Raw genomic sequence first — 138,127 nt, forward strand, 5'->3', positions numbered from 1 at the left:
TCTTTTTTTTCCTTAGAGGCCTCCCCCTTGACCTCCCCTGCCAAACTCCTGTTTGCTCTTCCTGTTCGCTCGCTCTCTGGGAACTGGCTTACTTTTCTAGCTTCTACTTGAGCTGGACCAGCTGCTCTTCCCTGCTTCTGCTCAGCTCCGAGTCAGGAAACAGAATGAGGTCACTGGGAGGCCAACAGCAATCAGGCCACTGATTGCTGAGAACAATCAGCAATCAGGCCACACCCCCTTCAGGCCCTGCAGCAACTCTCCACACCCACACCTTCCCTTCTTCACTCAGCACTCAGGAGCACATGGAAAGCACACAGCCTCTTTGAATTGGCAGCCTCCTGGATTTCCTTGAGGCTTCTCTTCTCCCTCTTACCTTGGTCTCCAACTTCCTGTTTGCTCTTCCTGTTAGCTTGCTCTCTGTTCGCTCTCTCTCTGGGAACTGGCTTACTTTTCTAGCTTCTAAGTCAGCTGGGCCAGCTGCTCTTCCCTGCTTCTGCTAAGCTCCAAGTCAGGAAACAGAATGTGCTCCATAAATAGTTTGCATGTCCATTCCTGCTCATAGAATCACAGAATAATAGAGCTGGAAGGGTCATAGAACGACTGGGTCTTTGAACAGGCCTGTCTTTGTGCGCATGTGTTTATAGGATGGGTGGTTGCTGGTCCCAGGCTGAGCCCTGGCCCTCCCAAAGCACCTGCAGAGCTATGGAAGACAGATGCCTGATCCCGGGCCATCTGCCACCTGCCTGATAAACACATCCCCGGAAACGCCCTGCATTGCGTGGTTCCTGCCACAGGTAGCCACATGTTTTTTGCTAAAACTAAGACTGCCACAGAGGTGCCACATCTGGCTTCACCAGGAGGAAACAAGCCTTAGACCAAAATGTTGGTCAGCACTCATCTCTGCCTTTGAGCAGGAGTCGACAAGGCTGCTTGGCAAATAATCTGAGATGGTTTTTCATTTGCTTGTTCTGTTTTGCTATTAAAAAAATAAGTTATAAATGGGAATACCAGTTTTTAAATCATAGAATCATAGATTAGTAGAGTTGGAAGGGGCCTCTAAGGCCGTCGAGTCCAACCCCCTGCTCAATGCAGGAATCCACCCTAAAGCATCCCTGACAGATGGTTGTCCAGCTGCCTCTTGAATGCCTCTAGTGTGGGAGAGCCCACAACCTCCCTAGGTCACTGATTCCATTGTCGTACTGCTCTAACAGTCAGGAAGTTTTTCCTGAAGTCTAGTTGGAATCTGGCTTCCTGTAACTTGAGCCCGTTATTCCGTGTCCTGCACTCTGGGAGGATCGAGAAGAGATCCTGGCCCTCCTCTGTGTGACAACCTTTTAAGTATTTGAAGAGTGCTCTCATGTTTCCCCTCCATCTTCTCTTCTCCAGGCTAAACATGCCCAGTTGTTTCAGTCTCTCCTCATAGGGCTTTGTTTCCAGACCTCTGATCATCCTGGTTGCCCTCCTCTGAACACGCTCCAGCTTGTCTGCGTCCTTCTTGAATTGTGGAGCCCAGAACTGGTCACAATACTCTAGATGAGGCATAACTAGTGCCATTTGGGGAATATTTTGAAATATTGTGAACTGCCCAGAGAGCTTCGGCTATCGGGCAGTATAGAAATGCAATAAATAAATAAATAAATAAATTTTAAACTGCAATTGTGCTGTAGAATTTAGCTTTGTCTGGGCTAAATGTTTTATTGCTGGTATATTAGATGCAATAAGCCACGAAGGGCGAGAGCCACGCGCCTTGCCTGCATCCGTGGGCGGAGCAACTTGAAGCCGTCCAATGAAACGGGGCTGGTCGGGGCTGTGGATGCGTCTGCTGCTGGGACTGCATGAACCGTGGAGCCGAAGTCGCGATGGAGGCAGGTGCCATTCTTCGCCAAGTGTCTCGTAAGCGTAGCGCAGGCGCTACCAAGAGTCCCGCTGCCTCTCCTGGCCCAGGTTGCAGCAGGCCACGAACCACTCAGAAAAGCTCTGCTGGACGGCACTGAAAACATGCAACAGGCAGTGCTGGAGAAGCCGTCTCTCTTGGCCACCTTCACTGTTGCAGAGTAGTTCAGTCATGAGCTCCAACCTGCCTTCGGTCGGACTTGGCATGAGTCTCCCCACCCCCCAGCACCTCCCACTGCATTCTAGCCGCCTTCCGTCTGGCTTTGTTGCCCTGAGGTCAGGAGTATAGCAAGGAGCTGCAGGGCTCTGCTCAGAGGGGGAGGGGGGGCGTTTGGGCACGATCATGTCAACCGCCCGGGCCGTCCCCACGTTCCACCACCCGACAGCAGCGGCCCCTGCCATAACAGCAGGAGAATCCCCGCCACCCCTCCAGAATCCATCAGAATCCATTCACCACCCAAGGGAAGCCATTTTAACAACTCCCCGCCCCCCCACCGCCGCCGCCGCCGCCGCCCCCTTTCAGTTGAGGAAAGGCCATGGAGAGTCTACACGCCCCAGTCGGAAAGCGATCCAGCTGTGACAAGGGGATAGATGTCAGTTCTCCCACGCTCGAACCACAGTGACAACGCCTGGATGTCTGAGTCTCCCGAAGACCCTCCTGAGCCCAGGTGAGGTGCAGTGAGGCTCTTCTGACTCTGCCTGGGCAGCGGGCAGGGCCACCTTTGCACCTGGGCATTGCAGGGGGGCAAAGAAGTGGCAGCATTCCTGGGCCAGGCCTCGGCATGTGGCCTGCCTGGTCAAAGCCAACTGGGGTGAAAGAGGTGCTGCAGGCACTGCTGCCGCTGCCACGGGACTGCCAAGAATGCTCCCAAGCCCAGCAGCTGTTTACCTTTTGTCCTAGGAACGGACCAGTGACTCTCTAATTGGCCTCCTTCCTGTGCAAGGCAGGTGTTGGGTGACTCACCCCTCGCGTGTGTCTTCCAGGGCTGAGCTGCCTAGTCAGAAGGCAGGGCTGAGTGGCCGGCCGGCCAGACAGCTGGCAGGGGTTATCCAGATCAGGCAGACCCCAGAGGAGCCTCACCCCAGCTCTCCCAGAGGCTCCTGCAGCCCTTGGGAGCTCCAGGCTGTTTCCTTTGTGCTTAGTTGGGTCAGGACACCGTTGCTGTGCACCTCCTCCCTATGGGGCATTTCAGGCCCTGGAGGAAACAGCAAGGGGATAAGGGCAGCCACACTTTCCACATCATGTGTGGGGCAGGAGGAGGGTGTTTAACTGCTCCCAGGAGACTCTGGAGGAGGGGGGCCTGGAACAGGGGGAGGCTGCAGGAGATGGAACCCCTGGGCCCGAGAGTGTTCTCAAAATGGACAGGCCTGTGAGGGGCCTGCGTGGAGTGGCCCTTTGTGTGGCCTACATTTCACCCACACCCTTAGGGTTCCAGTTGGTGCCTGTGGCAATTGGGCAAACCTGCCCTGCCCTGCCCTGGTTTTCCAGCTCCAGACTTCTGCTGCCCCGCCCCGCCCTGCCCCGCTTGCAGGGCCGGTGCCAGACTATTTTGCGCCCTAGGCAAGGCCAGCTACTTGCACCCCCCCCCCAAATTGCACGGAAGTCCGAACATGTGCGCAGAGTGGAGAGCTGGGACTGGCTCCCTTTGATTTGGGACCGAGCCGTCTGGAATTCACCCGGACTTACTTCCGTGCAAACTCAACCTGCTATGCAGCCTGGCGTCCCGATCCCTTCCACACGTTTACTCGGGAGAATAAGGCTTCCGAGTAAGGAGGCATAGTTGGATCAGGCCACACTGGTGCCTCCCAGTGCATCACTTTCTCAGATGCAAGTCCCGTTGATCCACACGCGCAGGATTGGGAAGCAGGAGAGTTTGCCTTGCGAGGAGACCACAAGTCCCTAGCTTTCCTGGGGGAAGGGAGAAGGAGTCCCGCTTTCCCACCTGCCTGGACATTGCAGCCTGTTTGAGGGCCAGGGTTGAGCTCGCTGCGTGCTTTTTCTTCCTCTTCTGGCGGCGGCCTCCCGGCAGCTTCCAGGTGGAAGTTCGAACGTGAAGCCGCCACCCCACCCCAGCATCCCTGGCTTCACCTCGTCTGGGCGGGCGTGCCATCTTGCCCACCCAGGCCCAGCTGAATCCTGGGGCTGGGCTGGGCCGGCTCACAGCCAACAACGCACGTGAGTGCTGCATTGCACCCAGCACCCCTTTTACCTTGGCGCTCTAAGCTGCCGCCTGAGTGGCCTCTATGGTAGCACCAGCCCTGCCCGCTTGCCTTCTTTAACCCTTTGCCAGGCTCTCCCCACCTGATGGGTGCTGTGCCTTTCATTTTATCCAACCTTTCTGAGCCAGTGGCTCTGACACATCGGAGGTGGGATTTCAGGATGGGGAACTTTCCCCTATTAATCCACCTACTGATTTCTGTTTGTCCTCCAGCTGTTACGGACACTGCTGGGAAGAGGGCTGGTTGCTGGACGGGTGCCTACTCGTTGGACGTGAACACAACATGGAACACGGCCTCAGTGCGGTGTGCGTGCGTGCGTGAGCCCTTCCCCCTTCTCCTACCTGCGGTTTTTGTCATGCAACTTCTGCCCCAGCTGTTTTCCCCACTGCAGGGTTGCAGATGTTTGCTCACACATCTGGATCCCTACTGGAGAAAATGTGGCTAAGGAAAATTGGAGTGGAAAAGTGTATGTTGGGTGGATGCATTCACGGCCCAATAGCCAAAGCTAAGAATATAAGAACATCAGAAGACCCCTGAGGCTGGATCCGACCAAGGGTCCATCTAGCCCAGCACTTTGTTCACACAGGGGCCAAACAGCTGTCGACCAGGGAACCACAAGCAGGACACGGATGCAACAGCACCCTCCTGCCCATGTTCCTCAGCAACCATTGTTTACAGGCTTTCTGCCTCTGATACTGGAGATTGCACTTACCCATCAGGACTAGTAGCTATTGATAGCCTTCTTCCTCCAGGAATTTATCCAACCCCCTTTAAAGCCATCCAAATTTAAGTTTAACTATGCGTTGTGTGAAGAAGGCCTTCCTTGTATCTGTCCTGAATCTCCCACCAATCAGCTTCATGGGATGACCTCATTTGGTTCTAGTATTATGTGAGAAGGAGAAAAATGTCTTATTCATTCATTCATTCATTCATTCATTCCACAGGTTAGGAAAGGTAGCACAAAGTCCAAGAGCCCTGTCCACCTTCTCCACACCATGCATAATTTTGTATATTTCTATCATGTCTCTGCTCAGCCTCCTATTGTCCATGCTGAACAAACCCATTACATTGGCCATCCTCCAGTCCTCTGGTACAGAGGCTGAGCTTAGGGACATATTGCATATTTTGGCTAGAGGATCAGCAATTTCATATTTGAGTTCTTTGAGAACTCTAGGATGGATACCATCCAGGCCAGGTGATTTATTTGCTTTTAATTTGTCAATAAGGTTGAGAACTTCATGTTTTGTCACCCCTATTTGCTTCAGTTCCTCAGATTCCCTTCCTGAAAATATCAGTTCAGGCACAGGCATCTGTCCTGTATCTTCTGCAGTGAACACCGATGCGAAGAATTCATTCAGCTTCTCTGCAATCTCCCTGTCCTCCTTTAGTGCTCCCTTAACTCCATTGTCATCCAACGGTCCAACTGCTTCCCTAGCTGGTTTCCTGCTTCTGATATATTGACAGAATTCTTTATTTTTGGCCTTGATATTATTAGTGATGCGCTCTTCAAAATGCTTTTTTTGCATTTCTCTTATTGTCTGCTTGCATCTCCTTTGTGCCAGCTTGTGCTCCTTTTCATTTTCCTCACTTGGGCAAGATTTCCATTTTGTGAAGGAAGCCCTCTTTTCTACAATAGCCTCTTTGACACTGCTTGTTAGCCATGCTGATGACCTCTTGGACTTGGTGCTACCTTCCCTAACCTGTGGAAGACATTTTAGTTGAGCTTCTATTATTGTGCTTTTGAGCAAGCTCCATGCATTTCCAAGCCCTCTTGACTCCCCCTTTCAACTCTCTTTTCACTGTTGCCCTCATTATAGAGAAGTTTCCTCTTTTGAAGTCAAATGTAAATGTGTTGGACATCCTGGGCAATTTCCCACTGTGGTCACTGTTACCAACTGGTTCAACAATATTTACCTCTCGTACCAGGCCCTGGGCGACGCCACTTAGAATTAAGTCCACGGTTGCCTCCCCTCTGGGAGTTCCATGACCAACTGTTCCAGAGCACAGTCATTTAGGATATCAAGAAAAATTAACCTCTTTGTCATGACTGGAATATGCATTGATCCAGTCAATATGAGGATAATTGAAGTCACTCATTATTACAACATTTCTTTATTTGGAGGCTTCCCTGATTTCGAAAGCTCTCAAACCCCACCCCACCCCCTTGCTTCTCTGCTCAGGTCTCCGGTGCTTTGCCCTCACAGGAGCTGCCCTGGGTTTGTTTTGCTGGGAGCTTTCATTGTGTCTACTGAGATGGCCTAAGTGAGCTGTTCTGTTGGTTGGAAGGCTGCAAGCAGAGAGGAAAAAAGCATGCATGTGCGTGTGTCTACCTGTGGTCAGGGGCATATTTATTTATTTATTACATTTTTATACTGCCCAATAGCGGAAGCTCTCTGGCTGATGCTTTGCCTTGGCACACGTGGGGAGATGAAAGGCCCGCTTCCACCTAGAGTGAAGAGGGAGCTTTGGGATTGCTCAGAGCCCCGGCTTCCAAAAGGCCTCTTTGAGGTCAATAGGTGCTGACCTCATTACAATGATAAATCTAGAAAGGAGATTTCTCTCTTCTCAGAGCCCAGCCATCTTGCGGTTGTATTTGGCAGAATCTGTAACTACTCCGAGTGCCTACTCCGAGGGAAGCTCGGAGGATGGCAACAAGGGAGAGGGTCTTCTCAGTGGTGGCCCCCCGACTGTGGAATGATCTTCCCGATGAGGCTCGCCTGGCGCCAACGTTGTTATCTTTTCGGCGCCAGGTCAAGACTTTTCTCTTCTCCCAGGCATTTTAACAGCATTTAACAACGTTAAGTTTTTTTTTTAATGGACCCCAGAATTGCTGTTTTTAAATGGATACTGTTGTTTTTATACTGTTTTTATGGTTTTTTTTGTATACTTTGAATGTTTACTATTTTTAATTGTTGTGCTTCGGCTGTGGGGCGGTATATAAATGTAATAAAATAAAATAAATAAATAAATACATAACTCCGAGGAGGCTTTTTAAATCGGGGGACCAGACTGGCTCTGCTGATACTTTCAGGCATAGACCCTTTGTGTCAGTTCGCCCTAATAAAGCCCTCCCCCCCCGCCCCCTGCTACCAAGGCCGTATTCGGTATTTTCTGGCATGGCATCGCACCACCGGCGTTGGCCAGGCAGGCATTGGCCCCAGGGCCTATCGCGATGCCCCTCATCTTTGGAACATCGGTGAGTGCTCTGTGGGAAGGAGCGGCAGAGTCTGCTGGGAGCGCCTTTGGCGGCAACGAGGAGCAGTGGGCCTCTCCTTGATCCGCTTCTGGAGGAGGCATTTGACTTTTCATGTGGTCATCAGTCATTTTTTACATCAGCTAACGAAATACAACTTTTGCATGTGGCACAAATGTTATCTGAGAGCTACACATCACCCCCACACACACCCTCCACCCCTTGGACTGCACATTTTGTGACAGGTGGCACATGTTAAAACGCCTTCCTGCATACGCCTGCCCAGCGTGTGCCTTCTTCCGCCGTTTCCTTGGCTGTATCCCTTGATTCTTCTTGAGTTCATCACGTGAACCCCTCCACGCCCTCCGCTGCAGGCCGCACAATAACCTGCTTGAATCACAGCTCTGCCTAAGGAAACAACGGGGTGGAGTGGGGTGTTGGCTGGAAGCTCCTCCCAAGAGGGTGAGTGGGGGGAAAGCCCCTGCTCCTCTGCCCGCCCTCTCAGCACCCTCCCCTGCGGCTTTGCTTCCCCCAGGCGCAGCCTCAACACCTGCTTTCACAAGTAAGGCTGGATCTAGGCCTTTGCTAGTTCTTCTTTCCCAGTCCCAGTATTTTCCAAGAAGCTGACAATGACCTTCTTCTTAGAGCATGTGCAGAATGCTTAATTGTTGATTGTATTTGTACTTTGCCTTTCCACCAAGAAATGGCACTCCAGATGGCTTACAGAAACAATTGAAATGGATGAATAATACGTTAAAATACAATACAAAACATAACAAGTACAGGAATAGAGAGAGAGAGAGAGAGAGAGAGAGAGAGCACCAAGCCCACCAGATCCACTTACGGCTACAGGCTTCTTAAATGAAGCGGCCTTTACCTGCTGGCAGAAGCGGAGAGAGTTGGGGGCCCAGGCAGCGGAGCCAGAGAAGGGGGAACAGGCCGGCCTGTGTCGTGATGCGCTGGGCCTGACTTACAGTTTCTGAGTAAATGACTGCTTGGTACCAACTGCAGGCAGCTGCTGATGTGGAGAACACAGAGCCCCCCTTTGAAAACGCCATGCCCAGGCGGGAGCGCGCTGGACTGATAGCCACCGCAGGGTGCATGACTTGCAGGCGCTCCAGCTTGGCACCAGTTACTGACTGACCCGCCTCCCACAAACAAATATGTGAATGGGGGAGAGAGAGAGGAGGGTGTGGCTTGCTCAAGGGTGTTGAACCACATCAGAAGAAGGGTGTGGCCTGTGGAAGTGTGAAGTTAGCCAAGCTGACACTGGAGATGCGTATAAAAGGAGCACGACTGCCAGGCACCCAGGAAGCGTTTGCTACGAGAATCTCCGGGTGGAGGCAGCTCAGCGGACAGGCAAGGTAGGCCGGACGGAGGCCTTCTGGCTCCCGGGGAGGCTCTCGGTGGCTCTGCTTTGGAGAGCTTCTTCAAGACACAGGGGTGGGAAGGAAGGGGCAGACACAGCTGCCTTCTACAAAACCTGGCTGTCTGTCCATCCACCCCGGTATTGTTGACCCTGCCAGGGAGCGGCCAAAAAGGAGGGAAGGAGGCAGGCAGGCAAGTGCACTGTTCTTATTTTCGGAGCGTCGACCTGTTAGCCTATCGCAGCTAAAACAGCCAGGGGTCTTGTAGCATCTTAAAGACTAACCGGCGTGTCCTGGCATAGGCTCTCCTGGGCTTGAGCCTCCTCCATCAGATGCACGGAGAGCTCTAGAGAGTTTCAGGTTCATAGACAGTCCATCTGGGGAAGGGGGGATTGCAGGCAGTGCGGTCGGGAGGAAATGAAACGCAGGACACGGCTGACAGTGACAATCACATGATGGACAGCGCTCGTCACATGAACACTTTTCTCTCGCTAACACGTCCTGCATCCGATGAAGGGGACCACAGGCCACAGAAGCTTCACAGGCCACAGTGGCTGGAATGAGTCCGGAAAGAACGGCCAAGACTTTGAACTGGCCTGTCTTTGTGCGTGTGTGTTTATAGGACGGGTGGCTGCTGGTCCCAGGCTGAGCCCTGGCCCTCCCAAAGCACCTGCAGAGCTATGGAAGACAGATGCCTGATCCCGGGCCATCTGCCACCTGCCTGATAAACACATCCCCGGAAACGCCCTGCATTGCGTGGTTCCTGTGGTTCCTGCCACAGGTAGCCACATGGTTTTTGCTAAAACTAAGACTGCCACAGAGGTGCCACATCTGGCTTCACCAGGAGGAAACAAGCCTTAGGCCAAAATGTTCGTCAGCACTCATCTCTGCCTTTGAGCAGGAGTCGACAAGGCTGCTTGGCAAATAATCTGAGATGGTTTTTCATTTGCTTGTTCTGTTTTGCTATTAAAAAATAAGTTATAAATGGGAATACCAGTTTTAAAATCATAGAATAGCAGAGTTGGAAGGGGCCTACAAGGCCATGGAGTCCAACCCCCTGCTCAATGCAGGAATCCACCCTAAAGCATCCCTGGCAGAGGGTTGTCCAGCTGCCTCTTGAAGGCCTCTAGTGTGGGAGAGCCCACAACTCTCCCACACTATTTATTTATCTAAAATTTAAAATGTTTATAGGCCTCCTTTCAGGGCAGGAGCCATCCTAAGGCTGAGCACGACAATAAAATGTGTATCATAAAATTAATAATAATAGTAATAAAAGCAGCAAACATCCCACAAAGCAACGAACATCAGCAAAAGACAGAACCTACAACCCCACTGCAGCTATGACCCAGTCTGATAAAATATGATCAGGGGAAGGGATTAAGTGGAGCTGGTTGCATCTGGGTCAGGCACGTCTCTGGGGTTTCCACACCCCCCCCTCTCTCTCTGGGCTTCCTTGGCCATCCTGGTGCTGTCCTCGTTCTCTTTTCCCATTGACTTTGACAGTTGCCTGGTAGCACCCCAGGTTGTCTTCCCCCGGGGGCTCTTGGCCATGGTGGACCACCTGCCCCGCCAAGCGGACCTTGGAGCCTTCTTGCCCGATGCGTGGATCCCCGGACCGGGGACCCCGTCTGTGCTCGCCTCTGACCCCTTCGCTTTCCCCTTCCTTGCCAGTAGACGGTCTTTCTGCTCTTGCCCATCACCATGTCGGGCAGCTGGAGGGCGCTGCCTTTCCTCCTGGGCCTCCTCAGCCTGACCCAGGGGCAGACCTTCCACGCGGGGAAGTGCCCAGACCCGCCGGTCCAGGAGGCCTTTGATGTCACCAAGGTAGGACAGCCTGCGCGAGCTTCGCCGTCTTCTAGCTTTGCCCTTGGCTGGTTGGACGGCCGGGGCGGCTCGGGGCTCAAGCTGCTTGCCTGCCTGCCTGCGCGGAGGCGGAGGGCGTGATGGCCCCGGGCAGGGCAGAGAGGGGCGGGGGAGGTCTGTGCTGCTGAAGGAGGCGGTGGGGCGGGATGTGAAGCATGGCAGCAACTGGCTTGTTCTCTCCCCCTCCCCCTCCCCTTTCAGTATATGGGGAAATGGTACGAGATTGAGAAGCTGCCAGCCTATTTTGAGAAAGGCAACTGCATCCAAGCAAATTATGCGCTGAAAGAAAATGGAAGAGTTAAAGTGGTGAACAAAGAGCTTCTGTAAGTGCCGACGGTTGGGGGGGGGGCTGAATTCCCGGGGAGAGGAGATGGGAGCCCCGCCGGGGCACGCGCGCCCCCTTCCCGAGCAATGCAGCAGCCCAGGACATCCGTGGGGGCCCTGGCGGGGCCCGTTGGCGCAGCTGATCAAACCGCCGCCTGCCTGCCCAGAGCAATTGGGGGCGGTGGGGGAAGGAGGGGGGGAGCGTGCTGTTCCTTCCCAAAGAGAGCCTTGCCAGCACCTTGCTCTGGCAGAAGGGAGGCCGGCTGGGCGCTCTGGGGTCACCTGCCCTGGTCCGCTCGAGCCTTTCCGGCTGATCCAGGCAGCGGCTTAACTCGTGCGCAGCAGCTGGGAAATAGGCGGCGGCGGCGGGGGTGGGATCGGCTCATTTATGTTCACGGGACACTCTCGCTCTCCAGCGGGCAATGGCGGGGCGGGGGTGGGTGCCAATGGCGGGGGGCACCGGCGGCTCTCCAGGCAGACTCCTGGCCTCAGACCCTGCCCAGCAGCGACCCCCGGAGGGCGTCTCGCGGCTCCCCTCGGCGGCGGGCTGGAGAGCGCAGAACCCGCCCCTCTGCTGTGGGAGGCCCCGGCTCCCCCCATGGATCTCTGCGGACTGGGGAGGTGTGTGCTATTAACAGGCTCCGTTCCACAGACTTGGAGGGGAGGGAGGAACCCCCAAAGCAAAGTGGGGGCTGAGCCACCGGGACACGTTTCCATGATGCGGAGAAGCGGGCGCCTCAGCGGGTCTGGCGCGCCAGAGCACCTGCCCAAAGTTCCCTCCAGCGCGTTCCCACGTCGCTTCCCGGCGCCTCTTGCCTCTGGGACACTTTCTGGGCCTGTTCCCACGACCCAACCAGAAGGCCGCGTTGACCCCGCGTCGCCGTCGTCGTGGGGCTCCGTGCTCCTCCTCCTCCTCCCCTCGCCCGGCCACGTGCAGGCGTTTGGTAGCCATGGGCAGATACGCTCACTGGGGCACGGGGTGGGGGTGGATGGGTGGCGCTGCTTCGCCACGTCCAGGATGCGCGGCCGCGCCCTGGCCGAGAGCTCGCGAGCAGAACAGGATTATTATTATTATTATTATTATTATTATTATTATTATTATTATTATTATTATTATTATTACTATTATTATTTATATAGCACCATCAATGTACATGGTGCTGTACAGAGTAAAACAGTAAATAGCAAGACCCTGCCGCATAGGCTTACAATCTAATAAAATCATAGTAAAACAATAAGGAGGGGAAGAGAATGCAAACAGGCACAGGGTAGGGTAAGCAGGCACAGGGTAGGGAAAAACTAACAGTAGAAAGTAACAGTAGAAGTCTGTTGGGCCGGGCCGGGCCGGGCTGCTCCACCAGCCACTGCTCCTGGACGGGTAGGATCCAAGGCAGGGCTGCAGTGGGCCCCGTTTGCCCGAGGAGTCAAGGGCCTCCCACGCCGCCGCCGCCGCCGCCACTCCTGCCCCGTGGCGCAGGGAGCGCTCCAGGAGAGAGGGCAGCAAAAGGAGCGCTCGCCTCCAGGCGTGTGGCCCTCCACCTGCTGTGGCCTGCAACTCCCAGCAGCCCTAGGCAGCGTAGCCAACAGTGAGGCCTGATGGGAATTGTAGGCCAAAGCATCTAAGGGGCCACAAGTTGCCGCCCCCCTGCCTTAAAGGGTCCACGCGCTTCAGGCAGGCGGGTGCGTGGATGGGACGGGAGGACCCCCAAGGCCTTGGCCCACCCCCAGCCTTGTCAGAGCTCGCTGCTACCTTGGAGCTGATCTCCAGGGTGCTGCAACTCCCGACCGGCCTGGCCTGGCCTGGGGGGTCCCTGCTGCGGGCAGGTTGGGACAGGGCGCGGCCGGAGGCCCCCCAAAGCCAGGAGCCCTAATCCTGCCTTTTGCCGTTGAAGAGGCACCCGGAGGAAATGGAGCTGTTGGGGCTGAGGCCTCAGCCGGTTTGGGGAGGGGGCTGCATCCCCCCCGAAGGGTCAGGCCTGCCGCTGCTGAGGGCTCCTGGGCCCGGGCTGCTCCTGGCGGTGGGCAGCAGCCGTTTTGCTGGTGGAGGCTGATCTGGCCCCTGAGATGCATCCTGTGGCTAGTTATTTATTTCACTTCTATGCCGCTTAATAGCCAAAGCCCTCTGGGCGGTTTGCATTCAAGCTCGGCTACTATGGCACACTCCAGGTGGAGCTGCCTTTGGGTTGACACAGGTGGTCCTGACGTGTTTGTCCTTGCCCTTGCTTTTGTCTGTTCGTTGACTGTTGGCAGTGTATTTGTGGGTTAAGTGGACAGAGGGGAGGTGGCCAAGGTCCCCAGGCGAGCTTTGAGGCAACAGTGGGATGCCGCCCCCCAAAAACATTCACTCACCTTTTGAACCTCTTGCTCCCCTGTCAGCTTGGACGGCACCGTTAACCAAATTGAGGGAGAAGCCTTCCCAGCGGACTACAATGATCCAGCCAAGTTGCAAGTCAAGTTTAATTGGTGTAAGTAACTGCTGCTGAGAACAGGTGGCCCATGGTCCAGAAGGCGCTGTGTCAAACCAAGGACCCCCCTCGCCCTGATGCTCCTGCTGGAGCCAGGATGGAGGCTTCTTTACTGGCATGAATTAGGAGGAGGAGGGAAGAGGCCGTCCCTTACGGCGCAGTGCCTGCTTGGCTTGCAGAAGGTTCCGGGTTTGGTCCCCAGCTTGGGTGGCAGGCCTTGGGAGAGGCCCTCTCTGCCAGACAGCCACCCATTGCTGCCAGTCAGGGCAGATGATGCCGGACTGGACATAACTTGAGCTCCTCTTGGCTGCTGGCCACCCGTCTCGTCCCTTTCAATGCAGGCTGGAGCAGCTTTTAAAGAAAGCTGCTTTATGGTGCCAGTCAGAAAAGGCCACATGGGGGGGCGCACGCAAAGAGGCCAATTTTCCCTGGGCCCATGCATAGCATACATAGTGGGGGGCTGACAAGCACTGTGTGTGTGTGTGTGTGTGTGTGTGTGAGAGAGAGAGAGAGAGAGAGAGAGAGAGAGAGAGAGAGAGAGAGAGAGAGAGAGAGAGCCTCCCCCTCCCCTGCAATTCCATGGCCCTGGGGTTCCTCTGGGTGGCCCCGGGCCCCACCAGGCTTCCGTGTAGCCACAGCCCTTGTGTCCGAGGACGGGCTGCAAGGACTCACTCTGGAGAGTGGATCCTCCTGCTGCCCCAGTGCCTCTAGCCCTGCCAGCAGCCCCTGCCCTTCCGCTGTTTCTTTCTCCCTCTAGTAATGCCTGCGTCCCCATACTGGGTCATCTCCACTGACTATGAGAACTACACACTGGTGTACTCCTGCACTAATTTCCTCCGGCTCTTCCACGTGGACTTTGCCTGGATTATGTCCAGAACTCGCCAGTTGCACCCAGAGACGGTGGACCACCTGAAGAACATCCTCCGGTCCTACAAGATCAACACTGCTCGCATGAGGCCCACGGACCAGATGAACTGCCCTCCTGACATGTAGCACGGACTGGCCATCCACGGAGCACGTCTGTGGCTTCTTTGCCAGCTTCTTTGTCTTCCAAGCAGCAACTCTTTCTGCAGCGCCGTTTGCCAGCTCCCTGCTGTTGGGCGGGACTGGGGGGTGGGCAACGGCCTGTCCCCTTTGCCACCTCTATTCGCACCAAAGAGGACTTCGTAGAGTCCTTCCTCTATCCCCCGCTGCCGTTTCCATGGTAATTTTGGGCTCAAGATTAACAGAGGGCTCCTTGATGTTCAGCTGCCTCCAGGGATTCCTGGAAGGTGAAGGAAAGGCTGTTGATGAGCTGGGCAGCAGGACGTGCCGGGGCAAAACTAAATTCCAAATTCTCTTCGGAAGAAGCTTCAGTTTTTCTGCTCAGAATAAACCGTTAAGCAGTTTGCATAGTCCCTCATTTTGCTTCATTTGTTCTGCCTCTGTTCTGGATGTCTTTGGCTGGGTGACAAAGTGAGGGTGGGCTCAGGCCCAGGACAAGACCTGCGGAGGAGGAGGGGTCCAGAGATGTGTAACGGCTGCAGAACAGACGCCGTCCTTCCCAGAAGGTTCCCTGGGCTCCCGGCTAAGTGGTCCCCACAACCCAAAAGTGCTTCTCCAGCTTTGCTAATGGATCAAATAATGCCAATTACCTGTTTCGCAGAGGAGGGGCTGCGGCTCAGTGGACATGCTCGGTGTGTCAAAGATCCCCCGGCAGCATCTCCAGGTAGGGCTCAGAAGGATTCCTGCCTGAAGCCCGGCACTGTTAGCGTCCCTGGGCTACCTGGACCCAGGGTCTGGTTCAGTCTGAGGCGGCTTCCTGGGTTTCCCAGGGGCTCCGTGAGGTCCAATGAGCTCTGGAGAGGCGCTGGAGTGCTGTGTCTTCGGAGGGCCTGTGGCAGCTGGAAACCTTTCACCTATTTGCAATTTCTCAATTGTAGTTCTATTACATTTCTATCCTGCAACGTCTCCCCGTTTTATCTTCACAACAACCCTATGAGGTGTGTTAGGGAGCATTCACCAGGGAGCATCATGGCTGTGCGGGGATTGGAACCAGGATCTCCAAGGCCTCGCTTGACCCTCTCGCCTCTCTGTTCCACGCTGGTCATCCCTGCCAGGGTTTGTAGCAGCTGCTATCACTGCTCAGCAGCTGTGAGACACAAACGCAAACCTGGCGGGTCAGCACCAGTCTGACCGAAGAGTTGTATGTGGCTCACTACCAGTTGGCTGTCCTTCACGCACTCAGGATTTCCTCAGGCAGTTGCAGGCCTTTGATGCCAGCGCAGGTTTCAGACAGGTGGGCCTGGGGCGCCACACAGCGTCCTCCCAGGAGCACTGCAGCCGTGCATTTTGCAGGGACTATTCATGGTGGCTCTCTTCCCACGCACCCAAGTGGCACTGAGTGTGTGAGCCCAGGATCCCTCTTCTGGCTTATGCCATCTCCCCCTGCCCCTTTCCTCAACTGCACATATTTCAGAACATCAGAAGAGCCCTGATGCTGGATCAGACCAAGGGTCCATCTAGTCTAGCACTCTGTTCACACAGGGGCCAAGCAGCCATCGGCCAGGGACCCACAAAGCAGGACATGGTGCAACAGCACCCTCCCACCCATGTTCCCCAGCAACTGGTGCACACAGGCTTACTGCCTCAAATACTGGAGCTAGCACACAACCAACAGGGCTAGTAGCCATGGATAGCCTTTGCCTCCAGGAATTGATCCAACCCCCTTTTAAAGCCATCCAAATTTTCCAAGCTAAACCATCCCAGCTGTTGTAACGTTCCTTCATAGGGGAGATGCTCCAGCCCCCAGATCGTTTGAGTTGCCCTCTTCTGCATCTCTGCATGTGATGTAGTAGTGATGGGGGACTTCAATTACCCTGATATCTGTTGGGAGACCAATACTGCCAAAAGTGGCCCTTCCAAGAAATTCCTAACATGTGTGGGTGATAACTTTCTCCTACAGAAAGTGGAGGAAGGAACTAGAGGACCGGCAATCCTTGACTTGATATTGACCAATAGGGATGACTTAGTGGATAAAGTGGCAGTTACTGGAACTCTGGGAAATTCTTGATTATGAAAGAGACAAAAGTTGAGTGTAGCCATACACGTACTCTGGATTTTAGGAAAGCTGATTTTAATAAACTCAGAACTATGATAAGTAAGGTCTCATGGCAAATGAGCCTAATGAGAAAAGGAGTGCAGGATGGGTGGGAGTATTTAAAAAAGGAAATTTTAAAGGCGCAGTTACAAACAATTCCAACAAGGAGAAGAGATAGAAGACAACAGAGGAAACCAATGTGGCTCCACAAAAAGCTTACAGATGACCTGAAAACAAAAAAGGATACATATAGGAAGTGGAAGGAAGGCCAGGCTACAAAAGAAGAGTACAGACAAGTGGCGCAGAAGTTGCCGAAATGGCGTCACGAAGGCTAAAGATCAGAATGAGCTGAGATTACCGAGGGGCTTTCTTCAGATATAAGAGTAGTAAAAGACAGAGGAAAGAAATGGTGGTTCAACTGCTTAATGAGGATGGCAAATTGATAATAGATGACAAAGAAAAGGCTGAAGTGCTCAATTCCGACTTTGCCTCAGTCTTCTCTCAAGAGCGGGTCTCTTTCCCTCCTTATTGTTTACTACAACTTTATTAGATTGTAAGCCTATGCGGCAGGGTCTTGCTATTTACTGTGCAATCTGTACAGCACCATGTACATTGATGGTGCTATATAAATAAATTAATAATAATAATAATAATAATAATAATAATAATAATAATAATGACCCCCCTGGAAAAAGTGAAGCAGAAGTTGAGGGGGCAGGATTACAGTTTGAGATTGATAAACAAATGGTCAAGGAACACCTAATTTCCTTGAATGAGTTCAAATCTCCAGGGCCCGATGAACTGCATCCTAGAGTAACGAAAGAGCTAGTGGAAGAACTCTCAGAACCTTTGTCTATTATCTTTGCAAAATCATGGAAGACGGGTGAGGTGCCGGACGACTGGAGGAGAGCTAACGTTGTCCCTATCTTCAAAAAGGGCAAAAAGGAGGAACCTGGGAACTACAGACCAGTCAGTCTGACATCCATCCCTGGGAAAATTCTGGAGCGGATTATAAAGAAGTCAATTTGTAAACACCTTGAAATCAGTGCGCTGATCACTAGAAGCCAACATGGATTTGTCAAGAACAAATCCTGTCAGACTAATTTGATCTCATTTTTTGATAGGATAACCTCCCTTGTGGACTGTGGGAATGCTGTGGACGTCATATATCTTGACTTCAGCAAAGCTTTTGACAAAGTACCACATGACATTCTGATTAACAAACTAGCTAAAAGTGGGCTAAATGGAACAACTATTAGGTGGATTCACAGTTGGCTACAGAATCGGACTCAAAGAGTATTTATCAATGGAACCTTCTCAAACTGGGGAGAGGCAACGAGTGGGGTACCGCAGGGCTCAGTCCTGGGCCCAGTGCTCTTCAACATTTTTATGAATGATTTGGACGAGGAGGTGCAGGGAACGCTGATCAAATTTGCAGATGACACAAAATTGGGTGGGATAGCTAATACCCTGGAAGACAGAAACAAACTTCAAAGTTATCTTGATGGGCTGGAGTGCTGGGCTGAAAACAACAGAATGAAATTTAATAGGGATAAATGCCAAGTTCTACATTTAGGAAATAGAAACCAAAGGCACAGTTACAAGATGGGGGATACTTGGCTCAGCAATACTACAAACGAGAAGAATCTTGGAATGGTTGTAGATCGCAAGCTGAATATGAGCCAACAGTGCGATATGGCTGTAAGAAAGGCAAATGCTATTTTGGGCTGCATTAATAGAAGTAGAGCTTCCAAATCACGTGAGGTCCTGGTTCCTCTCTCTTCGGCCCTGGTTAGGCCTCATCTAGAGTACTGTGTCCATTTCTGGGCTCCACAATTCAAGAAGGACGCAGACAAGCTGGAGCATGTTCAGAGGAGGGCAACCAGGATGATCAGGGGTCTGGAAACAAAGCCCTGTGAAGAGAGACTGAAAGAACTGGGCATGTTTAGCCTGGAGAAGAGAAGATTGAGGGGAGACATGATAGCACTCCTTAAATGCTTAAAAGGTTGTCACACAGAGGAGGGCCAGGATCTCTTCTCGATCCTCCCAGAGTGCAGGACACAGAATAACGGGCTCAAGTTAAAGGAAGCCAGATTCCAGCTGGACATCAGGAAAAACTTCCTGTTAGAGCAGTACGACAATGGAATCAGTTGCCTAGGGAGGTTGTGGGCTCTCCCACACTAGAAGCCTTCAAGAGGCAGCTGGACAGTCATCTGTCAGGGATGCTTTAGGGTAGATTCCTGCACTGAGCAGGGGTTTGGACTCGATGGCCATGTAGGCCCCTTCCAACTCTGCTATTCTATGATTCTATGATGCTGCTGCCAGGGAAGGGGGAGTTTGCCCTGCCTTTTGACCAGTACTAAGTAGCACTGAAGCCAGGCTAAAGAAATCTCCGGGTTTTTTTTTTTTACATTTGCTTACAAGCTTCGGCTATTGGGCAGTATAGAAATGTAATAAATAAAATAAAAAATAAATAAGTAAAAACAGTATTTCTGAAGCAGAAAGCTCACTTCTTTTCAGATGATGCACACATTTTTCTCCCCCTCTCATAATACCAGAACCTAATGGGGGTCATCCCATGAAGCTGAATTTGGCGGGGAGGTGGAGATTCAGGACAGATAAAAGGGACTTCTTTGCCTTGTGCATAAACCGTGAAATTTGCTACCACAAGATGAAGTGATGGCCACCACTTTGGACAGCTTTAAAGGGGTTGGGGTTGGGCGGTTGGACACATTCATGGGAGTATAAAGCTATCAACGGCTACTAGTCCTGATGGCTCTGTGCTCCCTCCAGCATCAGAGGCATCATGGGGAACGTGGGCAGGAAGGCCCTGTGGGACTCATGTCCTGCTTTGTGGGTGTCCCACATGCAGCTGGTGGGCAATTGTGGGAACAAGATGCTGGACTAGGTGGCCCCTTGGGCTGATCAGCTGCGTGGCTTTTCTGACGTTCTTATCATCACAGAAGGGGCATTCCCCTCCTGTACAAGAGAAGGGAGAAACCCTTTTTAAAGGTGATGCTTGCTGTCTGCAGTTATTACAGCATTTATATTAAAAACTCATTTAAAAACAGCTGGCCAGTTAACAAGGAGACACTATTTTATTTGCTTGGAAAGACTTTCCTTAATTGACGCATCTGGCTAGTGTGGTCCAAGCAGTCCTCGCTCGGATCTGAATGGGTTTTCTGCAGGCCACAATAACCCAAGCCTGGTGGGGCAATCACTGTACTTATGCGTGCTGTAAATTACAGACCCACAGTGATAGCAGAGTATACAGCGGCTCTTAACTATGAACACAGCAAAGACCAATAAATATAAGGCAGAGATTTTTGTTTGTGGTGTACAAAAATAAATACTTTACTGACAGAAATAATTAGTTATGGCAAAACAATGTACAATTCAATACTCACACATGGTCACTGAAATACAGCTTACATCAGGGTTCACAGCAACGAGAGTGATGATTTAATGAGATTAACAATGGTTCAAACACTCTCCTTATATACATTTCTCTGTACAAATGATGCAACCACTAATTGGCAATCATAGACAAATTAACACTATGTCATAGTCCAATTATTCAATCAAGCCCATCTGCAAAGTTGACCTTTAAGTGATTGTCTTTTGCTGACTCTTCACTTCTTCCAGGATTTGCAGAATAGTCCAGAAATATGGAAAAGGAAAAAACAGAGTCCAGTCCAGGACTCAACAAGCCCCACAGAATATTTTGCTCTTCAGGACCTGGGATTCAGTTCAGGAGCTACAGCCTACAACAGCCTGTGCTTAGACCAGCACTCCGCAGGGGGCAAAGCAGCGTACGCCCATGACACACAGTGAACCCACTGGGCCAGGCTGGGCCTTCTCGGCTTGCGTTAAGAGGCCTTGGAGCTCACGATGCATCCTAGAGTAATGAAGGAGCTAGCGGATTCCAGCTGGACATCAGAAAAAACTTCCTGACAGTGCAGTACAACAATGGAATCAGTTACCTAGGGAGGTTGTGGGCTCTCCCACACTAGAGGCCTTCAAGAGGTAGCTGGACAGCCATCTGTCAGGGATGCTTTAGGGGGGATTCCTGCACTGAGCAGGGGGTTGGACTCAATGGCCTTGTAGGCCCCTTCCAACTCTGCAATTCTATGATTCTACTCCCATGAGCCACTGTGACGCGCACTGAACTCGCTGGGCTTCTCGGCCTGCGTTAGAGGCCTTGGGGCTCACGATGCTGTGCTAGCCAGGGTGGCTTTCTTGAGCACCTTCTGTTGCATGTCAGCCAAGAGCTGCCCCACACAGTGTTGCTCTCAGCTGAAAAAGAACACTTTGCCCCCACTTTTCTTTGGGGCCTTGCACAGCCTAACTCAGGAGCCTGTGGGCTGAAGCAAAGCCCTCAGGCTGTGTGACGAATGTCTGTGATCATCCCAGAAGTCAGGGAGGGGTAATCCAGGAGCAGCTGCCACCCCTCTGGCACTGTAAAAGGCCAAGAATACCTCGCAGAGCCTGTCTGACAGTGGCCCATCTGGGCAATGTGGTGCTTGAGGAGAGGCAAGGCATCAGCTCTGCCCGGCATCTTTGGAGGATCTGTCAGGGATGCTTTAGGGTGGATTCCTGCATTGAGCAGGGGGTTGGACTCGATGGCCTTGTAGGCCCCTTCCAACTCTGCTATTCTATGATTTTATGAGGCTGAATCCGCAGAGACGCACAGCCCTGATGAGCAGCCAAGCCGGGCGGGTGTCTGTGTGTCTTCTTCTGCCTGGAGTCAGTTGCATGGGGTGTGGGTGTGGCGGATTCTGTGACGCTGCGTCCCTGGGGGAGCCGCTCGCTGCGCCCATCAGAGAGAGCTGACTGGAGAAAGCTGCTCTGACAGCGGATCCGTCACCCTCCATCCTCGCAGCTGCGCTCGTGGTCCTGGGCCCGGAGAGCCCACAGCTGAGGAAGCCGCTCTGCCTGAGCATGGGGGGGGGGGAGGGGAAGTGATGAAGGGCATGGGGGGGGGGCAGCAGAAGAGGGGCCTCCACCCCCTGGAAAGAGAGCGCTGGCGCAGGGGTTTTTTAAAAGTAAATTTTCCAACTGCACAGATGCCCCCTCAGACACCTGCCTTGCCCGCAGCCAAACACATTATTTCTCTCCCACGACTGGTCAGATTACCCCCCCACACACACACACTAGCAGCCCCTTAAACTTAAAGCCAGATTGACACTGGGCCGCAGGAGCCCCCGGGAAGGCCGGCTGGCCAAGGGAGGCGCACCAGGGGTGGCCCCAGCCCCGCTTGAAGCCGTGGCGGCAGCGGATCATCCGCACAGGGGGCGCAGAGCGGTCCTGGCCTCCAGACACCCCCCCCCCCTCAACCTGAAGCGGATGCAGCGAAGCAGCAACGGTGTGCAGGACAGAGGCAGGCACCAGGCCATGCAACAGCCCCGAGGAGGGACACTGTCACGGGACCCAGCGACGACACCAGTCACACCACCAGGCGCGCTCCCACCTGCATCCTTACGTGACTTGCGTCACGTGTCCTCCCTGACTTTTGCCTGTTAATAAACGCGTAAGACCTAACACGGGTCTTATTTTTCCCCACCACTTTCTTCCAACGGCACATTATCAGATTTCCAAGTGCCGCCGCCGAGAGGGGCCGGTTTGCAGGCGGCGGAGCTCTGGCCTTTGCCCCGGCCTTTGCCCCGGCCGGGCACTCGGCACATGCTCAGAGCCGCTGCCTCGATCGCGACGGCCCCGCCCATCGCGCGCAGAAGCCCCGCCCCGCGCTTGTGACGACACAGACCGGCGTGCGGCCGTTGCGCGTGCGCCCTGGGCGGCGCGTGCGCAGTGCGAGCCGGCCCTGTGAGGCGATTCCGAGGAGCGGCCGGGCCGTCGTCGTTGTCGTCGTCGTCGTCCCCGTCCCGCGAGCGGCCCAGGCAGCCCGGCAGGCGGCAGAAGGGCGGCAGCGGCGTCGCCGCCGGTGTTCCCGGCGCTCCCGGTCAGGCCGGCAGCCATGGAGGCGAAGTCGTCGTCGTCCTCGTCCTCCGGCAGGCCCGTGAAAAGCATCCTGAAGAACCGCTCGGGCAGCGGCGGCCGCAGCGGAGGGCCCGGACTGGTGGCCTCGGGCGCCCTCACGCAGCCGCAGCAGCAGCAGCCGCCGCCGCCGCCGCCTCCTCCGCCGCAACTGCAGGCGGCCTCGCTGGCCCAGCCCGGCTCCGAGGGCCCCATGGACGAGCGGTGGGTGCGGCGCGGGGGGTGGGTGCTGGCGGGGGGGGGCGCCCGCCCGCCCGCGGGCTTCCAGGCAGCCCCCGGAGCCTCGACGGCGAGGCCGGAGCGGGGGAGCGAGGGAGAAGGGCCGCAGCCGCCTGCCTCCCTCCCTCCCTCCCTCCCTCCCGGGCAGGCCTCTCCCCTCGTGGGCTTCCCTCCGGGCGGGGGTGCCGTGGAGCTGCGGCGCCCTCGGTGCCTTCTTCCGGCCCCGTCCTGGGCCGTGAGACCCGCGGGGCATCGCGAGGCGGACGAGCTCCGTCGCTGGGTCCTGCCAAGGCGCCACTGAAGGGTGGGCGAGAGGGGCTGGGGGGGGCGGTGGTGGTGGCGGCGGAGGGGGGGAAACGGAGGCTCCGTCTCTCGCCCCACACCCGGCCGACCAGGGAGCCCCCTCATGGCAGGAGGCAGCGGGCGCGCCGGCCCCCTCCCCACTCGGGCCCCCAAGCACAGAAAAAGACGTGACGCATCTTAATGACAACATTTTATTTTATTTTATTTATTTATTTATTTATTTATTACATTTTTATACCGCCCAATAGCTGAAGCTCTCTGGGCGGTTCACAAAGTAAATAAGCAAAGTAAAGAACTTGCTCTTCTTCAGGGCGGAAGTAATTCTTAGAGCTGTGTGCTTCAGGAGTCTGTGGGAATGTGCCAAAGGAGTAGTGCCCACAGAACAGCTTTTAGTCTTAAAAAGTGTGTAACTTTGCAGCCCACGGAGATAGGAAGGTGAAACTGGTGCCATTCTATAGGAAATTTCATGAGGAATCAAAACCACATGTCAGACTTACTACAGCTGTAACCATAAAGGGGGGATATGAGAAAAAAAGAGTGATGGTACTATCCGCATATGCCCCAAACAATAGGGTGTCATACCTAATATATGCCTGGGATGCCAAGTGTCCTGCCAAGATCCCCCCCCACCCCCATTCTTAGAATCAGGGGCCTCTAAGGCCATGGAGTCCAACCCCCTGCTCAGTGCAGGAATCCACCCTAAAGCATTCCTGACAGGTGGTTGTCCAGCTGCCTCTTGAAGGCCTCTATTATTATTATTTATTTATTTATATAGTACCATCAATGTACATGGTGCTGTACAGAGTAAAACAAAAAATAGCAAGACACGCCTCTGGTGTGGGAGAGCCCTCTCTCTCTCTCTCTCTCTCTCTCTCTCTCTCTCTCCCCCTGTTTTTGTCAGTCCAGCACTCCCGCCTATCAAGATCACTTTGAAGTTTGTTTCTGTCTTCCAGGGTATTAGCTATCCCACCCAATTTTGTATCATCTGCAAATTTGATTAGCATTCCCTTCATCTCCTCGTCGAAATCATTAATAAAAATGTTGAAGAGCACTGGGCCCAGGACTGAGCCCTGTGTTACCCCACTCGTTGCCTCTCCCCAGTTTGAGAAGGTTCCATTGATAAGTACTCTTTGAGTCCGATTCTGTAGCCAACTGTGAATCCACCTAATAGTTGTTCCATTTAGCCCACTTTTAGCTAGTTTGTTAATCAGAATGTCATGTGGTACTTTGTCAAAAGCTTTGTTGAAGTCAAGATATATTACATCCACAGCATTCCCACAGTCCACAAGGGAGGTTACCTGATCAAAAAATGAGATCAAATTAGTCTGACAGGATTTGTTTCTGACAAATCCATGTTGGCTTCTAGTAATCACTGCATTGATTTCAAGGTGCTTCAGTCATGCCTTAGCAGGAGCCAGTGAAGAATGTCATCCACCTCACAGTCCCTGCAGGCCTTATGGCCAAAGACTGTTTTACTCCTAAATTCAGGGTCAAGGTGGGCCGTGTGGGCCGTGCCTCCCGAATCCTCCTGTTTCAGTGGAGGGCAGCAGAGGACACAGCTGCAGCCCGGCTAAAACAGCTGTGGCTGGATGGAGTCCTCCGGCCGCTTACGCTAGAGCTCCTGTTCTGCAGAGAGAGGCAAGCTGCTCCGGATGGCTCCGCTTAGGCAGGGCTTTGTAGCTGGGTAGAAAACGTGCCTCTCCCTCCTTTCCCCTCCGCATGCCCCCAGTAGCAGCGCTATGCGCCCTCTTGGGCAGGCTGCATAGAGTCCTGGCCAGGAGCCCTCCAACACACTGACGCTTCCTTCTGGGCTCCCACTTACATATATCTAGCAATGAATGGGTAGCTTTCTTGTTCAACTGTGGATTGTTCCGCAGATCTTTCAGTATCGGTTTACGTATTGCACTTTGTGTTCTGCCCTTTGACCCAGCGGGGTTAATCTCATTTTATATTCAGAAAGACAGATAGGTGATGGCGTTGTTAGGCAGAGTGAGGGTGAGTGGCTTGCCCAGGATTACCCAGTGAGCTTCATGGCTGAGCTGGGGCTTGACCAGGGGGGTCTGCCCACCCAACGGACCCTTTATCACCAAAATGGAAAGGGTTGGTTGCCCATGCTCTCTCAGAAGGAAAGAAAGCCGGTCTTCAGGATGCAAGAATGAACACGGCTCACCTGTTTCCCTTTCTTCCTGCCCTTTCAGTAAGAAGTCTCAGAAGTGGGATGAAATGAACATCTTAGCTACGTACCATCCAGTGGGCAAAGACTATGGTTTAATGAAGATCGATGAGCCAAGTACTCCCTACCATGTGTAAGACTCTTTAACTAAACACCAGGGTGATTAAATGTTGGATAAGATACTTCATTGCCTAGAACAAAAGGATTGCATAGCAGGCTTTGATTTCTTAGAATTCCATTCATTTTGCTTGGGAGCTGCATGACAGGTGTGGGTTAAACGTAAGCTATTTTAAACCAAGGGTCGCTTTGGCTAGTTAGAGGACACTGGTGTGCATGATCTGATTTTGAGAAGCATCTGATTATTACTAATTATAATTAATGTGGAAAATTATATTCCAAATGTATATAAAAATGCAACAGAACATATTTTTTTCTGTCACTAGTGGAAGAACTTTTTCTTTAATGAGATCTTCCTTGGCTTCTAATAGGCTTTTATTTTGGGACAAACGAGGATGGATTGTCCCTAGAATCATTCTGCTTCAGAGGCCTGCTGGTTTGACTGTGGTGGTTTTGTTTTAAAATAACTGGGAAAAGTGCTGAAAAAGAGCTGGAAAAAGTGCAGGAAAAGGCAACTAAAACGATTAAGGGGCTGGAGCATCTCCCCTATGAGGGAAGGTTACATCTACTGGGATTGTTTAGCTTGGAAAAAAGGAGGCTACAGGGAGATTTGATAGAGGTGTACAAAATTATGCATAGTATGGAGAAAGTGGAAAGGGAGACATTTTTCTCCCTCTCTCAAAATACTAGAACCCAACGGGGTCATCCCATGAAGCTGATTGGTGGGAGATCCAGGACAAATAAAAGGAAGGACTTCTTCACACAGCACATAGTTAAATTATGGGGTTTTGATAAATTCCTGGAGGCAAAGGCCATCCATGGCTACTAGCCCTGATGGTTGTGTGCTATCTCCAGTATCAGAGGCAGTAAGCCTGTGTGCCCCAGTTGCTGGGGAACATGGGTGGGAGGGTGCTGTTGCACCATGTCCTGCTTGTTGGTCCCTGGCTGATGGATGGTCGGCCCCTGTGTGAACAGAGTGCTGGACGAGTTGGTCTGATCCAGCCTGGCAGTTCTTATGTAACTGTTCTTGGTTTTATCTGGGGTTGTTTGGGTACACTGCCTTTGGTATGTTCAGTATAGGAAGGGAGTTGAGAAATTAACATGAATAAAATTATTTGGTATAAGGAGGGCTGGCATTTAATGTTATTTTTCGTTTGACATAGAAATAATCCCTCCTCCTAATTAAGGTGTTGTCAGAACCAAGTGCTTGTGATGGTCTTTCGTTTCTTTTGTCTTTGCAGTATGGTAGGAGAAGATGAAGATGCAGGCAGTGACACAGAAGCAAATGAAGCCCCTTCTGCAGATGTGTTGGCTAAAAAGTAAGTGCTTCTGGAAGCAGGGTGGATTGAACATAAAAACTCAAGAAGAGCTCTGCAGCTGAGTCAGAACCAAGGCCTGTCTTGTCCAGCACTCCATTCCCACAGGGACCCTGCGACGGCACCGACCTTATACAGAAGGCCTTGCCTAGCACACCCTTCTCAAGCCAAGCACTACCACTTGAACAACCTGTGGGTAGGGTGAAACACAACCTTTTCCTCACATGAGAGGGTAAAGGCTAGAATCTGGAAAGGTTCTACTGTGCATGTAATAAGCTGAAAGATGGTGTTTATGATAGTAACTGTAGAGCAGGTGATAAAGCCTAGCAGACACGTGGTTTGAGGTAACAAAACAAAATAAAATGTTTATTTTTGTTTAACAGATCTTAGTTACTTTAAATGCAAGTTAACCTGCTTAATCTACTAGTTCTAATCAAAACAGTAATCTTATCTCCATTCACTCGCCACACCACTGGACACTCCAAACTAAACAAACTCTAACTCCCTTAACTCACTCAGACTAACTCACAATCTCCTCAGCCAACCTATTTATACTCCTCCCTGCCCCTCTCTCACAGCATCATCAGCCACACCCATTCAGTCAAAGATTCCGCACTCACTAGACCATACAGACCAGACATACCTAAGGGACAGAAAGGTGGGTATCGCCACAGACCCGCAGAATGCCTCCAGGGAATGCACGAGGGCAAGAGCGCTCTCCCACTGCCTCCCATTCCTACAGCAGCTAGGACTCAGTGCCTCTGAACCTGGCAGGACCATCCAGATTCTTTTTTGTTTTTACCACCCTGAATGATTTGAGGTCAACTACAAACTTGGCCACCTCCAATTTCAGATTATCTACGAACAATTTTAAAAGCATCGGTCCCAGTTCAGATCCTTGGAGGACCGCTCTTTCATTCCTTCAGTGTGACAGTTGTCCATTTGCTTCTATTCTTTGCCTCTTGTTCTTTACCAGTCTGTAAGAGGGTCTGTCCTATTATCTCAGCCTTTGGGGAGTCTTTGTCCAAAGTGTTTTGAAAGGGAGGAATTTGCAGAGGCCACATTGATTCTTCTTGAGTATGACTTGTTCTTCTATATGCTTGATGATTTTATCTTTAATAATGCTTTCTAACAATTTAAGCAAAATCAGCCTGTAATTCTCAGGATCCCTAGAAAACTGCAAATGTCACTTCTAGTCCTGTGGTGTAAAGGCTGATCTTAGGACAAGCATTTTTTTCTGCTTTACTTTTCCTGTACAATTGCAAGATACTAAGCAAGATTTTTTTTTGAAGATTATGCTGCAAGCATGAGTGTGCCCATTTAGAAGTAGGTATCATTGAGCAAAGTGGGACTTAACAGTCTGATGACATGTGTTTACATGGAAGTGAGAGTCCAGAATTTCCTGACACAAGGTTAAAATAATACTTGCAGGTTAAAAGTGTTTTACCATCACATGGAAAATACGTGTCCATGCTGTTTGGTTGCTTGAGTCATCAGTACTTTATCTGAGAACTGAACAGATTGTAGAGCTCAGGTAGATGGAGGCCAGTGAGCTAGGTGGATGTTCTTGGTGATGTCAGATAATGGCATCTCTGAACCAGCAGGAGGACAACAATATAATAAATAGTGGGTGAAAGCCAGCAGTGTCCACATCCATCAACAGAATGGACATGCCTTGGTGGCTCAGAGATCCCCTTACCCTGATGTGCTCCCCAAAGGAGCCCCCCCCCCCAGAGCAGGGTTGGGGAGGTGTATTGGGGAGGAGATAGGGGCCCTCTTGTGGGAGCGGAAGTCTGCTTATGTAACTCCTATAGTGCACAGCCAGTTGTCATGTACAGAGCTTCACCTCAGAAGGCGGATTCCTCCCAGTTCTCCTTCGTGGTCTCTGTGCATCACACACGAGCTCTGTGCCTGCACAGACCATCGTCAGGATACTTCCTTGCAACTTTGGATGGCCTGGCTTAAAAGTACATGCGATGGGTGAGAATTAAGGAAAGAAAGCTGTGTGCCAGCATTCCTAACAGACCATGGTGTGGACAGGGTGGTCTGTTCAACATTGTCTGCTTGGTCTTCCAAAAGGCTTTTGACAAAGTCTTTCGCCAAAGTCTCCAGAGCAAACTTTAGCTGTCATGGAGTAAGAGAAGAGATGCAGTTACGGATCAGTAACTGGTTAAAGAACAGAAAGCAGAGAACAGGAAAAAGTGGTAAATCCTCCCAATGGAGGGATGTAAATAGTGAGGTCCCACAGGGATTTGTACTGGGACCAATTCTTTTCAACGTATTCATAAATGATCTGGAATTAGGAGTGAGCAGTGAAGTGGCCAAGTTTGCTAATGACATCAAATTATTTTGGGTGGTTAAAAAAGGGATTGTGAGGAGCTCCAAAAGGGTATCTCCAAACTGTGAGAAAGGCAAATTCGATGTTAGTCATAATTAGGGAAAGGAATTGAAAATAAAACTGTCAAGATCATACTTCCTTTATACAAATCTATGGTTGGACCACATTTGGAATACTGAGTGCAGTTCTGGTGGGCACATTTGCTCCTTTGTTCTTCGAAGCTGCTGTCCTCTGCTGCTGCTGCGATTTGCTGCTCTTGGCTGATTGCAGGTATCCTGGGAAAGGCCTCAGGCCTCACACCAGAACCTTAAAAAGAAAAGGGCAACTCAGATGATCCAGGGGCTGGAGCAACTCCACTGGGAGGAAAGGTTGCAACAGCTGGGATTGTTTAGCTTAGAAAAAAGGTGAGAAAGGTGGGACATGATAGAGGTGTACACAATTGTGAGGAAGTGGATAGGGAGATGTTTTCCTTCCTCATAATACTACAGCCTGGGTTCATTCCATGAGACTGAATGGTGGGAGATTCAGGGCAGATAAAAGGAAGGACTTCTTCACACGGAATGAGTATGGAATTTGTAGTGACAGTCACTAATATGGATGGCATAAAAGGGGGTTAGGCAATATCCTGGAGAGGAAGGCTCTCAACGACGACTAGTCCTGATAGCTGTGTCCTACCTCCAGTATCAGAGGCCTGTGTATACCAGTTGCTGGGGAACTGTTCTACGTGGGGTGGCGAGGGTTTGTTGCACTCACCTCCTGCTTGTGGTTTTCCCCTGGGCAGCTGGCTATAAGCCTGAGACCTAACACCAGAACCTTAAAAAACACACTAATTGAGATGTAAGGTTTTAAATGTCTGTTTTATCCACCTAACCTGAGCATAAAACTGAACAGTGTTGAAAACTATGATGCTCTTAGTTTAAGTAGAAGATGCTTAATCATTTTGCTAAGAATCAAAGTTTTGCCTTATTTGTATGCAGTATTGGGCAATGGCTGCTCCTCATGGTCATTGCTGTCTAGAAAGAACATCTTGCAGCATCAAGATAGCTGCCTCCTGCAAGAATATGGGTAGAAATAAATGCCCTTAGGTTGGGCTTGGGACCCACTGATGGGTTCTTACCATTATTATTATTATTATTATTATTATTATTATTATTATTATTTCTTCTTCTTCTTCTTCTTCTTCTTCTTCTTCTTCTTCTTCTTCTTCTTCTTCGTATTGGGGGAAGCAGTCTTACGCCTTCTTGTGATCTCTCTGTGTAGATTAGAAGCCGCAGCAGATGGCAAGGGGCCAAAGATCCTCTCACATCAAGAAGAGAGCAGTGATGAAGAAGATGAGGAAGAGGCAGAGTTATCTGCTGAAGATCTTGGTATGCCTGACTTTGCTTTAATCATGTATGCTATGTTTTTAATCAGTTTTGAATGTGTTTTATATTCACTGTTGTTCCCTGCCTTGATCTAAGTATAATTCTTTGTTGCATTGAGAGGGTTGAAAAGTAAAGTTTTAGTACTGGGATTCCACCCCCATGGAACAAATAAAGATGCCTCTCCCCTCACCCCCGCAACAGATGTAATTGAACTGACTGTTATGATTGGCAATAAGACAATGCTTTTCTTTTTAATAACCTCCCCGCTCCCCGCCCACACACAGTCGTTCAGTTAAGTTCCTAATTCAGATTTTGCTGCCACTTCGCTGTATTCAAACCAGCAGTACTTTTGGCTAGCTAGGTGGATTCCTGCATTGAGCAGGTGGGTGGACTCGATGGCCTTATAGACCCCTTCCGACTCAACTGTTCTACGATTCTATAGTATTGCGAATTAACTGGAGGAGGGAGGAAGCAAGCCAGAGTGATCTGTAAACTGGCTTTTGTTGCTGTTTCGCAGCAGGTGCTATGAGCAAGTTTGGAGACAGTGACCAAGCTTGGGAGCAGTGTTCTTGCCTCCCTCTGTGATCACCTGCTCCAGTTCTCAGTGTTTGTTCCATGGCAAGCTGAGCATAGGCCAGCTGTCCATGGGGAATAGAGACCCAAATTGGAATGGGACAATGCTTCGTGGTTGTTTTCTGATGCCTTGAGCTCCTCACCTCTATGCCTACCCCTGACTCAAAATGAATGTGTCTGCACTTAGAGTCCTGCATGCATCACTCAGTCTCTGTCTGTCTGCTGTTTCCCTTTGACTTTTCTAAGATGAAAATAGTCACCAGATTCCCTGTACCCAGCAAAATTGACATTTATGTGATTCTTGCACAGATGGTGCATGTGGGTATGTGTGATTTCAGCGGCCCTTTTATAACTGGGTGCCTCCAATTATCGAACACTCTTCTCCTGAGCAGGCACTCTTGAATGAATGTTTTTCTAGATCAATTTCATTTGGGCTTCAGGCCTGGTTTTGGAATGGAAACTGCCTTGGCTGTCTTGTGGGATGACCTTTGCCAGGAGAGAATTGGGGAATGTGACCCTGTTGATTCTCTTGGACCTCTTGGCAACCTTCAATACCATTGACCATGGTATCCTTCTAAACAAGTTGTTTCGGGTGGTCAGTGATTCCGATTCTACTTAGATGGCTGATTCCAGAAAGTGGAAGTGGTGCTGGGGGATTATTGCTGGGTGCTCTGGTAGCTATGGTATCGGGTTCCACAAGGCTCTCTGTTCTATTCCCCGTGCTGTTCAACATCTACATGAAACCGCTGGGGGAGATTATCTGGAGGTGTGGGCTGAGGTCTCATCAGTATGCAGATGACACCCAGATCCATCTTGCCTTTTCATCAAATCCAGGTGAGGCAGTGACTGTTCTGAACCTGTGCCTGAGCACGGTAATGGACTGAATGAGGGCCAATAAACAGACTCAATCCAGACAAGACAGAGGTGCTGTTAGTGGATGGTTCCTCTGCCTGGCTAACTGATGTTCAGCCCGTTCTAGAGGGCGTTGCACTCACCCTAAAGGATTGGGTTTGTAGAGTGCTCTTGGAATTAGGACTCTTGGGCACATGTGGATTCGGTGGCAAGGAGCACATTTTATCTGGTTAGGCTGATATACAAACTATATCCTTATCTGGACAGAGATAGCATAACCTCTGATAACCTCTCAACTGGATTACTGCAATGTGTTATATGTGGGGCTGCCTTTGAAAATGGTGCGGAAACTTCAGCTGGTCCAAAATAGGGCAGCCAGATTGTTAATGGGACCTGGCCAATGTGGTCATACTATGCCAGTGCTTTTCCAGCTGTACTGGCTACCAGTCCCTGTCTGGTAGGGTGACCATATGAAAAAGAGGACAGGGCTCCTGTATCTTTAACAGTTGCATAGAAAAGGGAATTTTAGCAGGTGTCATTTGTTTATATGGAGAACCTGGTGAAATTCCCTCTTCATAACAACAGTTAAAGCTGCAGGAGTTATACTGGAGTGACCAGATTTAAAAGAGGGCAGGACACCTGCAGCTTTAACTGGTGTGATGAAGAGGAAATTTCACCAGGTTCTCCATATATACAAATGACACCTGCTGAAATTCCCTTTTCAATACAACTATTAAAGATGCAGGAGCCCTGCCCTCCTTTTCTTATGGTCACCCTAACGTCTGGGCCCAATTCAAAGTGCTGATATTAACATTCAAAGTCCCAACTGGCTTGCGGCCATGTTACCTGAAGGAGCCTTAAATGCCTTAGGGACGGGTTACCTCCCATATATACTTGTCTGGATCCCGTCAGTCCTTCTCCAGGAGCTCCTGCTGAAGAAAGTGAGGTGGGTGGCTACCACGAAGAGGGCCTTTTTTGCGGTGTGTCTCTCCCCCCACCCCGAGTTGTGGAATGAGCTTCCCAGAAAGGCTTGCCTGGTGCCTACATTGTACTGTTTTCCCGCACCAGGTGAAGACTTTTTATTTTCCCAGGTGTTTTAGTCTTTTAATTTTGTCTCCATCTTTTGTTGTATTTTAAATCTTTGCATTGCTCCTGGGTTTTAATCTGGCTTTTGCTTTGACTTTATACTGTAGTTTTAAACTTTTAAATTTTATAATTTGTGGTTTTAATTGCTCTGGCAATTTTGTGGTATAGAAATGTTTTTTTTTTTTAAAAAAATGACTGCAGACTTGCCAAAGTTCTTGGAACTGAGGACCTTTCTGAAGTGTTGCAAGTGTTTGGGCTGACCTTTGTTGCAAGTGTTTGGGCTGACCTTATCGGCAAAGGATAAGGAAATCTCAGTGGATGTTTTGATTCAGGAAAACTTCCTTCTGCTCCCTGCTATGTTCTTCCCTGTTGCCGTTTTTGCCCCCCCTCCCCCGAGCCCATAGTCTTTCGGATGGGAGAGGCTGTACATTTTTTTCAAAAGGATGTGAGCATCCAGGTATGTGTCATATGGAGTGACCCCTAATTCTCATCCAGTAAACTATTCTGCGATGCCACATGCAAAATGGAGATTGATTTTGATGCCAAACCTCCGAAAGAAGGCTGTTGTGCTGGATCTCCATCCATGTAATTCAGAATCCTGATTCATGTCTCTACCAGCCAGTGGTTGTGGTTTAGTGCAGCTTTGGGCAGTCAGGTCTTGAGCAGCATGTGTAAAATCGTGTAATGTTAAAGGACATTTAGCATCCGGAAATGAATAGGTGATGATCTGATGTATTGCACAGGATATAGGAATGATACCTGTGTCTGAAAAGATGTTTTCAGGAAGGGAGTCTGAGGAACTGAGGCAAACAGTGGTGATGAAAGATGAACTTCTCAACCTTATTGACCAATTGAAAGCAAATAAATCACCAGGCCCAGATGGTATCCATCCTAAAGTTCTCAGACAACTCAAATATAAAATTGCTGATCTTCTAACCAAAATGCACAACATGTCCCTAGGATCAGCCTCTGTACCAGAAGACTGGAGGATGGCCAATGTAATGCCACTTAGTTTAACCAGGTAAAATGGTTGATAGCATTATTAAACACGAAATTAGTAAGCATATAGAAGGACAAGCCCTGCTGAAAAACAGGCAGTATGGCTTCTGGGAAGGTACACTCTGTCCCACTAAACCTTTAGAGTTCTTTGAGAGTGTTAATAAAAAATGTAAGCAGGGGTGATCTGGTGGACATGGTTAACTTGGGCTTCCAAAAGCCTTTTGACAAAGACCCTCACCAAAGACTCCTGAGCAAATTTAGCAGTCCTGAAACTAGAGGAGAGGATTTCTTATGGATCAGTAACTGGTTAAAGAGCAGAAAGCAGAGAGGAGGCAAAAATGGTAAATTCTCCCAATTAGGGGAGGGATGTAAATAGTGGGGTATGAATTGGGGCCAGTGTTTTTCAACTTATTCATAAATGTTCTGAAATTAGCAGCTACGGGGCCAAGCTTTCCGATGGCACCAAATTATTTTGGGTGGTTAAAAAGAAAAAGGGATTCCGAGGCTCTCCAAAAAGATATCTTTAAACTGGGAGAATGGGCATTAGTGTAAGCAACTAAGTTGATGCACATTGGGCCAAAAAGCACAATTTCAAATATATGCCTGCCTGAGATTTGAGATCTGTTGGAGGAGCCCTCCTCTGCATCCCACCAACGTGAGACATGCGTTATGGTGGGAGCATGGGGAGGGCTTTCTCTGTGGTGGCACCCCGGTTGTGGAATGCCCTCCTTTTGGAGGCCCGACTGGCGCTGATGCTGGCTTCATTTCGGCGCCAAGTTAAAACAAGGCTTTTTATCAAACCATAAAGCACGTCGGGGATGCTTTAGGGTGGATTCCTGCATTGAGCAGGGGGTTGGACTCGATGGCCTTGTAGGCCCCTTCCAACTCTGCTGCTCTATGATTTTATGATTCTATGATTCTTTGCGCATTAAAGCTGCACATAGTTCTAATTGTTTTTAATTGCCTTTAAATTTTCTACTGGTTTTAGTTCGTTAATGGTTTAATACGTTTTTAGCTGTGTACATTATTTATTGTTTTAATCTGTTTTTATCTATATGCCACCCTGAGTGCTCAATGGGAGGGATACAAATGTTTTAATAAATTAATTGCTAAATAACAAAAATCTGAGAGGATCTGAGCTAACTGACCAGCAAAAAAAGAGATCTTGGAATTGTGGCGGACAGCTTGATGAAAGTATCAACCTAGTTTCCAGCTGCTATGAAAAAGGCATATTCCATGTTTGGCATAATTAGGAAAGGAATTGAGAATAAAACTGCCAGTCTCACATCCCCCTTATGCAAATCTGTGGTGTGATCACACTTGGAATATTGTGTATATTTATTTGTTTATTATAGTATAGTATCGTTCTGGTCACTGTACCTTTAAAAAAAAAAAAAAAGGAAAAGGAAAAAGATATTGCAGAGTTGCAAAAAGTGCAGAAAATGACCAAGGGGCTGTGAGGGAAGTTTCCAACTGCTGGATTTGTTTAGGTTGGAGAAAAGGCGAGTTAGGTGGTATATAATAGAGGCGTACAAAGTTATACATGGTGTGGAGAAAGTGGATAGAGAGATGTTTCATACTAGAACCTGGGGTCACCTTATGAAGCTGGTGGGAGATTCAGGACAGATAAAAGGAAGGACTTCTTCACACAATGCATAGTTAAAACTCTGGAATTCACTACCACAAGATGTGTTGATGGCCACCCATTTGGATGGCTTTAAAGGGCAGTTAGACAAATTCCTGGAGGAGAAGGCTATCCATGGCTACTAGTCCTGATGTGCAGTGTGTGACCTCCAGTATCAGAGGCAGTATGGCTATGTACACCAGTTGCTGGGGAACATGGGTGGGAGGGTTCCGTTGTACTTGTGTCCTGCTTTGTGGGTTTCCTGTGGGCAGCTGGTTGGCCACTGTGTGAACAGAATGCTGGACTAGATGGCCCATGGTCTGATTCAGCAGGGCTCTTCTTACGTATTTGTTTTGCTGCTTTTTGTGCAGAGAAAAAGAAGCAGTTTGAAATGAAGAGAAAAATGCATTACAATGAAGCACAGAACATCAAACTTGCCAGACAACTGATTGCGAAGGAACTGCGTGGTGACGTGGAAGAGGAGGAAGAGGATGATGATGATGATGAAGAGATGCGGGACACAACAGACTCACGACGAATGAAGCCACCCCCTGGTGAGCACTTCATTCACGAAGTGCATACAGTTGTTCCCATATAGGGAGCAGCTCCTCAGTTGTGTTTGCTACTTGAATCCATGAGCTGCTAGGTGATGTGTATTTTGCCGGCTTGGGGGTTGGTCCCAGATTCATAGATGCTACTATGAAATCTTCAGGCAGGCTCCCGAGTTCAGTGCCACATGAGTGGTGCTCTTGACCTCCCCCACACCAACATCAATGTGGCGGGGGCACCTTAGGCTATCTATCCCGAGACAGGGATTTGCTTTGCATCAGCTCACTGGGGAACTTTTGTTTCTTGACCACTGGCTGCAGCTGGTTCTGCTCCTGTTGGGCAGGCTTTGCCCTTTCTGGTCTGGGGGATGTACTTTTTGAGGTGGTGACAGGAACTGTGGAGACGAAATTGCACAGTGTGTGTGTCGCCCTTCTTGCATTTCCTTTGTCCTCTTCCAGTTTTCTAGAAGACCAGACTGCTAAAGTTTGTAGAGTTCTGTGGTGGTGTCCAAGTAGGCATCTGTGGCTCCAGCCCAAAGGCTGACCTTATAGATGTGGGCTGAGCAGCAGCTGAGCCCTTCGGGTGCTGGCAGCTGTGTTCCCTAAACCGACCATTTGCATTTGTATTTGCATTCCAGATGCAGCATCCTGCAGGCAGAATGTCTCCTTCTGCATCAGCTTCCGTTGAGCCTGTCTGTTTCTTAAGTTTGGCATCCCTGCCTGAGTATCTCTTTTGGAGAGGGAAAGAGCTTTCTCCTCTAAGTCCCTCCATTTCCTATCCTTTGTTGGCGTGTTCTTCACGTGAATAAATTGAGCACTTCTCTTTGAGATTTCAAGAACTGGTGAATATCAATGAAATTAAAAAAAAAAATCTGGCTTCCACACTGTCGCCGACCTGGCGGTTTCATTCACAAATGTGTCTTGGGGTCAATGCTGCCTGAATCCTGAGTATTCAGTGGGCAAGAAGCTGCGTCGGCTTCTCCCCCAGATGCAGCCTGGATATAGGCTTCTTGCAGGCATATGAGCATAGAAACAGAGTTCTCATTTTTCAAAAGTAGATACAATTGGAAAACTGGGCTGAAAAAGGCATTGTGGCACTGAAGGAAGTGATAGATAGATAGATAGATAGATAGATAGATAGATAGATAGATATTTTTGTGCCTCTCAGTGGCTTTTGATACCATTGACCATGGTATTCTTGGGGATCATCTCCGTGAGCAAGAGGCACTATCGTACAATGGTTCCATCCCCGCTTATGGGCATGTCTTTGTAGCATTGGGCGACTGTGCCTTGGCACCCTGGCACTTATATTGTGGGCTGCTGCAGGGCACCATTTTGGCCCCAGTGCTATTTAACATCTGTATGAATCAGCTATTAGGAGATTTGGGGTGAGGTGTCATCAGTATGCCGATGGTGCCCATCTCTGTTTTCCTATGACATCTGAATCAAGACAGGCTCTTTGCGTTCTAGAGCCAGTGATGGGTTGGATGGCCAGCAGTTACTGAGCCGAGATCTTGCTGCTGACATATAAAACCCCCAATAACCCAGTCACCTCTCCCAATATAGATGTATGCGATCACTCAGATCTTCAGAGGAGGCCTTACTGGTTGTACTGTGACCTGCATATTACCCCCGGGCAGCTACTCAGAAGCAGGGCTTCTCTGTACCTCCTTGCTGGTATTGAGAGGTGCAAACTGTGCCATGTTTTAGGTGACTGTCAAAGATCCTTCTCTTTACCCAGACCTTCCTGTAGTGATTGTGCTGCCTAGTTAATTTACTTACTAAGTATTGTGTTTTCAGCTTTGCTTTTAAATATTTTTAACCTTTTCCACTGAGTTTTTATATTTATTACGATGTATTTTAATAACTGATTCTGTAAACTGGTTATAGATACCTTTAGATATAGTAAGCAGTACATAAATTGCTTGCTTAAATAAACTAAATAAATGAATAGCAGATATTGGGTAGGGAGCAGGAGAATAGTTACAGCAGAAGGCGCTCAATGCAGGCTTACTGCACCAGCAGCACATCTCCATAGACAGTCAGCTGAGGAGTCATGTGACATCAGAAGTGACCTCCTCGGGACAGCCAGCTGTTTTAGACTGCCTGGGATCGGCCTTCCCTGGAGAGCAATGTCCTGTTGGGCTGGCTGCTGAAACAGGGGACCTCGTTGTCCCCCAGTCCTCTGCACCTTCACTCGGACGGACCATTGCGTTCAATAAGGAAGTGTATTGAACGCAGGTGCATCAAGCTTAGGGAAAGGCAGAATCCAAATGCCTTCAATAAAACATATGGGCAGGAAACTGCAGGCACACATGAAGTCCCAAATCCTTGTCCTCCTTTTTATCCCTTGGTATTTTTCCTGGGATTATTTTAGTTATGAGACTAATTGGACCTCTTAAAACACGCTTCCAGCCTCTGGTCTTCCTTCCAAGGCAACAGGAAGCTGCATTAATTCAGCATCCAGTTTTACAAGCGCCCTCTTTCCCCTCTAGAGGCTGGTATGCGTGGACCATTTGCTGGTGCACTGCTGACACAGATGATGCTACACCACCACCCCTTACCATTTACACATCCTGCTTACCTGTCATTTTTTTAATGGGAAAAATGGATTTTTCTGCATCTCAGTGGGTCTTCTTCATTCTTCTCTAAGGTAGACACGCTGTCTCCTAGGCCTGTTATGGGCTGTTGTCTGACAACGCTAGACCCAGGGCTGGTCCTTTTGTGAACCGGAAGACAGTTGTGGCGCACGAATGGCTCACAAGGCCAAAATTGCTGGCATTGATGTGTGTGTGTGTGTGTGTGTGTGTGTGTGTGTGTGTGCGTGTGTGCGTGTGTGCGCGCGCAAAGAACTGTTGAGGATTCTCTCATAAGACTGATGGGAGTGTTCAAGTGAGCCACAAGTGGCAGTGCTACCTGTTTTCCAGAATTGGCACGTGGCTAGGTAGATTCTTGGTTCCGGCAGCCAACATCCATGTGCCAGGTGCAGTGTGAGCTCTCAAGAACTTGAGGTAAAATGCTGGGTTTTCTTTATGCTAACAGACCTTCCAATGTGTGTGATATTTTGTTTTGTTTTTAAAGTTATTATTATTTTTATTTATTTATTTATTTATTTATTTATATAGCACCATCAATGCAGGCTGGTGAGACTCTGGCTGTGCTTCAGGGATGGTTAATGCCTGCCTTGTAGATGTGATGACGTCTTGTGATGCAAGCTGTATGCTGTGAGAAACCCACGTCTGCTCTTTTTTCTTTTCTACAGTACCCGCTCCTAGCGACCCGCTTGAGAACATTTCACACAGCCTAGAAGAAGTCTGCTCAGGACTGTAACTGCTCCTAAAGCCACACTTTTGTATTCACTGCGTCACGCTTCCGCAGTTGTGGCTCAGGTGCTGTGGTGGAGCAGGTCAGCATTGCCAGGAATAGTGGCACCCGTCGAGGCTTTGCTGTTAGTCTTTGGAAACTTTACTGAGCTGGTCTGGTCTTGTGCCCACTAGTCACAGAAGACGGCTTCATTCCTAACCTGCAGAACAACACAGTGCAGTGCGATGCTGGTTACCTAGGCACATCCATATTGCTCTTCTCTTTTTGGATTTGAAACCTGCAAAATGTGCTGGTTTCTCTGCTTTCTGTCCTATTTTGGCACCACTCTGTAGGACTTAAATGGCCATGTGCGGCATAGAAGGGCTTTGGTATTCATGTGCCAAATTGTATTGCTCTGGGGTATTGGGCTAATTGGTAACTGGCAAAAAGGGATTGATTGATTGATTGATTAATTGACTAGATCTCCTTTCTTTTCTCCTGTTATAAAATCTATCAGCATGACACAGTTCTCTCTTCAGCTTTCGAGGGAGCACAGCTCCATTAAACAAGAAAATTGTTGTTGTTTTGCATTCTGCCACTGTATCCTAGATCCTCCCAGCTGGTGTGATTGGGATGTTCTGGGCTGTTGTGTTTGGGAAATGATGAGCCAACCTCAACGTGCTGTGCAGCTTAATCCATCTCTCCTGTTTTTGGTGGCTTTGGGCTTGGAATGTTTTTTTTTGGTAGCTCTTCTTTTTTTTCATCATGTTTTCCATCAAGCTGAGTGCCGTCCTTTGTTCTTGCCACCCTTCCACACTCTTGAGCACTGCCCAGAAATAAGCCAGCTCTGAAACTCCTTGCTGGAAGAGTGCTGCCTCTGAGAAACCCAAACATCTGCTTAGTCCTCTTCTGTTGGCCTCTTCTCTGCAGGGTGGCCTAGCAGAGTCCACTGGGCTATGTGACTATACTGCCTTTGGGAGGAGCTCTTGACTTATTAATGTTGACCTACATTTGAGAAATTGACCCACTCTATATGACTCTATGCATCTATTTTAAGGCGACTTCTTGTCCACTGTGTCTTGAGTAATACAGTGAGTTATTTTATTGTTATATTGGAACTGGGAGGGGGGGCTTTCTTGCAGGTGTTTGTAACTTAGAAAAGAGGAGGAACAATGTGTCCCGTCATTGAGCATTGATGAAACGATGTGACGGGTTGTAGCCAGCTGATTTTCCCTCCCCACAAAATGTCCAGGCTGCACTGCATTACAGGTCAGCTTTGCCCTGACTTCCTGGGTTTCCTTTTGCATTGTTTGTGTCTCATTATGACATTTAAGTAAAAGAGAAGATTGTCTTCCTTGCTGAGTCCATTTTCCCATGAGAAGATCGTGTAAATAGTTCATCCTTTCTAGGATGAAGCTTGATTCTGTTAACAAGACATAATCCTGATATGGGGAAATTGACCCGGCTCTCAGAAGAAGTGAGCTATACAGCCGGGAAACCCTGTTGGGCCACCAGTGTTGGCCGCCTCCTGTGCCGCTGTCCTGTTTGGATTGTTTAGGCTGTGAGCCCTCTGGGCAGGGATGACCTTGTGTTCTGTACAGCACTGAGATCACTGGCACTGAATAAATAAATGAGGGCAACATTAAAGAGTTGGCTGGTGCCTTCCGGCCATCTTGACTTGTTTGTGGAGCATTTTGCGTTTACCTACTGCCTGCCTGTCAAGGCACAACACTTGAAAGACTGAAGCAGCTTTCCTCAACCTGGTGGCCATGCTGGTTGGGGTTGATGGGAGTTGTAGTCCAACAGATCTGGAGGATACCAGGTTGGGGAAGGCCGGTCTAAAGCAAAGCGTGGAAGAGTTGTCTCTTCAAGAGCCCCCTGGGCCAGCTGGGACATCTCCCCTCCCGATCCACAGGTCTTTCAGTGGCCCCTGGGAGGGTGGGGAGCTGAACTGGGCTTGTGCCGGTGCCCATGATGCCCGTGGACGAAGGAAAGAGGGGCTGTGCTTGAGTGATGCTTTCCCACTGCTGAGGTGGTTGTGGATTCTTTTCTTTTCTTAGCATGCGTTCTGTTGGTCAGAACACATCCCTACAATATGCCCAGATTACATGCCATTTATTTTTGAGGGGAAGATGATGCATAATAGGCGGCAATCACATCCTCCCGTTCATTGGTTTCCTAGCCTGAAATCTGGGGTAGCGTCTTGTTTTATTCAAAGAAACTCCCTTATTTGATGGTGGTGGCGGTCAGGTGATCACTGTGCACACTTGAAAAGCAATTCCTTTAACCTGTTTTTGTTTGCAGTGTGCAATAGTTGGTCTTGCTCTGTTTTAGTGGCCACGACAATGTTTCCTATTGAGGTGGTTGGAGCAGCTTGCCGCTACTCTGCAGCGCAGACCATTTACTTTGGCGTAGGAGTGCGGTCACCCCTCTTGCTGCATTCAGGGAATAGTCCATTGGGGCCCACTCGTTTTCTTTCAGACACTAGGTTGAAAATGCAACTCCAGCACTTTCTTTTGTGGGTCTTTAGTCTGACGAGGCTGGACTCCATCTGTCAGCCTTGAGGGAGGGTAGGGAAGGGATCCCAAAGGGGGGCTTTTCCTAAGGAGAGCTATACAAACATAAAGGGCGCTGTGGCCCCTGTCAGGATAGCCTGGGAGATGAGGCATTTCTTGTAGAATAAAAGTTCTGGCAGTGTGGGCATTTCATGATGGCTACAGTTATCTGTGGCCCTGGATGAAGTTTTCTGTGTGTGTGTGTGTGTGTGTGTGTGTGTGTGTGTGTGTGTGCAAATACATCCAGTTCACTTGTTTGCCTTATAATGACTTCATGCTCCCCAACCAGATGTGTTAATGTACACCTATGAACTGTTGGCAAGGAAAGATGTCTGCCTGTCTGGGGTGCAGGTGGAACTTCATGGCTTGTGATCAAGGGTCCCAGGAGAGGCTCTGCTATCATCTGTCTTGTGAGGACTCCATAGGCAGACGTTAAGATTGTTCAAACAAGCTTTATAGATACCTACTTGGCATGTGGTGCACATGCTCCAGTGTACTTTTATTCTGGCTTCATCCATGAGAAATTATCACACACATGGTGGGGTTTTCTTTCTTTCTTTCTACTGGCACAATCCACATGGGTTTGCTTCAGTCCCCAAATCTGTCAACAGCTATTAGCAAGTGATGCCTCAAGCACAGGTGTGGGTGACACATGGCCTGTGGGCCACATGGGCCCTTGCTGCCTCGGGAACATTAAACAAAATGTGGTTGTTGTTTTTTAAAAAAAGCATCTGTAGTGGCTACAGGGCACCAAAAGGATTAAATTTAGCTAGATAGATTTAACCCTTGTAGTGCTGTAGAGCAGTCTGCCACCGAATATTGGCAACCAACCATTTTTTCTTTCTTTTTTGACCCCCTCCCCCGCACACCTACCCACCTCTGCTGTGCCTTAATCAGCCATGTACTTTACCAAACTAGCTGGGTAGTGTTTCTTTTGGCTCACCCTTTGACACACAGCAAAAGCAAGGTGCCACATAGATGCCTGCTTTTCCCTGCTCCCTTGACTTGGGGGTTAATTTTGGGAGATGCAACGCTTAAGTGACTTGGCCCTGGGGAAAAGCACCCTGCCTCCCCACAAGCATGAGCAGGACAGTGCACACCTCCCACAAACCCCTGTAATCAAGCCATGTCCACATATAGTGTTGGTTGGCTTTGATGGTGCCCTTGAAGTCCAGAAGAGAACTTGCTTGCTATCACACATTTCATGTCATTTATTATGTTTCTATACTGCCCTATAGCTGAAGCTATCTGGGCAGCTCCCAGAAATTAATGAATCTCCAGACCACAGAGGAATTGCTTCATCTTTCCTTTCTGCTCTGGTGAAACACTGCAAAATCCACTTGACAAGGATGGACACTTGCCCCTTTGTTAAAATTGAGTTCAGCTGCACATCTTCACCAGCCCTTTCAGTCACCGCCACTGGCATAACCACAAAATAACTGTAAGGCTCTGTACAATGTCAGTTCTCCTTACACAGTATGTGTGTTGCATTTGGTTTTATCATGTGGAATAAAACTCTTAAACTAAGCATGTGTTTTCATTTCAACATTTTACAGTTGGAGACAGTCGCTGAGTTTACTCAGCAAAAAGTTGGATAGTGATTAACTTTGAATCAAAATGGCCAACCTGGAGAGTTTATAAAGCATGTATCCGATTTGGCCCAACATGGAGACAAATCACACAGATTTGGGGGATGCCTGAATTGAAGTGAGGCTCCTTTGAAGCTGAACACTTCTGAAGATTCATTAGCAATTTGGAGGGATACAGATGGTGTGTCTCCAAAAAACAAAAAAAACAAAAACCCTCCCAGCAAATTTCAAGTAGATGTTAAAAAGCGGAAGGGGCCAAATAGAACCCCAATGGGTGCCACGACTTAGGTCTCCAGAGCAGAACTGGAGTTCCCCCCCCCCCCATCACCTTCTGGAAACAGTCATCCAAGTCGAATTAGAACTACTGTTAAGAAAAAGCAGAAAGTGCCTCCAGCTCCTGACGCAGGCAGCCTGCCCAGATGGATACCCTGGTTAATGGTATCAAAAGCTGTTGGGCAATCTAGGAGAACCAACAGGGGCACAGTCTGCCTGACTTCCTCCTGGCAGAGCTCATCCCACAGGATAACTGAGGCAGTCTCCACCCCCAAACCAGGCCTAAAGCCTTGATTGAAATAGGTCCAAATATTTAGTATCCTCTCAAGGAAGCATTGCTCACTTCTTGGATCTAGGTCCTCTAACCAGATCTATGAACTGACAAAACTGGAGAACATCCAAATTCACCTGGTGAAAAGGAGAGACTTGAGCCTCAGGATGTAAAAACTAGAGTTTTATTCTTTAATGTAACCCAATATGGTTCAGCCATGTACCCTTTATTTTTGGGCCTTCAGATGTTAAAATTAAGACTAGAGCTTACAGAGACCTCTGAAAAAAATGTCTCCCAGGAAGAATGAAAAATAAGAACTGCCAGGCTGGATCAGACCATGGGTCCGTCTAGTCGAGCACTCGGTTCACACAGTGGCTAACCAGCCATCAGCTAGAGATGAACAAGTAGGATTTGGTGCAACAGCACCCTCCCACCCATGTTCCCCAGCAACTGGTGCACACAGGCTGACTGCCTCGAATACTGGAGATAGCACACAACCATCAGGGCTAGTAGCCATTGATAGCCTTTGCCTCCAGGAATTTATCCAACCCCCTTTTAAAGCCATCCAAATTGGTGGCCATCACTACATCCTGTGGTAGTGAGTTCCATAATTTAACTATGTGCTGCATGAAGAAGTCTTTCCTTTTATTTGTCCAGGATCTCCCACCAATCAGTTTCATGGGATGTCCCCGGGTTCTAGTATTTTGAGAGAGGGAGAAAAATGTCTCCCTATCCACATTCTCCATACCCTGCATAATTTTGTACACCTCTATAATGTCTCCCCTTAGCCTCCTTTTTTCCAAGCTAAACAATCCCAGTTGATGTAACCTTCCCTCCTAGGGGAGATGCTCCAGCCCCTTAATCATTTGAGTTGCTCTTTTTCCAGCTCAATAATATCCTTTTTTAGGTGTGGTGACCAGAACTGTATACAGTATTCTAAGTGCGATCGCACCATGGATTTGTATAAGGGCAGTATGATACTGGCCGTTTTTGTCTCAATTCCTTTTTTTGTAATGCCTAAGATGGAGTTTGCCTTCTTTACAGCAGCTGCACACTGGGTGGACATTTTCATTGAGCTGTCCACAACAATCCCAAGATCTCTTTCTTGTTTGGTCACCGCTAGATCAGATCCCATTAGGTTATACTTGAAGTTGGGTTTTTTTTGCCCCAACGTGCACTACCGTACTTGCTTACATTGAACTGCATCTGCCATTTGGATGCCCACTCTCCCAGCTTGGAGAGATCCCTTTGGAGCTCCTCACAATCCCTTTGTGTTTTAACAACCTTCCATAATTTGGTGTCATCGGCAAACTTGGCCACTTCACTGCTCACTCCTAATTCCAGATCATTTATGTTCTCTAACCAATTACTGATCCATAAGAAGACCTCTCCTCTTAATCCATGACTACTAAATTTATTCAGGAATCTTTGGTGGGGGACTTTATCAAAAGCCTTTTGAAAGTCCAAGTAAACAATCTCCCCTGGATCACCCCTGTCTACATGTTTGTTGACATGTTCAAAGAATTCTAGAAGAACAGTGAGACAGGACTTGCCTTTGCAGAAGCCAGGACCTGCCCTTCTACATGCTCTTAGAATCATAGAATAGTAGAGTTGGAAGGGGTCTATAAGGCCATTGAGTCCAACCCCCTGCTCAATGACTTTGTCATGACTAGAATATGAATTTGTCCAGTCAATGTGGGGATAGTTGAAGTCACCCATTATTACACTTCCTGGTTTGGAGGCCTCCCTGATTTCATTCTCCATCTCAAGGTCACTCTGAGCATTTTGGTCTGGGGGACGATAGCATGTTCCTAGCACTACATTAGTTTTGGGGCCCTGCAGTCACCCACAGCACTTCTGTGGAAGAGTCTTCCCCATTTAGGTGCTCTAGTCTACTAGACACAATGCCCTCTTGTGACACCGCCCCCAGTACACCCTTCCCTGTCCTTCCTGTAAAGTTTGTATCCAGGGATGACTGTATCCCACTGGTTCTCTCCATTCCACCAGGTCTCTGTAATGCCCACTGTGTCCAGGTTCTCCTTTGAAACCAAGCACCGCAATTCTCCCATTTTGGCTCGGAGGCTTCTAGCATTTGCATAGAAACACCTGTACACAGATCTTGTGACTGTTTTTCATTGTTACCTCCTAGCCTTATCCTAAAACGTTGTAGGGTTTTTGCATAGAGGCATTGCCATGAGGTATGTCATTCTCACACACAAACTGCCAAAAAGTAAGGAAGGGGGAAATGAATCTCTCCCCTCTCAGTTTGGAGACTACCACAAAAACTGCTGGATGTGTCCAGAAATGTTGCAGGTTTTGTAGCCAGGGGCTGTGTGTCATCATAGCGATTTCCCATAAACAATATGGAGAGGTGGTGGTGAGGAGAAATGCACTGTTTCGGGGAACCCCCAAACCCTAATGGCTGCTTTTGCGCACAGGCTCTCCTGCCCCTATTCACCTGAAACTTGGCAGGCAGGGTCCCCTCGGAAGGGGCTGCTGGGCCTGCAGATTCCATCCAATTCTACCCATAAACAATGATATTAGGAATAAGAAGGGAAAAGGGGGCGGGGGGCTGGCACAAACGCCCCTGCACCGAGCTTTCTGAGGCGTGGCAGGTTTCGTCCCCTCACGGCGGGTTACGTGGTGGGAGACGCGGATTCAGCCCCCGACGCACCTTGGGGGGGCCCTCCGAAGGGGTGTTGTCCTCATCGGGATCCGAGCCTGCATCCCCCCGCCCCCCGCCCTCAGCGGAGATGGAAGAGGCGCCCTTAGCACGGCCGGGGGCAGGACCGGGCCCCAGGGAGGAGGGGAGGGAGGGCGGCCAGTCAGTGCTGGCGACGCGGGGCTCCAGCGGGCTGCCTCTGCCGGCCCAGCCCAGGGCGCGCGTGTGCATCTGGAGGGGGGGCAGCGGCAGCTGCAAAGGCCCCCCCGCCCCGGCCCGCCCCGGCCCGCCCCGCTGGCTGGGGGTGGGGCCCCCTTCGCCCAGGCCCCGCCGCCCGGCTGCTAAGCAACACGCGTCCCGTCCCCGCCCCCTCCCCCACGAGGGCTGCCTGCGTCATGGGCAGAAGCTGCGGGCGCGAGGAAGACCACTTTGGCGCTCCGGGGTTGGTCCCGCCCGCCTCGGAGCCTACCGCCCGATTGGCGCGAGGAAATGCTCCTCATGACCCTGCGGGGGACGTACGCGGAAGTCTAGCCAGGGCCCGGCCAGGATTGGCCCGTCCCAGGCGCCCCCTTCCCTCATTGGCTGACTGTGGGGCGAGCGAGCGAGCGCTGAGAGGGGGCGCCTTCGCGGCGGCTGAGGGACGGAGGGCGCCCCCACCGCCCAGGCCCCGCCCCCACCGCCCAGGCCCCGCCCCCTCCCGGACATCAGCTGAGCCAGGAAGGAGGAAGAGGAGGAGGAGGAGGAGGAAGGCTGGCTGGCAGGCAGTCTGGTGGGGCGTCGGCGTCGTCGGGATGCGGGTGGCCCTGGACTTCGAGGAGTGCCTCAAGGACTCGCCCCGCTTCAGGTGAGGGGCGGCGTGGCCCTCCCCCCCGGCTCCCTCCCTCCCCCGCTCCCCCTCCCCCGCTCCCCCTCCCCGCCGCCCCCCAGTGCCGGCGAGGCCCTCCGCGCCTCCCTCCGCCGCGGGAGCCGCCCTCGCCCGGACGCGCGGGGCTGGGTTGGGGCGGCGCGGGTGGCCGTCGGGGCGGCCCCGGGGGCGCGAGGGCGCCTGGCGCGGGTGGGGCCGGGGCTGGGGCCGGGCAGAGGCGCCGCCCGAGGCTCCCGCCGTCGCCAGGGGCCTCCGCGGAGCCTTGAGCGGCCGGCCTCGCCGTGGGGCGCCTCTGAGTGAGGGGGGAGTGAGTGAGGGTCGCCACCCCGGATGCCCATCGGCAAGTGGCGCCCCCCACACCCCGGACTCAGCCCTCCCGCGGGCCCTGCCTGGAATGGCGGGGAGGGGGGTTGCGCGTGGGCCTGCAGGCGCCCCCCCTCACCTGCCCTGCCGGGTGACTGAGCACACCTGGGTGGGGGGCTTCGAACCCCTGAGACGTGGCTTATAAATGCAGAGGGCACATTATTTCATTTGTTGCATTTCTGTGCCACCCAATAGCGGAAGCTCTCTGGGCAGCTTACGGAGATCAAAAATCATACAAAGGGTAAAGCCATTTGCAGGCAGAGGTATAAACAAACAGCACACGCAGGCAACGTGCACCTAAAACAATCCCAAACAATCTACAATAAGACCAACCCAGCATCTGATTAACCTCATCCTGTGCTGCCCAGTGCCTGAGATTAAGAGAAAGGCCTTAACGTGGCACCAAGCAGATAGCCGTGTTGGGCCCAGGCAGGCCTCCTTGGGGAGGTTGTTCCCCTCTCCCTTGTTGCTGTCAGGAGGCGCTTGGAGGAAGCCATAGGTGACCAGCACAGCGGATGGGTAGGAGAGGTGCTCTGACAGGTATTGCAGTCCCGAGCTGAGTAAGGCTTTATAGGTCAAAATCTGCACCTTTTATCCGGCTCGGAAACATACAGGCAACCAATGAAAGTGGGCCAGAATTGGCCTTTATATGCTCAGACCTTCAGGTCCCAGTTATTAATCTGGCCATTTTGCACAAGCGGCAGGTTCTGAACTGTCTTCAATGGTAGCCCCACATAGAGCACATTGCAGTAACCTAACTTGGAGGCTACTGAAGCACACACCATTGAAGCCAAGCTGTCCTTGCCCAAATGGGGGCCTAGCTGGGCCACCAACAGAAGCTGGTAGAAGCCACTCTGTGCCACTGAGCCCCAAGTGATGGAGCTGGTTCCAGGAGGACGCCCTAAGCTAAGCAGCTGTGCCTCCTTCAAGGGGAGCACAGCCCCATCTGGAGCAGGTTGGGGCCCACTCCATTGTTCCCACCCACCCCGGCAGCTGTTTTGGCAGGTGTGTGGGAGCGCAGCTGACCTTTGGTTGGCTGATGCTTGTCCTTAGTTTGTCCTTAGGGCCGAACTTTCCAAGATCCATGGCTGTGCTGTAAGTAGCTTTCAGAGGAGAGTCTTCTAAGAGTCGCTGTTTTGCTTATGTGATTCTTCTTATAAGATTATTGGCACAGTGATTGGGACAGGTATGAGAAACTGGGAACATTTGCCTCAAGGTTAAGTCTTCTTGGATGGGTGCCTGTAACGGTGAAAGGATGAGATGTTTGAAGGCCGAGGTTTTTTGCCAAGAGCTCTGAGGTTTGCAGTATTCAATGTACATGAAGTTGTTGCAAAGCACCTGGAGAAGAGAAGATTGAGGGGAGACATGATAACACTCTTCAAATACTTAAAAGGTTGTCACACAGAGGAGGGCCAGGATCTCTTCTCGATCCTCCCAGAGTGCAGGACATGGAATAATGGGCTCAAGTTAAAGGAAGCCAGATTCCAGCTGGACATCAGGAAAAACTTCCTAACTGTTAGAGCAGTACGACAATGGAATCAGTTACCTAAGGAGGTTGTGGGCTCTCCCGCACTAGAGGCCTTCAAGAGGCAGCTGGACAACCATCTGTCAGGGATGCTTTAGGGTGGATTCCTGCATTGAGCAAGGGGTTGGACTCCATGGCCTTGTAGGCCCCTTCCAACTCTGCTATTCTATGATTCTATGTGTGTATTACAACACTGGAGAAATCTCCGGCACCCAAAAAAGTTCATTCTGTCTTCTAAGTTTTGTATTGCCCTTGCAGGCTTTCTCACAGTGTTGAGATATAGCTCCTTAAGAAATCAAGCCGCAGGCTTCGCTGGCCTCCTTGATTTCCTCCTGCCAAAGCCCAGTGAAGGAAGATTAGAAGACAGGACTGAAGTTGTCTCCGTTGTGTGCAAATGACGGATATGAAATGTAGAAGTTGCAGTAGGGAGGGGCTTCAAGCTGGGCTGGCCCTTGTGAGGAACAAAGTACTCCAAATGCACAGGGCCGCTGCATCAACAGATGTTTTGTTTGGACTGCAAGGAGGAAGATGATGCACGTGCAGAGCACAGGGAAACCACTTTTAAACTGCAACAGCTACGAGCAGAAGGTCACTTCTCATTTACACTCTAGCAGGACAGGCTGAAAAGATACCCTTGATCAACATCTAAAGAGGCAGAAGAATTACCGAGGGATTAGATCTGCTGGGTGTGCTAAAAGCTTAATGACTTCCTGAGAAATACCTTTGGCTTTCAAATTGCATGTAGTGGAAACGAGACCCCCTTGGAGACAAAAGGCATGGGCTCCTGACCAGCAGAATGTTCATAATGAAATAATTGGAGTTTGTATGACAAAGCCTTAGGATTGCCTATGGCTACTAGTCTGGATGGCTCTGTGCTACCTCCAGTATCACAGACAGTAAGCCTATGTGCAGCAGTTGCTGGGGAACATGGATAGGAGGGTGCAGTTGCACCGTGTCCTCCTTGTGGGCCCCTGGTCAACAGCTGGTTGGCCACTGTGTGATCGGAGTGCTGGACTAGATGGACCCTTGGTCTGATCCGGCACCAGGGCTCTTCTGATGTTCTTAGGAGTATTGATTGTAAGCTTCTTTGGGTCTGTGGAGGAAAATTGGGCGACAGTGTTCTATATCCTCAGCCCCGAGTGCTTCCAGTACTGGGAAAGAGGGGTGTGTCTGTTTCACATCTCCCCCTTTGCTGGCATCTTGGCCAGTGAACTTGTGGGTTTCCACGCCAAGAATGTTGTGGCTTGGTTGGTGCCCAGTTCCTGTATGTGCTTGATTTTGTTTGAGCGCATCATGCGCCCCCACTCCCTCTCTCCTGCTCTGATTTGGAGTGCGGCTCTTTATATCATTGTAGCACAGCTGCATTTTCCCATAGTTACTGTTCAGATGTTTGTGCATTTTTCAATCTGTTTGGCAGATATATTGCAGTTGCAGACGATTTCTTGCTAAAAATACCAAAAAACCCAAACTTTGTCCATCTCCAAGACATTGTGCCTGTTTTGCAGTCCACGTGTCAGAAACCAATCAACTGATAAAGGTCCTGGGGATGTGTTACGTTTGTTGCATGAGAAGCAGCCCCGTCTGAGCCAGAATTCTAAAGATGTCCTCAGAGACGTGCAGAGCAGGCGGGTGGGTGGGAATGTTTCCTCGGTTTGTTTCCGCTCATTTTATCTTCCTTTGGCAGCTAGTTGTCCTTTCTTTCCCTCCTCCAGAGAAGTAATTCAGGCAGGCAGGCAGGCAGGCAGGCAGGCGGGTGCACTCTCTCTGCGAAAGGCGAGGGAAGAGGAGCCTGGATAAACAAGGAAAGGAGGAAAGCAGCCGGGCCGGGCGGGGGGGGGGGCTTCCTGGTCCTGCCCAGCTCTCCATGTCTGTGCCGAATCATTAAGTCAGGCTTACACTAGCCATGGTCATTGGGTTCTTGCGATGAGCCACATCTTCATTGCGAAAGGTTGCAATGGGGACATCGCTGATCCTGTTTGGGACTGAGGAGCCCTTCCTTGCACCATTTTCCCCATTGAAAATTGCCCCCTTCTCTTTAAACCAGGGCAAATGACTGCTTTGAATGAGGGGCATGCTTCGCTGGGGAAAGGCACAGAAGAAACGATGAATCCCACCCCTGCTGCCCTGGCCCCTCCCTCCCTCCCTGGATGGGGGTGGGGGCTGCAGCTGTGTTTTGCTTGTTCTCAACGCTACTTGTGTGTTACATCTGCACCGCTGGATTGTTCAGAGTTCAGTTCATGCACACACTGTGGGTGGTGGAAAGTGACTCCAGACGGCTGTGCTGCAGAATTCTTCCCCCCGAGGCTCTGCGTTGCCTGGATGCCAGCACGCCGGCTCTGAGGTGGCAGGTGAACGTTGGAGGGGTCTGCAGGTGGGCCCTCGGGGTTCTTTGCAAAAACAGTCCCATTCATTTTGAGCAAGCAAGTCTTGCCAGTGGCGTCCGTAACGGTGGTCGTCTTCTGCCTTCTGAAAGGAGGGGAGGGAGAAGGGGCGGGCATTCACCTGCTGCCAGACCACCTGTACAGCTGAGCTCTTGCCCGTGAATTAAGGAGATCCATTCATGTAGCTTGTTGCGTGTGTTGGATTTGTAATGGCACAGAGTGGGATTCTGTGGGGAGGCTCAGAGCTTGTGTGCCTTTGGAGGCCATGTGGGGCAGAGCCATCCATATCCACAGAAGCTCCAGGCAAGCTAGTGCGTCAGCTGGGAGGGGCTCCCTCCATGCTCATCAGCCTCTGCAGGTGTCCCAGTTCCAGGCAGGGCAAACCCACCTCAAGGGCGGGGGCCAGGCAGATGTCATTGACTTTCTCCTGCTGTGTGGAGGGCCTCCCGGTGGAGCTGGCATGTGCCGGGGGCACCATCCAAGTTCTCTCCGTTGGCTTTTCTTCAGTAGGTGCTCAAGGCTATTCTTGGCTTTTGGGACTTGGAGTCTTTGTGCCCCAATGAGGAACTTAGCATTGGAGCGGTCATCAGGAGATTTGGGGCAAAGTGTCACCAGTATGCTGATGACACCCAGGTCTATTTCTCTGTGACATCTGAATCGGGAGAGGCCGTGCACATTCTGAGCCAGTGCCTGGATACAGTTATGGCTTGGATGAGGGCCAATAAACTGAAGCTGAATCCCGATAAGACAGATAAGACTTTGTTGGTTGGTGGTTCCCAGGTCCGGGAACTGGGATGTTTGCCTGTTCTAGATGGGGTTGCACTCCCTCTGAAGGGGCAGGTCTGTAGTTTGGGGGTGCTCCTGGATCCATCTTTGTCACTGGAGGCCCAGGTGACCTTGGTGGCCTGGAGCGCCCATTATCAACTTTGGTTGGAACGCCAACTATGCCCGTTCTTAGATAGGCATAGCCTAACCACGGTTATTCATGCACTGGTAACCTCACGATTAAACTACTGTAACGTGCTCTGTGTGGGGCTACCCACGTTTGTGGTTCGGAAGCTGCAGCTAGTGCAGAATGCAGCATCTAGGCTGCTGATGGGGTCACCTAGCTCTGCTCATATAAAACCGGTGTTAAAAGAACTGCGCTGGCTGCCTGTTAGCTAACAAGCCATGTACAAGGCCATACTATTATCCTATAAAGCCCTAAACAACTTGGGACCAGCATACCTAGCAGACCACCTTCCCTTATATACACCCAGACGACAACTGCGATCCTCAGAGGAGGTGCTGCTGCCCATTCTGAAACGAACGGAATGTCACCATGAAGAACCTCGGTGGCGCTGGGCCTTCTCTGCGGTGGCCCCCACCCTCTGGAAAGTCCTCCCTCGTACGGTTTGGGAGGCCGAAAACGTAACAACTTTTAAATGCCTCCTGAAAACACCTTTTCACACAGGCTTTCCCTGGATTTTAACTTAACTGGTTTTATATTGCCGTTTTAAACTTTTAAGATTTTAAATTTATCTATACTTGTTGCATTTTGTGGCTTTAATTGTGCACTGCCCAGAAACCTTGGCTAATGGGCAATATTGAAATATAATAAATAAATAAGTATGATGGTGGGAAAGTGTGTGGCATTCATTTTTGAAGTGCAAGACGGGGGATTTTTTTGGTTTGGCAAAATGCTAGCAATTCTGTTCTCTGATGATATAAGTGGAATGTGGATGCAAACCACCTAGGAATGTGATGACCCTTTTTGTCCCTGCCAAAAGTTACTTAGAGTGAAGGGGGCAGGCAGTGGCCATCTGAGCAGAGGGGCTGCGCGAGGCAACTGTTGTGGGGAGTGTTGTAGTTTGAACCTGGAATTCGCTGTTGCCTTTCCTCAGTAAAGGGACACGTCGGCACTCGTACAGTCGGCACTGTACAGTCGTTGCTGTCAGATTGCCCAAAGGCTGAAAACCCAGTTACATTTGAGGCGCCCAACCAAGTGCCCCGTGGTATTCCAGTAGTGTGTTGTTGTTTTTTTGCAGGGAGCCGTGGTCATCCGGCACTGTTGGCCAAGTTGTATCACCCCACTTCTCTCGTCTCTGGGTTGCTTAGTGGATTTTGTACGTGGAGGTGAATGGTGGTGGCCGATTCCTATAGCAGTGTTGAATTCCTTCCTTCAGTTTGAGAGTGACCTTTCCAATAAGTGCAGCCTTCGTAAAGAACCCCCCCCCCAAAAAGGGCAGAGGTCACTTGAGGAATCCAAAATGTCTTTGCAAAGCGGGGTGCACTGCTGTCTGTTCAGCCGCCTGCAGCTGCAAGTGATGAGGGAGGAACTCTCCGCGGCGGTTTGCATATGCAAGGCTGTCCTGTGGCCCTGCGAGCCGGAAGGTTCTCGTGGTGCCCGTTCTCGGAGGCTTTGTGTTGCAGTAGCTGAGGGGTGCTGGAGTCGCTGTTCTCCAGACCAGCTGTCCATAACATCTCTGGGAAAGAAGGTCTTCAGCCCCCCTGGAAACCCCCTTTGCCTGGGGTGCCAACAGTAGCAGGACCCAGCAAAATGATGCCTGGCTGGAAGTTGTCTGCCGTGGTGGATCCCGTAGCGCCAGGGAAGAGCCTCTTGCCGGGAGCCTCTCCAGGGGGTTCCGGGGAGATCCCTGGGGCCTCCGGTTTTGGTGGGCAGTCCTGAGTTGTGCGCTGCTGCTTGATGTCTGGCAGGCTCTTGGCTAGGCAGGGGCAGCTGTTGTCCCCTGAGGCTGAAGAGGTGGCATTTTGCAGATTTGACCCAAGTGTCTCCCTCTGCTCCTTTTCCTGCCTCTCGAGAGGGAGGTGAGCCTGCTTTTCTGAGCAGCCCAGGCCTCTTTTGTGCACAGTGTGGTCTTGTACAGCAGCAGGCGGGGTGTGAGTCATTGTGCCGGTGGGACCGATTGGGTAAGAGTCACGTGGGTGGGCATCTTTGCCCACGTGGCCTATTGCCCAGCATCCGGCCACACGGGGAAGTGGTTCCTTAGTGTTACCGAGATGTGTGACGTGGAAAGGCCAAAGGAGAAGGAGAAAACCAGCCGTAGAACTCCCTCCTGCCCAACAGTAGCGGATTATGGGGTGCCGTCTGGCGCAGTGATGAACGGCATCGGAGGAGTGACTCCGTCACGCGCCATGGTTGAATGCTCATTTCATGTTTGCAAATGGAAGCAAATAAGCCCAGTTCAGTGCATTCTTGGGGAGACGAAAATGATTCTACAACGTGTCGGCGGTGCATTGTTGTGGTCGTGCTGTTTGTACCGCCTTGTCCTTCTCCATATTAAGTCACAAACTGGGTGTGATTCTAACCTTACTCAATGTGGAAGCGAGTTGTCTTGAAATCACTGAGGCTTCAAGTAATGCGCTAAAGTCAGGGTGAAAGTGTTTCTATCCAAATCCAGCGGACCTCCTTCCCCACTCAGCCCCCGTTTCCTAAATTCCGCGTGCCTTTGTGTTCAGCCGGCAAGAAGGCCGCCTCTTCCTCCACGGGTTCTTCTAATGGGACTCTGACCCCCACAGCAAAGCCCCTTCCGAGTCTGAAACGACCGTTTTGCGCCTGGCCCTGTGTGGGGCTAACAGCTGATCATCTCCTCGTTGCGGACGGTGTGCGCATGTCGTGTGACATCTCCCTCTCTTCTCCGTTGCACTTTGTAGGGCTGCTCTGGAAGATGTGGAAGGAGATGTGACAGAACTGGAGCTGAAGCTGGACAAGGTGAGCCAACCAAACCCTGGCCGGTCCACATCTTTCTTATTTGTTCATTTATTTATTTATGTATGTATGTATTTGTGGCGTTCACACTGAAACTGATTATGCCATGGCAAGAGCTGCCGGAAGAGCGATCGGTTCTTTGAGCTGAAGCCAGTCGTCGCTGGGCCCAGGCCCCTCTGAAGCGCCACAGGCTAGCAATTGGCCCTGGCTTGGCTGAGGATTGGGCGTGGGGGGGGGCACCTTCGCCAGCTTCTGCTGCAGGGGCTGCTTCCGCCGGCAGGCCTACAGGCAGGAGGCTGCTTGAGTGGCACCTCTTGTTTCAGTGTTTGCCAGGCGGTTCTGCAGCTGTCAGCCCCGGGCCTCACTCCCGTGGGCCTTTGCTGCATATCGCAGTGGCCCTGTCCCAGGCTGCTCCCTGCTCAGCTCCTTTGCTGAGAGAGTGGGGTTTTGTTTGTTTGTTATTTAACGTAGGGAGGCATTTAAAAATGCAACCCCCCCCCCCAATATCAGCAACATGAAATGATCCCTGTCCCATTCTCCCACTTTGGGCCTCGTTCTGCCAGTCATTTCTTGGCAAAGAGGACTCCTCCACCCCCCCACCCCCCGGGGTACAAGCGAACGGAGGAATTGCTCCCTTCCTTTGCACAAGGGGGGAAATTGCTTGGCAGGTGCCTTGACTGGGCCTGGCAGGCGCAGCGGGATCCGTAGCGGACGCCTGAGCTGAAATGTGCTGGCGAGTGGGGTGGTTTTGGGCCCTCGCCCTCTTCTGCTTTCAGCCCTGCCCAGCAGTGGAATGTGGCTGCCTGAAAAGTTCTCTGAATTGGGCCCTCTGGGTGGCAGAGGCCGGGCACCCCGGGAGCCCATCACAAGCGGCCTCGTGGCCCTTGAGTTGGAACCCCCCTACCCCCCCCGGCCCAGTATGTTTGACCCCCCCCTCCCGGGTTTCAGGCAGGAGTTTTTCCAGCCCTGGCTGGAGATGCTGCCGGGGGTCAAACCCGGGACCTTCTGCAGGTCAAGAGGGGGCTCTTCTGCCGCTGAGCGTGGGCCCTTCCCCTGTTTGGGATTTTGTTTTGGCTTTCTGCAGAAGTCTGTCGTGAGGCTGAAGCAATCTGAGAGGGAGACGTTGGCAACGGTGATTTAAATTCACATTATTGGGGAAGGGGGGGCTGAAAATGAAGTAATGTGGAAAGAGTGAAGAGTTGGTGAAAATGTGATCCTGCCGGATTATAATTGGTGGATCTGTGTGTGTGTGTGTGTGTGTGCGCCCCCCCCCCCCCGCCCTTCCTCAGTCAAGATCACTCTGGAAATAACCCAAAGGGATTTGATGGCTCTGAGTGCAACACAGGAGTGGGATTGCCTGGCTCTGGTGGCCTGGTGAGTCTCAAACTGCGTTTCTTAGGGCATCATCCCGCGCCTGGTGGCTGGGGAGTGCTGGACTTTTCTTCCGCCTGTCCATGCATAGGATTGCGCCCTAGTGGGCATTGCTTTCCCTTTGACATCCAAACACGCTTTGGTGCTGGGTGGAAAGACTGACTTGTCAGCATGCAAATGGCTCTGAATGTGGGGAGGGGGCCTGGCGATGATTTTCGGGGGGGGGCTCCTCCTGCCCTCTCCCCTTTGTCTTACCGTCCCCCGGCCTCCCTCCCTCGAATCCTATCCCCGTGTTGCTCCCGTGGTGTGTGCGTGGAGCCCGGGAGTGGCCATGGCTGCCTTTGTGCTCTTTGCATGTGTGCAGAAGGCGGCTGCCAGAGAGTGAGTTGTGGCCCTTTGCCTTTCAGTTGGTGAAGCTTTGCATTGTGATGATTGACACGGGGAAGGCCTTCTGCGTGGCCAACAAGCAGTTCATGATGGGCATCCGGGACCTCGCCCAATACTCCAGCAAGGATGCCCTGATGGAGGTAAGTAAGTGCTGGGCGGCTGCCGGGAACAGGCCTGGGCTGCAGCTAGGAGGTCTGTGGGCCCGTTGGCAGAAGCACCGAGCGAGGGGTGGGCCCCTGAATTGGCCGCTGAAGGTCCGGCCCCAGCCCTCTGGACATCGGGGTGGGGGCTGTGGGGGGCTCCTGGTGTTCTTGGCAGATGCCTCCCCGGGCAGGCTTCTCTTGAGCCAGGGGGGAGCCCGCTCTGACCCCGGGCAGGGCTGTTTGGAGGCTCCTTTGTCCCTTTCATCCTCTGACGCGAAGCACCGTCAGTTCTTCCCCCTTTAATCCCAAATTGTAAATATTTCTGTGGCTCATCCAGAAAAGAGGAATTTTATCCCCCAAGCAAAGCCCAGGCCGTCTTGCCTTAAGAAGAAGAAGAAGAAGAAGGTTTTGAGTTTGTGTCGCGCCATCTGAGATGCCGCGGAATTGGCGGGAGGAAGACGCCTGGTGACTCCCTCTCTCTCTCTCCCCCCCTCTCTCCCCCCCCCCACACTTACAGGCCAGCTTGAGCAAGTTCTCTGACAGCCTCCAGGAGATGGTCAATTACCACACGGTAAGTGCTGGACGTGGCCGACCGGTGGGCTCAGTCGGACTCTGCCCAATGGGGTGGGGAAGGGGCCTGGCCGGGAGGCAGGTTTTGCCTCACTGGTGTTTCTAGGAGGTTTAGCAGCAATGTGGCCCCTTCGTGGATTTTGTGTCTTCTTCTTACTGTCGTTGTTGTTGTCGTTATTATTATTGAGCTCTTTTTGAAGTCCCAGTGGGCCGTGTGGGACTGGGTCATTCCAGGCTTCCTGGAACGCAGCGCTTGTGTTTCTGCTGCTTCGGCTGTCTGTCTGGAAAGCCTGCATTGCCCCCCTCCTGCCCCCCAGCTCACAGGCAATGGGCTGAATCGGTAGCCAGGGTCCGAGGGTTGGCTTACTTTCTCGCTCTCTTCATTCGTTCGTTTACAGTGCAATCCTAAACGTGTCTCTTCAGAAGTAAGTCCTGTTGCGTACAACAGGACTTGCCCTCACGTGGGTCAGTGTGTGTGTGCAATTGCACCCTGAGAGGCTTGCGAGAGAGACGTCCTCCTCGTGGCAGGTAGCCCTTGGCCGGGCTTGTGCCTTGCTGCCCCAGGAAGGGGGTCCTCCTTCCCCTGTGGGGCTTCCCTGCTGCTGCTGCTGCCCTGGAAAGCCAGCGTGGCCCTGGTGCTGAGCTGTGACTCTGGACCTGGGAAGTCCAGGTTGAAGGGCCGGCTAGCCTTAGAGCCGGTAGGAGGGCACATTGACAGCGCACGCTCTGGCCACGTTGACAGCACACGCAGCGAAGGTGGGGCTGAGAGGCTGAGCGTCATTGGAAAGGCTGTGTGAGCAGGTGAGGAGTCAGGAGGGCCCACTGGGTCTCCCTCCTCCGGAGCCTTGAAGCAGTTTGGGACCAAATCCCTCGAAGGGCCGCTTCCTTCACTCACATCAGCCTGCCTGGGCTTCGAGACCAGCAAGAGAAGCCCTCCTCCCTTGCCCACCCTGTGGGAGCAGCTAGGAGTTCGGGCGAGAGGGCCTTTTCTGCAGTGGCCCCACACCCCTGGAACGAGTGGCCACCTTGGCTCTGCCAGGCCCCTTTCATTGCAAGGTCTTAGGAAGGCCCAGAAGATGCACTTCTTTACTCCGTCTCTCCCCTGGTCATGTTTCTCGATCTGGGTTGTGGCTGCAAGGGCCTCTCGCAGGTTTTGTTTCACGCTGGTGTTTGTTGTCTTTTAGAATGCCGGCTGTTTTTATTGCCACGTCGTTTTTGATTATGTCCATGGTCCTGTTGTAGACCGCCTTGCGGGGAGCTCCTGCTCTGAAAGGCAGCCAAGGAATAGTTGGAATAAATCAATAAAAGAGCAGCTCTCGAAGGCAGAGAGAGTCTTTCCCGGCCTGGGCACCTGAGGTCTTCTTCCATCTGCTCTGGCAGTGTTTCAGCCGGGGATTTCCTGCGCGCCTGGGCTTGCCTGTTGAGCTCTAGCCCCTCCTCAGGAGCCAAAGGGGGCTCTGGGGGGCTGGCCCCACCGGCTGTGCCCCACTCCCTCCCTCCACCAGCCCTGCCTTTCCCGTTCCCCTCAGAGTTTGGGAGAGGGGTCCATCAGCGGTGGTCTTTGGGGGGAGCTAGAGGCCGGGTGAGGAGCAAGCACACCGTGGGGGCCGCCCTGCCGCTTCGAGTCAACGGCAGGAGAGCAGGCGGGGGGTGGGTGTGGGGGGCGACCCGAGGACCAGCCCTGTTCTCACGCTGCTGTTGCTCTTCCCTCTGGCAGCCTTGCTGCTGTCCTCTTTCCCTTTCTGATCGTACATGGATGAGCTTCCCGGGGGGTGGGGAGGCTTTTCGTTGGCCATTTACACCCCCCGCCACAGGTGTGCAGATGGGGGCACGAAAGTCTGGGGCCCTGGTGCTGGCTGTGCCGAGTCTTGGGCAGCGCTGTGGGCGAGGCGTGTGCCGCTCGCCTGCTGAAGCCCCCACTGAAGGCTTCAACTTGGAAGTGAGCGGACGGGCGTCTGTCTCTGGGGGCTGGGGGGGCATTTGGGGCGGCTTTGAGTGCGGGTCGCTTTCAGTGCGAGGGCTGGGGTTCCACGGGGCTGTCCTGCTGGCTGTTTGGCAGCCTGTCTGGAGCCCGGATCCCGTGGTTGCTGCTGCTGCTGCTGCCACCTCCTCCCCCCTCTCTCCCTGGTGGCGGTGTGTTTCCCCAAGCGCTGGTCGGCCTCTGCAGGGGTGTGTGTGTGTGTGTGTGTGTGTGCGTGCATGTGTGTAAGTAATGGACTTCTGGCCGTGCTGCTTCTTCCTCTGCTGGCATCCTGAGCGTGCTTCTTATCAGCCCAACTCTGCTTCTGTGGCCGTTTCTGAGCGGCTTCTCCCAGTAAAATCGTACCATACAAAAACAGGAAACAGAGTGTTATAATGGAGCCAGTGGATGAATAGCAGGCAAGAACTGAAAGTGGGTCAAAGGCTTTTTGGAATAGAAACGGTTTAATCGCCTGCCTAAAAGTCAACAGAGGGCCAGTTGGCCTCTCTTGGGAAGCAGCTCTGCAGTTGGGGTGCTGCAACCAGGAAGGCCCTGCTCTTCCTCCACCCTCCACAGCTGGGGGTGGACTACAGAGGCACCTGGCAAAGGATGGAGCAGGGGGTCCTTCATAAACTTGGGGTCCCAGTTGTGCTCAGAATTGGGCCCTCAGCCAGGAAAGTTAGTGAGAGGGATCCCTTTGGCTCTGCCTGGTCGACAATCTGGCAGACACATTTTGGACCTGTTGCAGTTCCAGAGTATTATTATTTATTTATTTATTTATTTATTTATTTATTTATTTATTTATATAGCACCATCAATGTACATGGTGCTGTACAGAGTAAAACAGTAAATAGCAAGGCCCTGCCGCATAGGCTTACAATCTAATAAAGTCATAGTAAAACAATAAGGAGGGGAAGAGAATGCCAACAGGCACAGGGTAGGGTAAGCAGGCACAGGGTAGGGTAAAACTAACAGTATAAAGTCCGCACAACATCAAGTTTTAAAAGCTTTAGGAAAAAGAAAAGTTTTTAGTTGAGCTTTAAAAGCTGCGATTGAACTTGTAGTTCTCAAATGTTCTGGAAGAGCGTTCCAGGCGTAAGGGGCAGCAGAAGAAAATGGACGAAGCCGAGCAAGGGAAGTAGAGGCCCTTGGGCAGGCGAGAAACATGGCATCAGAGGAGTGAAGAGCACGAGCGGGGCAATAGTGTGAGATGAGAGAGGAGAGATAGGAAGGAGCTAGACCGTGAAAAGCTTTGAAGGTTAACAGGAGAAGTTTATATTGGATTCTGAAGTGAATTGGAAGCCAATGAAGAGATTTCAGAAGCGGAGTAACATGGTCAGAGCGGCGAGCCAAGAAGATGATCTTTGCGGCAGAGTGGTGAACAGAAACCAACCGACTGATGTGAGAAGAAGGAAGGCCAGAGAGAAGAAGGTTGCAGTAGTCCAACCGTGAAATAACCAGCGCATGAACAAGCGTCTTGGCAGAAGAGACAGAAGAGACAGACAATAATGATCGAATCCTGGCAATATTATACAGGAAAAAATGACAAGATTTAGCTACTGCCTCAATATGAGGAATAAAGGAGAGCGAGGAGTCAAATATAAAGCCAAGGCTACGAGCTTCCTTGACCGGAGTAAGCATAACATCATTGACAGTAAGAGAGAATGAGAGATGAGGAGAAGGTTTAGGAGGAAATCTTCAACGGTGTCTTCAACGGTGTCCACGCAGTCTTCAACGGTGGCCATGCAGACTGCTCGTTGCAGTAGTCTAACCTGGATATTTCTGGTGCGTGGATGACAGGTGGGGGCTCGGCTGGTATAATACCCTCACCTGGTGAAGGTTGCTTTGTGCCACAGGCGCCTTTGGCATCTCTGCCCAAGAGCAAAGGAATCCTGCCGGAGAGGCAGGCAGGGAGCTAGCAGCCGGCAGGCCTCAGCAGCTGCTCCACCCCAGGGCTCTCTCTTCGCTGAGGCCAGCCTTGAAGTGTGAGAGCGGGTGGCGGGGAATCACTACCAGGACACCCACCCACACACCTGCCTGGCCTCAGACCCCTTGCTCTGTACAGGAGCCGTCCGTTCGGCCCCAGCCGGGGACGTTCTCTCAGCCTGGGCTGCCTCACAAGGTAGAATCATAGAATAGCAGAGTTCGAAGGGGCCTCTAAGGCCATTGAGTCCACCTCAAAGCATCCCTGGCAGAGGGTTGTCCAGCTGCCTCTTGAAGGCCTCTAGGGTGGGAGAGGCCACAACGGAGAGGTTGTTGAGGACACGGTCATCTCAGGTGTGTTCTCTTCTCTCCCTGCTGATGGAGCTGCTTGGAGGAATGCAAGTGGGATGCGTGGAGTGGCGCCAGCTGGCCGTGGGAGTCTCCTTGCTGCTTCCTGCGAACCTCTGCCCTGGCCCTGTGCTGGCAGCAGTCAGGCTTCTTCCTTGCTGCCCCATGGGGTGAGGGGGGCAGCCCTGCAGTTCTGGCTGCTGCTGCTGCTGCTGCCGCCGCCTTATATGCCTGGCTAGTTGCAAGGGTTCGTCCCCCCGGAGGTCCAGCCTGGGGCTCCTGGAGAGGCCGTGAGGGTGCCCTGAAGGGTATCGAGGCTTGCTGTGCCTTTACATGAAACATTTGTGTGTTTGGACCTGACTTCCCAGTTACTTGTTTGAACCAAACGTTTTCCCCATTTCAGATCCTGTTTGACCAAACCCAAAGATCAATTAAAGCACAACTTCAGATGTTTGTTAAAGAGTAAGTTAACTTTCATTTTTGCAAAGGTTTGTGCCTCAGGCAGCCCTGGCCCCCAGGTGAGCTGCAACCCTCTGAGCCGGTGCCATTGGCAAGGTTGGCACTGCTTCCTCACACCTTCTGAAAACCCAGACAGTGCGCCCATGTGCACCCGTTGCCGGGGAATATGGGTGGGAGGGTGCTGTTGCACTCACCTCTGGCTTGTGGGCTTCCCGTGAGCAGCTGATTGACACTGTGTGAACAGAGGGACCCTCGGTCTGATCCCGCGTCAGGGCTCCTCTGACCTTCCGACCTGCACACGCCCTGAGGATTGGTGGTGGCGGAACCAACCTTAACTGAGAAAGGCATCAAGTTGAAGTGGCCGTAGGTTTGGGAGCCGGCCTTCCAGGTGGCATCAAGAGAAGCATCGTGTTCTTTCCCAGGGCAATGGTACCCAGTCTGAACTCTGCCTTGCCGTAGAATCGTAGAATCATAGAATAGCAGAGTTGGAAGGGGCCTACAAGGCCATCGAGTCCAACCCCCTGCTCAATGTAAGAATCCAACCAGTACCTAACTGACTATCACTGGCCTTGGTAAGAAAGCACCCTTTGTTTATTTGTTTATTTATTAGTTTGTTTGTTTATTTACTGCATTTCTATGCCACCCAATAGCCAAAGCTCTCTGAGTCCTTGGCTTGGTTCTGGGCCCACATGGATCAAGATGCCTGTTGACAAAATGGGAAAAGATTTAGACCAGGCTTAAGAACGCCTGAGGTTCTAGGGAGCCAACTTTGTGGTGGAATCTAGACTGACGAATGGGGTTGAACATAGAATCATGGAATAGTAGAGTTGGAAGGTGCCTATAAGGCCATTGAGTCCAACCCCCTGCTCAATACAGGAATACACCCTAAAGCATACCCGACAGATGGTTGTCCAGCTGCCTCTTGAATGCCTCTAGTGTGGGAGAGCCCACAACCTTCCTAGGTAACTGGTTCCATTGTCGTACTGCTCTAACAGTCAGGAAGTTTTTCCTGATGTCCTGCTGGAATCTGGCTTCCTGTAACTTCACCCCATTATTCTGTGTCCTGCACTCTGGGAGGATCGAGAAGAGATCCTGGCCCTCCTCTGTGTGACAACCTTTTACGTATGTGAAGAGTGCTGTCATGTCTCCCCTCAATCTTCTCTTCTCCAGGCTAAACAAGCCCAGTTCTTCCAGTCTCTCTTCATAGGGCTTTGTTTCCAGACCCCTGGTCATCCTGGTTGCCCTCCTCTGAACACGCTCCAGCTTGTCTGTGTCCTTCTTGAATTGTGAAGCCCAGAACTGGACGCAATACTCTAGATGAGGCCTAACCAGGGCCGAATAGAGAGGAACCAGTACCTCACGCGATTTGGAAGCTATACTTCTATTAATGCAGCCCAAAATAGCATTTGCCTTTCTTGCAGCCATATCACACTGTTGGCTTATATTCAGCTTGTTCTCTACAACAACTCCAAGATCCTTCTCGAGAAGGATCTTGGAGTTGTTGTAGATCACAAGCTGAATATGAGCCAACAGTGCAATATGGCTGCAAGAAAGGCATGTTGAATGTTGATCTCTTTGAGCTTATAGCAGAGGAGGGCGGATATTCACCCCCCCACCCCCAAGAACAGAGCAAGCAGGGTGGGGAGGAGACTGACTTGATTAACCTCCCTGAATCTTCAGCAGGAGCCCTTCCCCTCTATGAGCTACTCAGCACTGGAGCAGGAGGGGTTTGTGAATTGCCCAAGAGGGGCATGTAGGCAGAGAGTGGGACTGGGGTTCCATCATTCCTACAGTCTCCTCTTCACGTGGAGGTGCTGGCCATGTAGATCCTCTTTGCATGACTCCTGACCTTGGAAGGGGGGAGGGTCTTTATCCTCTGTCGAACTGGGAATGGCTGGGGGGTGGGGGTTGTGTTTCCTTCCTCCCTCCCTGCCCCAAATGAAGGCCTTGGCGCTCCTCATCGTGATCCCTGCGAATGAAACCACATCGGAAACTGAGTCCCCTTTGAAGCCCTTTGTGCGTGGTGTTCCAGAGTGAAGGACGTCCGATGGAATGTGACCATTGACTCCTTTGTGCTCTAGGGATATTAGAAAATTCAAAGATGCGAAGAAGCAGTTTGAGAAAGTCAGTGAAGAGAAGGAGAACGCCCTCGCCAAGAACGCCCAAGCGCCGAGGAACAAGCAGCACGAAGTGGAGGAGGCCACCAACATCTTGACCGCCACCAGGAAGTGCTTCCGGCACATTGCCCTGGACTACGTTCTCCAGGTGAGCGTCTCTGGCTTGAGCAGTTGGCAAGGAAGGTCTTGCAAGTCGTGGGGGTGTGCGCGCGTGCATGTTGTGCTTGAGAATGGAGGTCTCCTGAAGAGGAGAAGCCACTGCACGTTTTCTTGTCAAGGCTGGGTTGTGGTGGGGGAGGGGAGGGCAGGGGAGGGCAGGCACCCCTGAGGGCAGTCAGTGAGTTTCAAAGTTGCAGAGGGATGTGATGGTGCCGGGTGGCTGGTCGAGGCCCAGGCAGAGCAGCCGTCTGGGCAGGAAACGCAGAGGCCGTGAAAGCTGCGTCCGGAGAGCCGTGCAAGAGATGGGTGGCAAAGTCAGGTTGCCGTGAGCTGAGGGTTGCAAGCGAGCAGACAGCACCACACCTCCCAGCTGGGACGTCCTCTGGTGGCTCAGGTTTTCTCCGTGGGGGCCCCTACGTAGCCTTCCCTCCGCCTGCCCTCCCCCTGCTTGGGAATTGGGAAAGGGGAGGAGGCTCCCAGGGGCCTCCCAGGGCTGCTGGTTCTGCAGGTGGCGAGGGGGGGGAGGGGGAGGGGGAGGGGGCTTTCTGGCGAGCTGATGCTGCTCTGCACAGGCCCGGGATCTAGCGGTGGGACGACCTCCTCCTCCTCCTCCTCCTCCTCCTCCTCCTCCTCCTCACGGTTTCTTCAGCATCTCTGGGTGAAGCTGTAACCTCCAGAAGTCCTTCAAGGAGCCAAAAGACATTGGGTTGGTTTTTGGGAGGAAACCATCCTCCCCACTCCCAATGATTTGAGCAACAGAGGACCCATGTGGGTTCCGTGGAGTGTCCCTGGTTTTCTTGGCTTCTGCTTTTGGTATTCTAGAAGAGACATTTGGTCTCTGCAAAGACAGCCTTGCCGCATCTTCCCAGAGGTGTTCTGGAGAACCGCTTGGCCTTTTAGCAGCCTAGTCTTGACGTGCTCAGGGAGAGACTTCCAAAGTGTGTCAAGGGAAGGGCTTTGGAAGCGGAACCTTGGAAAAGCCGATGACCCCAAGGGGAGAAACGCGATATCTTGAGCAGCGTGAGGTGGGACGTCTCGGGCGGAGGGACCCCTCCGGCTGAGGGGCTGGTCAGGCCTGTTCCCTTTGGAGGACGAGGAGCCCACCAGCTCTGGCTGGGACCCAGGTGCTCCGAGGTTGGAGACGCACGCTTGGCCTTGCACACACAAAGTTGTCTTTGCTTGAGCTCGTCAGAGGCGCAGCTGCCAGGCTCTCCGGCGCAAGCTGCCGTTCACCTGTCTGTTTTCCAGCCCCACTGGCTCTGTGGACCTGCTTCTTGCTCCCTCTTCTGAACTCCTTTGTGAGCACACTGAAGCAAATCATTTGTTTCCCCTAGATCAATGTTCTTCAATCAAAGAGGAGATCAGAGATTCTCAAATCGGTAAGTTTCCCCTGCAGAAACAGGAAGCAGCTGAGATGGAACCGATCATAGAATCATAGAATAGTAGAGTTGGAAATAGAATGGTACGGTTGGAAGGGGCCTATGAGGCCATCAAGTCCAACCCCCTGCTCAATGCAGGAATCCACCCTAAAGCATCCCTGAGAGGTGGTTGTCCAGCTGCCTCTTGAAGGCCTCTAGTGTGGGAAAGCCCACCACCTAACTAGGTAACTGGTTCCATTGTCATACTGCTCTAACAGTCAGGAAGTTTTTCCTGATGTCCAGCTGGAATCTGGCTTCCTTTAACTTGAGCCCGTTATTTCATGTCCTGCACTCTGGGAGGATCGAGAAGAGATCCTGGCCCTCCTCTGTGTGACAACCATTTAAGTATTTGAAGAGTGCTCTCATGTCTCCCCTCCATCTTCTCTTCTCCAGACTAAACATGCCCAGTTCTTTCAGTCTCTCCTCATAGGGCTTTGTTTCCAGACCCCTGATCATCCTGGTTGTAAACCTGGCCCTGAGGGAGGGGACTTGGGCTCAGTAGGACCGAGCAGGAGCAGCAAACTCACCCTGGGGTAGCCATGGCCCCTCTAGGCACTGTCTGTGCTGTGCCCGCTCATCCCTTGTGGCCACCAGTTAGGGTCTCATCTCTGCTTCATGTCTGGATCTTGGCGTGGGTATTATGCAGTCAGTGGCCCACTTGGCCTTTCGGTATCACGTCAGAAACACACACACACGGCCTCTGTTCCGCTAAGGAGAGGGCTGCCTCTGGACCACCACACTGGCCAGCATCTGGGCTGGCCTTGCGGTTGCCATTCGCGCTGCTGCTACCCCTCCTGGAGCCAGGGAGGGCCCGCGTCTCTCTCATGCTGAGCTTTGGGGGCACTCCCGGAAGTTCTCTGTGCAAGGGCAGGGGGCTGCTAGGCTCAGAGCCTCCACCCACCCGGCCCTGCCCCGGCCCACTTCGTAGTGGATTTAGGAGCTGGTCACCCTCATCTCCATCCTTGCCCTTGACGTTCTTACCCCACCCTTTGTTCCAAGAGCTCAGGGTGATGCGCGTGGTTCTCCCCACCTTCCCTTTATCCCCACAACAGCAGTGTGAAGTAGGTTAGGCTGAGTGTCTGTGACTGGTTGAGGTCACCCAGTGGAGATTCGAACCCGATTCTCTCAAGTAATAGTGCAGTATTCCAACTGTGACACCACACAAGCGGACTTTCAGGTGCTGCAGCCTGGCTCTTAGATTTACAGGGATGTAGAACGCCAGAGCAGCCCTTGGCCAGTCCAAAGGCCTCTCTGGGCCACCCTTCTGTCCCTGCAGTGACCCACCAAAGGCCCCAGTGGGAGGGAGGCCCACAAGCGAGGCCATGTGTGCAACGGCAGCCCCCTCCCGCTCAGGTCCTCCCGCAACTGGTACGGATACCGGAGGCCATCGCTAGGCATTGCGATCGGCAGCCCCTCGTCTTACCCTTCATGGATTTCTCTAATCCCCCTTTTAAAGTCATCTGAGTGGGCGGCCATCACTGCGTCTTGAGGTAGCACATCCTGTATGCAACTGCCCTGAATCGCCCACTGGAGTTTGCCTTTTCCGCAGCAGCCGGAGGTTATGTAGCTGCTTCATCCTCAAGATACCTTTCTTGTTCAGTGTATATTAGAAGTTAGGATATTTTGCCCCAACATACATCACTTTACACTTATTTACGTTAAGCTGCATTGGCTGTTTTAATGCCCGTTCCCCCCGTTTTGGAGAGATAGTTCTGGAGTTCTTCCTTTAAAACAAAAATACTCCAAGTAATTTGGTGTCATCCACAAACTTCGTCACTTAACTGCTCTCCCCTCACCCCAGATCGTTTGTGACCCAGGGGGAAAAAAAACCCTGGTCCCGATACGGACCTTTGGTGGAGGTGAGGTGGGGGGGGGGGGTGAGGGTAGAGATGTGAAGGCCTGGAAAAAAAACTGGATTTTTTTTTTAAAAAAACCCGTTTTTTCCCCAAAGCTTTTTTTGTTTTTTTTCCGAAAAATTGAAAAAAATGAAGGAAAAAAGGATTACGGGATGTTTTATTTTAGCACGATGAATAACATGTTTAAGACAAGGTGTTCAGATATTTACTTCTCCAAATGATTTCTAAAAACTGTACAGTATCAGATGATTACAATGTCTGTGCACCAAGGACAAGCAAGTCATAGAATCATAGAATAGCAGAGTTGGAAGGGGCCTACAAGGCCATCGAGTCCAACCCCCTGCTCAATGCAGGAATCCACCCTAAAGCATGACATGATAGCACTCTTCAAATACTCCCAGAGTTCAGGACATGGAATAATGGGCTTAAGTTACAGGAAGCCAGATTCCAGCTGGACATCAGGAAAAACTTCCTGTTAGAGCAGTACAACAATGGAACCAATGACCTGGGGAGGTGGTGGGCTCTCCCACACTAGAGGCCTTCAAGAGGCAGCTGGATAACCCTCTGTCAGGGATGCTTTAGGGTGGATTCCTGCATTGAGCAGGGGGTTGGACTCGATGGCCTTGTAGGCCCCTTCCAACTCTGCTATTCTATGATTCTTGGGCCAGTCACTCTCACTCTGCCTAGCCTGCCCCATGAGGTAGTTGTGAGGATAAAATAAGGGGACTGTATACTCCACACTAAGCTCCATGGAAAAAAGTTGGGATAAAAATGTAAGATACCGAATTCAGACAGCATTCCTCCGCGCTCCGTGGCACCGACGGGGCCTCCTTCCGAAGCCTCCCTCTGCGCGCACGGCATGCCTCCGTACGGGATATCTGCGAGAGCAGTGGCAGTCTTGACGTGCCTGTTGCCCTCTCAGACAAACGCGCGGGGGCCCAGGCTGGAGAAGAAGCAGAAGGGTGTGTGAAATGGAAGCCCCGTGTGAGAAATCCGAGGCCGCGCTCACTCCAGAGTGGCTGGACCCTCTTTGGGACCCAGCAAAAGTGGGAGGGGTGTGTGTGTGTGTGTGTGTGTGTGTGTGTGTGTGTGTGTGTGTGTGTGCAAGAGGGCGGGGAGAGTTTGCAGCTGACATCAGGGTTGCTGGAAGGAAGCCCCTTTCAGTGCTGCCCTTCTTTCTCCCTGCCAGATGTTGTCCTTCATGTATGCTCACCTGGCCTTCTTCCATCAAGGCTATGACCTCTTCAGTGAACTCGGCCCCTACATGAATGACCTGGGAGCTCAGGTAATGAGTGTGATGGGGGGGCGGCGGCTGCTGCGAGCAGCTCTGGGGTGGGGGGAGAAAGAGGAAGGCCTGAGGAAGCTGCACTTGCCGTGCCCTCAGTGTGCCGCTTTCCCTTGGCCTGGGCCCGCTGGGGGCTCTGGGCTTTTGCCCCGGAGCCATGGTCCTCCATCTGCTGGGAAGGGTCATCCCCATGCCCAGCTGCAGTGGCGTCATGGGGAACAGCTGACAATCACCCTCTCTTCTGTAACGGCCTTGTGACCACATTAAGCTGGCTCTCTTCGTGCACCCGGTAAAAGTGATTCCTTTCTTTCCTTTCCCGGGTCTTGTGGCGCGGAGCTCACACCAGAGCGGGGCCTGGGAGGGATGCGGCCACCTCTGCCCGCCACGGCCTTCTTTCGACGCTGCTGTGGGCCTCTGCCTTTGACGGTTTTGATTGCTGCCCCGCTCGAAAGGAGCGCCTCTGGTCGGTCGTGGGACGTACCGGGGACCCTCTTCGGCATTTCATGGTTGCGTTAGGGTCCCCCTCCGTGACGGGGCGAGCGCAGTCCTATTCCCCTAGATCTGTGGAGAAAGGTGCTTCCTGTGGCTGTGTGGAAGGCCGGCCAGACAGCTGGAGCTGCACAGGCAGCATGAGTCATCCTTTTCTCCAGCCGGTTGTGATGCACCAGACCAGCCGCATGTCCCTGGCACCCTTGCTATTCTTGGAAGCCAGCTCCCCTGAACGGAGGCAGAAAACAGGGCAGCAGCAGCAGGCCTGTACCCAGCCTGAGCCAGGGGACCCCCTTGGGACAGCGGCGCTGAGAGGCAGGCAGTGGGGTGTGTGGTTGTGTGAAGGTCAACCTCTTTGGCGCTCCTTCCCTCGGCGTGGGTGGGTGGGTGTCAGCACACAACCCAAGGTCTCTCTCTTGTGTCTCAAGACCCCCCTCTGTCTGCTCTCCTGAAAGGTATCAACAAATGTGCATTTTTTTCTCTTCCTCTTTACAGCTGGACCGGCTGGCTGTAGATGCTGCCAAGGAGAACAAGGAGATGGAGCACAAGCACTCCACTATCCAGCAAAAGGTACCGGAAGGGATGCAGAGGCAGACTCCACCCCCACCCCCCCACCCCACCCCACCCACCCACCCATGCTCACGCACACCCACACCCTCTTTCTCTTTGGCCTGGTGCTCAGCCACACTGAGTAGAGGTTTCATTCCTGTAGCAGCAGCAGCAGCCCTCAGCACCAGAACGTGCACTGCTTTTCCCTGGCAGGTGTCAGGTGTGGCTGTCAGTGCACTTGTGGCCTTGGCCTGGCGTGGCTGCTGTTGGCACGGAGAGGAGGATCTGGACCTCGGTTCTCAAGGGGCTCTGGATGGCAGCCTCTCTGGACCTCGGTTCTCAAGGGGCTCTGGATGGCAGCCTCTCTGGACCTCGGTTCTCAAGGGGCTCTGGATGGCAGCCTCTCTGGACCTCGGTTCTCAAGGGGCTCTGGATGGCAGCCTCTCTGGACCTCGGTTCTCAAGGGGCTCTGGATGGCAGCCTCTCTGGACCTCGGTTCTCAAGGGGCTCTGGATGGCAGCCTCTCTGGACCTCGGTTCTCAAGGGGCTCTGGATGGCAGCCTCTCTGGACCTCGGTTCTCAAGAGGCTCTGGATGGCAGCCTCTCTGGACCTCGGTTCTCAAGGGGCTCTGGATGGCAGCCTCGCGCCTTAAGTGATGTTGGGATGGGCAGGGGGCGGGTTCAAACCATGAACCCAAATGCCACCTTGTCAGTTGTATACTGGTCTCTGTTTTGTAGTGGAAGTATTGATTGTCTTTGTCACGTTCAAACCTGAATATGCCGGAATACAAAGCAAATCTTGATCTCAGTCACACGCTTTAAGATGCTGCAACTGCTGGACTGGGTACTTCTGGGGCGTTTGAAGTTTCATCCCTTGCAAGACTTAAGTAAAATGTCCGTACTGGAGTTTCCAGAGAAATGCCAGGCGAAATGCAGCTGAACCCTCCGTCTCTTGCCTTAGCTGCATTGGGGGGTGGGGGGAGTCAGACGTGATGCCCTTCCTTGGGACGTCGGCAGCATTCTTGTTGCCGCCGCCGCCGTGTGAGGAAGTCGCAGAGCCCTGTGGATCTTTGCTACTGACGGTTGCTTATTTACACCTGGCCCAAACGTGGAGGAGCGTTTGGTCCGTTCAGCAGTCAGGAACGAGGCACATCAGCGCCTTGTACCGAGGCCAGGCGCCTGCTTTCCTGCTGAAAGGTTTGTACGCGGCCTTTCCCTGCGACAAGCCAGGGAGGCAGCTTGAGCCTGCTCCTTCATCTGGCATTCTCTGCCCAGTCTCCAGTTCAGCCAGTTCAGAGCCTGGTTCCTCTAGCCTGCGATGGCTCCCACGGGCCGCTTCTTTGCAGGGTGGGGAACCCCGTTCTGTCCTGCTGGCCTGGCCAAGAGCCCACGCTGACACCACCACCACCACCACCCCCACGTGGGTGGGCGTGTGGAATGCCCTGTGGGGCTGGCTGAGGGGAGGCTCCAGCTTTCAGCGCGTCCTGGAAGGTGGGAGGATTTGCCGGCTGGCAGGGGCAGAGTCCCCAGTTCGTGGATGATGCTTCTCATTCCTAATTAGTTGTTGTTTTATTTTTTATGTTAAATATTTCTTGACCGCCTTTCAGGGCAGAATCCCTCCAAAGGCTGCGTACAACAACAATACGACACCTTAAATAGATACAATGCTAAGAGCAATAAAAACACAATAAAACTGATCACAATAAAAACCAACAGCAAAATCCAGCAACGAATCAGGAGAAGGCCAGAATAAAATAATGTTTCTTTATATATATAATTTTTATTTTTCTAAACTTCCAAACAATACAAACAATACAGTATAAAACACTACCCCATAATACATAATAATACATACTAAACAAATTAATAAACCTATATTTTAACTTAATTCCATTAAGAGAGCTTCAGCTATGGGGCGGTATATAAATTTAATAAATAAATAAATAAATAAATAAAATAATTGATTAACATTAACGTGCGCCCCCAACCCCGGGATCTTATTCTGATTTCCCAAATCTCATAAAATAATGTTTCAAGGCTTCCTTAAAAGCCTGCAAAGACGGAGTATGGTGGACCCCCGGATGGCATCGTATTCCAGGGAAGGCCCCCTCCTGTGTGGTTGCCCACCTCACTGCTCTTAACAGGGGTGAGTGGAAAAGGGCCCGGGCCTCCCTTGCTGGCCTTGAAGTGCAGGCAAGCTCTGAGAGTAGGCGTGAAGGCAGGTCTTGAAGGAATTTGGCCCCAAACCATAGAAGGCTTTAAAGGTCAAAACCAGCACTTTAAGTTGGGCTCAGAAACACATAGGTGACCAGTGCGGCCGGCCCAGTACAGGCTTCAACCCCACCAGCACTCTGGCATTCTGCACTGGTTGAAGCTTCTGAACCGTCTTCAAAGGCCGCCCCTTGTATAACACATTACAGTAGTCCAGCCTGGATGTCCCTTGGGAATGGATAACTGAGGCAAAGTCCGTCCTCTCCAGTTAGGGCTGCAGCTGCCGCACCAGCTGCTAGAATGCACTCCAGGACACTGCAGCCCCCTGGGCTCCCCCAGTAAGTGCAGAGTCCGGGAGGTGCCCCAGACTGCCCACGGGTCCTTTTTAGGGGAAGAGCAACCCCACCTGGTGCCAGAGGTGAACCTCCATCCAGAGTAGTCAGTTTCCCCCACCCACAGGACCTCCATCTTGCCTGGATTAAGTTTCAGCTTGTTCACCCTCAAATCCATCCCCAAATAGCCTCCAGGCCCTGGTCCAAGAGTTCCACGGCCTCCCTGGGAGGCAGAGCTGAGCTGAGCGTCACCCACATATGGATGCCACGTCTGCCCAGACCTGCGGTTTCATGGAGATGTTAAAAAGCACAGGTGGGGGGACAGGATGGCACCGTGCGGCACCCCGTAGCCTAGAAGGCCCCCGGCACCACCACCTGAGGCCGCGCATCCAAGAGGGGACGTGAGCCCCTCCTGGGTGAGCTCAGTCCAGATAAGCAAAGCAATCCAGGGGGATACCGTGATGGCTCAGAAGCCCCCGAGAGGCCCTGAAGGACCAGCACTCTCCCCTTCCCCCCACTCCTCGCCAGATCCACCCATTCCCCAGCGTAAGTCATCGTCCAGGGTGACCGAGGGCTGATTCTGCCCCCGGACCAGCCCTGAAACCTGGTTGAATGGATGTAGGGGATCCGTTTCATCCAACGCAGCTTGCGCTTGTGAGCTCCCCCCCTCCCCCGGCCCAAGAGTGGCGAATTGGACACAGGGCAGGAAACAACATCCGAGCTGCTGCACTTTGCACCGTCCCCAGCTTCCAGAGTAGCTTTAAGGGCAGCCCCAACTAGAGGGCATTGAAGTAATCCAGCCTCCAGGTTCTGAGAGTGAACAAGGTAGAAATGTTAGCGTTCCTCCGTATGTGTTGAACGTGGAGAATGTGAGAAGCCTTGCCCGGTAGCATATTGGCTCCCCCCTCCCGCCCTGCCTCCCTGGACAGGTCGGCTGGGCCTCTGGGCAGCTCGCTGGGGCGTCCCAGGTGGAGGAGGCCTGCGGAGGCCAGGTGCCGGCCCCTCCACTGCCCGGGCCCCTCCGCTGCAGCCTGCAATGCAGAGGGGGAGGAAAGGTGCCCGTTGGGCTGCGGTGCGGGGTCACTGCCGTTCGCTGCGCTGAAGGCGGCACCCGCTTTTCTTCCAGGACTTCTCCAGCGACGACACGAAGCTAGAATACAACATCGATGCGGCCAGCGGCATCGTCATGGAAGGCTACCTCTTCAAGCGAGCCAGCAACGCCTTCAAGACCTGGAACAGGTAGACCCCATCTCCCGCTGAGACCGGGCGGTGGCTCGTCTTGGGCGGACGTGCGCTCTTCCTTCGGCCGGCTGGGCTGGGTCTCTGAGGAGGCCGCCTCCGCCTCTCCCCCTTCTCTCCGCGAGCCCAGGGCCCCAATCCGTTTCAGGTGCGGAACTGCGGAAGCAGGCTCAGGCGCAGCGTTTTGGCTCCTCCGAGCTCCTGCAGAGATGTCACGTGGGGCAGCTGCACCGAGCTTTTCCTTCCTCTCTATGCCGCTTGTGGATTTGGCTGCAGACTGCTTGAAAGGGGGGCAAGCCCCCCTGTGACATGTCCGTGTGCACGTGGACGTTTGCGGGGACAGGTGGCGTGGAACGGTGCATCTGGGGGGAAACGGACCCAAGTCAGAGGCTGCGGGCTGGATGTGGTGGCCGGTCTGTCCTGTTGCAGTGAGTTGTTGGTCACATCAGTGAGTGAAAGAGAGAGAGAGAGAGAACATATAAATATACAGTGTGTGTTTGAGAGCTGCCTCTTCAGGCTGGGCCTGGACCCCGGACACTTGCTGCATTTCTTTTCTCTTTGACCCTCCAGCTCAGGAATAACAGGAGGGCAGACAGGCTGGGGCGCCTTCCTCACAGTGAGGCCCTGCTCCAGTCCGCTGTCTCAGGCACTGGGGAGTTGGGGGTGGGCAGGGGTGCTGTTCCTTGCAGGGTCATTACTGCAAATACTGCGGCCAATTCAATGGGGCCTGGCCTTCCTGGAACAGCGTGAGAAAGCACAGCAATCCTTGAGGCCCGGCCTGCTGCCCGGTGTGGGCCTCTGCCGCTGTTTCAGGTGCTCCTGGGGTGGCTCACCATAGGCTCAGGGCGTGTCGTCCTTGGTAGCGTCCTCATTGTGAGATGTGGGAAGCCCTTGGCCATGCTGGGCGGGTCCTTCGCTGCTCCGAGTGTCCCCTTGTGAAAGTGAGCTTCCCAGCCGCGAGCGTTGGGCGCTGGTGCTGGCAGGAGTCCTCCTGTGTGGCAAGTGGGCAGCCGCCTTCAGGGCCCCTGGGCCCGTTTGCACAGGCGTGCGCAGCACAGCGCTTCTCAGCTTGCAGCTGGTGGGGCGAAGGGTCTCCGGTGGAAGTGGGTGCTTGAGTGAAGCGGCAGCGCTGTGTTTCCTGGATCCACGCGGGCCGTGGGTGCGCACAGTGGGCAACGCCTGTCAGGGAAGGACCCCTCCCTGCCTGAGCTGGGCGGCTGCCAGGGAGAGGGCCCTTCCCGACGGGGGTGCCAGCGGAGGGTGCTCTGCCGGTCCCTGGGCCCCCGGGCCTCTTGAACGTGGTTTTTAGCCCCACCAATGGCTTCGATCTCACCCGTAAGCTCTTGCAGCTTCTTTAGCCTTTGTGCTTTATGGTTGCTCTCATGTGTTTCTGTGTTTTCCTTGGATGTAAACCGCTCCGGAACTTTCTATTGAAGGCGGGGGGGGCGGGGGGAAGGTACGGCCGTCTCTGCCAGGGGCCCCCTCCTGCCTCCTCCTCAACCTCTATGCCTCCCCCCCCCCCAACGCTCCAACTTGCACAGCCTTCCCTCCTTCGATGCTCCAACTGTGTGTTTGTTTGTTTGTTTATTGACCACCTTTGCACACCACTCCACACCCAAAGATTTCAGGGTGGTGAGAAGCAGAATTAAAACACCATGTCAGAATAATTGGTATTTTAAGAAAGAAGCAGAGTTCTGACCAAGCTGAGTTTTGATACCCTGCGCCCAGCTGGCCCCTCAGCGTTTCTCTGGCTTGGGTGGGTGGCGCCCCTTCCCCCCCCCCCAGCGCATGCGAGAGGGAGGCGCCCGCCTCTTCGGACCTGCTGAGGTCGGCACCTTCACTTCCTCCTCTCCGTTCTGTTGCCACGCCACGCCCGTGCCATTCTCTCTCTCTCTCTCTCTCTCTCTCTCTCTCTCTCTCTGCTTATTTTGCTTGGGGTTGGGGTTTTTTGGGGGGGGGGCTGTGTTGATTTCTTCTTTCTCCCACTTCTGTTTTAACCCTCCCACATTTTGTCCACATGACAGGAAAAAGCCCGATGGCCTCAGGTACCGGCCAGCGTCTGGCCCCCTGCCTCTTCCTCCCTGTTGCCTTTGGCCTTTGACCTGCCTGCCTGCCTGCCTGCCTGCCTGCACTTGGGCGAACCCTCCCCTCCCCTCCCCCCTCCCCGCCCCGACCACTTGCAGCGGAGAAAGCCAGGTGTGTCTGCACCGCCCTCCCGCCTCTCCCCCGTGGCTCGAAGGGTTCAGGGACACGGGGAAGCGCCCTCCCCCCCGCTGGCACGGTCACAGAGGTGCGCCTTCTTCATGGCCCTGGGAGCGCTGCCCTGCTGTGCCGCGTGGCCTTGCGTGGCCTCACGGGCTGTTGCAGGTGGGAGGTTCAGCCTATGCCAGGCCTCTCCAGAGCCAGCCAGAAGGCGCCCTCCGGCCAAGCTGGCTGTGTGGCGCTAAAAGGGCGCTCTTGTGCCTGCCCACGCGTGTCAGCTCACCTGTGGTCGCTGCGTTCCTTCTCGAAGCCCGCCGAGGTGGTGTCGCGCTCGCCTGAAGCCAACCTTGCGGCTGCATCTCTCACGGCGGCCACGGATGACCCCAACGCCACCCCGTGCGCTGTGTATCCAGATATGTGTCCAGTTCCAGGCTCCTCGGGAGCAGGTGTGGCACAAGTTCCTCTTTTGGGGTTCGAGGGCGGAGGAAACGGCGGCTTCCAGTTCTCTATGCCGCGCTCAGAAGAGCCCCTACTTGCTCTTCTCAGAAAGAAATCCAGCTGGTGGGCTTTTCCTTGGGATTGTGTCTGTTCACGGTGCAACGACCAGAAGGGCCCTAGGAGAAGCTGCTGGTTCCCAGTGGAGGGGGAAGTGAATGGATGGCTCCTTGTGTGCAGGGCTTGGTAGCCAGCCGGCGCTTGTGGCCATTCTGACTCTGCCCTTTTTGGGAGGGGAGGGGAGGCGTCCCGCTGGGTTTCAGGGGCACCAGGAGCATCTCCAGAGCGCTGAGCTGGACACAGGGCTGACCGCAGGGACGAACAAGGGCTCTCCAGAAGGGAGGGGGCAAGCGAGGCAGCCCCCCCCCCCACTCTGGGCAAGGGCAGGTTCCTCTGGCTGACGCCGGGCCGGACACGGGAGCGAGACTCGCCCCCCTCGCCTGTGCATCACAGAACACCCAGGCCCCTTGCTCCAGCGTGCCTCTTTCTGAGACAGAGGTTTGTGCCTTTGGAAAGTGTCCCCCCCTCCCTCCCTCCCTCCCTCCCCAAAGGGACCGAGCTTTGCTAAAACCTGCTTTGGACCCCCGCTCCCCTCCCCTCCCCTCCCCTCCCCTGGCCCCAGGGTCAGAGGCTCCCTCGGCCCTCCCGCCAGGCAAGGCAAGGTGCCCTGCTGGATTCCCGTTACGGCCGTCCCGTTTCCCTGCCGGCTGTTGTGCCGCTTTGCGTGCCCCCCCCAGCCCCCCTTCACTCCGTTGCACGTTGCCTGGCAGCCGCCCTGCCCACCCCGGGCATCAGCAGCTGCTGAGGAGCTTGGCCTCGATGCAGCAACGCGCGATGGCTTCCTCACACGGCACCTTTTTCAATGCGGCCGCGGCCCCCGTTCTGGACTTGGGCTGCTGTTGAATGCGACTTCCTTGAGTGGAGCGCCTGCTTTTGAAGGCTCACACGCATGAACCCGCCTGGCAGCCCAACGCAGCGGCCTGCTGCTGGCTCTTCTCGGGCTGGGTGGGGGCCGCCCTCCTTTTGCTGATGGTCCGTTCTGCTGTTTGCCAGTGCTGGACGTTGGTTATGGGAGCGCCGCCTCTAGTTCAGGGGATTCAAAGGCTGGGCTCCTCATCAACTCCCAAACTGAAACGCCCAACCTCTCGCCATTCTTGGGCTGGCAGTGGAAGGATCCCAAGGGGTGGAAATGCTGCTGCGAGATCAGCCGGGACCTCCGTGGCCACTGCAGTTTCCACGGATGCCGGATAGCGCAGGGCCCCAGAGCTCAGGGGGGAGGCGGGGGAGCGCCTGCTCTGCCGGCAGGAGGCCCCGTTTCAACCCCTGGCATCTACCCTGAAAGGTGGCGAGAAAGCTGGCTGCCACGGGAGCCTGGTGTGGCTGGGCCCGAGAGACTGGCTGGCGGCGGTGGCAGCATCCGCCTGGAGCAACAGCCCTGGGCCTTCCCCAGCCTCGGCTTTGTCAGTCTGCCTGAGGGACAGGAAGGGCCCGGGAAGGGATGGCCAGAGGGTGCGGTCACTTCAGGGGGGCAGGAATAGGTGGCAGTGAAGAAGGCCCCCGAGGAATCCAGGTGACATCGGCGGGAGGGCGGGTGAGTGGGGGGCAGGCACCCCCTCTGGAGGCCCCCTTCCTGTGACTCGCTCCAGGCACAGTGTTGCACCGTGAAGCCTCTTCTACCCCCTACCCCCCCGACTCACCAATAAGCATTCTAAGCCTCCCCCTGGCTTGAAATAGGACTGACGAGATCCAGGGAGCCAAATGGAAGGGATCCCCTGTGCCCCACGAGGTCTGCTTACAGGCAGGGAAAGTTTCAGTGCATGGCAGGCTGGAGGCAAAACGTGAAGCACTTTTCCTTAAGCATGTGTGTGTGTGTGTGTGCGTCTCTCTCTCTCTCTCTCTCTGCGTGTGAGTGTGTGGGGGAGAGAGAGAGAGAAAGGGGGGCTTGTGTTGGTCTCAGGTGCCGCTCCTGTCGTAAGCAGAGCCTCCCCCCCTTTTTAATATTTTCCCATCCTATTTTTGCGTATGGAGCATTTCCCATTGCAGCACCACAAAGGGCAAAATGTCTCCGGGGAAACCAAGCCCCAAATCCCACGGCGGCATCAGGTTGGAAAGGGGTCTGGACGCGCGTCTCCCCTGAGCGCTGCCTGCCTGCCTGAGGTGCTTCTGGCCCATGCTGCTGCTGCTGCCAGAAGGAATCCCATTGGGTTGTGGCCACCTCCTCTGTGGCGTTTGGCTTCTCTTTCATCCAGCCTCGGAAAGAGCTGTGCCACATGGGTGGCCGTTCCAAGCGCCCCCGGGAGCCCAGGTGCCCTCCCTCCCTCCCCGCCTCCTGCAAGTTAAACAGCGATGGGGGGGAGGGGTAATTTTCTCACTACGATCTTACTTTGCTTTGCGTTTCCAACAACCCTATAAGGTAGGCTCTGTTAAGCTCCCGTATTTTCAGAGGGAAGCTGGTAGTGTCTTGCTAAACTTTGCACAACGAATCCTCGGCCCGTGAGCCCCCACTTCCCCCAGATCCGGGCCCAAGTCTTTTCGCAGGAACCACGAAAGCACTCTGTGCTTTCACGGAGCGAAGAATCGGCGGAGGCTCGTGGCCTTCCTCTGAGCAGGAACCCTGCCCCTGCACCGGTGTCCGGTTCTTGGCTGCCAGGCGAGTGCATTGATTCTGCTCTCTCTGTTTGTTTAGGCGCTGGTTCTCCATACAGAATAACCAACTGGTCTACCAGAAGAAATTTAAGGTAAGGTCTGAAAAAGCATTAATTGCGGCAAGGGGGGGGCGGTGGCGGTGGCGGTGTGAGGACTGGGGAGGACTTCAGGGGTGCATATGCTGTGAACAAAAGTGTTTGGCAGGCTGCTTTGGGTCCACTACTTGGCATCTAGCTGCTTGTTGCGTCCCCTCCCAAGGCAGGCCGAGTGTGTCAGCCTTGCTAATGTGAAGCCCCGTGGCCGAGGCTTTCGTGGCAGCCTCGTGGGCCTCCCTAGCCCCGGGGAGGGGGCGTGCCTGGGTGGGGAGCACAGCTCTGCTCCAGGGCTGGAGAGAAGCTTCTGACCCCACAGCAAGAGCCGGTCCAATTCGGAAGGACCCCCTGGGGTTTCCCCAGAGGTGTCTGGGCATCTTGGGTCGGGGAGCAGCCAGCAAAGCCCCTGAACGCCCCGGTTCAGAGCTGCCGTTGCCCATTGAGAGCCTCTTGTTCTCGCCTTGGCTCCCGGGAGAGCCGTGGCTCTTGGGCTGCCCGCCTTCCCTCTTCCTTCCTTCCTTCCTTCCCCCAGGATCATCCCACCGTTGTGGTGGAGGACCTGCGCCTGTGCACGGTGAAGCACTGCGAGGACATCGAGAGGCGCTTCTGTTTCGAGGTGGTCTCTCCCACAAAGTAAGGCGGAGCGCTTGGAAGGCGCATTGCTGAGAGAGGAGTTGCCCCCCTTTCGGTCGCAGGAAGGCCCTCCCTCCCTCCCTCCCTCCCGCCCCCTCCCTAGAATCCTAGAAGAGTATGGTTGGAAGGGGCTCAGTGCTCATCACCCGTGGCAGAAGAGAGACCTTCCAGAGCGGTGTGTCGACGTGGGAGGCCGTGGGCTTGCCAGTGCGGTGGGGGGGAGCGGCTGGACGTAGGCCAGGGAGACCCGGCGCCTGCTCCCTGGGTGGCCTCAGGCCAGCCTCTCTGCGGCCCTTCCTCCCGGAGGGGCTGTGGAAACAGATTGCCACCCACCCCCCAAACGTGGCTGCTCCTTGATGGAAGATAAGTCAAGGGTTACTGTCCAGGCTGGTCTCGGTTGCCAGTGAACTTAAGACTATGATTATTATATTTATTAAGAACCTTTATGTACCCAAAGTGGTTCACAAAATAAAACCAGTCAATGAAACCATAAACCGTGTCTGTCACAGTCACCGGGGCAGCTGGCGGCACTAATAGTCAGGAAACCACCCAGGCAAACAAGCCTGTCTTACGAGGTCGGCGGAAACCCTCCCCTTTGGGAGACTGCCTGATTTCCGTGGGGGGTGGGAAAGTATGGTGGGGCCACGAGGTAGCAGGCCCTGCTTGGCACCTCCGGTAGGTGAATGTCAGTAAACTGGGACATGGTAAGCTAAGGCCTCCCACACCAAACGTGAAAAACGGGGCTTTTTAACCTGAGCAGAAACAGAGTCCCAAAAGTATTTTATTTTAAGAGAAAATCCGAATCCTTGAGCTGTTCCCCCCACCCAAAAAAAATCTGGGGCAGAGGGACGGAAGCCACCTTCTTCTACAAGCCCCCACCCCACACGTGTTTTTCTCCTCTCCCATGGGCCACGGTGTCCGCCCCACCCTCCCTCCCTGGTCTGCCCAGGAATGGGCCTCTCCTGCTGGCCCTTGGCTTCTTCAGGGATGTTGAGGCATGACTTCAGGTCACGTGGCCCAGCTTCCCCTTGGCCACGGATCTGGCTGTCTTTGGTGCGAGGTGGAGCTCTGCCTTGCAGCTGGTTACTCCTGTGGAGCTTCGGTCTGTGGAGCTGGGATAGGCCTGGGGAGGGGCGGGGGGTGAGGGTAACCTTGCAGGCTAGTTTGGGGGCTGCCCAGAGGCTGGAGGAGAGTTCCTTCTCCTTCTCCAGGGTGAATTGAGGGGTCTTTGGAGCACGCTTCTGTTGCTGCCGCCGGCACGCGCCCAGCCTTGTGCTGTGACTCTTCACAGAGCTGCCTTAGCCCTTGCCCCCCTCCTCCCCCCTCGGCCCATCAGCCCCAGGTGGGGGGAGGGCTGGACGCGGTTCCAGGATGCTGCCTGCATGCCTGCCCCCCTCTCTCTCTCGCAGGAGCTGCATCCTCCAGGCGGATTCGGAGAAGCTGAGGCAAGCGTGGATCAAGGCTGTGCAGACCAGCATCGCCACGGCCTACCGGGAGAAAGGCGACGAGGCCGAGGCAAGTGGCGCCTTCTTCCCTCAGCGGCAGGGGAGGGGCGGGTTTCTCTTTGCCGTGCCAGGGGCCTCCTCGCCCAGGAAGCGGAGGGGCTCTGGATCGCCCTCCAGTCTCAGCCGCTTTGTGCTTTTTAATTTCCCCCTCGGTAAAGCCATGAAGGGGTTAAAGCTCCCCCTCCCCTGGGGGAGGAGGAGTGGCCCTCCAGGCGCTTTCGCCCTCCCCTCCCGTCAGACCCGCCAGCCTAGGCGTGACAAGAACATCAGAACGTGAGAAGAGCCCTGAGGCTGGGTCAGACCCAGGGTCCGTCTCGTCCAGCACTCTGTTCACACAGGGGCTGACCAGCCATCGGGCAGGGATGAACGAGCAGGACAGGGTGCAGCAGCACCCTCCTGCCCATGTTCCCCAGCAACTGGGGCACACAAGCTGATGGGAGACGGAGGCCAAAAAGTATCTGTTTTGGGGGGGGGCACCTGTTGCCCACCGCTCTTCAGCAAATCCACTTTCTTCTGGTCTTGGATCCTCTTCAGTGGAAATGTCGCCAGCTGCCGTGGGCGGCCTGAGGGCGCTGCACGAAGAGAACTTCCCTCTCCTGAGGGGAGCCGGGCTCCTCATGTGGCCGGTCGAGGGAGGGCCGTCGATGGCGGCCTGCTTTGGGCAGTGCTGCTCCCCAGTGCCTGCTGCAGCCGCGTGCTGAGCAAGCGGCTCCAGGTGGTGTGCGCAGCTGAGCCACGCAGCAGGAGGAGGCAGGAGGAGGCACCGCCTGCCGTGCAGCCGAGCTGGTGTGCTGGCTGGGCGGCTTCCCTGGGTGTTGCAGCATGGTTGTGCTTCCTGTATGGCTCCTTCTGCTCCTGGCTGGGCAGCGGCAGACATCCTCGGGTGACACCGACTGTCCAGACCCCTCCCAGTCTGGGTTCAGGCCTGGTCCGGGGAGCAAATCGGCCTGGGTGTCCCTCTGGGATGCCCCTTGTGAAGAGAGGGACGGAGGGAGCGCAAGGCTACTCCCCTCAGCCAGGCCTCTCTGGGTCTTTTGATGCCATCAGTCACGGCATCCTTCTCGATTGGCTCCAGCGGGTGGGGGTGTTGGGGCACCGTCTTTCAGGGAGGGGGTCTCCGGGGGAGGGGGTGCCCCTCTGGCACTTGAGCTATGCAACATCCCTATGAAGCCGCAGGAAGCATCCGTCTGGGGATTCGGAGTGAGGTGTCGTCCGTGTGAGGAGGACGCCCAGCTGCATTTCCCCATCACCTGTGAGTCAGGCGTGACCACACAGGCTCTGGACCAGTGCTTGGAGGCTGTGGTGGCCTGGATGAGGGCCCATGAGCTGAACTTGGATCCTGGCCAGATGGAAGCCCCCCATGGAACAGGCCCATTGCCGTGTCTTGGGTGGGGGAGGCACTCCCCGTGAAGGAGCAGGCGTGTCGTTTGGGGGAACTCTTGGATTCTGCTCCAGTGAGGGCCTCTCACCGACTTCGGCTGTGGCCGTTCCTGGACCAGGATTGCTTAGGCACAGCGGTCCAGGCATCGGTCAGCTCGAGATGGGATCGTTGTCTTGTGCTGTACATGGGGCTCCCTTTGGGCCTGGTCTGGGAGCTGCAGAATGTGAGGCTTCTGGGCGGCGCCTCCTCCCTGCGGCCAGCTGCAGCCTTGCCCTGCCAGCCTGCGAGCCACTGGGCCACGTTCAAGTCGTTGTGGTTAACGCATGAAGCCCTAGAAGACTTGGGACCAGGTTCCCTGCAGGTCGCGTCACCCCTACGTCAGTGCCCGATCTCTGTGACCGCCAGCGGGAACGTGCCTGAGGGCGACGCCTGCTCCTGAGGTCCACTCCAGGCGCACATGTGGCAGGCACAGTCCCCCCCCCCGCCCCCCGGAAGGCCTCGCCCCTTGACCTCAGGGACCCACGTCTCTCGCGCTGAGACGTCTTGTGAAAACGCAGCTGTTTTACGTGCCTTCCCCTGAATTGTGACCCGGCCAGCTACGGTTTGCAGCGTACAGTAGAGCGTGCGGCATTGCTGCTGAATTTGGACTTTGCTGCCTTTACTGTTGTTTTGATGCCATTGTATTTTATGCTCACTGCGTTGCTACTTCTGTGGAAACCAGGACGTGCATTTGCATAATACATAAGTAAGCAAACCGCCACACCTCCCTCCCCGCAGGTGGAGAGGAAGCCGTCCCCTTCCGCGGGGAGCCCAGAGTCCAGCAGGGAGTCCAGGGAGAAGCTGCTGAAGGGCGAGGGCTCCCTCCAGAGGGTCCAGGCCATGGCCGGCAATGCTGTGTGCTGCGACTGCGGCCTGGCCGACCCGCGCTGGGCCAGCATCAACCTGGGCATCACGCTGTGCATCGAGTGCTCCGGCATCCACAGGTGGGCGGGCAGGCGGGCGGGCTTGCACCTCCCCGTGCAGAGCTCCGGATGCTGCGCTGGCCTTCGTGGCCCTTCCCCCCCCTTCCCCTTCTCCAGTACGTTCCTTCCTCCCCCTTTAGGAGCCTGGGCGTCCATTTCTCCAAAGTCCGGTCCTTGACGCTGGATTCGTGGGAGCCGGAGCTTCTGAAGGTACGCTCCGTCGGGCACGGGCAGGTCCTCGCCACGAGCCGCCATTCCGGCCCTGCAGCATCTCGGCCAGGTGCTCCGGTGCCGTCCCGCTTGTGGGCGCCACGGCCAGGGGGCAGCCCTCCAGGCCAGGCCAGAGGCTTGGCGCGCCATGTGCTGTGGACCGCAGGGAGGCCTCTCCCTCCTCCCTGGCAGCCTTCTCCAGCCTGGCACCCTCCAGACGCTTTGGACTACAGCTCCCATCAGCCCCAGTACACGTGGCCCATAGTCAGGGGTGGTGGGGGTTGCAGTGCAAAGCATCTGGCGAGCCCCAGGTTGAGCAGGGTTGTCTTAATCCCGCGGTGATTTGTCCAGGTCTGCTAGGCGTGTTTGTGTTTTTGACTTCTGCTATTATGCTGTTGATATGAAAAGCTGTGCATGTTTTGATTTAGATACTCCTGCTGGGATGAACCGCTCTTGTAACACTGAACTGAATTCTTGCTGTGTCCTTTTTATTCCTGAGGTCTTGCTACTTGTGTGTTGAGCGCTGTCTTTGGGGGCGGGAGGGGAAGTGGCACGGGAGGGTCCGGACAACCGTTCCTGGAGGGGCCACACGGGCGGAGGGCGGAGCGGCTGCCCAGAAAGGCCCCGGCGGCTCCTTCCGCAGCAGCCGTCCGGTTCCCCCCCTGCCGCTTCCCGGCGTCCTTGGGTGAGTCCGTCTGGGCTCCGTGCAGCCTCTCGCTCGCCCCAGGTGCCCGGTGCTCCCTTTGCAGAAGGAGGTGGGCTCTGTCCACGCCGGGCGGCTGAGCGGCCAGGTCCCTCCTCCTCCTCCTCCTCCTCCTCCGCCCAGCGGAATCCCAGCCCCTCGTCGCCTCCAGCGTGGGCCAAGTCAGGGAAGGCGCTTGAAAGCGTTCTTCGCCTTCACCACCTTTCGCGACTTCCCTTACAGCTGATGTGCGAATTGGGAAACGACGTCATCAACCGGGTGTATGAAGCCAACTTGGAGAAAATGGGAGTCAAGAAGCTCCAGCCTGAAAGCCAGAGGTAGCGGGTGCAGTGTTTGCCCTCTTCCGCCATGAGCCCCCTCCGCTCCCCCTCCGCTCCCGGGCGCCATTTCTCCCCTCTGTGAGCGCTGCTCCCCTCTCGGGCGCTGTGCAGGCGGCCTCTTGGACTCGTTTTAAGAGAACACTTCAAAACCCTCTTTCTTTCCGTTCCTGATGTTCCCAGGTTAACCGTTGTATTTTGAAGCTCTTTCCCTCCCTCCCTCCCTCCCAGCTGGTGCCTGCCTGCCTCCCCCCTTTCCCATCCACCTTCTCACGCCTCCTTTTATGTCATGTTAAATTGTAAGCCTGTAGGGGCAGCGACCGGTGTGTCGTGTTTTGTACAGCGCCTAGCGCACATGAGTTGCTTCTGAAAAGCCTTCATTTATAGAAGCAGCTAATGTGTTTATAGGCACCCGTGCAGCGTTCAGAAACGGGCAAGATCAGATGTTACCTTCCTGCTCTTGAGGTGTGGGGATAGGCAGGGGCAGGCCGGCAGTTCCCACCTCGCCACAGATACGGAAATCGGCGCCCCTGGGGCGACAGTTGCCATGGGGGGTCATTTCATAGAACACCATTGACGCTGCCCCTGGGTAGAGGGCTCGTGGCACAGGCCTCCGTGGGTGGAAGCAGAGGCCCTGGCACAGTGGCGAGGAGCGGGGTGGGGAGGCGGTAGTGACCCAGAAGCGCCCCCCCCCGGTCACCCAGCAGCACCCCCTGACGAGAGGGGGCACCGCCAGGGCGAACGGGGCTCGTTTTCTGCCTGCAGGCAAGAGAAGGAGGAGTACATTCGGGCCAAGTACGTGGAGCGGCGGTTTGTGCAGAGGTGCCCCGCTGCCTCGGGAGGAAGACCTCGGCCTCCCGGCCAAGATGCCCAGCCGCCGGGCAGCCCGCCAGCCCCCCCAGCTGCCAGCGAGCCGAAGGGGGCCCCCCCACCCTCGCTGAAAGGTATGCTCCCCTTCTCTTGATGGCTCCTCCAGAGCGCTCCGTGCACGCTGCTCTCTTCCCTGGGAACGGCAGCCGTGAGGCAGAGCCCAGGCAGCCCTGAGCAGACCCTTTGCCCTGGTTTTCTGTGCCAAGAGTGGAGGAGGCGGCCGGCTGTGGCGATGCGCTGGGAAGGGAGGGGGCAGGAGGTGGGACGGAGAGGGCAGGCTTCTCCTGGGCTGGCATTCCTGGGAGATGCAGGTGTGTATGTGTGTGTGTTTGTGTGGAGGGGGGGTCCAGGTCCCGTTTTCCTGGGCGGAGGAAGCGCTGCTGGGTGCACTTTTGCCTGCTGGAGCTCGCTGGGCGCCGTCGTGGCCGGGGCGAGGTCTTTGCGCCTGAGGTTCTGCCGCCGACTAACCAGCTGATTTCCTCCCTGTCTTTGCCCTCCTCCTAACGGCCTCCCTCCTTGCCTCCCTTCGGCCTGCACTGTGCTTGCTAACTTGCATGTCCCCAGAGGTTGGTCTAAGTAGCGACGAGGCGAGGCGGGAGTCTCTCTTCTGTCCCGATGAGTTAGATTCACTCTTCTCCTACTTTGACGCCTCCTCAAGGCTGCGCCGTCGTAAGTACCGCGCTCCGCTGAGCCGTCCTTGTCGCTCGCCGTGTGGTGTGGCCGTCGCCCCTCCCGCTCATCCGCCGCGTTGCTCTGTGCTTCCATGAGGAGAAAACGGGCCTCGCTTGACTTCCTGCCTCCGCCGAAATCGCTTCCTGCACGCTTTGGAAGGCTGTGGGGGGTTGGGGGGAGGGGAGAGGCCGTGCCGTGGGGCTCCCGCCCGCTCTTCAGGCTTGTTTTCCAGGGGTGTGGGAGGAGAGCGCCAGCGAGAGTTTGCTTCTTCGTGGCCGTGGTCTCCGTCTCTGTGAGAAGCCTCCTCGGCGGCTGCCCTCCCTCACGGCGGCCTTTTTCTTGCCACAGTGCAAAGCCACGACAGCAGCTTCCAGCACAGCACAGAGGACGGCAGGGGACACCTGGCCTCCACCGCGTCAGCGAGCACCTTGTATGAGCCAGGTAGGGTGGGCCGGTGCCCTTCTAGGCGGACCGTGTGGGGCCACCAGGCAGCCGTTCCCCTGTCCTTTAAACGGCTGCTGCTCTCCGTAAACCCACCACACACACACACACACACTTGTGGAAACAGCAGCCAGAGACAGGGCAATCTTGAGGCCAGAAACTGGCCCAGAAGCATGTTTGGGATCGGGGCCCGCAGCTGCTTTTTCTTCCAAAGCAAGCGGCCAGTTTTAAGCAGGCTACTTGGAAAGTGTGAGGAACGGCACGCAGCTTGGCCCCTAAGAGTTGGGGCTGACCTGATGGCGCTCGCCCTGGAGTCTTGACAGCACCGGCCTTAAAGAACTCAAGGGCAAAATGATTGGCCTTGCGAACGTGTGCGTGTGCTCCTGGAGAGGTGGGCGGCCGACACCTCCAGTGACGCGTGGTCGATCCGGCAGTGATTCTGAGACTCCCAAGGGCTTCACCAGAGCTCCCTCCTCTCCCCCCCTTTTAAACCAGGCTGTTAAAATGAAGGAAGCCAGGAGTGGGTTTTTTTGCGTGCGTGTGTGTGTGTGTGTGTGTGTGAGGACGCCGTTCTGGTAGTGAAAACAAAGAGGCCTGCTCACTTTCTTGATGCTAAGTGTCGGATCTGCCCTCCCGTTCCACACCTGATCCTGGTTGGCGGATCTTGAGCAGGCTCGATGTCCGCCCAGCCTGTCGCAGCGGTACTGGCTCTCAGCTCACTTTTGGATTTGACCCCAGAAAAGGGCACCCGGGCGGCTGTCCGTCCTTCTCCCACGGGATCGAGGCTGGCGGAGCTGCGGCACTCGGCATCCTCTGGCCTGGCCCGGCTCTCCTCTGGGCTGGGAGCAGGCTGGCTGGCAGGCAAGCCAACCAGCCAGCCAGCCAGCGCCTGCCTGCCTCTTCCTTTTCAGAGGGCGAAAGGCCGGACGTGGCCGCGGCGGCTGCTTCCGCCTCCCAGGACCCCAAGCAGCTCCTGCCGGGGCTGCAGCTGTACGAGGCCTCCTACAAGAAGAGCCTTCCTCAGATGGCCGAGGCCCTGGCCCAGGGGGCAGAGGTCAACTGGGTCCACCCGGAGCAGAACAGGTCCACTCCCCTGATCCAGGCCGTCCTTGGGGTGAGCGCCTGAGGGACGCGCTGAGCGGCGGCGGGCCCCTCCTCGCCCGCGCCTTGCTGGGCTGAGTGGCAGGCTCGGTTATCCCTCCTCGGCTGGTTCGCGGGGCGGGAGGGGTGGACGGGCTGCTTGGCGGCCCCAGCTCAGGCCTGAAGCCCCCTCTGCTCCTCAGGGCTCCTTGGTCACGTGCGAATTCCTGCTCCAGAACGGGGCCAACGTGAACCTCAGGGACGCTCATGGCAGGGGCCCCTTGCACCACGCCACGGTCCTGGGCCACACAGGGTAGGTACTTGCGCATGCCCCCGCCTTCGCCCCCTGGGGCACTTCCTGGCAGCTGGGGAGGAGCCTCTCTCGCTGCCGCTCTTGACCTGCTGCTGCACAGAGGAAACGGGGAGGACTTCGCCTGGGGCTCCAGCATTTGCAGCGCTGTTTCCTGGACTTCTAGCGGAACATCCACAAGAGCAGCTTTACGAGAGCCACTACAAAATTGCTTCTGTCCCTTAGGATCCTTGACAAATGCAAACATCTGGACTAAAATAGCTCCACTCCCGCCTCAGAGGCTGAGTGTGCTTGGCTGAGAGGCTGCGCTGCCTTCAGCCCATTTCTCTGGGCACCCGCCCTCACAAGTCAGCTTAGAATCTGTTACAAAAAGAAAAAACACCCCCACACCAGTAGCGGCGTGCAGAGGGGCGCTGGTTGCTGAGGATCGTGTCCGGGTGGCTGCTCCTGCCCTCGTGTTGGCTGGTTGGCCGCTCCAGAGCCCGAGGTCTGGGCAAGAGGGGCCCTTGGTTGGATCCTGCACCAGGGCTCTTCTGGGGTTAGCTAATGCTTTTTAAACACCAGCGGCAGGCTGGGATCAATGAGTCCTCCTTTAAACCCACAGTGATGAGCCCACGTGTAGCTCTCCGGGGAGGGCCTTCCGAACGGGAGCCCCCCCGCCCTCGGGCAAAGTTCTCTGGTGGAAGCCTCGCCACAGTCTGGTTCCTTTTGCACAGGCAGGTGTGTCTGTTCCTGAAACGGGGCGCCAACCAGCACGCCACGGATGAGGAGGGGAAAGACCCTTTGAGCGTCGCCATAGAAGCTGCCAACGCAGACATCGTGACTCTGTAAGCACCGGCTTCCCAGCGGGCTTCGCACAAACCCCTTGAGCCCTCGGTCGGCCGGGGCTGAAAGACGGGCAGGTGCAGCCGGCCACCTCCCGGGGGCCCTTCCAGCCAGCTTGTCTCCTCTGCCAGCATTTGAGGTGGAGAAAAGTCCCTGCCGCCCCCGCCCAAGGGCCCCCCTTTGCTCTCCTGGGCCGGCCTCTTGAGAGATCCTGCCAAAGAGCTCCCGCCCTCTGCTAGGAACCATCCAGACCAGAAGCTAAAGCCTTGTTTCCCAGCGAGTACCATGTACGCGAAGCAGCGGAGCACAGGGGGGTTCTGGCGCTGCCCTCCTGGGCCGCAGCTGGTCTCTCTCTCCTGGCTTAAACCCCCGAGTCTGTCCTTTCAGGAAAGGCGAACGCAGTTCGGAGGCCCCCTTAGAGAACAGCCAGGGTAGGCTCCACTTTGCCCAAAGGCCCCCCCTCCCTCCCCACGCGCATCAGTGGTCTTTCACGTCCCCTGAGAGCTGTTCTGTCGTTCTGTCCAGTTCAGTAGTCCCGTCACAGAGTAAAACTTCTTGATTGGCAGGCCTGGAACAAATCCCGCCTCCCCCGCCCCAATGTCTGTGCAATGGAACGGAGTATTCCTGCGCCCTGGCCGGTGCAGAGTCCATGCTCGGAGGGGGCTGTTCAGCCTCCTGTTCCCACCCCACCCCAGCGGCCAGGCATTTGCGTGAGGCAGAGGTTGATGGCTGCAGAGACAGGAGGAGAACTCGAGTGGGATGGGTGGGTGGGCGGATCCTGCCCCTTTGACGCTGCGCTTCTCTTCCCGCAGGTTGCGCTTAGCAAGGATGAACGAAGAGATGCGCGAGTCGGAAGGGCTCTACGGCCAGCCAGGTCCGCTCTTGAATAGCCACACTGAGATGCAGTACAGGAAATGCATCCAGGAGTTCATTAGCCTGCAGCTCGATGAGTCGTAGCTGCTTGAGCCAGGGCAGGGTTTCGTGTCGCCCCGTGGGGCTGTTGGGCCTGACAGGCAGCAGGGGGGCCGCGGGGCAGGGATGCTCCCCCCCCTCCTCCTCCTCCTCCTGAGGCTCCCTGCGCTGCACTGGGCACAGACCTGGGAGGGGCCGTGTTTCCGGCCTGCCCGCCGGGCAGCGTCATCCGCACAGGCGTCCTTGCCCTGCTGTGCCTGCCGCTACCGCCCCCCTCCCCTTGTCACTTTCCGGAGACAGAACCCACTTGGGCACGGCTGTGTCTTCGGAGACACAGGGTGGACGCTGCTGCTTTGGCCCGCTGAGATGCCTGCACGGCCACTGCTGTGTAAGGCCACCCAGAGAGCAAAGGAGACGGTTGGGATGTGAGGCACTGGAGGCGACCTGTGGCCTCATGGAGCAGTGGCGGGGGCACATTGGCTGCTGTTTGTGCTCATCACAAAATGGGCGAGGAGGAGGAGGAGCAGGCGGCATTCACAAGGCCAGGCCGGTGCGGCCCAGTCTCCCCCGCCCCCCCACTCTGGGGTCCAGTGCACACTCCAGTGTGCTAAAAGAGAACTCCAAAATTTGGGGGCAAGATTCTGCGACCTGTATAAAATCTGCAAATTCAGCACACTGGCATAACTTCCCTCCTGCTTTTACTTGCTGGCAGGGGGAAGGAGCTATGCAGGGCACTGGAACACCACCACCACCCCGGCCCATTCCTCTCGGACGCTGGCTAGGGCTTTCCTCTGTGCCCATCTTCACATCCATGATGGCTAGGAACTGACAGTTAAACATAAAATGAAGCAGAGATGCTCAGGAGGTTCAATCTTACCCCCATCACCAACATCCATGCTTTTTCTGGGCCTTATCCCTGTTAGCTGGGATGGTGGTTCACATGCCCACATGGTTGAGTGGTGGAAGAACATGCATCTACTTTTGCCCTCTGAAAGATGGTCTGAGCGGTCCCCTCTGGGGTAAGAGAAGTCAAGCAGGTGGACAGAAATGGACTCTTCCAGGCTTTCCGTCACGTCGGCAGGCTGAACAGAGGCTGACTAGGTCGTCCTGTGTCCCTAGTAAGAGATGCTGGAGGGTGGTCTGAGAGTTCAAACCAGGGCTTCATCTGCCTGAGGGGACTGAGCCGCCTCCGCCCCGCTGCCCCCACAGCAATCCTCGGCCGCTGCCTGTTTGTGGGGACTGGAACTCCAGCGCTGCAGCTTCGGAGGCACTCTTCTAAATGGACGGGGAGTTTGGGAGGGGGCGTTTGCCTTTCTCCTTGCCTGGCTGGCTTGGGCTGTGCAGAGCAGGCAGCCCGGAGCCCACAGGCTGCCCTCGCAGCGGGGGTCTCCCATTTCTTCCCCTCCCCTTCATGCCAAGCGTCACTGGCAGATTCATGGCGCCGTGGGAAGGATCCCGCTTGGCTGGGGCTTCCTGTGCTGCTTCCCACGGCACGTGAGCTGTGATGGCAGCACCCCTTGCTCCCTCCTCCTCCTCCTCCTCTGGTGAAGCGGCGCTACAGCAGTGCGGTGTCCTGCTCAGAAATATTTCTTGGAAGGAAAAGTGGGGATTTAATCTGAAACAGCACTTTGGATGTTTCAGGCCACTAATAGAATCATAGAATAGCGGAGTTGGAAGGGGCCTGTACTTGAACACGGTGCAGCATAGAACTGAAGGGCTGTTTCAATTTTCCTTGGTTGCTTTTGTATGGGATTCTTGTTTCTATCTTGAGTAGCTGAAAATTGAACCAAACGAAAAACGATCCCGAGGCAGCTGAACTCCACTAACCCGGTGGCTGTAGCTGGGGGCGGCGTTGTGTGTTCCTCAGATGCACCGGGTGGGTGGGGGTGGGCTTTGTTGCGGGGAGCGTGCTGGAGGTGAAGCCTTTTGAGCGCTTCTGTCCCAGTGCTTTGGCCACTTCGGGGAACGCAGTCGTGGGACCCAGCAATGACTGTGGGAAGCAGTGGCAAAAGCCCACGTGCCCCTGGCAAAACCCAGTGGCGTGCAGCCGTGGCCCACGCTGCCGTCCTGTGCCGGCCGTTCTCAGGGCTGCTGAACCTTGGGCCGGAGGGGTCGGCGCTGTGGCTCGACCTTTGTGCTAGAGCACTTTGCACTTGTGATCGGACCGATGGACTTGTACACGGGCAAGGTGGCCCTACGAGGAGGCCCCTGTGCAGCCACGAAGGCAGCGTGGTGCTCCTCTGCCAGGCCTTGGTGGCTGCTGCTCACCAGGCCTATTTCAATCCCCCCGCCCCCCGCAGCGCTTGGGGGGGCTCTTTGTGGGTGCTTCCGTGTGTGGGTGTAAAGCTGCTTCTCTCTTCGTTCTCATTCTGGCATTTTTTCTAACTCTGAGCTTTCTTCTATATGGCTGTCTTTGAGGTTCTCTCCTCAGGTAGAGTCTGGCTTTGTTTTAAGTTGCTTTTCCAGTGCTTGTTTGCAGCTAAGGGGTGCCTTTTCCTGATTAAGGAACACCAACCAAGGCATTCATTTGACAGCAGTGTACCGCTGGGGCCTGATCCCCCTCCTCCTAACGGATTGGGAATCACTACACTCGTGTCACTTTGGGGGAGCCCCCCCCCACCATGTAGCCTCTCGCCCCTTTAGTATTTCGAAGGCCTGCCTGAGTGCTTCTGTGCTGGAGTGTTGTGATGAGGGAAAGAGACACTGTTGAAAGTTCGCAAAACGGTGACCGTGATGCTGTGACAGGGGCACCGGTCCTCCGAGGCCTGAGTGGAGCAGCTCCGTTCTACATTGTGTTGGCTACTGCCATTTGCTCAAGCTAAGAGGCAAAACGGCTTTGTTTTTTTTAGCAACAAACAGTTGCATTTTGAATGCTAAGAGGAGCCACGGTTGTCCCCCACACTGGAAATGCTGCCTTGAAGGAGGATGCTGGGCTCCTGCCCGACCATCCACACGGCAGCAATACGATGGCACAAAGCTAAGTAGTGTCTGTAGAGCGTTTCAGAAGCCCTCCTCACCCCTCGGTCTCCTCCGTGGATGAGTACGATGTGTTGCGCTTCAGCCAAAATGCACCTTTGCTGTGTTGCCACAGCCGGCTCAAAGGCAGACCGAGTGGGCTTCTCCACGGCCTCCCTGTCATGACATATTTCTGCAACATACATTTTCTTCCTCCTTTGCAGGAGACGAAACCTACCAGGACATATTCCGTGACTTCTCGCAAATGGCATCCAACAACCCGGAGAAACTAAAGCGCTTTCAGCCCTCTGATGCACAGAAGCCATGAAGGGTCAAAGAGCACGGGGACCAGCGAGAGTAGACCTCCCCCTCCCCACATGTACTTGGAGCTCCGCCCCCTTCTTTTTATACATAAAGCTGCTTTAACTATATGTTGTTTCCAGTTTGTTAGCAATTGCTGTCTGGGTTCAGACAACATGATAACCAGCGGTGGTTTAAGTAATCAACCGCAAGTTGAGTGGTCAACGGTTGGTTGTTGGCTGAGTTCGGATAACATACTAATCAACAGGGTGTGGGGTGTGTGTAAAAAATAGGAACAAAATGGAAATCGAACGTTGATTAGCGTGTTGTCCGAACTCAGCCATTGAGTTTTCTGTTGGACAAAAACCTCCCCATGGTTGACTATTTCCCAAAATAACCAACTGAGATAACCAATGCTTTGCAGAGTTGACTATCTGCGCAACCGTTGGTTAGCGTGTTGTCTGTCGGGCTCCGTGGGCTATTTTGCAGGGTCCAGTGGCCTATTTCTGCTAGCTGCAGAGATCCCAGGCAGGAGTGGCCAAAACCACACCGGCTGCTTTACTGCAATGGGCACAACTCGCAGAGGCTCTTGGGAGGAGGGTGGGCAGGGGCTGTGTCAGTAAAACACCGGGTTGACAGATAGTCCACTCAATGGCCAGCCCCAACCTCTCCGGTTGTGTAGGAACACGTGTGGGGAGTACCTGCAAAATAACTCTGGGTTGACTATTAATCCACCATTGAGTACAGTGTTGTCTGAACGCAGCCGCTACCAGTGTGGTTGGTGTGGGAGCGGTTGTGGGAGTGCTTTCCAAGGAAAAGATGAGGCATACGGGCTGAGGTGGGGTCGGTGCGTGGGCTGGCGCACCTTGGGCCACAACCAGACTCTGTTCTGGCATGGACCCTCCTGCCCTCGGTCAGCCCGGCCCTGTGAGTTTCCTTCCTAGTGGCCCTGCTGTGTTGTGCCCCAGCCCCGTTCGTGGTGCTTGCCACAGGGAAGGGCTGGGCTGGGCCTAGCTTCCCTGTGCCCTTGCTCGCCCGGCCCCCCAGGTCTGCCTGCCCTCCAGACAGCTGGCTCAAAGGGAGCCCGTAGCCTGTTGGTTGGGCAGTGTTTCCCAGTGGAGTGTTGCTGCAGCCGTCCTCGCAGGGAAGGTGGCTGGCAAAGAAAAGCTCCTGGGGCTTTTCCAACAGGGCTGCTGTGCTGTGTATGGGGTGTGCGTGTGGGGCTCTCTCTGTCCAGCCGCTCCTGCTCCTTCACACTACTCGGAGCTCCAAGGGCTCGCCTGGGGCAGCCCCATCCAGTGCTGCTGGGGCCTTGGTGGACGGGCGGGGCCATTTTCTGGAGTGGCAACTGGTGGGGGCCGACGTCCTGCCTGCTCCGTGTCTTCAGCGGCCTTTGCGGAAGGGGCTCTGGCCTGCTGCCGGCAGAGGGGCTCTGCTGCCTCCGGACCTCGTGGGCCCCCTTCCTTGGGGACGGGACGGGACGCTGGCTGGCTGGCTGGCTGCACTCCGCCCAAGGCGCTTGGCTTGCAGCGGGGTCAAAGGAGTCCAGCAGAAGCAGGAAAGCGCAGGCCCATCGGGCTGGGCGGCACAGGCCAGCCGGCCGCTTCGCAGCGCACTGCTGCCGCCGCCGCCGCCGCCAGGAGCCGCTCTCTCCCCGGCAAGGCTGGCCGGGCAGGGGCAGCCGCTGACCGCCTTGCAGCCCCGGAGGGCGAGCCGGGCAGCCGCCCGCCTCTGCGGCTCAGCCGAGCGAAGCGCTACGCCGGCGGGGGGAGTCCACCCAGCCGCCGCCGCCGCCACCCCGCTCCCTGCTTGCAGCCGGCCCAGGCGGGGCGGCTTCCGGGCGGAGCCAGCGGCGGGGCGGAGGCCGAGGCGGAAGCCCGCCCGGCCCAGCCCGGCGTCCTGCGCTCCGCGTCCTGCGAGGCGGCCATGGCGCGTGGCCTGGCGGCGGCGCTGCGCCCCCAGCCCTGCGCCTTGGCGGCGGCGGCCGCGCTGGCCGTGGCGTGTGCCTTGTACTACGCGGGCTCGGGCGGCGCGCCGCGCCTGCCGAGCGGGGCCGGGCCGGAGCTCGGGCCTGCCCCCGCCGCCGCGTCCTCCTCCTCCTCCTCCGCCGCCGCCTCTTCCCCGTCGCTTCTCGCGGGGCCTGGCGGCGGCGGCGCCGAGAGCAAGGCCAAGGCGGGCGAGGAGCTGCTGGCGTCCGGGCCGGCGGGGGAGGCGGAGCTGCACGTGCTGCTGGTGCTGGCCAAGGCGGAGCGCAACGCGGCGCTGCGGGCCAAGGCGGAGCGGGCGCTGCGCTCGCTCGTGCGCTTCGGCAAGCTGGAGCCGCGCCGGGCGCTGGTGCTGCACCTGCTCAGCGACGCGCCCAGCAAGGGCCCGGCCAAGGCGCTCTTCCGCGACGCGCTGCGCGGCGCCTCCTTCAAGCACAAGGTAGGTAGGCGGCCGGGGCCCCCTCCGCCGCGGCCCCCCTTTCCTCTCCCTCCCTGGAGGAGCAGCTGGGACCTGGGACCTCCCCAGGGCCCCGCATCCCCCTGAGCTGCGGCCCGTTCCTGACCCTGGTGACAGCGCGGCCGCCGTCCTGGCCTCTCCCCACAGGTGGTCTTCCACGACGTGGAGGTGTTGGCCGAGAAGCTGCTCCCCGTTGTGGGGGCCATGCAGAAGCTCTTCAGCGCTGGCCCCGGCACCTATTACAGTGACTCCATCTTCTTCCTCTCGGTCGCCATGCACCGCGTCATGCCCAAGGGTGAGTGACTGGGGGAGGGGGCAGGGGGCATCTCTGTTCCTGCAGCGTCCCTGTGTCAGTGCAGAGCTTGGCATCCCACACGCTTGGCGTCTTTCGTTCTCACTCTTAAGTAAAGCAGCTTTCTATTTCAAAGAGGCTAGTCCTTGGTGAGCTAGATAAGGGGAGAGGGAGGGTCCAGCAGAAGCAAAATAAGCTTCTTATTTTGCCAAAGGAGTCCATGGCCCACCTCGTGGAGGCTCTCTGCCTCCTTTTATTCTGGGATGGCTGGAGCTCTTCCCTTCTCTGGCACTTGCGTGGTGTGGCTGCCACGGCTTTCTCCACAAACAGTGGCCACCCAGGGGCTGCTTCTTCCTTGAACGCCCTTTTCCCCTGGCAGTGGAGGGCTCTGTCCTCAGCGCTGCCTGTGGCCTGGAGGGCTGTGGCCTGTTGACTCTGTGCCTATAAACGTGGCTTCACCTCCCCACACTCACACGCTTGCCTCCTCAGGGGAAATCCTGGCTCGGGCCAGCATGGCCTCAGTCTCTTCTTTCTTTCTCTTTTCAGGCTCGTGAAGTGGGCCGCTGCCTCTGTCCTTGGCAGGAGCAGGGGGGGGGGCGCCTGCCTTGGGGTGGCCTCAGCGTGCAGCAGCCCCCGGGGGGGGGGGGGGCTGGTGGGGTCTCTGCACCGTGCTCACCCAGCAAGGAGGTGGGTTCATATTGCACCCAGCCCTCCTTCTGCAGATAGCGGTTCCCTGCGCCAGAGCAGCCCACGAAGCTGAGCTCTTCGGCGCGTCCTGTTGGCCCCCTAATTCCCACTGGAAGGGGGTGGGGTGGCAGTCCCCTCCCTGCCCTGGGCATACGTGGGGCAGCACTGAACTGTTGCCTTGGCAGCTTGCATCAGCTTTGCAGGACTTGAGCTGTTAGATGAGCTCCCCTCTTAGTGGAGAGGTCTTGCTGCCCCGTGCGGCGCTGTCATGCCATGTGCGGACGCTGCTTATTGCACACAAGGGGCATCTTGCTCCCCCCACCCAGGGGGCTCTTCGTTTGTCGCTGCCTGAACTCCGGAGCGCCGGTCCTTGTGGCTTGACAGGCAGGACCAGCTTCTGGCTCCACTGCCGCTTCCAGCCTCCCGTACTTGAGAACCCAGGGGGCTGGGCTAAATGGCCTTTGGGTGTCTTCTGAAGACCAGCGGCAGGTACTCTGCACGCTGCCTCCGCCACAAGCCACCTCCTTGGGCCTGGGAGGGAATGTTGTGGGCAAGCAGGAGGTCCCTGGAAGCAGGGGTGGGGTGGGTGGGTCCTCCTCCTCCTTCTTCTTCTTGCCAGAGACAAGCTTCCCTTTGGGCCAAAGAAGCCTGGGACGGATCTGGCGCAGGAGCAGAAGGGGCTCTGAGCCGGTGCCTCCGGCCTGTGTGCTGTGGCGGGGTGGGGTGGGGGAGGCCCTCTTTGCTGGCTTGAGTGCCCCGACGTGCCTCTCACTGCTGCCACCTCTGGGCTGCCCTGCATGTGGCGCTCTCTCACCGGCCCCTCTCCTCCCGGGACGTTTTCCGGCCAGCCGTCCATCTGGAGCAAAACAGGAAAGCAAAAAGGGGGGGCTGTGTGGCTGCTAAGAAATCGGGGAGCGGGGGATCTCCTTGACGCTGCGAGGCGACCCAAGCTCGGATCTGGAAAGATTTTGATCCAGAGCAATACTGGGTGGGGGTGGGGTGGGGATGTGGTGCCTGGAAGAGCCGGCATGGGTCCCCAGTAGCCCTTTCCGTGGAGCTGGGAGCTCTCGCTGCGGCATCGTTGCTGGGCGTGACGTGGCAGGCGCGTGCCTGGGGCAACCGGCCACGAAGTGCAAGCTAAGAGCAGCTGTGCGCAGGGCGTGCGCACAACAGATCGGCTCAGCTTTGTGGGCAGAGGGTGGCTGTGGGGCTGGCATGCTGGGAGCCCCCCCTCCTCCTGGCTTGGAGCTGCTAAGGGAGAAAGGCCATTCTGGGCCCCCGTCCCCCTCCAAAATGGCAGTGGCTGAAGGGCAGAGCGCCTTGGCAAGGCAGGGAGCCCCCCCCCCCTGCGCTGTCCTTTCGATGGGCAGTAGGAGGGGGTCACTGCCCCCCCACCAGGGGGGGTTCAACCACGTTGAAGCGCCATTACCACGTTAAGCGAAATGGAGGGTGCAACTGCCAGTTGTTTTAAGCGCACGGCTTGCTGGGATGTGGGGCAGAAGCATTCGGAGGCCTCAGGCGCTCATCTAACTGCTTTGCGGTTAGCGTGTGGTTAAGGAAAACGTCACCACAAAAGGGTAAACATTACGCAGGAGGCAACAATAACATGGGAGAGCTATGTTGTAGGTCTACTTCTGTGTAAATTCTGCAATGAAAAGTGCACTGGGGCATCCCTTTGGGCTGCTTCATTTTAGCAGGGTTAAAGGTCTCAGGAGGAACAGGCGTCTGCTGGGGGCCCTGGCGTGTGGAATCCCCCTTTGGGGTCCAACTAAAGGCTCAGAAGGCTCACCTGAGCCTGGCCAGGTGCAGGGCGGAGGGAGGGAGGGAGGGAGGAACCAGCCTGCTGGCTGCCATGAGGGGGGTTAGCAACATGGGGGATATGGGGGAGCTGGTAGAGGCCACTGCAGGGGCTGGGGGAGGGGCAGACTCTGCCCATTTGGAGGAGCATCAAGCCAGCGGTCAAATTCAATCAGTATTGTATAACTTTAAAGGACAATAAAATATGAAGCTGTAAAAATGCAATGTAAAACTAGTGCAATAGAAATTCAAAAGCACGTGCAAAGTCAGCATGGAAAAAATGCACTATAAAACAAACCTGTTAAAATAAGTAAAAATGAGGGAGGGGAGGGGCGGGGAGAGAAGTCATGCCAGGCCCACACCATGGTACAAAAGCCCCAGCATAGAGCAAAGATTTAAAAGGCCCTGACTTGGCCACTGGAGGGAAACCATTTCCCTGGGGAAATTTCTGCTGGGGAGAGTGTCCAGTAATTGGGGGGCCACCAGCAGGAAGGCCCTCCCAATAGTAGCTGTGCCCTAAGCTTCAGGATGTGGGGCCGCTTGCAGAAGAGCCTCTGGGGCTGACCTTGGGGTGGGGCTGGATCAACTTTGAGGGCTGTTGGAGGAACTGTCCTGGGCACGGCCACAAAACAGCTAATGCGGGCTGGACGCCATTGCCCAGCCCCAAAGGCTGCGTCCAAGGCAGAGGCGGGACCTCCGCCTCCGTGCTGCTCCCCCTTGCCCCCACCGCTTCCCAGGCAGAGGGACAGGGGGTCCTCCTCTCTCCCCCACCCCCCGGTGACTGGGTGCGCTGCGGAGGAAAGCATCTGCCTTCAGCCGCCTGTCGTCTTTGTGCCTGGAGGGCCCCCCCCCCGCCTGGGTGGCCCAGAGGCATTCATGGGGAAGGAAGACAGTGGCACTTGGGGGTCCTCCTTTCTCCCGAGGAGGCTGTCAGTTGTCGCAAGGGCACCGGAAGTCCCTGAGCGCCACCAGCAAAGGGCTGTGGGCTACGGTGGCCGGCCGTGCTGGATCATGGCCCCTCATCTTGCCGGCTCCTCTCCTTTTTGCCTTTCCAGAGATTTCACGCATCATCCAGGTGGACCTCGATGTGGAATACAGGACCAACATCCGGGAACTGTTTGAAGAGTTTGAGAACTTCCCTGAAGGGGCCGTGATCGGCATTGCCAGAGAGATGCAGCCCGTCTATCGGTAGGCCTTGGCGCGTGGGAGTCTGGGCAGAGGGAGCCGGGGGCCTTCGTCCGAGAAGGATCCCCAGAGCCCCCTGAGAGAGGTCCGGAACCAGCTGGGCCGAGGCTGCAGCTCTTGCCTGGCCTGTGGCCGTTGAAGGCCGTCCGCCGGGAGGATCCGTTCTGAAGCCCATCTCCCCCACGGACCTGGCCACTAGCCAAAGCCCGGTGTTTTGGATGGGGCGGAATGCAGGCGCTCCCACCCATGGCCTGAAGCCCCAGGGGGGCCCACCCGATCGGGGGCTGCTGAGGGGGCTGCGGCTTCCTGGGGCTCAAGGCTGGAGTTTGTCCGGCCTGCTGTGCAGAGCAGCGCGGAGGTCCGTGGCGTTTGGAAGCGGCGGCGGCAGTGACAGGAGGTGGCGGCCTTGACCGGGAGGCGCTTCGTTCTCTGAGGCTGCTGGCTGGCCGACCGCTGGCAGGGCGGAGGACTAGCTCCTGGCTCCAAGTGGGGCTGGCTGTTTTGAGGGACGGCGGTTTGCTGGAGCCTTTGGCCTGGCACTTCGGGCTGGATTCCAGCCAGCGCCCGCTCCGTTCACCTGCTGGGAAGCCGTTGTTCATTTCGCACGCCTGCTGCCCGCGCTGCCCGTTTCCTGCCTCCTCCTCCTCCTCCCTCCGTCTTTTCTCTACGTGAAGCCCTGGGTGGCGAATGCTGGCTTTGGCTGCTCACGCCCTGCCCCCACCCCCCACCCCAGGAGCTGCAATCCAGGCCATCGCCCCAACCGTTTGGGGGATGTGCCAGGCGCCCGTTGGTGGGGAGGGGAGGGGAGGAGGGGGTGCCTTTGGCGTGGCTGTCGGGACTGGGTGCTGGTCCTGCGCTGCTTCCGCTCGCAGGGGAGGGCTGCTGGCGCATCTGTGGTGGGTCTCAGGGGGGAGCTCTGCCGGCCCCCCTGTCGAGGGGCTGTGGGTGGGACGCAGGCCGCCCCTTTGCTGGGGGCCCTGGGCCTCTCCACACCCCTGGCAGCCGAGGGGCTTGCTGACAGGGCCTGGGCCTGGCATGCAGAGGCGGTGTGGGAGGCCATCCCTGCAGTTTTGGCGAGGGGGGAGAGCCCGTTCACGGGAGCCTTTGGCTCGAGGCCTCCTCCCAGCTCCCTTCCCCGGAAGGAGGGCCACCGGGCACAGGACAGCTTCCAGCAGAGTTTGTTGCCACAAGAGAGGAAGAGGAGTCCGTGTTCCTACCATGTGGGTCCCATTCCCCACGCACGGAATCACGCGCCCTGGCACAGCGGCCATGCAGAGGGCACCCATTCCTGGGCCGGGCCCTGCTGGCCGCAGCCGCAGGAAAGGCAGGAGGCCGGCCAAGGCAAGGGGCTGCGTGGGGCAGGACAGGGCAGGCGGGGAAATGCCGCCCTCTCCCCACGCCGGCACATCCTTGTTTCAACTGGTGTTTCCTCCTCCACTCCCCTCTCCCTCCCCCCCCCAGGCATATCTTCTGGCAGTACCGGCAAGAGCACCCTGGGACTAGAGTGGGGGAGCCGCCCCCGGACGGGCTGCCCGGCTTCAACAGCGGCGTCTTGCTGCTGAACCTGGAGGCGATGCGGCACTCCGAGCTCTACAACCGGCTCCTGGAGCCGGAGGCGGTGAGGCAGCTGGCCGACCGGTTCCACTTCAAGGGCCACCTGGGGGATCAGGACTTCTTCACGCTGGCCGGCATGGAGCACCCGGAGCTGTTCCACGTCCTGGACTGCACCTGGAACCGGCAGCTCTGCACCTGGTGGCGCGAGCACGGCTACGGCCAGGTCTTCGACCGCTACTTCCGCTGCGACGGCCACGTCAAGATCTACCACGGCAACTGCAACACGCCCATCCCGGAGGAGTAGCTGGCGGCGCCACGGCTGTTTCCAGGGGCTGGGCCAGGAGAAGCCGCCATGGCAAGCGTCGAGGGAGCGGGGCAGCCCTCACAGGGCCCGTGGCCCCTGCGGCCTTTCCAGAACGATTCCCCTGGCTGCGCTCCCCCTCCGAGGCGGGTCGGGGCCTTCCTGCCAGGACGGTCCTCTTCCCCAGACTGGCCGTGAGACGGGGGGGCGGTGCCGGGGGCTGGCCGGTCTCCTTGCCCTTTCTCTGGCAAGTGTGTTTCGGGCTCTGAGGAAGCAGCCGGCATAGAGGGACGTGGCACCCGCTCTGTCGGGGCCTAGAGGGCGGAGGGGCGTGGGGGGAGCGGGGAGCAGCAGGACTCCTCTGGGCTGAGACCACCTCCAGCTCCCTGGGACTGCCCCCCTTGGGGTGTGTGGGTCGGGCGGGGCCTTCCCCCTTCCCACCAGCACAGCCCATCTTGCAGGGGCGAAGCACAGTGCCCGAGAGGCAGCCCCAGGGGACGGTCTTCCTTGCGGCCAGAGCTGGCTTCTGAAGAGACTTTTGCAGCTCCTCGTCAACGTGCCCTTTTGGCAGCTCCATCCTGGACGTTTGGAGCTGGCAGAGGCCCCCAGCTGGGCTTGGGGTGGGTTGAGAGCTAGAGGCTCTGTCGCGGGCAGCCATGTTGTGAGGACTGCGATGCGGCTGAGGCCCAGCTGTCGGGTGCGGGAGGCTCCGTCGCCCGTGGCCGGTCAGCCCTCTTCTGGGAGCGGGGAGGGGGGGCACCACATTTGAGGCAGCTTGGCTCACAGTGGGAGGGGAGGGGGGCGGCCAAGGCCAGAAAATGGCTCTGCTGGGAACTGGGCCGGAGCCCCCACCTCGCCCGGCCATCTGTCCCCTTGGTGGTGCTCAGAAACGCCACCGGGACCCTCAAGAGACGGCAGTGGCTTGCTTTGCCCACCGAAGGCACCAGGTTCAGTCCCAGGGAGCTCCAGTTAAAACTGGTCTCCAGTAGCAGCGACAGCAAAGCCCCACTCTGCCTCGATGCCGGAGAGTCCCGGGCCAGTTAGAACTGGCAACTCTGGGCTAGGTGGAAGTCCAGTAGCCGTGGCCTGGCCACAAGCCGCTTCCGACCAGATCACCCACCCAGCCGTCCCTTCGCAAGCAATGCAGCTCTTCCCATTTTGCCTTTCCAGCTGATCGCAGATGCCACAGTACTCTGCGTCTGGCTGCGTGGCGTGGCGTGGCGTGGCGTGGCGTGGGCCTCCGCAGCAAGAGAGGAAGGCGGGGTGATTTCCCCCGTTTGGGATGAAACACAGGCCTAAGGCTGCGCCTGTGTTCGCCTCACCTCCCTCTCTTCTGCTGTGCCTCCCCCCCCCTAAGTCCTTCACCATGGAATCCAGCTTTCTTGGGGGCAGCCAATCCACTGCTGGGGGGCTGAAGAAGTCCAGGGAACCTGTGGGCCCAAAGTGCCTGGCGCAGGGCGAGGGAGGGAGGCCGGGTCTCCCAGCGCTCCTGGCCTGCCCAGCCTGTTCTGATGCCTGTCCCTGGCTCTGTTTCTCGGCTGAGAAAAGACCTGCATCTCTTTGCTAAAGAAACACAAGGGCAGCTGCCGCCCTGCGCAGCAGGGCTCTGAGAATGCTCATCGCTGGAAGGTAAAAATAGCCCCCCTCCATAATCACACGGCGGTCCGTGGCCTGTATTTAACCCTGATGGTTGGGCCGGTGGGCGGGAGAAGGGCTGCCAGGGGAGGGAGGGCGTGAGCCCCATGAGCTGGCGAGAGCAGTGGGCCCTTCGCGTCCTCTGCTCTGGCTCGACCCACGGGCCGGGGCCCCAGAAGGCCCTGAAGCTGGGGCAGGCCCAGAGACCGTTTTGCCCATCCCAGGGGAAGCTCACAGCGAGTGGTACGGGAGTGCAAGGGCAGCCCCCCCCCACGAGGCCCCCAGCAGTTGGCATCCAGGGGGTCACGCTGCCTCTGACCCACACGATTTGAAATGCCTTTTAGGCTTCCTCTAAGGGCAGATCCCTCTCCAGGTGTCACGCAGGTTACAAACCACACCAAGTGGGCACAATTTAAAAGAATCAAGGGGGGTGGGTGGGAACCAGTGCACCAGATGTAAAGGAAGGCTGATGAGCCCAGGCGGCTCTTCAGAGCGTCCTCGAAGACCTGCAGAGAACGGGCCTGGTGAACCCCTGGTGGATGCCGGTTCCAGAGGGTGCGGCGGGGCCACTCCTGAGAAAGACCCGCTCTCTTGTACACACCAGCCTAGCTGCCCTTGGAGGCAGGTGGGCGAGCAGGGCCTGCCCTGCCCTGCCCTGCCGGCTTCACGGGAGGCTCTTCTCTGTCAATGCTGGAGGCAACGCGGAGCCATGGTGACGAGCAGCTGTTGGCAGCCTTCTGCTCCATGAGACGCTCAGATATCCTTGGGACGACCATGTAGAACGCATTGCAGTAATCTAGCCTGGGGGTTTGCCTGAGCGTGGCTCGTGTGCATCATGCTCCTTGTGTAAAATGTCTTGAAAACTGATGCTGAAGGGCTGTCTGGAGATTCTGTCTGTCAATAAAACAAGAGGGGAACAACAGCTCTGCAACCTGTGAATGGCCATTGGGGGTCCAGCGCGTCCCCGTTTTCCTCCCAGCAACTAAGTGGCCTGTCTGAATGTGGCCGACGGAGCGTCCTCCTGCCATAGCAGCCCATTGAAAGCCTCGGACTCCTAAATTCCCAGAGTTTAAAGAGCAGAGAAGCCACGGAGCAGTGGGGCGCCTCCACCGCTGGCAGACTTTGCGCAGGGGGACATGGGAACACACCCCACTTTTGTGAAGCTGGCTGGCGCATGTTCAACATGACAAGAGGTTTCTGCCAGACACCGTGGCCTGGCACAGCCTGAGCCTGGGGCCTGCACCTGCCCCCACCTGTGCTTAATCCAAAGCCCTGAGCCAATTGCCGACTCGGAAGGCTGTGATCCTCTGTGGCAGGAAAGCCAGCGGAGGCCGTCAAGCAGCCTCACCAGGGCGGTTTCCGCTCTGTGGGGCCCAGCGGTAAAATTGGGTCACTGGGTGGAGGAGGGTAAGTTGGGAGGAGGTGGCTCCGCGAGGCGCAACGTTGCCGCTGACCCGGAGCTGCTTGCCAGAGGAAAATCCTGGCAGCCCCCTCGGAGGCTGTGAGGAGGGGAGTCTGGCAGGCCTCGCCTCCAGGGCCACTTTGCCTCCTACGTCCACTGTAGCTACGTAGCTTCTCTGTGAGTGTGTGCTGGGGGCGGGGGAGTGTTGCGGCTGCTGCTTCCCCCTTCCAGAGAGTGCTCTCGTGGCTGCCATCTTCAATGTCTTCCTCTGTTGGCAACGGTTCGTGTGCCTCTGCTGTATCTCCAATATCTGGGCCTGAGCGTCTCCCTGACCAGCCAACTGTGTCTGGTGTGGTGGCAAGGTCAAGGTGCTCCCCTGGGCCGATGTCGCCATGCTGCTGCTCAAAGTGCTCTTCTTCCTCGCTCCAAATCCTGGGGATCTGGCTGGCTGCGCATCCGAATCAGTAGAGGATTGCTAAAGGCTGGCAGCTGCCTCAAGCAGCAGGTGCTGGGGGGGGGGCAGGGAGCAGTGAGAAGTTGTTGGGGGGCAGCTCTGAGTGTGCCCTGGGGCCTGCACTGACTCCCAAAGCCAGGGGTAGGCAACTCCAGATGTTTGGAGCCATGCTCCCATTATCCTGACCATTGGCCATGCTGCCTGGGGCAGATGGACACTGCCGTCCAAAACATCCGGAGGACACCAGGCTGCCCACTCCTGCTCCATTGTGGGGGAGGACAGAAGCCACGAAGTGCCATGCAGCTGCCATCCCAGTCGTCTTCCGTGCGTGGAACCAGGTGGGAGACGTCCCGCCTGGGTCGGTCATCTCAGGCAGAACACGTAGTGGGCCAGCCTGGGCTGGGGGGAAGGGAGGCTGGCAGGGTGACCGGGTGGGGGTGGGGGAAGCAATGATGCTTCTGAGGAGCCTCCAGGCCGCCTTCACCCCAAAAGGCACCACAGAGAACGCTCCCTTCTTGTCAAGGAGGCCCTGCCACAGGCATCAGCTGTGCTCTGGGGAGCTGTCCATGGTACTTGAAAAGCCCGTCCTGCCGGGGGAGGTTGGTGCCTGGACCACAGAGCCAAGGGGGGGGCAAGCCCCACAGGGGCTCCAGCAGAGCCTCGAGTCTGCTGCTGGCCTCATAGAATGGCTCTCGGGGTTCTTCACTGCCGCCGCTGCCGCCATCAGCCTCTTGCATGTGTTCTCCGATGCCAGACAACGGCCTCCTTGCAGCTCCCAGTCTGCCCTCCTGCCCAAGAAGGCTCCCCTGGCCCAGGACATCTTGACCCTGTTTGCCTGCAGGAGTTGCCTTGCCCATAAGGGTCACCGGGTAGACCAAGGACACTGATTCCCTGGACCCAAGGGGAGCGAAGGAAGTTGGGGCAGGGGTGGAGGGCAAAATGAGGAAGAGGCCCAGCTGGGGCAATGCAAGATTTGGGCCTCCCTGGCTGCAGGGTGAGACTCGGGCCAGTGGGACGAATGGCTTGTTCTGGCCCTAGAAGCGGCACGTGCCCACCTAGGCCTGCTGCAGGGCTTGCCTGCCTCAGATGGATGGCTCAGCAGCTTGTGCCCAGGGAGGCGCCCTGAGGAGCCACCCCATGCCCCACCTCACCTGACTCCCACCTGGTTTAGGCAAAGGTCCGGCTCCTCAGCTGAGTCTGGCCCTTCCATGTGGAATGCCTTGGGTGATGCAGTGGGCTTCTGAAGGGGGCCAGAGGAAGCTGGCTGCCCGGTCGTGCCACTGCCTTGAGATGGTGTGAGTGGCACCTTTCCCCTCCTCAGTTCACAGATTCTGTGGTCATGAAGACCTCGCCCTGGCTTCCCCTTCCATAGCAAAACAGCTACTGCAAGCGAAGGCTGGGGTGAGGACCCAGGCAGATCCCTCTTGGGTCTCATACTTGATGGCCCCAGGGATGCTGATGCGATGGAGTTGGGTGGAAACACAGCAAAGTGCTCCTGCTGAACTGGTGGGCCACAGAGGACTTGAGTGTCGGAACAAAAGATGGCCTCCAAACCAATCTCGGCTGCAGAGTATTAATTTATTATTGCATTTATATGCCGCCTTTTTTCCTCCAAGGAACCCAAGACAGCATACATAATCCTCCTCTCCATTTTATCCCTTGAAACGGTGCAGAAGGGCTTCCGATCCAATTAGCCCAGCTTTACATTGATGGTGCTATATAAATTAATAATAATAATAATAATAATAATAATAATAATAATAATAGCTTCGCACTACAAGAGATGGAGGAAATTCATATTGCTGACAAGATCAAAAGCCTTGAAATGAAGTATAAAAGTAACAAGACAATCTATTGGTCATTCTTGAAAAGAGAAGCATTAAATTGAAGCCAGAAAGTTTCCCTCTTAAATCAGAATTATCACAAAAAGTGTGTAGAGCCCTTGGCGAGGATCCTCTCCTAGAAAACCAATACAAGGATGCTAACTTCATTGAAGCCGGCTGAAGCCTTTGCCTCAGTGTGGTAATGTATGCAGCACAGATCTCTTTCTTGTTCGGTCACCGCCAGCTCAGATCCCATCAGCTTATACTTGAAGTTGGGCTGTTTTGCCCCAAAGTGCATCACCCTTATACTTGCCTACATTGAACCGCATCTGCCGTTTGGAGAGATGCCTTTGGAGCTCTTCCCAATCCCTTTGTGTTTTAACAACCTTCAATAATTTGGTGTCGTTGGCAAACTTGGCCACTTCACTGCTCAGGTTTCTTCTACAGGCTTGTTCTCGGCATGAGGGCTCAAAGCCTTCTCTTCCTCGAGGCCTTCATAGGCCTGAAACCAGCTTTCTGCACATGCATGGAGACTGGGGAGGGGAGGTGGGGGTGTCATTAGCCTGCCACCCCCTCATCCAAAGGAGCCAGGTGGGCTGAGGAGACCCCGTTGTCAGACTGAGGCTGCTGAAGACCAGGGTGGATGATCCCTCCCTCCAGCCCACCCTGGTCCCTGGCCTCAGCTCTCCCTGGTTTCAGGCCAACAGTGCTGCTGCTGCTTCTTGCCTGTGCTCCACACTCCTTCTCGTGGGAGGCGCCACAGGAACGTGGCCTGCGGAGTTCCACTGCTGCAGCCCTGTGCACCGTCCCAGGCCGGAGTGAAAGCAGCAGAGGCCACAAAGGCTGCGTGCAGAGGGAGGCTTTGGGAGGAATCCCAGCACCAAGCAGAGGCCTGGCTGGCCTTGCAGGGAGCGGCCTGGATCCCCACAGTGGTGGCAGCAGCGATGTGGAAAAGAAAAGGGCCCAGTGCTGTGGCTGCCAGCACAAGCCTCAAGCGGAGCGGCCTTGGCCAGGAAGTTGATCCCATCATTGCGATCAGTGGCCACCTGATCGGGGTCTCAGAAGCACTGAGGGTGGACGGGCCCTTCCTGGGCCTTGCGGTGGGGGGAGGCAGGGGGCCGAGCTCCTTGCCTGACCAAAGAGGCCCCCGGGGCCTCCCTCCCTCACAGGCTGCAGGAGGGACCCACGTAGGAGAAACAGCTGCAGCTGCCGCTCCGCTGTCCTGTCTGCCCTCAGGCCTGGCGGGCTTCAGATGCCAACATCTTTCCCCCACATTCCATGACCTCAGATCCCTCCCTCACTTTTGCTACAGTGGCTGTGGACCGGCAAGGAATGTGAGAAGTCAGTAAGTTTTTCTGATGTCCAGAAGGAAGCCAGATTCCAGCTGGACATCAGGAAAAACTTCCTGACTGTTAGAGCAGTACGACAATGGAACCAACTACCTAGGGAGGTTGTGGGCTCTCCCACACTAGAGGCCTTCAAGAGGCAGCTGGACAACCCTCTGTCAGGGATGCTTTAGGGAGGATTCCTGCATGGAGCAGGGGGTTGGACTCGATGGCCTTGTAGGCCCCTTCCATCTCTGCTATTCTCTGATTCTTCGAAGTGCATGCTGGGCTTTGTGGTGCACAGGGCCTCCGTTCCTGAGGGTGGCCTGGTTCTGCTTCGCAGTGGCATCCTCTGGGCCCTGCTGGGAAAGGGCTTCCCCCGGTGACGCATCCAATCAGGGGGCTCCAGGCGGTTTTGCCCTCCGGTGCACTGGGGGCGGGGGTGGAGGGGCACTGCTTGAGCCACGTGGAGACATTTGATGTTCTGCCGGGCACCCTTTCCTGCCACGCATGGGGTTCTTGTGGCTTGCCTGGTTGGGGGTGGGGCTGCCTTTGGGGTGGGGCGATTCTGGGCCAGGAGGCCAGTGGGCCCTTCTCTCAGACCAGGCCCGCCTGAGGACCAGGCCATGGCCAGACGGAGCGGTCACCCCGTGCGCCGAAGCCTGCCTGTGCGTCTCTACTTCTGCCCTTTTACAGCAGTTCGCAGTTCGCAGTAGGGGACACTTATTAAAACGGAGCCATAAAGCTGTCGTAAAATCAGAACAATAAAACCATAAAAATAGAAACTATCAACGATGGGGAGGTATCACACCTTCCGCTTCATGCGTGCTCCAACGAAGGCCCCTTGCATCCTCTGGGCTTCCTCTAGGTACGTGTGCCCAGGATGGCAAAAGCCTCAGAGGCAAAACAGCTCAGTTTCCTCAGGGGCCTGCGGTTGCTCGCATGAGCTGCTGTTGGAATGCCTTCCAGGGCTCGGCCTGGGAGAGCTCATCCGTGCCATGACGCCCCCCCCCCACTGAAATGACCACGAGGGGGGGCTTCCCTTCTGTGGGGAAGACACACACACACACACATCCAGCAAGGCCTCCTTTGCAGGACCAAAGAGTTGGGGGGGGGGTGTCGCAAGATCAGTGGGGGAGGGGGCTGGACCCAGGGTCCAGGCAGGCAGCAGGAGGCCATAACCAGTGGGGGACGGGGGGGGAGGGAGGAGGAAAGCCCCTTCTGCTGTCTCAGCCACCTCTTTGAAGGTGTCTGGAGGCCCGTTGAGGAGGCACCTTAAACCCATGATACGCCTTGCCCCCAAATCATTCCATTTAGGACCTTCACCTAGGAGCTAAAAGCACATGAAGCAAAAAAGGGCTCTTTTGCTCCATCGCCTGGGACGCACGTTGGGGCAGCCTCCTACTGTGTGACCCAGGGAGCTAGCTGAGGAACTCTGGAACTCAAGGCTGGAAGGAAGGACTCCATCTGGAGGTAGAGCCTTGGATCAGGGGGGAAGAGAGATGCCTTCACCGGAGCAAAGCACGCTGGTCTCGTCCTGGAAACATCCCCCCCCCCCGAACAGTGGTGCCAGCAGAGAGGGCAGCCTGGGGCTGGGGTGGTGTTGGCATTCCCGGCCCTGAAGCCTGACAATTTGTCTTTTGACACTGACACGTTCCCATGCCGCTCCTGTTCTCATTTCCCTGCGTGACCTTTTAATGATGCCATTAATAATTGCTTGGTTTGTCAAACTTCCCCTTTCTCATATATTGGGCTGGGGAAAAGTGCAGATCAAACTGGCAAATGCGTACTGAGACACCTCAATCCCGGAGCATCTGCTTAGCAGGTCAGAGCTGCGTCACACGGCCAAAAAACAGCTCCTTTCCTGCAGAGCCAGGATCCTCTCCTTTCCACCCTGAGCTGCTTGGCTGACGATACAAACCTATGGAGGTTCAGTCAGAGAACACAATGGCCAGAGTCAACAGGGAGGAGAGGCTGCTACAGTACCTTTGGCTGAGCTTCTCTAGCATTCAGCATTATTGCGTGTGCGTCTGCATGTCTTCCACGCCAATAGCTCCTCGCATGAAAAACAAATGAAAATGGACCAGGGCCTTTTTGGTGGATGCACCCTGGATCAGGGACAACCTTCTCAGAGAGGTTCACCAGGAGCCCGCTTTGTGGACGTTTCAGGGCTTGGCGGAGACCTTTTGGTTGGCCTTTAAAATAATTTGTGGTTTATGGCCTGGTCTCTTGTTTTAAATTTGTGTTTCTACTGCATGAATTTCAAATAAGCTTTATATTGTATTTTAAATTGTTGTACTGGTTTTGTGAGCCACCCAGAAAATGTGTCTTAGTAAATTTAGTAAACAAATGAAGTAAATCAAATGCAGCCTGCCTGTCACAGGGTCTTGGAGGACGTGTCTTTGGCAGCCGGCAGGGTGGTTCCTCCCTCCCTCCCTCCCGGCCTCCCTCCGCCCTGCACCTGGCCAGGCTCAGGTGAGCCTTCTGAGCCTTTCGTTGGACCCCAAGGGGGGATTCCACACACCAGGGCCCCCAGCAGGCGCCTGTTCCTCCTGAGACCTTTAACCCTGCTAAAATGAGGCAGCCCAAAGGCATGCCCCAGTGCTTTTCATTGCAGAATTTTCACAGAAGTAGACCTACAACATAGCTCTCCCATGTTATTGTTGCCTCCTGCGTAATGTTTACCCTTTTGTGGTGACCTTTTCCTTAACCACACGCTAACCACAAAGCAGTTAGATGAGCGCCTGAGTCCTCCGAATGCTTCTGCCCCACATCCCAGCAAGCCGTGCGCTTAAAACATCTGGCAGTTGCACCCTCCATTTCGCTTAACGTGGTAATGGCGCTTCAATGTGGTAAGAGAAAGGGTAGATCAGTATGGGGTCGGGGAGTAAAAAAGGCATATTTCCGGAAGGCGCCCCTTTAAACAACATGGCAGCTGCAGCGCCTGTTGCAACCAAACAGCCGGCAGGAGCAGCGATCAAGCCCATAGGCTAGAGCGGCCGGGGGCATTTCAGCTGCTCTGTACTGGAAGCTCTATGATTTCAGCCCATTAACCACAAGTACATGTCAGATGACGCCTTAAAACCAATTTTGTGCTACTAATCATGTTGCATAATGACCCTGTTCAGAGAACACCATAAACCATGGCTTTAACCACAGTGAATAAGGCTTTCTGGCCTTAAGGTGTCTTCCGAATGGGGCCAACGTGGTTAGTGAGGCTGACCACAATGTGGTTAACAGGTGTGCATCGTTAGGGAAAACGCATGTCAGGCGACACCGTTAACCATGGTGCTTAACCACAAATTGGTTAACCGCATGGTTAATGGTGTCATCTGAACGGGGCCAGTATGTCCCAGGGCGATGCAGCTGGAGTATTAAAATGTCCCATTGATTTCCCAAAGGAAACTGGTCTTGTGGAGCGGCCATAAGTACTCTGGGCTTCAATAGGTTGGCACCAACCATGGATTTTCATTGGGGAACATTTACCTCACCAGAGGCAGAGATGTACAAATGTTATGTAGTAGAAAAAACTCAAGAAACATTTGTTTTTAGTAATCATAAAGCCCCTTTCTGTGGCTGCAAACAGGGCAGAGCTTTCTCTTTGCTTTGTAACATAGGGGGAGGGGGAGGGGAGGAAGCGCACCCTTTTGCACATGTCCACATTGGGGCTCAAAAGGCCACGGATGGTAAAACCATCCTTGCAAACCAGGGCTGGGCCGATGAAATCTTTGTGGCCTGGTGGCGGAAGAGCTCAGCCTTCCAGGGGGAGAGGATGGGTCTCCGCTGAAGCAGGAAAGGAAGACGCCGCTCCTGCCCTCGTGTGGCTTCGGAGAGCGAGGCTGGGGCCTCCCCGAGCTGCAAGAAGCCCTGGCCTAAGCCGAGCCAGCACCAGCAGCTCCCTCCGAGCTCAGCCGGGGTGGGGTGGTGGGAGCAAGGGAGGCCAGGCCAAGCAGCTGCTCTCTTGCGCAGGCAGCACAGCGGCACGCTTCCCTCTGGGTGGCTGCTGGGAGTGACTGACATTTCCTAAAAGGGCAGGGGGAGGCTCTGGCAAACGCCGGCGGGGGCGGAGGGGTGGGTGAGGCAGGCAGGTGCCCAGGCCCAAGACGAGGAGGCCCGATAGGCAGCAGGCCTGAGTGGGTGGGAGGGAGGAGGGACCCTCCCCATCCCCGCCTGCACGCCGGGCAAGGCGTGTGACGCAGGGCCCCCGGGTCTCCCGGCCACTCAGCGCTGCCTCTCGCTCCGCTGCGGAGCAGGAAGCTAAATATAGCCGGCCTCGGAGCCGTTCCTGCGAGGAGGCGCAGGCAGCCATGACATCACCCGCTTCCCTGCGGCCGGGGCGCAGGGAAGAGGCGGCGGCCCGTCACGGAGACACAGCGCATGGGGCGGGGCGGTGCAGGCTGCTTCTTCCTCCTCCGCTTCAGCCGAGAAGGAAACGGTGCAGCCGCACCTGCGGGAAGGGGGTGGGGGCTTTGCCCACGACACGTGCTGGGGCCCTCTCCTCCTGCCCGGGACCCCAGCCTCCAGTGCTCTGTGTGAACACAGCCCTCCCCGAACGTGTGAAGAGACCTGTGGGGCTCCCAGGCGTGCCCTCCCCACTGAGGCCCCAGTCAGGGGATGCCTGGGTCCGCCTCGGCCCGGGGACAGAGGCGCTCCTGGGCCCTTCAAGCGCCCCGCCCCGCCGGTGCTCCGGAGGGCTGAAGGGCAGCAGGGCAGAGGCCGGAAGCAGCCCGGGCAGCGCTTTCTCCAGCCCCGGAGCTTCCTCCGCGGCCACTGTGGGCCTGACTGCGCCAGGCCCTTTCCCAGTCACGTCGCGCCTTCCTGGCTTCGCGCTTGCGAGCAGCCGGGCGGTGGGGGCAGCAGCTGGCCGCGGGGGAGCAGGGCAGCTGCGCAGCACCAGCCAGGCTCTGCGGCGCAAGACGAGGCGAAGGGGCGTGCGAGGCGCAGAGGCAGCAGCCGGGCAGGACCCGCTTGGCCAAATCCACCAGTCCGTGAGAGGCGCCGGAGCTGATGTAGGAACGCGCGCGCGCACGCTCAACCCCCCCCCCCCCATGAACGTGGCGGTTTTATCCTGCGGGGCGTCGGCGGTGGCAGGCCAGGCGCTGGCCGGACCTTTTCTGCTGACCGGGGCTTAGATTTCTCAAGCTGTTTCCCGCTATGATGGACGGATGACTGTTCAAGCCGCTTGGGATAAAATGTCCCTCCTGGTTTGGGGAGCGTCCTTTCGTTTTCGCATCAGTAACCGAGGCGGGAAGGGGATTGGAGAGCCCCTCCGGCCAACTGCAGCGCATGGCCACGCCCTTTCCGAGAGGCCCAGCGGGAGCAGCTGGCCTGTGAGGATTTAGTCAGCCGGAGCAAAGGCAGCACAGCCGGAAGACCCGAGCTCTGCCTGCCACGAGGGCTTTGCTCCCCGTCCTTTCCCTCCTCAGGGAGCTGCCCCTGCTTCCTAAGAACCACGTGATCCCGCCTGCGCCCTCGGCCTCTCTCTGCACGGGGCTACCAGCCCACCTTGGCACCAGACGTCGTGTGCCTCAAAGAGCGTCACAGGAAGCCCCTCTGCAGCGTCCGCCCTCGCAGGCTAGGGTGGGGGGTTCTCCGGCAGCCCTACCTGGAGCTCCTGCTGGGGATGGAGGAGCCCGGCGCCTTCTTCGTGCAGAGCAGGGGGTCCCACTAGGGAGCTGCAGTCCCCCCACCCCGCCATCACCAAAGGCAGGACGCCCAGCAGTCATATCGCCTTGGAGAGCAGGTGGAGCGATCATTTCCTGCAAACCTCCCAGGCGGGGGGCGGGGGCGGAGTCTCCCCCGTTCCGTTGCCAAAGGGCCTCGTCTTCTCCCCTTCCTTTGTGCCTGATCCACAAGGGGAGATCCACGCTCACCATCCGTGGCTGCTTCTCCTGCCTTTAGCAGGTGGGATGGACAGCTGCCCTCCTTCCCTCCAGCATCCTTTGAAATATTTGCAGACTCAGCAGATCCAGAGACAAGGATCTTCTTTTCTGGAGACCCGTTGGATTCCCAGGCAGACCTCCTTCTTCGGACCCTCTTTGTGGGCCTTCCCGCACACTTTCCATGCTTTTCAAGGCACCTGCATCCGTTCCGGTGCCCAGAATGGCGCTGAGCCACAGAGAGTGCAAGAGCCACGTGTTTGCAGGAGGGATACGTCCACGGCCCCTCGGGGGTGTGTGTCTTCCTTGCTTCACGGGAGGTGCGCATTGACCCCGCCTCAGCAGCCGCCCTGTCCCATTGGGGCACGGAGTTTAATTGTAGTTGAAGCCGCGCGGGGCGGGGAGGCAGGATTCTGTTTCCACAGCCCTGTGGCTGTATTTGCTGTGCTGAAGCACCCGCCGCGCCGCCCCCCCGAGGCTCGAAGAGACCACCTCCCCTCTTACGGAGCCTGTTCTCTCCCCCCCCCCACGCCCCTTGCCATGGGCTGGCTGCCATATTCCCCGCGGGGAAATTAACTCCTCTGCGCTCTCCGTTCAGCAGCCTGTTGCTTCCCTGACAGATTGAAATCAAATGGTTAGAGGACAAGAACCAGCAGGGCTTCATCTCCCTTTCTTGACCTATTTTTTTTTTAAAAAACCCAGCTTTTCGAGGGTGGGGGGAGGGGACCGGACCTGGAAGAGGGAGCTCTTTGTCCTCATCCCCAGGAGAGGTCTGAGCAAGGCTAGTTGGGCCACAAGGCTGCAGGCCTCTCTGGTGCTGCTGAAAGGGGCGGTTCTTAGGTCCATCTTTAAGGTGAAGGAGCCAAGGCCCCAGGGCAGGCCGGGCGTCAGTCAATCGCGCGGAACTCCTACCGGCCCTGGAGGAACCCAGCCGGACACGGCCCTCATTGGTCAGCAGCAGCAGCTTCAAACATGCCGTGGAGGAGAAGCCTTCAGTGCCCTCCAGATGCTTTGTGGTACAACTCCCAGCATTCCTAACCACTGGTCATGCTGGATGGGGCGGATGGGAGTCGAAGTCCAGAATATCTGGAGAGCAGCAGCTCGGGGAAAACGGCCCAATCCATGGTGACGAGCACACAGGCCATTTTGGATGCCGCCTCTGGGCAAGGCTGGTTTTACTGCTACTTATGTATACAGGCTCTAGAGATTGAAAGCTCTTCATCTATAATAAGCAAGACATCATGATTGACAAGACCTTCAGGCCTCAAGGAGAAGGGCGGTTTATGGCAGTGAAGCCACAAGCAGTTGTGTAAAAATCATAGAAGTTTGAAAGGTCATAAGAAGAATACAAGAACATTGGAAGAGCCCTGATGCTGGTCCGTCCAGTCCAGGAGCCCACAAGCAGGACGTGGTGCAACAGCACCCTCATACCCATGTTCCCCAGCAATTGGTGTACATTGGATTTATTGCCTCTGATACTGGAGGTAGCCATCAGGACTAGTAGCTATTGATAGCCTTCTCTTCCAGGAATTTATCCACCACTCCCCCTTTTAAAGCCATCCAAATTGGCGGCCATTACTATATCTTCTGGTAGTGAATTCCACAGATTAAATTCCACAGATTAAATATGCACTGTGTGAAGACATATTTCCTTTTACCTTATACTATTATATAAATAATAATAATAATAATAATAACCTGTCCTGAATCTCATAGAATCATAGAATAGCAGAGTTGGAAGGGGCCTACAAGGCCATCGAGTCCAACCCCCTGCTCAATGCAGGAAGCCACCCTAAAGCATCCCTGACAGATGGTTGTCCAGCTGCCTCTTGAAGGCCTCTAGTGTGGGAGAGCCTACAACCTCCCTAGGTAACTGTTTCCATTGTCGTACTGCTCTAACAGTTAGGAAGTTTTTCCTGATGTCCAGCTGGAATCTGGCTTCCTTTAACTTGAGCCCGTTATTCCGTGTCCTGCACTCTGGGAGGATCGAGAAGAGATCCTGGCCCTCCTCTGTGTGACAACCTTTTAAGTATTTGAAGAGTGCTCTCATGTCTCCCCTCAATCTTCTCTTCTCCAGGCTAAGCATGCCCAGTTCTTTCAGTCTCTCTTCATAGGGCTTTGTTTCTAGACCTCTGATCATCCTGGTTGCCCTCTTCTGAACACGCTCCAGCTTGTCTTCCTGACTGTTAGAGCAGTGCGACGGTGGAATCAGCTACCTAGGGAGGTTGTGGGCTCTCGCACACTAGAGGCCTTCAAGAGGCAGCTGGACAACCATCTGTCAGGGATGCTTTAGGGTGGATTCCTGCATGGAGCAGGGGGTTGGACTTGATGGCCTTGTAGGCCCCTTCCAACTCTGCTATTCTATGAGAGCACCTGGCTCTGGGTGAGGACTCAGCCCATGGGGCCTCCGCCGTATAAGGGCCAAGTCAGTGGATCGAACGTTGGCCTTGAGACAGGACTTCTCCAGCTTGCTTCTGGGAGAAAAAAATCACACACACACACGCCCCTGCCTGAGCTGTTTGCGTTCCCTCCTGTCTCTGCTGAAAGAGCCACTAAGGATTTGTGAGCGTGACTCATGGAGGAGACCCACGGCAACTGGGGTGGTGTAGACAGACGGATGGATGGGGAAGCCCAAAGACAAGTGCAGCAAGCAAGCAACCATCTCATGCTCAAATGCACATTTCTGGAGCCGTGGAGGAAAAGCGGTAACAAGTGTGAGAATTCTGTGTGCCGGCAACTTCATTGACCTCGGGGACAGAATAACCTTGAGTGCCCCCCTCCCCTGAAGGCAAGGAAGTGTGGGCAGTCCGGGAAAGGCCTCCGCGCCTGTACTCCCCCCCCCTTGCCTGCCCTCCGGGGTCCCCGCAGCCCTTCCTACCCCACCCCTCCCCTCATCACAGGGTGGGTGTGTCCACGCCAGGCTGTGACATGAGAGCTGCTGGCCTCATCCTGTGCAATGTGCCCTGGCTGCTCAGATGACGGCTGCTGCCCTGACTTTATCTGCCTTTCTACTCATGAGTCCAGTTATTAGACTTTTAGTGATTGTTTGTAATAGCGCCATTTATCTACAACCGCCAAGTCTGGCATTTCAGAAGCCTCGTTTGTTGTTAGATTACACAACAGGAAGCCAGGCAGAAGGCTGCGATAAAAGGGTGTGTGAAATCCAGCAGAGCCAGAAGATGTAGGAAGTTCAGAGATAAATGTGTCAGTCTCCACACTTGGCAGTTCTCGTTTCCAGGCACTCTCAAGATCCGAGCCTTGATTAGTTGAGGCCGGGATGCTTCAGAGATGTCCTGAACCTGTCTGCTTACGGCAGCTCACACAAACCCTCAAACAGGCGGAAACGGTTCCCACGTAGAGCCCCTGTGTGAGAGGCAGATTCCATGTTCCCAGGACCCAGTCAGCTGCTCAGCTGCCCCGGACACGTGGCAGAGGCCTCGCCTGGCCCGTTGCAGAACCCATGTTTCCCTCGTTCACGGCCTCGCTGGCAGAATTTACAGGGGTCCAGACGTGGCCCACGTTGTTCTGGCCTTGAAAAACTGACCCCCCCCTTTTCCCTCCACTCCTCTTGTCATTTTATTTTGTAAATCTGATAGCAAGGCCTCTCTCTCTCTCTCTCTCTCTCTCCCCCCTCCCTCCCTCTCTCTCTTTTATTGACATGAGCCACTTTGGAAGACAATAGTTCTATAAAAGTGGGATAAAAATGCAGTAAATAAAATAAAATGGAAATTTTACTGTGACAATCCCTATATTCTGATGTAGGTCAATAGTGCTGCCTAGAGTGTCTGGTAAGTTAAGCACTCTGCTGGGCAAGCTGAACAGGCTTATTTCATCCCTTTTCTCTCCCAAAACATACTGAAAAACTGAAGCTCTTTTTTAAAATAATGTCCTAACTTGTTCAAGCTGGCTGAGTCTTTCGAGATGCAAGTACAGCATCATTAGGAAGGTGGGTCCAGCTACCAAGTAATGTTCTGATTGGCTAGCTAGGCCACTGACTTCAGAAACGTGCTTTGGATGCAGGAGGTCCCAGGTCCAATCCTTGGTGAGGAAAGAGTCCTGCCTGGAGAGCCATTACTGCCAATCATGGTCAACTGGTGTTTCAGAAGTTGCCACCCTAATGGGTAAAGGTCACATGACATTAGGCACAAAACCGTCCTTTTCCAGAGTGGGTGGGGCTCTTAAGTGATGGTACGGGTGTTCTTTCCTGTATCTTCATTGTTGTCATCATCTTCATTGGCTAGAGTGTGTCATGTGAGAAGCTGCCTTCTTTACATGTAAAGAATCTTCCCTAAAAATGCAGCTGAAATTCGGATGAGCCTTTGGGAAGGCATTTCCTAGGGCTGACAAAACAGGTGCAGATGTAAAGGTGCCCACCCTGGATCACTGGTGGGCGTCTTCTTTTGTCAGAGATCTGCATTGCCTCTGGACTTCCATCCTCAGGGCTGTGCCCACCCCCAGCTAGAAAATGGAGGCCTGAAGCTGCTGAGTGTGGAAAGAGTTCATCTCTGAAGGTGCATCCTGTGGGATCAATGAGCTGTCGCAGCAGAGATGCAGGAACGGTGCTTTAAAAGGACGCCAGTCTCTCCCTTCAAAGTACCCTTTGGCTTGGCTGGGGACCCAAGCCGATGGCCAGGCATTTGGGGACTGGCCAGGGCAGCCGTGGCGAAGGGATCCTTCCCGGCAAGACGATGCAGAAGGGTTGATTCTGCGGCCTCTCGAGGGGCATCAGGCATGAGGAAGCGAAACAGGATCCGTTCATTCTGCGTAGGTGTGGCTGGAAGAGACTCCCCACCCACCCACCCACCCACCCCCGTGGCATGGCTGTGAGCTGGTGAACAGCCCCGTGGGCCCACTGCAGATGAAGCAGCACTGCCGTGATAGTCGCCCGGGGCTCCACGCAGAGGAGTGACATAGACATGGAGGAAAAACCCCACTGCTCCTGGAAAAGGACTCCCCAGCCCCCCCCCCCCCGGTCTCTTGGTCTAGCAGAGGAAGGAGGAGGCGTTTCCGATTCAGAGGAGACATCCGCTTCCTGTTTACTTTGATCTCTGCTTGTAGTGGGATGCTTTTGACCCACACAAACACGCTGCACTGACCTTTAAGGACTCACCTAGCAGGCTCAGCCTGTGTTTACCAACCCTTCCCGCAACCAGGAGTGCATTGGGGGTTTGTGAAGGGCGTAGAAGTTTGGGTCCATTCACAGAGGCCAGGAAAGGAGCTGGCTGGCCTGGTAGAGGCAATGCTACCCCTTGGTGGGGGTAGAGGGGGAGGCACATGGAAGTGCTGATTTCGGGGCACTCCTCCTGTGTCATGCATGCAGCTGCATCGAAAAGGCCTGAGAGCCGATTGCTGTGCTGCCTCAGAAAGGTGGGTCTGTGCTTGCAGAAGTCTTCCGTGAATGAACGACAAACTTGAATGGCACCTCAGCTGACCAATGAATCATAGAATAGCAGAGTTGGAAGGGACCTACAAGGCCATTGAGTCCAACTCCCCTGCTAAAGCATCCCTGCCTCTTGAAGGCCTCTAGTGTGGGAGAGCCCACCACCTCCCTAGGTCACTGGTTCCATGGTCGTACTGCTCTAACAGTCAGGAAGTTTTTCCTGATGTCCAGCCGGAATCTGGCTTCCGGCTGGACATCTTAACTTGAGCCCGTTATGCCGTGTCCTGCACTCTGGGAGGATCGAGAAGAGATCCTGGCCCTCCTCTGTGTGACAACCTTTTAAGTATTTGAAGAGTGCTATCATGTCTCCCCTCCATCTTCTCTTCTCCAGGCTAAACATGCCCAGTTCTTTCAGTCTCTCTTCATAGGGCTTTGTTTCCAGACCTCTGATCATCCTGGTTGCCCTCCTCTGAACACGCTCCAGCTTGTCTGCGTCCTTCTTGAATTGTGGAGCCCAGAACTGGATGCAATACTCTAGATGAGGCCTAACAAGGGCCGAATAGAGAGGAACCAGGACCGCACGTGATTTGGATGATGACCTGGGAAGCTGGAGCCTGGAATGCTGCAATTCACTGTTTTGCGCTTCTAAGCTTGAATGATACAAGCGGTGGATCCACCCCCCACCCCCCGCGGAGCCTCAGCCAAGGGGTGCTAAAGCCCCCGGGTGTGGCGTGGTGGGAGGTGGGGGGCCGAACACTTCCAGGCGTTGTGCCTGCTGGTTCCCAGAAGGGCTTCACTCCAGCCTCTGGAACTGGGTGTCACGTTGGCTTTGGGTTTACAGGATTGGTCTCCGCAATGAGCACTGCAGCAAACATTTCTAATCTCGGAATGTGAGCACGAATGCGCAATCCTGGGGCTCCCGGGTGTTTTGGACACAGGGAAAGCGACGCCCAGGCCTTGTGGTGTGGGAGCTATTGGCCAGAGCAAAGGCTCTATGGAGGCTGGCGAGGGGTATGGAGCTCCAGAACACGAGTCAGCAGGGCTGGCCCAGGACAACTGACTGCCGGAATGGAAGCAGAGCCCGGACAGGGCCTCCCACGCTTCCCCCCCTGGTGGGGCCGGGGGGAGCAGACAACATTTTCAAGGGTTTGTTATTTTGTTTATTTTTGTTCTCTGCCAACTGCCAGAGTGCTCTGGGCGGTTCACAAAATGAAACTTAAATCCATAACAATATAAAAAACATAATAAAAGACAATGTAAAAACATTACGGCACTAACAGATTTAACAGCAGCAGCAGCAGCAGCAGCAGCAGCACCAGCCAGCTAAAACTCCTGGGACAATGAAAAGTTCTTCCTCTGGCGCTGAAAAGAGCACCGCGCAGGCGCCAGGCAAACCTCTCTGGGAACGGCCTTCCACAGCCGAGGTACCGCTGCCGCCGCTGCCGCAAACGCCCTCTGCTCCACGGCCCCCCACCTCGCCTCATTTGGTGGGGGCACCTGGAGGAGGGCCTCTGAGGACACGGTCTTTCAGGGAACTTGGTCCCTGGATGTTCAGGGCTTTGAAGGCTAGAACCACCCCTTTGGAGTGGGCTTGGGTGCAGGCTGGCCGCGTGGGCCGGTCACAAAGTGAGCGAACTCCCTGCCCTATTTGGACCAGCGGACGTGAACAGAAGCAGCTGATGCAGCTGAGCAGGCAAACGATGAATGACAGAAACACTTCTGGTCTTGCACCCCCTCCTCAAGGCTTTGGGGATTTAAAATGTTTTACAGTTCAAAGTACCGACTATGAGAGCCAGTGCGGTGCGGTGGTTAGAGTGCCGGGTTCGGTATATCCATGTAAGCTGATGAACGGTGCCCTGCTCCACAGAGCCCCCCCGCCCCCGGGACTGCAGTGACAAGGATGGATCCAAGGGCACCTGCAAAATGTGAACCCGATCCTCCAGGGGATGTGCAACTCCTCGCAGAACAGGTTGAACGGCAGTCATCCGGGAGGAAGAACCACCCAATAACAGTGCCACTGTCTTGTCCAGATTTATTCTCGGTTTATTGGCCCTTATCCAGTCCATTACCACACCCAGGCATTGATTTAGAACACCCACTGCCTTGTCTAGATTTGATGAAAAGGAGAGATAGAGCTGTGTGTCACCTGCATTTTGGTGACACCTCCAGATAACCTCCCCAAGCAGTTTCATGTAGATATTGAACAGCAGTTTCATGTAGATGTTGAACAGCATGGAGGATAGAATAGAGCCCTTTGGAACCCCATGGCCTAGTTGCCACGGCACAGAACAATAATCCCCCAGTACCACCTGCTGGAATCGGCCATCCAAGTAGGAGCAGAACTACTGGAATGCAGAGACTCCAACTCCCAGCCCAGATAGCCTATCCAGAAGGACACTATGGCTGATGGTATCAAAAGCCACTGAGAGGCCCAAGAGAATCAACAGGGTCACGCTTGCCCTGTCCCTCTCTCAGCACAGTTACAAGATGGAGGCTACTGGACTCAGCAATACTACAAACAAGAAGGATCTTGGAATTGTTGTAGATCACAAGCTGAATATGAACCCACAGTGTGATGTGGCTGCAAACAAAGTAAATGCTATTTTGGGCTGCATTAATAGAAGTATAGCTTCCAAATCACATGAGGTATTGGGTCCCCTCTATTCAGCCCTGGTTAGGCCTCATCCAGAGTGTTGCTTCCAGTTCTGGGCACCACACTTCAAGAAGGATGTAGACAAGCTGGAGCGTGTTCAGAGGAGGGCAACCAGGATGATCAGGGGCCTGGAAACAAAGCCCTATGAAGAGAGACTGAAAGAACTGGGCATGTTTAGCCTGGAGAAGAGGAGATTGAGGGGAGACATGATAGCACTCTTCAAATACTTGAAAGGTTGTCACACAGAGGAGGGCCAGGATCTCTTCTTGATCCTCCCAGAGTGCAGGACACGGAAGAATGGGCTCAAGTTTCAAGAAGCCAGATTCCGGCTGGACATCAGGGAAAACTTCCTGACTGTAAGAGCAGTCCGACAATGGAACCAATGACCTAGGGGGGTCGTGGGCTCTAACACACTAGAGGAATTCACGAGGCAGCTGGACAACCATCTGTCAGGGATGCTTTAGGGTGGATTCCTGCATTGAGCAGGGGGGTTGGGGGTTGGACTCGATGGCCTTAGAGGCCCCTTCCAACTCTACTATTCTATGATTCTATGAATTGGATCTGGGAGGACATTGCTTCTAGTTCTTATGCTCCTATTTTGGGGGAGGGGGTGTCACCGAGGGGCAAAATGGCTCTGCCCTGTGGAGGGTCCTTTGTGTTCATAACAACCATCACTTTCCATCAGTCCAACCTGTGTCTTGCTAGGGACAGTCCTGCAGCAAGGTGCTTGCCTGCCTTCCTGCTGCCCTGCCCTGGTCTTTGAGTGCGAAGCGTGATGCCAGCAGACTGCTCAGTGGTCAGACAGGCACTGCAGGTTCAAGATAATTGGCAACCATGAGTGATGTTAGTAGCCATTGTTTACTTAGATTGGTTTTAGCTGTTTACATTTTTTTCTGTGTTAATTTTTTTAAGACTTTTTTATTTGGTTGTATTTTGCAATGCCGTTCAATATTTATGAATAGTTGGAAAAGATGATGAAGGTGGTGGTGTTCTCTTTAAGAAAACCTTGCAAGGTCACGAAAACTGACCGCCTAATAACCCCGCAGGTCATGGAAGCGAGGTCAGATCTAGCAAAACCAATCCAAGCAAAACCATAAATATTCAGTAGCCCCAGGATGAAGAAATGCTAATTGAATTATGTATGCATATGCCAACCCCAGGGTGATCTTGCAAAGCATATTCAAACCAATGTCTACGTGTAAGACTGAGAATGACTTGCAGGTCTCTTGCCTTTGTACTTCCGATGGCCATGGCCACGCATGGTCCAGAACGGCTGTTGTTGCCACCTGGCAATCTTCCGACAACTATTTTATAGGTTTGTTATGACAAGTATGCCACCCTTTATCCGACTGAAATATTGGTCAAAACTGCATAAATATCCCAAGTTCCAAGCCCTCATTGTGCCCTGCTCCCCACTTGGGTCACTTCGTAGCTCTCGGACCTCCTTCCCCAGACGCTTCTGTTACTGTGGCTGGACTATCCTGGTCGCCTCCCCTCTCGTTGGGACAATCGCCCTCATGCTCTCTCTCCCCACCCGCTCTTACAAACTGACCGCAAGCCTTTGTGTGCCTTTCCCTAGAGCATCGGGGACTCTGATTTGCTTATTCCCTTTGCATATGCTTGGTGCTCTGTATGTTTTGCTTCTCTTGATTTCTAAACACTCTACCAAGTAAACTTCCCTGATTAATGACTGTACGTGTGAAATTCTTTATGGTGTTTAGTATGTCCCCCTGCTATTGAAGAAGCCTCTGTGTGAGTGTGTGTGTGTGTGTGTGTGTGTGTGTGAGAGAGAGAGAGAGAGAGAGAGAGAGAGAGAGACTACCTTGCCAAAGTTAAAAAGTTCTGCAACAAACGCGCATCTTGAGAACATGCACACGTTTGTACATGTGTCTTGAAGAGCACATTCGCTAACACTGTGATGTAAGCAAGTATAAAGTGATACACACGGGGCAACCCCCCCCCCCCCAACTTCAAGTATAACCTGATGAGATCTGAGCTGGCGGTGACCGACCAAGACAGAGCTCCTGGGGTTGGGGTGGGCAGATCGATGAAAACGTCCTCCCAGCGAGTGCTATCAGTGGCCAGCAGTCCTGATGGGAATATGCTGCTTCCAGGATCAGATGCAGTATGCCTACATACACCAGTTGCTGGGGAACATGGGCAGGAGGGTGCTGTTGTGCTCGTGTCCTGCTCGTGGGTTTCCCCTGGAGGCATCTGTCTGGCCACTGTGTAAAGTGCTGGGACTACATGGGGCCTTGGTCTGACCCTGCATCAGGGCTCTTCTGATGTTCTCCTGATGCTGCCCTCTGCGAAAGTGGTGACACCTGGCCTTCCCACTACTTTCCCCATCTTTTATTCTTTCCACAAAAATACTGTCATGGAGGAGGAGGAGGACATGGGATGTCTGTGACTGGCAGCCCTCTCTCTGGAAGCCCACTCGGTCACGGACTGTTGCTCTGCGCTGCGGGCCCAATCACACTTCCCCTTGGCTTCTGGGGTTTCATCCCATCTCCTCCCCAGGCAGGCATCCCACTGGTCTGGAGGAGTAGGACTTGCCCAAGGTTCCGTGAAGGGGCGGGGGCAGGAGGGGGCTCTGGCTATCTGCCTTCCGGAGAGAGGCGTCATTGGAGCCACACAAGGCACATTCTCCCCAAGAGGCTTTCCGGAGGGAAGGAGACTGCCCTGGAGTCTGACCTGGCTGGAGACATTTAAAAAGTGCGCAGCTCCAGTTTGGAGATTGCGTCATCTGACAAGCTGGTGACTCTTAACTGACTGTGAGCAAAACTGGGAGGTGAAGGTGTCATTTCCTTCACCGTATTCCCCGCCCCACAGTGCAACAGGTCTACTCAGCAGGTGGTCATAGTCCCAGGATCGGGCCATGAGCCATTTTCCGTGGCTCAGACAACAACAGCCAGAGGTAGCAACATCACACACCCTGGCTGTCCTCCCTTCCCTTGCTGGGTTTCAGCTGAAAACCCTGGAGAAGATTATTATATGATTGATTGATAGATAGATAGATGGATGGATAGATAGATAGATAGATAAGCCTCCTACACAACGGGAAGTGCCGAAGCCATGGGGCCCTAGGAAGCTAGCCAAGGAACTTCAAGGCCCAGGACTCAATGCTGGAAACAGGACTCTTCAGCCAATCCCTAGAATGGAAGGATGTCGGAGAAGCTTGCAACAGATTCAAGTGAATTTGGGTTTCTATGAATCGGACCTGTGAATTCCAATATTGCGCAGATTCCGTGGACATGTGGGCCAATTTTTCACTTTGGGGATTTGAGCAAATGCACATCCACACAAGGGCACAATTGTGCTAATGCAGAATTGTACTAATGCGCATTTACGCAACTGCGCATTTGCAAATCTGAACGAAATCCTCATACATTCCCCAAAATAAATCTGATTCCATCGATGAAGAGACCCCAGAATGAAGGCGGCCTGGCCACCCGTGAAACACAGACCACATGGATTTAACAAGGGGTGAACCTCCCTACCAGAAAGCCCATGGTGGTGGGGATGGCACAGCGTATGCGCACAAGGCAAGAGGCCATGGCCACACCCAGGGGACTGAACGACGTGCCAAGAAGCAGCTGAGCACCAGCATCCCCTGGCTGCGGACCGGCCTCCCTCCCTCCTGAGAGTGGCAGCCTCCCTGCTGGAACCTCTGCATGACAATGTGCTTGCTTTGCTTGGCCTTCCTGCAGCGATTGCAGTGAGAAACTAGAGCGAAAGCAGACGCGGCTTATGTAACGCTCCTGGTTGCCTTCCTAGGAGCGGTGGTGGAGCAGCGGCGGCGGCGGCTTAAATAGGACACAGCAGCGGCAGCTTAGGAAGGGAGCAGGCAGGGAGGGGGGAAGTCCAGGACGCTGCATCTGGGGTTGATTCTGAGTGACTTTTTATTTATTTTATTTTATTTATTACATTTTTATACCGCCCCATAGCCGAAGCTCTCTGGGCGGTTCACAAAAATTAAAACCATAATAAAACAACCAACAGGTTAAAAACACAGATACAAAACACAGTATAAAAAGCACAACCAGGATAAAGCCTTGGGGGCTTGTCCCCAGAACGACCAGTAAAAACCAGAAGGGGAGCCCCGACACTGGACTGAATGCAAGAAGAGAACTTGTTCTCCATGGGGTCAATGAAGACATTTTTATTACAATAAAAATAATAATTAAAAAAAAGCCCACTGCATTTCAGGATAGGGAGCTCCTTCTTCGGGGGAAACTTCCCCAGCTATTTGGATTTTTGGATGTGATGTTTCGTTCGTCCTGGCCTTTGGCTTGTACAGTGAACATGTGATGATGAAATTCCTGGGACCGGCTAAGCCACCTTCCACGGAGGCAGCCATTCCCTTGGGAAGGTGGCCTAGCCTGTTTTGGGGATTTGGATAAATGTAGGGTTGTCCCTGAAGAAGGAGCTGAAATCCATTCTGAAATCGGTCGGGTTGATTACAATAAACTTTTCACTGGCTCCTTTGAGAACACCCTTCAAAATGTCATGGGGGGAGCAGAGGATGTGGGATCTGGGGCGGGGGGGACGAAGGTTGGGCCATTCAGCTTTGCCTGCCTCGTTCTGAGCCAGTGGGGCCACATTTCTGGAACTCCAGGACCAGAACTAGGGCTTCCGCCCCAAGGGACTGAAGGGCCTTGATCTTAAAATGGAACGGTCATCTCCCAGCCTCTGATCCAGGGGTGGGCAACGCGTGATCACGGGCAGCCTGCCACAGCCACCACACCGCTAAAATTTGCGGTACCAAAAATAAAAAGGTCAAATTTAGCTTGAGAACAAGCCCTGCAATGCTTCCAAAATAGGGCTTCCTCCAGCTCACAGTCTGGCATTCCTCCACCCCCCTCCCCCAGGAGACGGAGCTGAGCACCCTTCCCTGCTGGCCTTTCTGGCCTGAGTGCAGGGATGGTTGTGCCACGGAGGGAGAGAGCAGAGCGGGGACCCAGCGGCCCAAGGAGCCTTCCTTGCCTCGCGCTGCACGGCCTTTGCCAGGGCTGAGGACAACCCCCCCTTTTCACAGTAGCTCCACCTGGACTGTGTGGACCTTTTAGGCCCTCCCCAGAACATGTAGAGATCCATGGTTGGGGCCAGCAGGGGCGGGTGCCGTCCCACTCCCCTCTCTAGCGAAGGCTCAGGTGGGAGGTGGGAACAGGGCTACTCCCCCTTGGAAGCCCTGGAGGTCAACTGCCCGAGTGAGTCCTTGCACGCAGCCTGGCTCTTTTCGCAGAATGCATCCCCCGCCTTTCTCCTTCAGACTGGCGATTTGAAGGCTGAGCAAGGAGGAGGAGCACTGGCAGAGAAGGCATGAGCGCATCTCAGCCACTGGCTCCAGGGACCCAACCAGGGGTGGTGGTGGGGGGCAGGCAGGCTGGACAAATGGGCCGAGGGAGAACGCCTGGAGCAGCTTTAGGCAGGCCTTTGGGCAAGGAAACCGGGCCAGGGCCAGCGAGCCTCGCAACACCCAGGCAAGTATTTGTTTAATTATTTTATTGCATTTATATACCGCCCCATAGCCGAAGCGCTCTGGGCGGTTTACTAAAAGTTAAAAACAGTAAACATTAGAAACAAATATACAAAGTTTAAAAACATAAAAACAACAGTAGCCTTGTAAAAAACAGCTAACAACCCTTAGTTAAACCAAATTGCATAAGACAACCCACAATTCAACAACTCATACTCAACCTATACTCTGGGTTGTCATTAGGTGTGAACCAGGCCTATGATTCTCTGAGGCCATAGAATATGCAGCAGAAATGGCAAAGGAAAAGGCAGAACGAGACACTTAGATTGAATGGAGCATAAGGGATGAAGCCGGGTAAAAAGACACAGAGAAAAGAGCAAAATCTAGCTGAAGAGCCTTAAAGGAAGCGTACCACTAACAAGATGAGCAGCAGAACCAAGTAATGAAATAAGGAGAAAGGTCCAGAGGTGGGAGACCAATAAAAAGAATATTAGCAGAACTGAGAATGAGGCAGAACCCTAAACGCGAGTCTTCACGTCAGTAAAAGAAAAACGGAGCACATCTAAACCATACTGGTGGTGGAGGCGGTTTTTTAAATCCAGCAAGTGAGGATTGCTTATGCATAAAAAGCTGGAGAGACCAATAACACTTTGTTATTGATCACTTTGTTATTGAAACACTTTGTTATTGAATAGAGAGGACCAATAGTTCCTCTCTATTCAGCCCTGGTTAGGCCTCATCTAGAGTATTGCGTCCAGTTCTGGGCTCCACACTTCAAGAAGGATGCAGACAAGCTGGAGCGTGTTCAGAGGAGGGCAGCCAGGATGATCAGAAACCAAATGCACAGTTACAAGATGGGGGACACTTGGCTCAGCAATACTACAAACGAGAAGGATCTTGGAATTGTTGTAGATCACAAGCTGAATATGAGCCAACAGTGCGATATGGCTGCAAGAAAGGTAAATGCTATTTTGGGCTGCATTAATAGAAGTATAGCTTCCAAATCACGTGAGGTACTGGTTCCTCTCTATTCGGCCCTGGTTAGGCCTCATCTAGAGTATTGCGTCCAGTTCTGGGCTCCACAATTCAAGAAGGACGCAGACAAGCTGGAGCGTGTTCAGAAGAGGGCAACCAGGATGATCAGAGGTCTAGAAACAAAGCCCTATGAAGAGAGACTGAAAGAACTGGGCATGTTTAGCCTGGAGAAGAGAAGATTGAGGGGAGACATGATAGCAGTCTTCAAATACTTAAAAGGTTGTCACACAGAGGAGGGCCAGGATCTCTTCTCGATCCTCCCAGAGTGCAGGACACGGAATAACGGGCTCAAGTTAAAGGAAGCCAGATTCCGGCTGGACATCAGGAAAAACTTCCTGACTGTTAGAGCAGTGCAACAATGGAATCAGCTACCTAGGGAGGTTGTGGGCTCTCCCACCCTAGAGGCATTCAAGAGGCAGCTGGACAACCATCTGTCAGGGATGCTTTAGGGTGGATTCCTGCATTGAGTAGGGGGTTGGACTCGATGGCCTTGTAGGCCCCTTCCAACTCTGCTATTCTATGATTCTATGATTCTATGATCAGGGGTCTGGAAACAAAGCCCTATGAAGAGAGACTGAAAGAACTGGGCCTGTTTAACCTGGAGAAGAGAAGATTGAGGGGAGACATGATAGCACTCTTCAAATACTTGAAAGGTTGTCACACAGAGGAGGGCCAGGATCTCTTCTCGAGCCTCCCAGAGTGTAGGACACGGCATAACGGGCTCAAGTTAAAGGAAGCCAGATTCCAGCTGGACAAACTTCCTGACTGTTAGAGCAGTACGACAATGGAACCAGTTACCTAGGGAGGTTGTGGGCTCTCCCACACTGGAGGCCTTCAAGAGGCAGCTGGACAACCCCCTGTCAGGGATGCTTTAGGGTGGCTTCCTGCATTGAGCAGGGGGTTGGACTTGATGGCCTTGCAGGCCCCTTCCAACTCTGCTATTCTATGATTCTATGAACACACCCAGACTGCCAAAGCAGGGGGAAGTGTGATTCCTGATGGGCGCTTGGGGGCCGCGCGGGGCTCTACCCAGCCAGGGCCACGTGCAACCCACCCACGCCTCGGGGCTCCCCAGCCGTGCCCCTGATGCCATCTGCGGGGAGGGGCCCCGGTGGGCCTCCGCACTTGCGCGCCAAAGGCCCCCGCGGCAGCAGGAAGAGCCCCCCTGCCGGCCCCTGGCTCTCGGAGGGAGGCAGGGACGGAGGGAGCTGCTTCCCGGACGGACAGGAGCCGGCGCCTGCTCGCCTCCCGCTCCGGGCCCCGGCAAAGCTGCTTCCTGCTGCCTTTCTGCCCGGGGCGAGGGCAGCCGCGGCCGCGCCAGGAGGGCCCGGGCGAGGGGATGCGGCGCTGCCCGGGGCGGGGGGAGCGCCTTCTCGGCCTGCTTCGCAGGTCGCGCCCTGCTCAGGCGGGGGCAGCCCTCTCCAGGGCCCGGGGCCCAGGCAGCGCCCCCCTCCCGTTTCCCCAAGCCCCCTGCCGCAGAGCTCTCTGCCAGGCGGGGCCCAGGGGCCGCTCCCAGGCACGTGCCCGCGCCAGCGCCGAGAGGCTGACGCGCCAAGGTGTCAAAGGAGCCTCCTTCTGGGCCGGGGGCTGAGGAGGAACAGGGCACGGAGGGAGGGCGGCGGTGGAAAAGCGGCCGCCCTCCTGCCCAGCCGTTGCCGTCCCCGTGGCGTGCAAGTGCGGCGGGGCGCTCATGCACCCGCCGGTGGCTCAGTCACTGCCAGCCCTCTCCGGAATGGATCTGTGCGCAAGGCACCACCCGAAGGGGCCGCTTGTTCTGAGATGCAGGGGGGCTGGGGGTGGCCGTGTCCGGAGACCCCGCGGAAGCGTGATGAAGGATCTGGGTTTCAGGCCCAGTCAGAAAGAAACCCGCTCCAGAAGTGAAGGTGTTGGAGGACGCGGGTGCAGCCCTGGCCGGTGGCCCGCGAATTCCACCCACAGCGCATCAAGGGCAGACAGACTAAGCAGCACAAGACATCTGCCCAGATCTGCCCTGGGAAAAGGAGATGCGCTCTCAGGAGAGCCACGACGCAGGCTTCGCTGTGGCAAAAGCTGGAAGCGAAGCGCCTGCCTGTTCGTGTTTTAAGTTTCAGTGCTGACAGAAAGACCTGGACCGGGGTGTGGGTGAGGTTCCTCGTTCCTGTCTAGCAAGGGGAGCAGAAAGCGGGAAGGGGGTTTGTCCGGGGAGAGTTGCCCCTGCAGTCGTGGAAACCCTGAACGGATACGTGCTAATAAGGAAACACAGGAGTTGAAGGACTCCTGGTGCAGATTTCCCAAGTAGGAAACGCCGTTCATTCCAAAACAACAAAATCACATCTGGCTTCAGATTTGGCAAACTGCAGTTGGACAACTCCCACTTGTGAAGCTCCGAGATACATCCTGAAGGTGGGGAATTGGAAGCTCTGGTACTTTCTTTGGGGGGAGGGGGAGAGGCTGCTGCTCAGTCTGCCCCGGCTGGAGCGTGGCCTTCCTGTTTTGAATAGAAGGCAGCACTTCCTGACAGGAAGAACAGTCCAGCCATGGAAAGAATTGCTCTGGAAATCTCTGGAAGATTGGAGAGGGAGGGAGAGGCAGGGCGGGGGGTGGGGGTGGGCTTTCAAAGTGGCTGCACAACCAGCAAGGCGTGTGTGTGTGTGTGTGTGTGTGTGTGTGTGTGTGTGTGTGTGTGTGTGTGTGTGTGTGTGGGACGTTGGAAGAAGCGACCGTCAGGCCCACCTGCTAAAATGTCTCTTCCTCTCTTAGGCTTCGTCCTCTGACTTCATCCACATAGCACCTCCATGCCTCCTTCGCCAGGGCCGGCATGGTCGGGATCTCGCTGAGGGCCCACAGCCCAGCGGGGGCCAATGGACAAGAGCCCCCTGGCCTTGCCCCTCCCCTTTCCCTGTTGTCACTGCTTTGTTCACCTGCCTCTCGCTCTGGCCCAGAGCATGGTGGGGGCAAGAAGGAGGAGCAGTAGATACCCGAGGCCCCCTTGCTCCCTGGCTCTCTGCCAGCCATGGTGAGAAAGAGGAGGAGGAGCAGCAGCCGCTGGTGGCTGTGGGGATGGGAAGATGGACTCAGGGAGGGAGGGAGGGAGGGAGGGGCGGGCGCATGGAAGGCGTCTTGCCCAAGGCCCCCCAAACCTTGCAGCTGGGGCTCATAATCTGGATTCCATTCTCCAATTGGGATGCAGAGCAGAGCCCAGAGAGAGGGGCTGGGACCTCCAAGGACTTCTCTTGGCTGTAAGAGACAGCCGGGTTTTTTTGGGGGGGGGGGTCAAATCCCAAAGGCCAGGCAGGGGGCAGCCTTGCAGGAGGCCCAGTACCGATGCACACGGATGGAGCCAGGGCCTTGCTTTCCCTCGGCACGCAGGGCCCAAGGGAGGCTTCTGGGCACGTGGCTTCCCTGTTCCAAAAAGACATGACCACCCTCTCCCATTTTGCCCCACTTTCTGACCCTGATGTATTTTCTTGCTCAACTCCTGTTGCCAAACTCACCCATGTGCAATGCACCCACCCACCCGCGTGTCTGTCCGTCCGTCCGTCCTTCAGCCACCTTGGGTTGCCTCAGCATTGCCTGCTGCAGCAGGCAGCCTGTTTGACAGGAAATCTTTTGCTTGGCCTAGAAACCCAGAAAGACATGAATGAGAGCTGCCTGCCTGCCTGCCTTTGATATGTGCAGCAAGGCGCCATGGAATCCAAAGCCAGCAAGCCACGGAGCCACGGAGGAGCTGGCCGCTGGCTGGATGCTGCCTTTTGCTCCAACCCCAGGCTGGACTTCCCTGCCGGTGAACACGGCCAGACGCTGCCGGACGCTGCAAGTCCCAGCAGAACGACAGGCCAGTGCTGGGCCAGCCAGAGCCTCCCGAGGCCACTCAGTGGCTGAGTGAGGCTGGTAGTGGGGAGGCCTCCTGCTCCAGCGCCCCCAGTTTCAAGGTCTCCCTCCTGCGCCCACTGGGCCTCACCGGCTGCTCCTGTACTTCTGGACCTGCCTGGAACTAATTCTATCAGGGTGCCGAAGACCAGGGGGGTGGGTGGGTGGGAGGAGGGCAGTGGTTGTGTATCTTCAGGCCTTCCGCAAGCCAAGTGCTCCGTCTCGCTCGTCTGTTCTAAATGGAGGGCGTCAAATTAGTCTTTTGTTAATGCTGGAAGAGAAACTCTCTTGTGCAGATTAACAGTCCTCTGTTGTGGCTTTAAAGATGGCTTTATGTTTTTACACTTTTAGTGTACACACTCCTTGAAGTTATGTAGAAAAAGCAGCATGAAATGCTTCCATAAATATGAACCAGTTCACTCCCAATACCATACGGACTGTCCCATGCATGGACTCCCCCTTTCCAGGCTGGCCGGCCTGATTCTTTTCATCTTCGGTTAATGTTGATCTCTCTCGGAGGCAGAACCCACCAGGTCCGGCAAAAGCCCAGCAGCCCAAGTCTGCTGCAGTGTTCAGAGGGAGGGCCACCACGGACCCATCTCACAGACAGAGGGGGCAGGAAGGCGAGAGCCACAAAGGTGCCTCCACCCCACCCCACCCACCCCAAGCCACCCTCGGTAGGGCTGCACTGCCTCTGAACTGCTGGTTCTGCAGAGCTTTCATGACTCTCAACAATGAACAACCTCCCCTCTTCCACCTCCTCCCTCCAAAAACGTGTCTCGTTCCCCTTTAGAGCCACTTAATCCCCAAAGGGCAGCGAGTTTCATAACATCCTGTGGCAATGAGTTCCATCAGGTAATTATGCAAGGTGTGAAAATGAACTTTGCTTTCTGGAATCTCCAGCCACCCAGCACTTTTATGCAGAGAGACTGAGCGCCAAGACAGCACAGGTGGGCAACCCACCACTCACAGGTGCCCTCCTCAGCTGTTCCCAGCACCAATCAGCTGAGGTGTGGGGGGTGGGCTGGGTGTGTGTGTGTTACAGAGCATAGAAACCAGCCACCATCCCTGCCCTGTTGTGCATCTGAACCCATCATCTCTCACCCGCTGGAGCTTGTGCGTAACGAAGAATTAGTTATTGTTTTATTTAAAATATTTCTTGGCCACCTTTCAGGGCAGCAGTACTCCCAAGGTGGCATGCAGCAGCAATAAAACAGAATAAAAACTGATGCAGTCTTAGAAACAAAAACATTAAGAGCACAACAAAAACAACCATAAAAATGAACAAGTGCGAAAATATCAGGGAAAGGCCAAAGTCACATAGTATTTTTTTTAGGGCCTCCTTAAAAGCCTGCATTGATGGGGGCCAGGTGGGCTCCTGATGGCAATTTATTCCAAAGGTGTGGGGCCACTGCAGAGAAGGCCCCCTCACGCGTGGTCGCCCACCTAACTGCTCTCACGAGTGGGCAAGGGAGAAGGGCTTCTCTTGCTGGTCTTGGAGCACAGGCAGGCTGATATGGTATGGGTGAAGAAAGCGACCCTTCGAGGGATTTGGTCTGAGACACACACTGGTAACCAGTGCAGCTGATACACCATAGGAAGCTGGTGCGGAAGCCCCACCGGACGCTGCAGGGCCTGTGGACCTCTGGCAGTTGTCACTCCATGGCCCAGCCTGAGCCCGTCCCCGCCCAACACAACACCCCCGTTTCATGGAGCGCAAGAGCAGGCACGGGCCGTTTCCAAAGGCAAAGCAGCTCAGGTGACTGGTGGTTCCCTCCCCCTCCAGCCCCATCTGCCTCCTCCTGTTGCTGCTGCCTGTTCTCAGCCACAGGTAAATCCCCCAGGCACCAGGTGACCCATCCTGCCAGGACATGGCCCCAGCCATCGTCCATGAAGCCCCCCCGTGCACCCAAACTGCCGCCTCTGCTTCTGGGCTGCCCCCCAGTTTACAAAGGTAGCTAGAGTTACCCCCTTGGAAAACAACAACGCTGCTCTTGGTGGCAAAAGCTTCAGGGGCTGGATTCATTGTGTGCCTGAGAGGCTGCTGTTGTAGCAATAGGAAAGCACTGCTGGTTTCGGCCTGGGTGGCATGTGCCACTGGGAGGAGCCAGGAAGGGCTTGAAGGCAACACCTGCGGCTTCTGGCTTGAGGAGAGAGAGGCCAACGCCTGAGGGAGCTCTGTAGAGGAGACTTTGTTTAAATAAGTCTTTGAGATTCGTTTGTAAAGCAGCGTCTCTTTGGTGCTGTGGGGTGCCATCCAGCAGCACCGGAACAGCTGTGAGTGGCAGAGGGCTGTGACCGGTCTGGAAGCCTCCAAGGCCCCGTCGGGCTGGCTGGACTGAGATCCCTGGAGGCAGCTTGCGGCTCATGCAGCCCTGACCAACATGAGGCCTACCTGTCAGCATTGGGCCCTTATCCTAGGCCAGTGGGAGCCATCTGCGGCTACTAAGAGTTTCTGGAAAGGCCTAAAGTACTCTTGACCATGTGTAGAGGCTGAATCATGGCTCGACTTAGAACGTAAGAAGAGCCCTGGTGCTGGATCAGGCCAAAGGTCCATCTAGTCCAGCACTCTGTTCACACAGCGGCTACCCAGCTGCCCATGCGGAACCTACAAGCAGGACTCTGTACAGCACCATGTACATTGATGGTGCTATATAAATAATAATAATAATAATAATAATAATAATAATAATAATAATAATAATAATAACACAGCACCCTCCCACCCATGTTCCCTGGCAACTGGTGTACATAGGCTTACTGCCTTGGATACTGGAGGTAGCACAGAGCCATCAGGATGAGTAGCCAGGGCATAAGTCCTGGGAGAAGGGCATGATTTCCTACGGCTGTAGTGCACACTCAAAGCTACACCGGCTACGATGTTCGCTCCATGTGGGAATGCCTCTCCTGCCCTTTTCTCTGCGTTTGCTGCTGCCACAATCTTGCTGCGGTCAGTTCCCCAGATGAGCTCTTGGCTTGGTGGAAAGTTCTGCCCTCCTTCCAGGGAGGGGCCAGGAGGGGCTGCTCCCCCTCCTGAGTCACATCCTCGTCCTCCTCCATGTCCCCATTGTTATGGCTGCTGCTGAAGATGAAAAAGAAGCCTTGGCATGCCGCAGGGCCTGCAAGAGGAGGCCAGCAAGACCAGCGCCGTTCTTGGGCCCCAGGGCCACGTGGGCTCCCTTCCTCCTAGGCACAGATGGGGTGCACGGCACCCTCGGAGCCCCTCCTGTTTCGTGGACTACGCTTTTCCCCAGGCCCCGAGGCGGGTGGGTGCTGGCTGACTGGCTGGCTGTGGGGTGAGGGGAGCCACATCTGGCAGAGGGGGCTTCGTTTGCTGGGGAGGAAGCACCCCCTTGTCCGACCAGCCAGCTGCTCACCTCTTCACAGGGCCACCTGCAGCACCAGCCTCCGACTTTGGTGTGTGAGGGGGAGGAGGAGCAGGAGGAGCCTGTCTGTTCTGCATGGGGAGGCAGCAGGGTGTGGTGGTCTCGCCTATATACCTCACCAGAACACTTCGCCGGAGCCAGCGGAAAAGAGCAGGAATCCTCCCTGCATTGTGTCCTGTCAGTATCCAGGCACACATTTGCAGGGGCCTGCCATGGGCAGGGCCTGCTCCCCCCCCTTAATGTGGAGGAAGGGGCCTGAAAGTGGCCGCTGGAAGGAACCGGGTCAGTGTCAAGGGTGGCCCTGAGTGAAGCAGTGGGGCAGAAACTCAGCCAAGAAACGGCCCCTCTGTGGACGGCTGCTGGACTCTGGCACTACCCCCCCCGCCCCCTCACCCCCATTTCACCAGGCCTGGGAAGGAGCGCAGGAAGTCACCTGATCGCTGCTCAGCCTAGTTGCCCACCTGCCCAGGGGTAGGATTCTAACTCAAGAAGAGGAAGAGATGCCCCACAGGGGAGGCCCCCCCCCCACACACACCTGGAGATGGCTGGCAATAAGCTCAGACTGTTCTGCATGCAAAGTGGAGGCTCTTCCCCGGAGCTCCATCCTCTCCCTGGGAGTTTACCGTCCACTGAACGCCTTCATCCTGACTGTATTATTGTTTATGCAGCGCTTTGAAATTCAAAACATTTGGGGAGAGAGATGTGCAAAAGCAAATGTAGGACATCTGACTGGGAACATGTGTTTTCTGGGTCGCAGGAAATGTAGTATTTTAAACGTAATAAGTTAATATTTCTACATCATCATCTGGCAAGACCCGGGGGTGGGGGTGGGGGTGGGGGGGCATGGCTGTGGTTCACTTTGGGGGTTGTTCACTACCCCACGTAGCTGTTTCCAGACAGCCCCCTCCCCCCCACCCGCCAGATCTAATGCACGGTTGTTCTTCCACCATGCATGCCTCTGGCCTTCTACAATATCTGGGGATATTGCGCATTTATCTATTAAAATTATTCATAGGCAGCCGTTCGTCAAAAAACAGAACAGGGTGGCCCACAGAGTAAGGCCAATCCCTCACACCCCGCAGCGAAACATGCAGCAGGGCTCCCGCAGGCCCAGGGCGACTTCTTGCGAGGAACCCAGCTGTGCTGCAGCTGCTCTGGGAAATGCCGGCAACAACGCCCTTTCCCCAGGAAACGCGCCTCAGGCTGCTGCCAGCTGAGCACTGCTATTCTGGACAGTGGGCTGAGGACCGGGCCGACCCTAGGTCATTAGTGTTACATGCCGGACATCTTGTTAGGGCTACTGCTGGCCCAGGGTAGCTGGGATCTGAGGAAGGAAGCCCTCAGAACTCAGAGAAGATGGCTCTCCCAGCTCGTAAAAGTTGTGTGTTGGGGGGGGGGAGGGAGGAGTTGGGGGTGTGCACAAATATTACAAAAATGCCAGAGCTCTGCAGCGTTCTCTCCTCCAAAGGAACCTGGTTGCTTTGCCCGCTGAATTTCTCCCTGAGCAAGGCAACAGGGAGTACCAGTCCCTCATGGCCCGACAGGCCTGCATGTAAGCGAATGGCCTTACTTCCTCTGGCAGAGCTGGGAATCTTGTCCCCATCTGGAGGGGGAAAGGGAAGACAACCCCCCCGCTCCCCGCCCCCCCCCAGCCATTATTATCCTCTGGAATGTGCCGTCTTGGCCCACTTCCTCTCCCATCATGCGCTGCTGCTGCACAGACACTCCTGCCAGGACACATTGTTTATCTGGCTGCCTCGCGTACCGTCCGTGTGGCTGCAAAAGAAAGATCCAGGATTTCCTGTTTTGACAGAGATATTCCAAGCTGCCCCTGTG

At 54.9% G+C, this 138,127-nt stretch overlaps 4 protein-coding genes across 6 annotated transcripts; all 4 read left to right on the top strand.

Moving 5' to 3' along the window:
* The first annotated feature begins 8,610 nt into the window (after positions 1 to 8,610).
* Positions 8,611 to 14,318, top strand: APOD (apolipoprotein D). Its single transcript, XM_063131402.1, has 5 exons — positions 8,611 to 8,670; positions 10,345 to 10,497; positions 10,738 to 10,859; positions 13,237 to 13,325; positions 14,083 to 14,318. The coding sequence occupies exons 2-5, from the start codon at positions 10,375 to 10,377 to the stop codon at positions 14,316 to 14,318; spliced, it is 570 nt and encodes a 189-aa protein (XP_062987472.1). The 5' UTR covers positions 8,611 to 8,670; positions 10,345 to 10,374.
* A 7,882-nt stretch (positions 14,319 to 22,200) lies between these two features.
* PPP1R2 (protein phosphatase 1 regulatory inhibitor subunit 2) lies at positions 22,201 to 40,890 on the top strand. 2 transcript variants are annotated; one of them, XR_010025703.1, is made up of 7 exons: positions 22,201 to 22,602; positions 25,119 to 25,226; positions 26,452 to 26,529; positions 30,125 to 30,231; positions 35,734 to 35,916; positions 36,549 to 37,016; positions 37,048 to 37,396. XR_010025703.1 is itself a non-coding variant. In XM_063131700.1 (6 exons), exons 1-6 carry the CDS (start codon positions 22,379 to 22,381, stop codon positions 39,238 to 39,240), a joined length of 768 nt encoding a protein of 255 aa, XP_062987770.1. In that variant the 5' UTR covers positions 22,209 to 22,378; the 3' UTR covers positions 39,241 to 40,890. The 2 variants fall into 2 exon arrangements, 1 of the variants encoding a protein (XP_062987770.1); XM_063131700.1 differs by lacking the exons at positions 36,549 to 37,016; positions 37,048 to 37,396 and adding an exon at positions 39,173 to 40,890 and having other exon boundaries at positions 22,209 to 22,602.
* A 6,375-nt stretch (positions 40,891 to 47,265) lies between these two features.
* Positions 47,266 to 93,864, top strand: ACAP2 (ArfGAP with coiled-coil, ankyrin repeat and PH domains 2). Of its 2 annotated transcripts, XM_063131701.1 has the most exons (24): positions 47,266 to 47,407; positions 55,352 to 55,409; positions 57,185 to 57,304; positions 57,825 to 57,878; positions 62,512 to 62,570; positions 64,649 to 64,832; positions 66,178 to 66,222; positions 69,307 to 69,402; positions 70,387 to 70,461; positions 74,110 to 74,222; positions 76,247 to 76,267; positions 79,606 to 79,657; positions 80,190 to 80,290; positions 81,700 to 81,805; positions 83,954 to 84,159; positions 84,279 to 84,348; positions 85,274 to 85,368; positions 86,134 to 86,312; positions 87,259 to 87,351; positions 88,263 to 88,465; positions 88,635 to 88,744; positions 89,458 to 89,568; positions 90,379 to 90,440; positions 93,658 to 93,864. In XM_063131701.1, exons 1-24 carry the CDS (start codon positions 47,355 to 47,357, stop codon positions 93,759 to 93,761), a joined length of 2,370 nt encoding a protein of 789 aa, XP_062987771.1. In that variant the 5' UTR covers positions 47,266 to 47,354; the 3' UTR covers positions 93,762 to 93,864. The 2 variants fall into 2 exon arrangements, with proteins under 2 accessions (XP_062987771.1, XP_062987773.1); XM_063131703.1 differs by lacking the exon at positions 76,247 to 76,267.
* Positions 93,865 to 94,627: 763 nt separating this feature from the next.
* XXYLT1 (xyloside xylosyltransferase 1) lies at positions 94,628 to 104,548 on the top strand. Its single transcript, XM_063131741.1, has 6 exons — positions 94,628 to 94,660; positions 94,781 to 96,157; positions 96,323 to 96,470; positions 100,007 to 100,139; positions 101,598 to 102,283; positions 102,340 to 104,548. The coding sequence occupies exons 1-5, from the start codon at positions 94,628 to 94,630 to the stop codon at positions 101,992 to 101,994; spliced, it is 2,088 nt and encodes a 695-aa protein (XP_062987811.1). The 3' UTR covers positions 101,995 to 102,283; positions 102,340 to 104,548.
* Positions 104,549 to 138,127: the final 33,579 nt, after the last annotated feature.

The sequence above is a fragment of the Elgaria multicarinata genome, chromosome 8 (assembly GCF_023053635.1).
Source record: "Elgaria multicarinata webbii isolate HBS135686 ecotype San Diego chromosome 8, rElgMul1.1.pri, whole genome shotgun sequence".
NCBI lineage: Eukaryota > Metazoa > Chordata > Lepidosauria > Squamata > Anguidae > Elgaria > Elgaria multicarinata.

Excerpts from the sequence above, each read along its gene's own strand:
- APOD (XM_063131402.1), top strand. The coding sequence starts at position 10,375 with ATGTCGGGCAGCTGGAGGGCGCTGCCTTTCCTCCTGGGCCTCCTCAGC. Across the intron at positions 10,498-10,737 it reads AGGCCTTTGATGTCACCAAG|TATATGGGGAAATGGTACGA; the intron begins GTAGGACAGCCT and ends CTCCCCTTTCAG. Across the intron at positions 10,860-13,236 it reads GTGGTGAACAAAGAGCTTCT|CTTGGACGGCACCGTTAACC; the intron begins GTAAGTGCCGAC and ends CTCCCCTGTCAG.
- PPP1R2 (XM_063131700.1), top strand. The coding sequence starts at position 22,379 with ATGGAGGCGAAGTCGTCGTCGTCCTCGTCCTCCGGCAGGCCCGTGAAA. Across the intron at positions 25,227-26,451 it reads CCAAGTACTCCCTACCATGT|TATGGTAGGAGAAGATGAAG; the intron begins GTAAGACTCTTT and ends TTGTCTTTGCAG. Across the intron at positions 30,232-35,733 it reads GTTATCTGCTGAAGATCTTG|AGAAAAAGAAGCAGTTTGAA; the intron begins GTATGCCTGACT and ends CTTTTTGTGCAG.
- ACAP2 (XM_063131701.1), top strand. The coding sequence starts at position 47,355 with ATGCGGGTGGCCCTGGACTTCGAGGAGTGCCTCAAGGACTCGCCCCGC. Across the intron at positions 62,571-64,648 it reads CTTCAGATGTTTGTTAAAGA|GGATATTAGAAAATTCAAAG; the intron begins GTAAGTTAACTT and ends TTTGTGCTCTAG. Across the intron at positions 85,369-86,133 it reads CTCCAGCCTGAAAGCCAGAG|GCAAGAGAAGGAGGAGTACA; the intron begins GTAGCGGGTGCA and ends TTCTGCCTGCAG.
- XXYLT1 (XM_063131741.1), top strand. The coding sequence starts at position 94,628 with ATGGACCCTCCTGCCCTCGGTCAGCCCGGCCCT. Across the intron at positions 96,158-96,322 it reads GCGCCTCCTTCAAGCACAAG|GTGGTCTTCCACGACGTGGA; the intron begins GTAGGTAGGCGG and ends CTCTCCCCACAG. Across the intron at positions 100,140-101,597 it reads GAGATGCAGCCCGTCTATCG|GCATATCTTCTGGCAGTACC; the intron begins GTAGGCCTTGGC and ends TCCCCCCCCCAG.